The sequence below is a fragment of the Vanellus vanellus genome (assembly GCF_965231255.1).
Source record: "Vanellus vanellus genome assembly, chromosome: 7".
Lineage (NCBI taxonomy): Eukaryota > Metazoa > Chordata > Aves > Charadriiformes > Charadriidae > Vanellus > Vanellus vanellus.
The window spans coordinates 21,634,361-21,766,621 of NC_138912.1; the positions used below are offsets into that span (position 1 = coordinate 21,634,361).

Genomic DNA, 132,261 nt, shown 5'->3' on the forward strand with positions numbered 1-132,261 from the left:
CAGAATGTCTACCTCTCTCTGAAGCATAATTGATATTTTAACCATTTTCAGCCTTCTCCAATTTGTTCATACCCCTCCTTCCATGGGGGCGGGGGGCAGCTAGTAAAACCTATATATTTTCTTGGGGATTTTTCTGAATTGCTTAAATGTTGTTCAAGCCTTCAGGAATGCCTTGTTCCTCCTGGCCCCCTAGGCAGGCCCTTATAAATGCAGCTAGCATACAGAAAGCTGATAGCATGGTCCTTCCTATCTCTATCTCTATCATCTCTATCTCTATCTCTATCTCTATCTCTATCTCTATCTCTATCTCTATCTCTATCTCTATCTCTATCTCTATCTCTGTCTCTATGGGTGAAATCCTCTTACCCACCCTCAGCAAGTAGAAAAGCGAGGGGCCCTCCAGTGTCTGCTACTGGCAGGCTGGAAGGGTCATAGCCAGCCCCAGTGATGTCCAGTCCGTTACTCCCATGAAGGCACACGGGGATATTGTCAAAGGGAGCTGCTACTGAGATGTTCTAACTAATCCTGAGGGCCAAAGATTTAAGAAGCTATGAGTGTATTTCTCATTTTACCTGCTTCCTGGAATCACCTTAATGACTTTCTGGTAGTACCTGGAGCTATGGATGGGTTTTCTCCTATTGGTAAGCTGCCTTCCTTAGTATGTGCAGGTTTGCAACTTGTATACTCTCAGCAGCGCAATTGAAAATAGATCGTGTGACTGTGGTTTTTCACAACAGATATTAAAAAGAAGTTGATGTTTCCATCAGCTGAAATATTTCATTGTCATATACTTCAGCAAGGTAGAGGAAAGGCAGACGAAGAAAACACCTATGATGTCAGTGTTAAATAAACTGAGCACACTCAAATGATTTATCTGGGCCTTTTAAGCTGTACAGCGCTCTTGTTATAATTGCTCTTAATATTGTATAAATATGTTTTATAGGATATTAGTCATATAAACCACTTTCATGAACTTCGCACCAGGCACCATGTAGTGCCTGAAGTCTACTGGCTAAACATGTTTTATTGTCTAGGTTTACTGTACAAACAGCTTTCATGGGGTTGTTTGTCAGTGGACTTTGATCCAGATAAGATTATTGCAGGAAATTCTACCCTGGTATGGAAGGCTACAGAGCTATTTATATGGCATTTCTTTGCAGTAGGTTGGACTCTCAGGAACGGGCTTGCCTTTTTTGTAATATTCCAGTCATCTCTTGGAGAATATGTTCCCTTGTGCATCTGCACTAATGGATTGACCTACACAAGGCACCAGGGTGGGGGGAGGCTTTCAAAGGGTTGTTCTCTGCTTTGTTTCATCCCATTCTTCTAGTACACATATCCTTGGGGGAATGTCGATGAGCGTAATAGCATAATGAATCCGTTTGTCTGGCAACAATTTATATAATACCTGTTACTCTAAAAGCTAGATGATTTCCAAATCAATAATTAGATTTACAAACATTTACAGACACCATGAATTATTCTGTTTTCAACAAGACCAATCAGTGACTACTTAGAAGAAAACGCAGTGATTTGATGTATGTGAAAATTTATTTAACTCTGGATCCCAAAAGGTAAAAAGTCACAGTTACCTGTGGTAAAGCTTAGTTACAGATGTGCATGTTATAAGGTAAACCACTTAGTGTCAGAAATGAGATAGATGGGGCACAATTAGAGCTGTGAAAGGCATGAGGCGAACCCATTCCTCCTGAAACCATGCTGTTTTGCTGCTTTCCTCTGTAGGAGAGATCCAGAGCACGTTCAACTTCTGGGGTAGGTGTGGAAGAGGAGAAATACATCACGTGGTCTTAACCAACTCCATTGTAGACTTTGCAGCTTATGTCAGGATTAGTCTTCTTCACCACTCGGATGGAACAACTTTTCTTGTGGAATAGGCCAACACAGTTCACCCTGTCATAGTTCTTGGGGACTAAAACCCTGTTATTGAGAAAGGCAAAGAGAAAATCAGCAGCCAAGACCTGGAGTGAGAAGGAGTGAGAACCACAGCCATCTGGAGCAAGCTACATGATGGATCGATTTGGTTCATGGATTCCATTAATACAAGTGCTATGGATTATCACAGGAGGAATACAGAGCCTTGATCATGGCTGTAACAGATGAAGTGATTTCCCAATGTTTGTCTGGTCCAAATGCAGTTCTCCCTCGTCATTCTCTTAGGGATTGGTATAAATTCCCACACAGACGAAATAGAGATTAATTCTGTCTTCCCCATTCAGACTAGGACTTTCTTGATAATAACAAACCATTTCAAGAGTTCTGAATCACCCCAGCATGAATACCTCCCAGTAGAACCTCTTTTCAGCACAGGCTGACTCCCTCCCTCCTATGGCTGAGGACAGCCAGGAATATTTCCCACCAAGGATTCCTCGGGTTGTATCCTTCCTCACAGACCCTTTATGGGACTCTCTTCTCCCTCACCTCAGGAAGAATTTTTCCAGCCTTCTGGGGAGATAATCTGTTCACACCACTATATTCAGGAAGACACAGCTCTCCTTGATGTGTCACCTGCCATTCATGAGGCAGGAACACACAAGAAGATTTAGAAAGCAAATTATCAGAGCATGACACGTGTGTCCTGTTTTGATAAGCTCTTGGCTGCACGGGAAGGTTATGGAGCAGCTCTGGTCTGATTAGATACTTGCAAGCAGGCCACTGGTCTGGTGCAGAGCTGCAGAAGCCCACACGAATGTGTGTTGTGGGGTGTTTAGGTATCTGGAGACAAGCTGCTGAATAGAAGGAGGAAGAAAACAGAGGCTAAAAGAAACCATACACCCAGTTAGTGTCAGAATCAAAAGAAGGACGGGGTGGTGATGAGGAAGAGATGTGTGCTGGGAAGACCGTAACTGTGTTTCATTTTGTTTCTTCCCAAAGAAGTCAATGTGATTGCCAGATTATTCTACTTGGTCCTAATTAGAACTAACTGGCAGAGGAATTTTGCTCATGCGAGTATGAAATTCCAACACACACGTTCAATGAGGTTCTTTAAGTCCGGCCATTTCAACCAGTACTTGAATAAACGAACAATAATTTGGGTGAACTTACAAGCTGCAGCAAATCATTGCGTTCATCTTACACCTGCATTGGTAACAATCTTCAGTCTTCCACACCGCACCAAAAACATAGAGGTTTCTGTTTGAAAGGCACCCTGCAGGCACACAACAGAAAATCAGTAGATCAATATGAGCACGTGTCAATACACAAAGGCTACAGCCTTATGTCTGTGGACCGGCAAACAAAGCGCTGATTTCCCTAGAGTCACGCCAGGGAAGACTCTAACCCGGTGCTCAGCAGAAAGGATACCGTGTCTTTGCTCCTGATGTGTGCGCGAGTGAATGACACGGCATGATAACGTGGTGGCAACCACATACCAGAGAAGCACTATTCTGCTACTGCAATGGATCTGGGAAATGCCTTAGCTTACGGCTACGGTAGGATCTTTCTGCCCTTTCTCATATTCAACATACAGGTCTAGACTTTAATTTCTCCCTCTTCCCCGATTCATATTAGACTTCAGCTTGCACTGCTAAACTGAATTTAAACACCATCTGTGTTGTCTTTGCTTTGATTTTAGTGTCAGGTACCCCCCTCAGGTTAGTCAACACTGCTTAAAAATACATGGTTTTTGCTACCTGGCAAGGACTTCAGTTATACGTCAGCCCATAGGGTAACTATTGAACAAGGCAGAGTCTCTCTCTGTGTCCAGAGGTGCCTCCAGATGGGTTGATTCCTGAATATGCATCTGTTTGGATCATTCCTCAGCAAAGAACATATTCTACTATTTCAACATTTCTAAGAAAAAAAGGCTTTGAATCTCAGAATTAATGCTTCAGAGATGTCTAATATATTTGCCATTCTTACCGTATTTGCTGGCTGGTCTAAAGTAACAGCGAGCATCACACAGAGTCCTTGAGAAGAGAAGGATCGAGAAAAGGAGCAGCAAGAATTTCTAGAAAAGAAACAAGAATCTTTCTTTAAAATTAGGTGGTTTTTTTTCAAAGGGCTAGGAGATTAGCTCGCACAAAATTAAGGATGAGTCCTACTATTCCTAATAAACTCAGATTTAAAAAATGCTTCCAGTGGACATGCACCCACGCACACACACACACATTATAAGCTGCTAACTTACCATACTTGCATGGGCTGCTCACATTTCGTAACGAGGAGTAGCGTGTATCTATATACAGTGAGGAAACAATGGCCAGTGGAAAGGGAGGTGATGTAAACGTGAGCACCCCAGGTGCCAATGGGCACTCTAACCTGTTCCGATCATCGATCAGAAGGTGGCACCTCAAAAAGTCTTGCGAAGCCTTGTTTTGTGCACTGACGTACATTGGCACCTTGATCTCCATTGTGCTGGTGTAAATCTGAAGAAACTCCAGTAGATACTCCTAGCTACTCCACATCAGCATTGGTGGCAGCGGAAGGGTCTGACCCCCCGAAAGCTACGCCTCCAGAACTGGCAGGCCACCAGGGAACAGTGGGGAAAGGGCACACGCCACGCAAGGCAGCGGCGCACTATTGTTCGGCTGACCTGCCGCAGGGAGACCGCCCCCAGGTGTGGGACAGGCCATTCATACAGTGCAGTGGTGTGGAGAGTCCACTGTTCTCAGCCTGATTTATTACCATTTCAATTATTTCATGAGAGACACATCATTTTGTCCATATGTAGGGACCTGCAGGGACTAGGTGTAGTTTTGTATCTCTCAGTTGCCAAAGCCAAGCCAGGCCTAGGGGATGGAGGCAGATCACCGTGACCGGATAGCACCTTTTTGGCAGCAAAAGTGCGATGAACTGTGCATTGTCTCAGTCCAGAGGTGAAAGTGACAGTGAGGATGATTGTCACTCGTGGCTCTTTTCCTGACAGCAACAACAGCGATGCTAAGGATTGGGGGAGGCAAAGAAAGCAAAAGTTCCGGTTTTCTTTCACCATCTGCACACCTGCCTCAGACACAGCTGGAATCGGACACAAACAGCAGTGTTGTTTCTGCAACACTAAAACGAGGACGTTTCTTTCAATACCCATCTTGCCATAAGTGCCCAGGGCTTTGTGCAATTAGACCACTGCAACACGCAGCATGTGCGGCTGCATCTCGAAACCAGCCGGGAAAACTAGCACAGATCCCTGCGGCTGCATCGGGGGCTGGAGAGATCCAACAACGCTTTACTGAATTGGAGCATAGACATAACAAGTTTTAAAAGTTACCAGAGGCTTCCCAGCATAATGAGTTGCTTTAATTCCATTAGCTTGGCTCTTTCAGCACACCTAGGTTTAATTAGGCACCTTGATTGGTATGGCTGAACTCATTAGCTTCCACTGATTGACAAATAGCTAGAGGAAGCAAAGCTGCACTCAAAGTGGTTTCTGCTTAAAAGGGGCAGTGGCAGAATGAGTGTGGTCTCTTGAGGGGTCAGGAGTAAAGGGGCAGTTGTGGAGGTGGTGGCTGCTGCTTGTTGCAACCGAAGATTTGATTTATGTAAGTTCCTTTTGTTCATTTGTTTGTGTGTACTCAGTGAGAAGCTTTAAACCTTCTATTGTAGTTTGCTTTTGACTTTGCACTGTGGCCATCAAGTTTTGTGTTAACTTTGTGATTTTGGGCAGCTTATGTTCTCTGCGTGTGGTTCTGCTGCAGGAAACAGTTGTGGTATCTAATGAAGTGCCTCGAGAAAACTCCTCTGGTAATCCTTAAATGAATGAGCTTCTATCTGAAGGGAATAACTTGCTCAAAATGACTTTGCTAGCTATGAGAAGCAGTAAGATGAAAATGTAATGTATCTCTTACACTACTAAGCCTTTAAGTATGTGATATGAATTTGCTTCTGTTTTAATTGAAACCATTTGATTATGGTCTAGTGTAATTAGAGGCCAGACCTACTTCTGGCCTGTCCCTGCTGTAATTCTTGACAAATCTTGTGCTGTTTGAGGAGGGATAAGTGTTATGTTTGCAAGGAAATATACTGAGCGAGTTCTGACTTGAAGGTCACGGTGGATTCTAAATTATTTTCTTACTTAAGATGATTAATTTACTTAATTAGTTAATTATCCTTTCTTCCTTGGAGAGAAATAACTATATTAATAACTTTCTTACTATTCTTGCTGTTTCTCAAGTAGACAAATATATAAAATAGGAAGCTGAAGTGCAGTGTGCTCAAGGCTATTGCTGCCAGAAAGGCCTGGTAGCTCTACCACTTTAACCTGAGATGTGTATTAAAGTATGCTGTGTGCATTTTTTCCTTTAAAATAAAAGAAAAAAAGGAGTTTAAAGCATCTTGGACAGCAGATTCAAGACTGAAGAAACCAGATACTTATGAAAGCCTGTAATATTGAGTGAATTGTCGAAGAGATCTGTAGCAGCACAGAGGCTGAACCTGTCTCCTGCTGACCTGCTTGGACCTCTCCTCTTGAGACAAACAAGGTTTTCCAGGTCAAATGGGTAACAAAGGAGTAGAGAGGATTCTCTGTGCAGGTGTAAATGAAGTTGCCTTCTGGGGCTGCGGTATTAAGCAAGTGTCCTCTGGGGTTTTCTCTGTTAAGGGCAGGTTAAGCTGTTGTAGCCTAGCTTGCCTAGCTGATGGCTGTGACAAATAAGAAGGTTACCTCTAAGACTTGGAGACCACGGCAGCTTGCTGCTTTCCCTCTACACCTTCTCCCTTGGGGTCTGTTGCACTGGAAGGGCTTGCAGCCCAGCTCTAGACATACTGACTGAAGAAGTAAAACAACTTCCTTCACTGGCCGTAGGGGTACAGCAGCAGTTAATGTATGGGTCTCCTCAGCTTGAGGTCCGTGAAGCAATGAGAGGAACATCCAGCACTGCCTTGCCCTGTTTATCTAGCTCCTCTGTCTGTCAGGGAAGGTGCCAAACTAAACTGGTCAAATAATGTAGCGGCTTGACTAAAATAGTGGCTCTGTGCCACGTCAAAGAGGCAATTCTGCCCTGGGAAGCTTTTGCCAGTTAGAAGGATTTTGAGTTTTCTGAGGAGATGCCTGGAGTTGGAGGGTCTGGGCTGTGGCCCTCCCTCAAACCAGAGGGGTGCCTGGGTGGTGGCTCCAGGTCACCAAAGCTCTGACTAGGGTATTGATTCCATAATTTGACTAAAACTGTCTCACATTGAAAAACCTCTCTTCAGTAGATTTTAGTGGCTTTGGCCATGGCCTGCTAGTTGTCTGTTGCTTCACCTTGTGTTTCCAGATTCAGAACTAATATACTGCTTAACAACTAAATGATCCAGTGGGCTTCAAAATTGGATTAAAGCACACAAATAAATCTGACCTAACTTCAAAATGGTTCACATCAATCTGTTTTAAAGAGAAGCTAGGAAGGGAAACTAATGTTTCTCCTGGCTGTGACAACTGATTGCTTCCCTTTTTAGCAGAACTCATGGGACGGAGCCTTTAGGTCAGACCCTTAGTTGCATTCATGTGTGTGCAACTCCTGGGGAATCAAATGGACTTCATGAAGTCCAGGTATTTTCCCCAAAAGCACCACCTGTGTGACCTGGCCCTTGCCAATAAGAATATGGTTTGTCACTTATCAGAGGTTCAGCAGCATCTGTGTGGTCACCACTTGTGGTGGGTCCTAGTCTTCCCTCTGCAGGATGGATTCAAAATTGACTTCCTCATGCTTTTAGGTTATGCAAATGCACCCTGCCCAAATCCTCTCCCTAATGTAAATTTTCAAAAGACATTTCTCTATTGAATCTCCCTTTCTTTCCCCACTGGTCTGGGGCAGATGGCCATTGGGTCATTCATATGTGTGGGGTTTTGTTTATTTTAAACTTGAAGTAGTTCAAGTTGTTTAGCCTATATGCGTGCTCCCCTTTGTCCAGCTTGGCTGTGTCTCTGAGTGTATTCCCTTTAAAGCAAAAATTGAGTTCCCTAGCTGTTCCTTGTGCAGAAAGCCTGGCTTTTAAGTCATTTTGCTGAACAGTTTAAGAAACACAAATGCGGTGTTAACCCCTCCACTACCTTGAATAGAGGTAAATGTTGCTTTTTCCTTCCTTCAGCGCTAAGATTGCAGAAGGAGTAGTTTTGGTCTCAATCCACAAGCTTATTTAGATCCCAGGATCCCACTTGCCTTCAGCAGGATTTAGCCCTTGCATAAAGCCTGAGTCTGAGTCCAGAGCGGCTCCCCCTGGTTTTGTTGGCTATGCTGCACTTGTGACACCTCTCTGCTCTTTTCTTCCCCTCTCCTGGAGAACACGCAGTACAGCACAGGGTACTCCAGCTGGAACATGTACATGTGCATGTCTGAGCTGAGATGACACAAAGACCCAGTTTATGGCCACACTTGGATGACAGAGCACCTGGGTCGCTGCTCAGGGGTGGATGAACTGGGTTCTGCCAGGCTGGAATAGCAGTGTCTGTCGTCCTGTTAGACAGGAAAAAAATACAGGAAGAACAGAATTATTGCATCTGTTACTATCTTTGGTGTGATCTAGCTTGAATGACCATACAAGGGATTAACTCTAGGTTTGTCATGGAAAGCTTGCATGTGCCAGTGATATCAAAGTGCAGATGGCAGAGACAAACAAGGTTAAATGTTTTTGGTTGGGTTTTTTTTTCCCTCCCTCTGACCTAGTGAGTGAGAGCTCTGACTTCTTTCAGCAGTGCAGGGCTGCAGGTAGCTGGCCACTGCCACTGCCTGCCTTCATCCAGAGGAGTGTCTTGCTCCATTCCAACTGGGAGGTGGGGGGAGCAGTAGCTGCTCATGAGCCTCTGGACCTTACTCCTCTCAACCCAAAGACAAGAGCAGCCCAAATCCCTGAAGTGCTGCTATTCTTCCAGAGCTGGGAGTAGGGTTTGGTGTCTGTGGGTGCAGATGGAGCCAGCTCCATGGTGGCCCTGAACTCCTCTGTGGGGACCAGTAATGTCAGTTCTGGGAAGATGTCCTTGATTCTTGAGGACTTCAGAGCTGAAGTGAGCCTTTAGTTTCTTGGGTGTTGACTTGCTCTGCATGTGACAAGCAACTACACTGGCACTATCATAAAGTGTTCCTAAAAAGACTGGGCTTTGAAGAGCTCCCTTTAAGCTAATGCTGCCAGCCCTAGCCAAACTCGGTGGGAGAAGTGTTACTCCTAAGCTGAGTCTCCACTATCAGCATTGGTGCTGGGCAATGAGCTATTTTGACAGCTAATTTCTTGGAACTCCAGTAGGAGGCTAAAATATTTTAACAGGACCTATTAGTCTGACAACTCTCAACACTTTCATATTTATCAACTTTGCTGCCTTCCCTGGCTTGGTCACATGTTCAGTAAAGTTCTTGTCTCTTGCCTGACTAGAAACCGACAAAGCCCAATCATTTTGTGCGCTGCATTCTCCTGTGCTGAGTGCAGTCACAGCTGCGTGCTCCTGGGATCTCAGGTAGATGCACATGGCCCAAAGCAAACTGAGAATTAAACCCTTTTAGGCAAGAAGCTAAAGTAATACAAAAGCTTATTAACACTGATAAAATCTCTCTGCTAGTTGATAGCTAGCTAGGAACACAAAAGTCATTAAGTACTTAATAGCTCTGCTTGTGTAGAGCATGAGGATCTTGGTCTGTCTAGCAGAGCAGCTCCCTGTATGCGGGGTTTGTTGTTTTTTTTTCCCCTTCCTTGTCCCCACTGGATCCATTCATCTAATGATAGTTCTGTCTTGACTTCAGCTATTCCTGAAAATACAGGTTTCTCACTAAGAGGACTGAAATCTGTTTCTTGGTGACAGTGGACTGCAGGAAGCCCTACTGTAGTGATTAGTGATAGATGTCTACTTGATGATTCACAGTCACAAGACAACAATCTCCACTGAGGCCAAAGAGACAACAACTGTGTATGAGTTGAAAAAGGTGGTGGAGGAAGAGGCCACTGGAGAAGCAGCAGCTCTACAAAGATGACCGGCTGCTGGATGATGATGATAGGCCTTTGCTAAACTGTGGCTTAAGCAGCCAAAGCTGCTGTCCTCATGTTCCTGCCACAGTGGGCTTGGCTTTATTTAGACCTGGCGATGGCACCTTTGAACCATTGTGTTTTGACCCCTTCTCAAGCACCCCGGAGCTACCTGATGTTATGAAATCACAGGAGTCTGGTAGCAGCTCAAGTGAGCAAGCCTTGCATTAAAACCAGCGTCTTCTGGTTTGCCTCTTGCAGACAGGGTGCTGGTCTTGTCTATGTATCCTGCATCCATCCACACCCTTCCGAATGTGTCTATCTGCCCAATAAAGCATTGCAATTCAATTACATGACGTCAGTGTGCTGGAGTGTGCAGGCAGCCAGCACAACTGTTTCCTGGGATCCTTCTTCCAAATTAGTGCTGGAGGAGAAGGGTGGCAGCAGCTGGTTACATGTGCACCTCCTGAATTGTAAGTGGCATGTTCTGCCGTTTGTGTTTCTTCTAGCCAGTGCCTGTGGCCTTATCAGCTCTGAACTGCTGGGGTTTTCGGGGGGGGGGGGGGAAGAAGTATTGCATGGACTATCTTGGTACACAAGCATTTGTTTCTGTGTCTTCATCTTGATTACTGACAGTAGTACCTCTGAGGAGTTTGGCTAGAATTCCTGGGGGCAGGCATGCAGAAGGAACTTCTAGTCCTGCCTGTAGCAAAATTTTTAGGAAGACTATAATCTTAAGACCTAGGCAGAGAGAAATTTAGCAAATGGAGTTTATCGCCTTCAAAGTTAAGGGATGCTGCACTAATAGAATGCACAGTTCTAAAACTGACAGTAAGTACAGTTACTGGCATGGAACTGGCATGTTGAAAACCTATATCAACTGGGCAAAGATTTTTCTTCAAAGGATTAGGAATTTACTTTTTGGCATCTGCCTTCTCCGTTCTTGAAAGGCAAGAAAAATACAGTGGAAGTGGGCAGTATCGCCAGAAACGGGTATAATAAAACTGCAGTTTGAGGTGTCTGTAAGAAAGAAGTTGGTTACCACAAGCTTTAAAGCAGGAAATTGGTCCTATCAATGCTTCTACTGTTAAGAAAGATTATAAAGTTGTTTCTCTTCTTAAACAGAATTGACTGCAGCAGGTTTTTGTTTTTCTATGAATCAGCCTATTGCAGAATTAATATTATGCTTTCCCGTTTATTCCTAGTGATGGCTTCAAGCCATCATGTCTGACTTAACTCACTGCTGTCCTGCAAGGGGAAAATCCTGGTTTTTCTCTGCTAACAATATCAGAGGTGCTAATGCATCTGTTCCCTGACTGAAACTCTGAAGTGCTGTTATTGCTAAGTTTTCCTTCTCCTGTACCAGGGGTAATTCAGGCAGGCCAGCATATGTCCAAGTTCAAAAAACAATCTTAAAACTACTTAGTCCCATCTATGATACTTCCTTGGATATAGACTAAATATATAGACTAAAGACACTTCTAAAGTGTTATTTACATTCTTAAACCTCACTAATATGAACAGAAATTGAGGTCAAGTCTGCTGGCTGAATCAGGATCTAGGTTTCTTCGTTCTCTGTAGCTCTGACACGTCCATCTACTCCTTCCAGCACAGGAGCACTGTGGCAGAACTAGGATGCCATCTACTGACTGTAGTGAACTTATACGAGAGAAAAAAGAGCAAACCAAACAAAAACCTCGGCAACAGAAAAAGAACATTCCAGAGCTGTCATATCTGTAGAGAAATAAACTGTACTAATGTAGCTGGGCTGTAGTTATAGCAATCTGCTCAATCAAGCTCCTGATACTTCCCACTAGGCTTGCTGGAAAAACTTAGGTCCTCTCTGAAAGAGGCTGGCAGTGAGCACCAAGCCAAGAATTCCGGCATGCCGCTCTCCATTCCTGGTGCAAGTTACAGGACAAGACATTAACAACAACAAGGCTGGCATTTCAGCCCAGTCCAGCTACCCTGTCTTTCATACCGTGGACTGGAGTGACTTCTGCGTTATATAGCTTAGGGAAGGGAGTCTCTCACGGTCTCCGAGCCATTATAGTTAACTGTTAAATAAAACTGCCTGTTTCTGTCTCTGTAGATTTGCCCCGTCTTTGGTAGGCCAGGGCAGCAATAGGAGAAGCCTCTGGAATTACATTGGAGAAAATACTGGAATCTTTTGAAGGAGGTTATCTCGTGGTGGCGAAGGACTGCAGTTTATCAGTGCTCCGTACTTGAAGTGTTGACTCTGCAAAAGCACTGAAGCCCTGGAGAAGTGTAAAAAGCATGGGTCAGTGGCTGAGACTTATGCAATGAAAGAAATGAAATGTGAAAACAGAATTTTAAGGGGTGGGGGGGAGCGTTAAAGTAACCTGGTCCTGCTGAGTGTTTTGGATTGGCCATATGACTTGCTTGTTCTGGAGTTACATGTAAATATCTGTTATAAAGCCAATCGGTTTGCCCTAAAATAAATCACAACTGGGCCCAGGGAAACATGCACATGGCAATAGATTGGAAGAGAAACTTTCAGGCTTTCAAAAGGTGCCAATGCAAATTTGCCTGCATACCAACACAAGAGTTAACTAAGAGCAAAGTCAACAAGCAAAATTGTCATGAAAGGAACTTATCTAAGTGTCAAAAATTGGCACAAAGCAGAATGAGAACTGCAAATCTCTAGCTTCTTTGGTATGCGTAATGTAAATGAGATACACGCTTCCCTTGTTTATGATTGTTTGAGTTGGATTTTATTTTTAAGATTGGGCCAAAAAATCTTAATGGAAACAAAACACAACTAGGTACAAAACCATTAAGTTTTAGGTAATAAGCACTGATGGAAAACTTCCATCGGATTTATATGTGAGTTTGTGTTTGGGTTAAAAGACTTGGTAGGCTAAGCACTAGATTTCATTTTTAGGGCAAGAACATCTTTCCAGTACTCAAAAGACTTGCCTTGAAAACAATTACTGGGAGTAGAGGGCCAGCTATCCGAAAATGCCTTGCTTTCTAGCAGGGCTACCAGGAGAGCTGTGCACTACCAGGTGGAGACCGGGAAACTGGGGACACCACCTCTTCTGCTCTGCCTGGGCCGTGTTGCCTTCCAAGGCAGAGTCTCTTAAACCTTTGATGTGTCATGGTAAACCTTCTGCAGAGTCTCTTAAACCTTTGATGTGTCAGGGTAATTGAGGAAACTCCGATGTGAAGGTTTCCTTTCCACTGTGTGGAGCTAGTGGTGGTGTGATCTAGGGTTTTGAGGGTGGGGGATGTGTTCTTTGTACAGGGCTGTAGCTGTGTGTGTTGAAGCAGTGAAATGCCAAGACAAACCATCACTTGGCAAAAGTGGGAAGAGCAAAGCAGAGCTTTGTATGCTCTGTCTCTGCTTTCTTGATTTTTTTTGAAGGTTTTGTCATCCTCCCACTGCCAGACTACTTGCTACAGAGGGAGCCAAGTTCCTGCTGTGCTCCTGGTGTTCCAAAACTAGATGCGATAGGTAACATCATCTGTTTCCATGTTACAACTTGGAGCAGACAAGAGAAAAGCAGACTGCTCCCTGGAGGACTTTTGGACTAGACATGAAATGAATCTTTCCTGCTTCTGCATAGCAGACAGAGTAGATCCGCATATCATAACAAAACTTTGCAAATCGTGGAGGAAGATGCTTGGTTAGATTTCAAATGTAGTTAAATAGGTCTGGATCATGTAGGAGTGCCAGTAAGCCTGGCTCTTCTGGAATTTGGGTGCATAGGTCTACTCAGCCTTAAAAAGGACAGTAAATCTTTAGTCATAGCTTACTTAAGACTTGTTGTTCTCTATAGACATGCCTTACAACTGAACCTGGAAGTCTTTTGCAGTCAGAAAGACATCCATAGAATGGTTTGAGTTGGAAGGGATCTTTAAAGATCATCTAGTTCTGCTTCCCCTGCCATGGAGGAGGATCCACATCTGCCACTAGACCAGGTTGCTCAAAGCCCTGTCCAACCTGACCTTGAACACTTCCAGGGATGAGGCATCCACAATGTCTCTGGGCAACCTGTTCCAGTGACTCACCACCCACACAGTAAAGAATTTCTTCCTAGTATCCCATCTAAATCTACCCTCTCTCAGTTTAGAACTGTTACCCCTCATCTTACCACTACAGGCCCTGGTAAAAAGTCCATTCATGCTGCTACTCTTCCTGTGTCACCTCTGGTGGTGGAAAGTAGAAATAGCAACCCTACAATTCCTATGCACCATGGTGCAGTAGTTTCTTGGAAAGTATTTCCAAGTCCTTTAGCCTCTAACCTAAAGTGTTGGAGCCTGTGCTAGGCATGCTGTCAGTAGAAGACACCTTCAAATACACTGTGTCTTAGCCTAGGCATGCAAAGGGAGGTAAACAGGCTCATGACCCAGCTGCTAACGGGGACGGTGTCTCCCAAGCAATGTCACCGAATGTGGATAGATTGTTTTGTGAATGGAAAGTCTTGAGCTTTCCAAGCAGATGAGAGTGGAAAGCAGAAAAAGAAGAGGCAAGGTAGTATTTCTGCTTGCAGTCACGCTGTCAACCAAAACTTTCCCAAGAAACACGTGTTCTTTGTGGCAGGTGAATTGTGACTGTGGGTGAAGTCCCAAAATGTTTCTAACCCAACTTCAGCATCCTTGGCAGGTGCTGAAGGGGTTGGGGCTGGTCATCCAGAACAGTGAGTTGGACCAGAATATCGGAAAACAAAACTTTGGTGCTAGAACAAGGAAGGCAGTAGCTAGAGGCAAGTAGAAAACTAACAACCTGTACATGCACTGGATTAAACCAATTAGGGAGCTGGATTCTGAGGTAAAGGCAGCTTATTACTGCAAGAACAAACCTATTAAGAAGGCGGGCTCCTCTTTGAGCAGGGTTCAAATGGCATCTGCTGCTGGGATGGCAATAACACAGAGAAAAATCTCTCCTTTATGCTGTATAAAAAATGTTGAAGACTTACACAAGCTCAAAAACTGATCTCTCTGCACTCCATTCTCCTATAGCAAATCAGGATGGCCTCACAAATGCCATCTCCTCTTGGCAGGCAAACTTTTTTGCTCCTCTATGTTGGATATTGGGACAGGCTGTGAATCTGAATGCACTACCTGCTGAAAACAGCAAGATTCACGTCTGAGAACATGAATCCTGTCTGTAGGCTGATGGTGCCTGTGCAATACCAGATAGAATAATGGCTTACTTCTTAAACTTCCTCTCATGGCCTTGATGCTTGGGTAGAGTCCATCCGAAATGACTCGGGAGCTGTACTGGTCTCGGCCTTTGGACAATTTTCAGACATTACATAAGGGGCTGCCTCATCTGCTTCTACTCTGTCTGAGAGTACTCAAACTGGCAAACTTAAGCGCACTGCGAGAAGCTCAGGGGTGAATGGATTTAATTGGATTTCAGTCTGTTTCAGAGATTAGATCATGACCTGCAGCGGAATAGAAAAGACCAGTGCCCTCAAAACCACTGGAGAAAAAGAAATTGGCAGACTTTAGTGACGCAGAAATTAACTGAGGAGGGGAGGAAGATGGGCTCCTCTTTTGGGAGATTGCACAGAACTTGACCTCTTGTGTACAGACACTACAAACACAACGCTCAGCATTGGTCAAATGCAGGTCACAATTCCAGAGTCGTGAACATTTTCAGTTTAGGCTATGGTACTGCCGAAAAGGAATAATTTGGGTGTTCAGAAGCAGGTGTCTCTGTACTGAACTCAGAATATGTCTGCAAATACTGAGAAAGTTTATACCACTGCCTCCAGAAATGTGATCAGAGCATCTTACTTCTTGGTTACTGTTATACTCTTAGTCTTTGTATTCTCTAGTTTGTAGTCTTCCTGAGTAGCGTTATGATCTTATTTTTGACTGGGCCTATGAAACAGTTCCTTATCACTAAAAGATACCTGATCAAGACAGAAACTAATCACGTGCCGAAATAGTTGGTTACAAAGCTTGTTCCACAATGCACTATAATTGACTGTCTGTGTAAATCCACCACAAACAGGTCCCAGTAGCTTCCAGATAAGGGTAGATGTTAGAAAAAAACTATTTTAGCTGTCACTTTCAGGTGAGTTTGGAGGTAAACTACAAAATAAAGTGGTGTTGTAACAGACAAATTGTCAAGCTAGCTCTGGTAAGCACTTGATCAAAATCTCACTGTCTAAAGGTAATGAGGGAAGAGGTATCCCTTCTTCTCAGACTAAGGTATTTTGGGTGTTAAGCTCTGAACTTCTACATACAGCATCTTCCTGGGCTTCACAAGAACATTGATTCAGTTACAACCCAATCTCGTGCATACTCCTGGGCAGCCAGTTGAAATCTGTGTCTTATCTGATGTGGAGCCCAAGACCTCAACTGGTGTTGCATGTTTTTTGGTAGCCTAGAAAGGAGAAAGTGGGACAGATGCAGGCCAAATCATGCAGAACCCTGTAGATGTAATTTCCCAGTAGATGTAACTGTTACTGCTGTTGATGGAAGTGCCTTATGGGCTTAGTGACACCTTTAGTCTATTTGCACAGTGACATTAGCAGCTTTGGCTTGTGAACAGTTGTATAAAGTACATTACTCTGAGCCCTCTTCCAAGAGAGCATGTGGCAGGCAATTTAAAAAAAAAAAAAAAAAAAAAAAAAGCATAACCAACAGGGCGGCCTTCCTGGGGAAGGAGAAAGGGAAGCAGATGTGGAATGAAACACTGGGGTGTAATTCCTAGGGTCCTGTGTTGTTTACCGGAGCACATGTGGTCAACGCTGATAGAAGCTGAGGTTCGTCTTGCCCCTGGAGACAGCAAGGCCAGGCCGTGCTGATAAGTTATGTGCTCATTCCATAATTTGAAAGGAGGAACTATGGAAGCTCTAGCACGCTCTTTCCATTACGGGGAAATAGAGCAAGAGGACAGAGGAAGCTCATAGTCATTTGTGGAAAGAGGCTACTGAACCAATGTACCCATAAACACTATGAAGCAGTACCCCGAGGGAGAGCTTATACCATCACATATATCCCTCTCAGTTATTGTTTCTGGATTTGCTGAGCTTCTTCCCTGTTTGAGCCCAGTCCAGGTCAGTCTCTCCATCCACCCTCAGTCCTGCCCATTGGCCGGTATAATAACTTGAATTTCTTAACTGTTATTCTGAAGAAAAGACCCTTTCTTTTACCCAAGCCCCAAGCTGAGGACTGGGTCTGCTGTGCTGTGGGTGCAATGGAAGTATAGTGCTGGGTCACACTGGGTAGCTGTTGGCTCTTGCAGTTCATAGGTAGAATCCAGGGAACCATATAGGATAAAAGAACATCATATTAGACATTGTCCTAGAAAAGAGAGTGTTCAGAAAGATTTTTAAGTTGCTTTTCACTTCTTTCCCATGTTTTGTGGGTTTTTTTATGTTAATTCTTTAGGTTTCCATCCTCAAAGAAGAAAATGTCACATTAATTTCTGATGCTTCATCTAATTTTATTTTAGCTTTAAGATACAGCTGTGAACAGATAACAGAATATACTCCGTGGCACTGAAGTGTGACTGGAGAAGAACTAAGATTAGCAGCTACTGAGGATGCTTTAAAATGTTGGCTTTAATTTCTGCTCTCAAGGAAGGAACAAGTCAGCTCTTTCTTGATGGAGAAGCAGAAGGCAGAGAAACCAAGGGAGTCTTTTGTGAGCATATATTCAGTGTTGTTATGTGTTATGCTTTACGTGTAGACTTCGCTCAACAGCTGCATTTTTCAGTGTTTTTGAATTTGTGAGAGAACCCTTAAAAAAAAGAAAAAAGGAAATATCTCCCAAATCCACAATCCTCTGTTAGCCCACCCACCCATTGACTGGGCATTCTTTTGAGTGATTCTCTTTCTCCACTACTTTATAAGTGCAGGTCTCCTTGTTGAAAATGCTTACACACTTCTTTTCATCGTAGCCAACTGGTTTTGCATAGCTGTCATAGGAAAAAGAAAGACAAAGAGGTGATGAGACCAAGAGGTAAACAGCTTCCATTTGAGATGGTATCTACGCTTTTAATAAGAAGAGGCTATACTGAAGAGGTGTTCAGGAGCAGAAAAGGGAGCTCAGACAATGCTCCCAGCTCAAAAGTTACTTTGCCTGCTGTTTAAGCAGGATTAGGGAAGAGTTGTTCACTGATCTGATTTATACCCAAGGGATGTTTGTTGTATTTATTTGCTACTCAAATATCATTGGTTCTCCTTTTCAGCCATAACATGTATCAAGAATTGCAGGAGTAGTTGGGTGTCACTATAGTAAAAATTACAGACAGGCCGGTGTATCTTGAGCTGCTGCTCAGAGTAAAGAGGGGCTATGTGTGGCTTTGGGAAGACATGCATTACCAGCAGTAGAAAATTCTTAAGTAACTACGTATTCTGTCTTGAATCAGTATCTTGCCTGAAATCATAGCCCCAAGAAGAATTAAGTCCTTTTTTAAAATCAAGAATATTTGTCAGAGGAACTTCTTGCATGCTCAGTGATGATGGTGTTGGGTTAATGTGTAACTTTGTGATATGGAGTGAGAGAAGGGTCACGGTCGTTTCTCAGGCATCCCTGTGTGAAGGGAAGTGTTTTGTGCTGTATCGTGGCAGCAGAGGAAAGCCCCCACTGCCGCTCTGAACTCACGCGGTGCAGCATCTGATTCCATCCCTGGAACAGGAACAGTCGTTGCAGTCTGCGGTCCTCCAGCTGGAACCAAATTCGTGCCCCTCTCCACTTAAGTCACGGCAGCCTGAGAACATAGTGCACAACGTTATTGCATGTACAAAACACTTGGGATCTTTGTTGGCTTTTTACTTTAGCATCCTTATCTGGCAAACATGAAGGGACGCCAAAACAGCTGGACTGCTACTAATCTAATGCATGGAGAAGGGTACTCTGCGTCCCCCTGTTTCCTGTGGTTCTCGGCAGCGTTGGCTTTCCTGGAGTAGCTCATCTTTAAGTACAGGAATCGGAGCACCCAGCAGAAAGGAAACTAGGCACAGACCTGGTCAGAATTAAGAAAAAGCTTTGACTTCCTCCCTCATTAACATCAACTATTGTTGACTGTCATTTAGAGCGAGACTAAATCTGCCCGGGAAACATTTCCCAAGCCCGAATTGCAGGAAGAAAGCACATATTGGATATGAAGTTCCTGTCCAACAGTCACAGAATAGGCTTCCTAAATGAGTGATCGGGAGAGCAGGATTTTATGAAGACGGGATGAGACAGAGTGGAGGATTTGGGTGTTCTAGGTTGTGTCTTTGCCCATAAATATGTTCTTTTTTGGGGCAATGCTAACTCATTTTTGTAGTAGTAGCACTAGCTTTCCCACAAAAAGCTCTGTTTGGGGGCACTTGGTTTATTTTGTGTATTGGTACAAATCAGCTCTTCTTGGGTCAAATAATTGTGTGTTTCTTTCAAGTGCCTATTTTCCTTCAGTTCCACCCATCTGGAGACTGGTAACCTAGCTGTGCTCAGGAAGAGCAGCCCTAGACTCGAGGGGAGCAGCTATTTTGTCCTTACGAACTGTCCTTGGATAGGGAAACAACTAATGAGTAAATTGGCAAGTGTTCAGCACACTGATCAATCAGTTTCCTGCTTTATACTGACCACACGCAAATAGTGAAAGGCCCTTTACCTCCCTTATATATTTCTAAATACGTTGTCATAGTGAAAATATGAATTGTTACTTCGTGCAGATAGATAAACTAAGCCTATGGACAAAATTCATTTGTAATTTGGCCTGTGTCATGCTCCTCAGATAAACTCTTCTTTTTTATAACATACTATAAAATCTCTGCTCTCCACACCCAATTTCCCCCCTGTTTCCTAGTGGTTTCTCTCCAACATTTCCACTTATTTCTAAATTGTGATAAATTGCACCGAATGCACAAACCAAATCAGGCAGTGCTTGTGCTGATATCTGTCAAGTTGAGGACAGTTGACTTCTTACCTATGGTCTCACCACCAGACATCCATGGCTTCAATGGCTGAAGGAAGCAGGAAGCATTGGACAGTGTCACACTAACAGCAAGAACAAGAAGGCAGGCCAAGATGGTTTTCTGAACAAGAAAGCAGAGTTAATACTTCAGTAGCTATTTAAGATATCTTGATGATAAATGCTCCCATTAGAAATAGGAAAATACACTGTGGTTTCAAAGCAAAATCCAATTGTCTTTTGCAACTTAGACACTTTAACACACAGTCAGGAATACTGAGATATTTAGAAGAAGCAAAGGCAGAACGTCATTTGGGATGGGGGAAACAAAGCGTGCCTTTCCAAGCTGTTAAAATCAAGCATTGCCTACTATGAGATTGATAGACTCGGATACTGTTTGTGAGTGTGTTCTATTTCTTGCCCCTCCCCATTCATTTTTCTTGTCATTATTTTCTCCATAGGATCGGTCACTGTCTCTGCCACTAAGCTCGCTCAGTAAAAACTTCTTCAGTGGAGTCTGAAGCACCCACTGGATGTTTCACCCTAATATTGAAGTTAGGAACAAGATGAAGAACTTTTTAGCTGGAGTTGAACTCTCAAGATTTGGCCCTGCTTTGAGCAGGAGGTGGGACCGAATGACCTGCACGTGTCCCTTCCAACCTAGATAATTCTATATTTTATGACTGTTGTCAACAGCTGTGTCTGGAAAGTCAGCTTAAATTCTTCCACCTGTCCCTTATCCTTCAATATTCTTTTGAAATGTGTGAAGGGCTTTCACTAGGAATATGAAGGGAATAAGTGCAAGAACTCTAGGATGGAATTAGCTGTGATGACTTTAACATCTTGGTAAGAGAGGAAAGGTAGACCAGGAATAAACAATGACACATACACACACGTGTATCATATATCTATATGTGGGGGGTTTGTACAGGGTAGAAGTGGTGACTTATAAAAAGAAGTCATATCTGAGAGATGAGAGGAGGAAAAACTAGCATTTAGTTTTGCAGATGAGAGGTTAAAACCCACAGAACTGCAAATGAGCTGCAAACGAGTAAAAACAAAGATAATGGGTTTGAGTTTAACTAAATGTTCAGACATTATCCAGACTGTTCACAAAAATGAAGGCCAGTTCCAGGCTGAGACACAACAGAGCTGCTTTCTGACAGAAAAGAGATTACCTTCAAACATTACATGTAAGTGAAAACAGGTTATAATAAAAAGCTTTAGCTGGAGTCCTATCGACATCTCCCGCCATACACATGCTGATATCTTTTACCCGAGGTTCTTACCTGCCTGGGCCTATCTGTCTGACTTTTGCTTTCAAAATGCAGAATTTCTACTTTCTCCAAGTTTCTTAGATTTCTGAGTGCTGAGATAAATCCAACAGAACCTCCTTTAAAATCTTTAGCGCAGTGCCATGGTCTTTTAGAGTATAAGATGTAAGGACTCACCATTTTTGCAGAATTATGAGGCTTCCAGTAAGGAGACAATCTGTAAGAAGCTCATCTTCTCAGAGAACTTATATAGAGAGGGAATTTATGATAACAGTCCTTGAGCAAACTGAACATGCCTGAATAACTCCAATGAGGTTTCTGCAAAATGACCTCATTGGGTGGATGTTACTAAAATAAGCCAATTATATTCAGGGAGGTTTGGTTCTGAAAGGCACCGAAGAAACAGGTGTGGCTTTTGTGCCACACCAGATCTGGAAGGCACTTGTGGGAGGTACTTTAAAAAGAATTTCAAGCCTGGAAGGAATATTTAGCACTCGCCCTGAGAAACCTCTTAGAGACTGGGTGTTTGTGGTTATCACTCACAATAACGTTTGCACTCTCCGTTTGAACCATTTAGGTTTTAAAAGAGATAAACTTTGAACAATCATTCAGCTTTCCTGTTCATCAGCTTAAGATGAAAGAAGGCTCTTGTGGAAAAGGAGCGGTGGTTGCAAGGGTTATAACCCTATATATATATAGTGGGGTCTTTGTGGAGAGAGGCTGGCACCTGTAGACCCTGAGAAAAGGGTCCTAATTTTCTTCCTTGTTTAGTTTTTCCTTATGTGGAAGACCCAGATGCTCAGGTCCTCTGTGAGTGGGGAAAAAATTGGTATCGTATATTTTCTTCCTTAATCCTTGTAGCCGGGCAGAAATTCTCCCTTTTCTGTAGAGGCTGTACATGTCAGGGACAGACACACTTTCCAAATGCTTAGGACAGAACTTGAGAACAGAGGAGTCAAGTAGTCTCCTTTTGCTTAGTTTTGATCTAGTTGGTTCAAATATTGCAAACTGTAGCCCTGGTGGGGAAAGAAGCCTTCCCCTTATTACCAGGGCTACACAGTTTGCAATACTCGAACTACTCTGGCTGCTTTACTGTGTGGGTTTGAGAGTTGAGGTTGAACTCCAAGCTGGGGTGGCTACTCTGTATCTTCTACCCAGACTCCAGAGTTGAGAGCTAGCTCAGAAAGTCCACGTGAGAAAGCCAGCAATATCACAATGCAGGTCACCATGAGACCACCACTCACGGGGACTGCCTTAGCTGGCTTTCAACTCAGTAGGTTGGGTAAATGGATTTTTTTTTTTCTTCAGTCACCAGATATCTCTTCAGGATGGCAGTGAAGAGCTGAAGTGCTTGCTGGTAATGATAAGTTGGATAAAGCTGCCCACAGTCAGCCTATCATTAATAAGTTAGATTTGGCAGCGCTGAATGCCGCGAAACAGGAGGTGACTGACACCACAGCCACATGGCTCATGCCCTTGACTGGTAAATCACCAGAACGTGTCAGCCCATGAGCACAGGCACAGGGAACTTCTTTACTGACATCAACAGACTTCAACTGTTCCCTTTGGATCTCGCACAAATGTGTGTGAAGCCAATTTAACAGCTTGTGGTTTGGGATACAGTCAGCGTTTCAGAACATATGCGTTTTTCTATTAAGGGGGGGTGGGGGTGGGGAAGGCTCAGTAGGATAACGAAGTAACGCACCCTGACCCTAGGCCAACGCTGCCCTTTGTGTTGGTTGCAGTAAAGATGGAGAGAGTTCACACTCCCTTCCGATGCCCTCTTCCTATGCTGCCTGACCTAAATGATTTACACCTGCGGGTGGGCTGAGGACGGTCCCTAGCCTCGCCTGCCTGCCCTGTGTAACCTTTCAGGGCTGAGAAGCGACTACTTCATCTTGGGTGAAAATACGGTGGGAAATACCACAGAGTCCCGGTCAAGATATTGGCTCCTCTGTGTCATCAAAGGTAATCTGGAGCAAGTATTCCATGAAAGAAAAAAGGACCATCAGACAACATTCCCTTAATTCTGTTAGTATTACTTAGCCATTTCAGTTTTTTCTTCTTGCGTGTTGTGAAGTTTGCATGCGATGTTTCGCTTGACAGGCACCCTGCTGCAGTTCTTGCATGTGAACAAAAGTCACCAGAGACATAGCAATTTGTGATGCTGGTGTGCTGGAGCGAAATCTGTGGAATTTGTTACAGCCAAAACCTAGCCAACTTGCTGGTTTTGGTGCTGAGAGACAGAGAACGTGTTGGTTGCTCAACTTCATAAAATAAAAATCCAACCAACGCATATGTGCGTGCTCTTTCTCAACTTTTCAAACAAGTAGTGACCACTCAGCTGTTCCCATTGCAGAGCCCTCCCTAATTTCTAGGGGCAAGCTATGCCAGGTATGGAGAGAAGTTCTTGCAAGCAGCTTGCTTTGGAACACAGCAGGGAGCCACCTGTCTAAGCCTGGGGGGTGTCGAGGGACAGCGGAGAAGCTTTTCACATGATCTGTGAACTCGGGGGACCCTAACAACATGCCATGGTGCCGAAACCACTCGGAACAGCAAACTGTGTAGATAGCCCATTCATATACTGATTACCGAGGCCATTTGTGGCCCATATTATGTTGCGTTTTTTCTTTGTGTTGTTCGTGTACAGGATGATAGGTGCCTTGGTTGTGTGGGGAACAGGTATCTCCAACAGACATTACTCTATTGAAATCTCCTGTTGTCTTCCCAACCTGTTTGTTTCTTACTAGAAAAACATCCTAAGAATATCAGTGCTGTGCCCAGTTCTGTGCCCTCTTTCCACTTATGCTGCTGAACAGAGTATCTTCTTCTTTCCTCAGGTGGGGAAAACCTTGGGGACTCTCTTGAAGTTTTACCTCACTATTTTACTTAGCCGTTCTTCACCTGGGCTTTCTGGTTACATCTCACTGATGACCACAGAGATAATGAGAGTAATGCAAGATTTTCAGCCTTGTTTTGTCTGTACCTTTCAGCGCTAGGCAATCAACAGAGAGAAATACGGCGTGATTTCAGAGCAGTAATGTTGTTAAAAACAAACAAACAAACAAACAAACTAGCTCATGTCTGTGAAAAGCATTACACTATGAACAACTTAAAGCTAGAAGAGAGACACTAGAATGAAAGTAGTCCAGGAACCTTGTTTCTTTAGCCAGCATTCTCTCATTCTTGAGAGGGATCAGCTTTCTGCAGGAGGGAGCAAGTGCAGGACCTCTTATGGAAGGTTCACGTATCCAGTCGTTAAAACCCGTAGGCTGACTACCGCTGCCATTGGGAGGGGGAAAGCAAGAGGAAGCATGAGGCATATCAGCTCACAGATCACAAGTAAACATAATTTTACAAATAAATTTGTCTTGTTCTTAAACTGACAATGTTATCTATAACGTACATTGCGTTTACAATTGTTAAACAAAGTCTGCCACGCTTGCACGTGAGAAAGGACAACTGTTTTAAGAAAAATCAAAAGCAAACAGCACTGGAATATACAGTGCACTGTTGACACAGAAACACATTGTAAATGTGGTAGAAGGAAGTTTTATCTGGTGGGAACATTTTTGTTAACTCTGAGTTTCATACACCCACAAACCTCAAAGCTGATGCCCTCAGATTTCTCCTGGTATTGGGATTAGCAAAGAATTGTACTAATTTTACAGATAAGGGGCACAGATGGTGTGAGTGACTTGTCCCAGGTAACACGTGGCATAGCAGAAATTTGAATTGAGGTCTCAATTCAAGCTGGGGGGGCCAAGCTGGAGGCAACAATGTCATTTCTCCCCTGATCTGAACATCCCTGTCTCCTTCCATATGTAGCTGAGTCCCCATCCCTGGGCCAAACTTCAGTTTTAATTTAAGGCAATTTCAGTGGGATAAGATAACACTTCATTTTTTTCCCTGTTTAGTTCTGTGGGTAAGCAAAGATCCCTCTTGCTAAGGTGCAAATGCATTTTTTTTTTTTTTTTTTTTTTTTTTTTTCAAAACACGTGGTAATTCCTCAGCTAGTCTGGAAAATCCTGTCAGGTCGTGATTCCCAGATGAAGAATCAGTGCTAAGCAAGGAAAATAGAGACAGACAAGAAGATCTAAAGAACCAACTGCAAATGCCAGGCTGTGTTGGCAAGGAGGAGACCTCCATCTCTGCAGTGCGGGTAGCGCTGAGGAAGATAGCCACAGATACTGTCGCCTCAAGGACAAAAGTCCTGAAGCAGTAAAACAGAATGGGTGGGAGTGACAGAGCTAGCCAAAAAGACATCTCCAGTTCATGGGAAATGCGGTATTTCCTACGCTTCCAACTTTCACCTCAAGCCATGTGGTAACCAAATCTTTAGTGAACCAGAAAATGACAGAAAGCTTTATTCCAGAAATTAAAAAACACGGCGATTCCAAATACGGCTTGTTATCCTAACCCTGCAACTGGTTAAGCAAATGAAGATCATAAATCTATGACAAAGCAAAGACTATGATGGAGGTGTGACATAAGGAGTTAGCTATAGGCAGGGTGGTGGGCAGGAGTGTTGCTGTAGTTCTTGCCACCAGCGCCTCTGGCTTCGTGGACCTTACATGGTGCAACAGTGGACTCCACTCTAACCACACTGGCATTGGAAGCCCACCTTTGGTCCTCCAGGTGGTGCAGTCTTCAACCTTTAACACAACCTGCACGTGCATGCACAAAATGAAAGAAGGCTTAACCTCAGTTTTATACTCTCAGTTACTTAGTTCAGTGACCTCTGGGCTTTTTGGGGGAAAGCTCAGCTAGTTTTGTGTATATCCCACCCACACTATATTGCAGCTCTATTTAGAGAGCGTGAGCTTGTTTCCATTTCCTAAACTTGTTAGTCACTGACTCCGTGAAGACAAAACCCGGGGGTTGGATATTATTGCTGCATGGACTCAGAGCAGACTGGGGAGGGGCGGGCAGCCGCAGAATGCTTCAGCCAAATCCACAGGATATCTTGGCTGTTGGGATCTTTTCTTTTTTCCTTTTTCCATCTTTTTTTTTTTTTTTTTTTAACTTTCTCTGCTGTCTTCCACTGTAATGGTCAAAGTCCTGCTTCCACCCATTTCTTATCCTACACGCTTTCTGTCTGTTCCTGAGAGGCAGCAACTAGAACAGAGCCACATAGAGAGGGTTGTTGTGGCTGTTATCTCGGGCAGGTTCCACCAGAACTGCACCCAGGCTGTTTAGTTCATAATAACAGCGGGCATTGCACAGCTGTGTCGAGAAGGAAGCCCAGGAAACGCTGCTGTAAAAACACTGCTATAAAAACCCCACAATGTCTGTGACTACTTCTTGAAAGTATTTTAACAGCGTGTTTGTGCTAGAAGAATTGCTTTCCCCCTCTTTGAGAAAGCAAACAGGAATCCCAGCACCTGAAAGGGCAGAACATTTAACAGACTTTATGTAACCTTTTTTTTTTTTTTCCCAAAATAACAGCTAACATTTTAGCATTTTGTTTTTGTTTTTCCTTCATATGTGAAACAGGCTGCAGCTCAAATGCATGTATGGTACTGCCATGGCTGTCTGATCACATACGTGTCAACAGATTGACTCCAAATGCTATGAAATCTTAAGAACCCAAAATTTGGACTTATGATAACAATGTGTTGTTTCTGAGGAGCTCTTGCATGGCCTGTCTGGTGTTTCCTGCAAGGGTGAATATAAAAATGGCAAAAACTTATTCTTCAGTGTCTTACCGAGCACACCAAACACAAAAATATTTCAGGTTTGAAGAGGTTCTGTTGGGATATCTGAGGAAGTTATTGAAATTTGATTAGTAATCAAGCAGTCTCATTGCTGTGAAGGATGGAAAACTGAACTGGTACCTCTCCATGTTTCTGTCCTACACATATAACACTCGTCTTTGCGGTACACAAATAAGTATTCAAACCAGAGAGTGAGTGATATATCATACTATATTCCTGCAGCTGGATCATCTCACAAATGCAAAAAAACCCCAAACCCCAAAAAATTACCTGTGGCGATGCTGTTAAGCATTTCCCCTCTCAGTAGAGGGGCTTTCTGCTTTATAGCAAAAGACAGTTGAGATTCCTGAGCTTTGTTGCTAAAATCGTTTCATTTAGTGGGGAAAAAAAAATAGTTTTAGTAGCGCCAGCAACTCTGGCAATAGAAAACCCAGTGCAATTGCACGTTGAAGCTAAAAGATCGCTTTGCCTTTTTTTTTTTTTTTTTTTTTTCTTTTCCTTTAAACATTTGGAGGGAATTTCTGGATCTCGGTGAAGCCTGACTATTCTCTGGAGCCTCTAGGTCAGTTCTTTCTACGTTTCCCTGGCCCGGTAAACTCCCCAGAATCCATTTTCTGGCTTCTCCGGTGTCAGCTCTTGTTTGTGCTGGGATGTTCAGATTCTGCTTCCAGTACACGTGGTGGAGGAGGTGCCTTTGCAGTGGAAGATGGGGTTCCCCACCCACGGATCACTTCTGGAAGGATGTGTTAATCACATTGACCAAATGTGCTGTTTCTTCCCAGTCTCATAACCTTAATGAATATATTAAGCATGAGATCCAAAGCCTGTGCTAGATTTCTCGTTTCAGTCACTTATGCTTTTACTGGTGCTGCCAGCAAAAGAGAAATCTTCTTGCACTAAAAAAGTCATCTTCATCTGTAAGAAAATTGGCACCTACAGAACACTTGGGACTCTAGGAAGTACTAAGGCTCCTAATTATAGATAAATAAATAAAGATAAAAATAAGGTATTAAGTAGAATTAAATTCTATTTTAATGTGAAAGTGAGCTAGGTATCTGTAAATGACTTAAAATATGAAGCCTTCCTGAGGAACTACCAGTATTAAGATCATGAATGTGACCATATGATATAATAAATGAACTTTCAGAAGAAAAATGTAGCCTTAATTTGTATGACTATGGTAGGGCAGAACTTGGAATACTGAAGCAATCCCAGCATCACCTGGCATAGTTCCAGACTACAACAAACTGTATGTTAATCCTGATCTGTGCAGTTCTCTGTAGTTTTAATTAAAAAATAATCCACGAGGAGCCTCCAAGTCACTGTTGTTAGTGATAAAAATGTTTATTTTTAAAACTGAGATTTTAAAAACAAATGTGAAAACTTATTTTTCTTAAGAAACAGTTCTGTGAACTATTTAGGTAGGACTTTGGATCTCCATGCTTAAAATATTAGTTCCCCTAAGAAGCTGCAGCTCTTTGTTCTGTAAGTGAGAACATTCCTTCAAGTACCAGTTGAGGCTGTGTTCTGTGTAATTTTCACACGAGCTGGCCGAAAAGGGGAACAGTCATTCAGGACAAATTTCAAAAGTGTTCCTCTCCTGCAGGGTATGAAAACTCTTTGGAGAAAACTTACCTTAAGACCTTAAGCAACGTGAGAACTTTCATTTCCACATGCTGCTGCTTAGGGGAATTTTGAGGAATGATATGATTAAATCAGTGAATGAAAGTCAGATTTTAAAAAGGCACATGCAAGTGTTTGTACTGGAAAAAAGCTGAACTGACTCTAATTCTGGCCCCTCACATTTTTTCAGCCTTGCAGGAAGCGATTGTACAGAAACACGGAGTTATTGCCTGATATCCAGCCTGTGGTGCAGAGAACTTTAAAAGGCTAAGAATGTAATACCAGTGCTTGCAAAACACTTGGATTTTTTTCCCAAAAGGAGATATCTTAAGTGAAGCCATAAGGAAGTTTAAAGCAATGTTCATAGGCAAATTACCAAAAACAAAGCCAGAGAAAACATACCACGTTAAATCCTTCTGATTTTACTGATGGCTTGCAGAGCTTGAGACAGGTCATCTTGAGAAACAAGTACCCCCACTGAATAAATATAGGCTGACAATTGATTTGGGGCCAAGTGAGGATCCCTGCCCTGAGGATGCTCAGCTGTGTGTAACCTCATACTTTTACAAGACAACAGGCTTGTCGTGATTACGGAGCATCATTAAACAGGCCACTTGTCCTGGAAGGTGCGTTTCATTTCAAACCACACAACAGTTAACTGCAGGCCGTTGTGGGGTTTTGATACTCAATTCTGGAGCAAGGAGGCTGTGTAGAAGCAGCATTTTACAGGGCGTTGTTGCCTGGTCTCCTATATGCGGGCAGATTTAGAGTATTACCAGTTGCCAAGTGGGATATTTGGTTTTGAACCTCATCGCTGGCGGGACTTCTCTCCCCCGGGACTGTGGGGAACTTTTATACTGAAGAGACAGAAAGCATCTGCCTCTTATTAGTACCTCAAGCTCTGCTGCCATGAAGAAGCGTGTCTCCAGGGGCTTATCTGGATCTCTCTTTCAGTGTGGGCAAGAACCACTAAAGCAGTGCAGTGTGCGCAGACTTTCCGGTGCAGGGCTTGGGGGAGCACACCTGGCAGCAGGTCAGAGAGGGCAATGGAGAGGAACAGTCACTGCTATTGGGGGATGACATTGCTGAAAAGAAGGGGGAAAAAATGGAGAAAAAGGACGGTGATCTTCCACCCTCACTGTTTTTTCAGAGGTCACAAGTGTTAGCAGCATGGGTCTTGCCAAAACTCCTGCAGCAGTTCAGGTGTGCCCTGAGTAGGAGCTATTCTACAGCATGTCTCAGTGCATCCCTTCCAAATGATAGTGGATTTTGACACCTGGTGAGCTAAAATTACTCTTGGTCAGAACAGAACCTGCAAAGCATGAGAGTGGGTTGTGCCAGGGTACTGGTGCATGGCATGTTGGAGCAGTGAGGCGAATGCATTCCTTTCTCAAAGAAGGCGACATTGCCCCACATTATTACATAAAGTGAACCATCATTATGAAGCATTTCTGGATATTTCATCTGGATTTATTTTATGCAAATAAGCTCAGTGATACCAATGCAAGTAATGACAGAAATGAGACATTGTATCTGATTATGCAGCTTGTATACTGAGCTGCTGAAGTACTCTCTCTTACAAGATCTCCCTCGTCTTTGAGCTCCTCTGTGACGGCAAAGCATCTGTAGGAAGGAGAGGAATTCAACAGTGCAGAGAGGTTCGGAGCAGGTGGGTTGTTAGCCCACACGAGAGTAGACAAAACACTCCTTAGAGGGGTCACTCTTCTGCACCACATCATAGTCACAGCTTTTCTTGTTGAAAACAACTTTGCAGTTTTCTTTGTCATAACCAGTAGGAGTATGAAAGCTGTCATTGGCAAAGAGAAAGCAAATGTTAGTTTGAGAGCAATAAAAGATTCAATACTCCAGTGGTGCGGTGATTATAGCTTGAACTAATGCTGAGATAGTTCTGAACCTATGGCTTAGGCCAGCCTAGCTAGCTTGAGTGCCACACAGCTACAGCTTCCAGCGCCTCAAATGATGCACTGCGCTGGGTAGGTGTACCAGTATGCTCAGCACTAGCATAGGGATTTCTAGCACAGCACTTTACGGGGTCACATAAACATGGCCTTGGCATGTTTCATCTCTTTGCCATTAATTTTTCGTTATTGCCAGTTTGCTTAGGATGCGGTAGCTGTTTCCTGACAGAGTGTCACCTGAGCAAAGGCAATGATCGTAATCAAGCTATTTTGGCCCTTTGAGAAGGTAGGATAAGGGGAAAGGAGGATGTTGGAGATAGATACTTCAGAGCAGAGCCTTGTCACTCTAGGGTCAGCATATTTACTGGAGAAAAGCACCTCTGGAAAGGGATTCAGGTAATCAAAGGCCCTTTAGAGGAGCTTCGCTTAAGTCCCTTGTGGAACGAATTCCTTCCTACCCCCACTTTTCCTGCTGAGGAAAGACTTAGCTGCAGTGTAAGAGGGGTTCACAAGTTCCCCAAAATTAAAAGCAAGCACCAACTGGATGTGTCTGGAAGGGCCTGTGTCGACTCCCATTCAGCAGAAAGTGGACTAAGGTAAAGACAGCCAAGGATCCAAATGATCAAGAGCTATACGTGGCTTGGCCTAGCACTGCGATATGGGTGAGGAAAGGCTGTTTTGTGCCCTTAGAAACTCATTTATCCGCAGCAAACGGAAAGCTATAGTCTTCCTATGGGCAATGATGCTAGCAAGAAGCTCAAACTTACAGGGAGCAGCAACGCATTGCATCTTTGCTGCAGCTGCATCTGAAGCAATTTTCTGTCCTCGCAATCTCTCCAAAGGGATATAGTTTTCCATCCAGGATACAGCCTGCATAAGACAGCAGCAAATCAAAACATGATCTTTAAGCCTCCACGTAAAGGCTGAAAAGTTTAAAAATTATTTCAAGTTTTCTGAAAATGCTTTTCTTGGCAATAGTAAAGTAGAATTCATTTTGTTCTCCAGGTTATTACCCAGGCAATTTGGAGAGCCTGAGCTTGTTTCTTTACTTGTTAGAGACAGTTTCAGTGTGACAGATCTGGGATGAAAGTGAGCAACCAAACAGCCAGGTCTGCCACCTGGCACCTGACTTTATTCAGAACTACTCTCAACTCCTACATCAGCTCCATGTGCTGGAATAGCAATAGCAGCCTACCACCAATGGCAATAATATAGCTGCAACCATACCAGGTCCAGGGGAAGACTTTGTTTTTCCCTACTTTTGGCAACTTTGGTGCTGGAACCTCCTATTCATGTCTTTCTGACATCTCCCCCTCCCATGTATTTTGAGCCCTTCCTGGCAGCTCCACACAGAGCTGAGCTGCCACAGAACACTCAGGTGAGAACAACTTCCCTCTTCTTACCTTTGTTGGCCTCCCCTGGCTTGTTCAGTTTAGAAAAGCAGTATGCATCACCCAGTGTCACTATGACGCCCATTGCAACAAGGAAAGCCAGAAAGCTCTTCTGTAAAAGAGACACAGAGCCCATGGCATGAATTTAATTCCACTTTGATTATCTTTATTTTCAAACATGAAGTCATTGAACCTGAAGCAAAAATTAGAAATAACCTCATGTGTACATGAAAATGTTGGAAAAGGGCACTCCAGATATTCCACTGCATTGATGACTTTTTCCTTTACATGGGAAAAGACAAAATGATACAACATAAATGTGTCAGCAGCCTCACTCTCTGCCATGGTCCAATCAAAATCACAGAAAGCTTCAATAGTATTAAACACTTGAAAGCCTTGTCAGACACTTACTAGTGCTTTATTTGTTGCCTTTGAGTCAGATTTAGCTATTTCTCCACCACATCACTGTCTGAATAGCATCCCATTGCTTCACTTTTGGGTATAGCAATTTCTCCAAATTTGGCAGTGGAGTGGAGATCTCTCTTAAACTGTGCTATTCTGTGGTGCCTGGCTGTCCTGGTTTCAGCTGGGATAAAGTTAATTTTCTTTCTAATAGCTGCTGTGTTTTGGATTTAGTATGAGAATAATGCTGAAAATGCATATTGTTTTAGCTGTTGCTAAGTGATGTTTATATTAGCCTAGGACTTTTTCATCTTCCCATAGAAGCTGAGAGGGAGCATAGACAGGAAAAACTGGCCAAAGGACTATTCCATATCATAGATGTCATGCTCAGCACATAAATGAGGGCTGGCAAGGGGGCAGGAATCTGTGCTCACCGCTCAGGACAGGCTGGACAACGGATGATTGGGTGCTGAGAGCAACTTGTGTTGTATCACTTACTTTTGTACATTCTTCTACTTTTATTATTTTTATCAATATTTTTTTCCTCTTCCATTACTGTTCTATTACTTAGTCTTTATCTCAGTCCATGAGGGGGTTTTGTTTGTTTCTCCCCCCCGCCCTCCTTTTCTCTCTCTTCTCCATACCTTATGAGGGGAGGAGATAGGGGAGTGAGCAAGCAGCTGTGTGGTCCTAGTTGCTGGCAGGGGTTAAACCATGACACGGGCCAAAGGAAAATTGTCTAAGCAACTCCTCTTCCATTAAGTTGTAGGATGATGTTGTGTTGTTCTGTGAGCAAGGCACTGCAAGGAATAATTGTTTTTCCCTGTTTGCTCTCTTAAAAAGGGGATGCCACCAGCCATCTTGCTGAACAGAATCTTTCGAACCGGATTTAATGGCCTTTGAAAGTGGGTGGAATGAGATACCACATCCTTTTTCTCAACTAAATCTTGTCTGAGTATAGACAAGCCCTCAGGAAAGCTTAGGGACAGAAAGAAGTAGATGATGATTTCTCCCTTTATTTATGAATCTACATATATTACAGAAACTACTGCCTCTTATGTAAAACTCATGCCATTCCTGTTATTCTCATCAAAGGTAATAGTTGATGTCTGTACCTTTGGGAATTATGTGAGCATAAATTAAAGGAAAGTTGGGCCACAGGGCTTTGTGTGTCTATTTAGCATTACCTAACTGTTGATTCAGATTCTGCAAAAACATTTGGAGGCTTGCAGAGCTGAAACAGGACACAACTTGATAGATCAAAAGAGAAATGCAGACAAAAACACTGTTCATTACACTTTTCAATATAAAGGGACTATATTTTAAACTATATTTCACATCTATAGGTTTTAAAAGTATGGTCCTTAATGTTTACAAAATTCTGCATATTTACACAAACATTTCTGAGAAAAGAATAACAGCAATCAAAAGACCAAGAGATATATGTGTACAGTTTCTTGCAAAGAATTACAAAACAAAGAACAAAATTCACAGCAATTTTCACAAAGGTGTCTTACTTTCTTTGCCTCTTACAGTTTTTTTATAGACTATATCCATGTTTAAAAATGTGTAACTACGTGATTCTCTTAAATACCCTTCTTTCACAGTTTTAAAGCAAACAGCTATATCTGTAGCCTCAGTAAAAAACTTCTAAACCTTTCACTTACCATTGTGGAATGTTTGGCTTCCAAAGAGCTCCAAACCTCCAGAAGAACTCTGCAAGTGCTTTATCTGGAATCTGAGAGCAAATATTTTATGGTGCATTTATGTTGAGCAATTCAAGTCTAGGGGGAAAAAAAAACGCTTACTCAACTCAAATGCAGTTATGTTGAAATTTCTGAAGAAATCACTGAAATTTCGCCAGCTGGCAATGAGAAAATGTTTGATTCTGTAGAGCACTGACCTGAGTAAAAGGTTGAACCTGGAACTTTGTATTCCTTGGAAGCATTATGATTAGAAGAAGTGCCTTTCTGATGAAATGCAAGTATTGATAGCTAAGCTGTAGGCAGTACTGTACGGTTAGTGATTTTTAGCTGTGGGAGGAATGCGTGCTGACCATTTCTGCTATCGGTGGGCTGGAATATGCTTAGAGTAGGAAACTAAGTATTAATAGCTTAGGGAGCTTTTGCTAGATCTTTGCATATTCATGTTTAATGCTGTGGTGTGCACTGTAAGATAACTGAAGGTACTTGGTCATTACCAGTATTGAAACCTCTTAACATTCAGATCTTAGTCAAAGCTGGATCACATTACAACATTTCTCTTTCTCCTCAACTAAAATAAGGATTTCCTCTCAAATCAAAAGCCTGCTCTTGCTCCTGTGGGACTGTTCAGGCTTTCACCCAAATAACTGTGATAGAGTATATGATCATTTTTATATGTGCAAAATACTTTCACAAGCAGTGATAAATTTCAGCGTGCTAACCAAATACTCTAGCTCCTGCAACCTCCTTTTAGAACGAAATAACAGATTGTGGCCCTACCTATGTTTTAAAAAGAAATACTTTGTTACAGACGATGGCAAGCAATTTGAAACTCGTTCCTGTGGGAGATTTATCACCAGCTACAGGAAATTTGGCATATGATTTTAAGATTACATTTAGAAACTTTGGACAAATAAATCAAATAAAATTTGGCTGTGCTACAAGCTAAATAATTTTGGGCTTTTTTTTTTTTTTAAAGTAAATTAAGCACAGAATCGTAAATACTTTGGAATGGTGGCAAGAAAAGTTGTCACTCTGTCATAGGAACGCTATGTATTTCTATGTCAAAAGTTGTCATAGAAACACCATGTATTTTTGAGTACTAATAATAAGTACTTCAGGTTTTCAGTGTATTCATAGAATCATAGGATGGTTTAGGTTGGAAAGGACCTTGAAGATCATCGAGTTCCAACCCCCCCGCCATAGGCAGGGACACCTCCCACTAGACCAGGTTGCCCAAGGCAATGTCCAGCCTGGCCTTGAACACCCTCAGGGATGGGGCCTCAACGACCGCTCTGGGCAACCTGTTCCAGTGCCTCACCACCCTCAAAGTGAAAAACTTCTTCCTAATGTTCAATCTGAACCTGCCCTCTTCCAGTTTAAAGCCATTCCCCCTCGTCCTATCGCTACATGCCCTAGGAAAAAGTCCTTCCCCGGCTCTCCTGTAGGCCCCCTTTAGGTACTGGAAGGCCGCAATAAGATCTCCCCGGAGCCTTCTCTTCTCCAGGCTGAACAGCCCCAACTCTTTCAGCCTCTCCTCATAGGAGAGGTGCTCCAGCCCTCAGATCATCCTCGTGGCTCTCCTCTGGACACGCTCCAGCAGGTCCATGTCCTTCTTATGTTGGGGGCTCCAGAGCTGGATGCAGTGCTCCAGGTGGGGTCTCACGAGAGAGGAGTAGAGGGGCAGAATCACCTCCTTTGACCTGCTGGCCACATTCAATCCAAAAAATTCAGCAGGAGAAAAAAAAAAGAATTTGAGTACATCACATGACATAATTCATGATCTTCTTGGAGGAAATGATGCAGCTGAAGTCCTTTAGTAAGAAATACATAATTCATGGAAAGTTACTAAGCATTCAGTTTTACAGACTATACACCTGACTTTTTGTTGTTGTTCTGATATAACCACTACAGTTTTAAAAATCTCTTTTCATGAAAGTCATGTTTATGTCACTGAGAAAATTCAATAAATTTCCTTTTTTAGCCTTTGCTTCCAGTATACCAGATAATAGTAATTTATTATCAAAATCTTCCTCTTGTCTGTACTTCCACAGCGTCATGTGAGCTTATAAATTCTCTCATGAGTACAGTGGTTTTGGTCTTCAGTTGCGTAGCACAGATTTCCTTTCATTTTTATAACGCATTTCTGAACAGTCTCCAATCTGATGGTATCCTGTTTCAAATCTGAGTGTAGAATGAAAGCTTGTAAGTGTTGTGGAAATGACCCCAGATACTATGAAGAACATAAGGCCTTTCCTGTATACACATCCAGGAATCACATCTGCTGTCTTAAGTACCGTATTGTTCTAGGTACAAAACATTTGCTTTCCATCCCTAAATTCTTATCAGGGGCACTGTTGTTAATACAGATTTTATATTTTACAGAGTTTAAAAAGATTCCCATTCCTACAAAATTAAAAAAAAATCCCTAAAGCATGGATTGAGTAAGCACCAGATAACCAGATTTAGTCATCATTTGTCACATTAAGCATTGTTTACAAACTCTATCAGCAACAATTTTATGTTTTCTCCCAGATCACTTGATGTAAGGGTTTCATACAAGTGTAGAGAAACTATAGAGGATGCGCACCAACCTGCTTGCACCAGTTTTACAGCATTCCCTTTCCTTCACCTACCATGTCCAGGCTTTGCTATCCTCAGGTCACCCTGGGCTTGACAAGAAATTTTATGCCAGTCCTTTTGTGGTTTTCCACAGAGAGCTCAAAGCAAGACTGGTTTTGCTTTCAAAGCACTTGCTAGGTGGAACACCTTATTCTTCTGCCAGTGAGTGCTTGATCAAGACGCCGGAGCCCTGCCAGCTGTGCTGCTGGTTGTCTGCTGGTAGGCTGACTCTCCTCTGAGCACCTTTGAACCCCCTGCCTCCGGATATGCAGATCTTGCTTTAAAATAACTTAGTGTCTTCCTAAAGCCTTAGCTCTGGCTACATCTCCAGTGAGTTGCTTTTTTAATACACTTTTTTTCAGGAACGATTGTTTCCATAGCACTGCACTAATTAATGTTTCACCAGCTGTCATATAGCACAGAGACAGACAAAACCGCCTGACAACCTCTCCCATGAAAAGTCTATCATCCTTGTGATCAGCTCAACCATTCCTGATCATTTTCAATATTCCTATGAAGTTGATAGCTGGGTTATAAAAACACACAGCGTTGTCAGTCTGTCTTTCCTGAATGCAAGATTAATACAAAACTGGAAACATTTTTAAGGCTTTGTTGGTAGGACAGTTGCTAAGAATTTCATACTTAGACCTTTCCCAGTTTCCCAGTCAAATGCTGCTGAACATGTCTGGTCTCTTTCAGCTACTCAGGAAGAGTTTTCTCTGAACTGTTGACATATGGAGAAATCTCGGAGAAGGTTATCCTGTTCAGCCATTATGGTATTATTTTTGTAGTGTTTAGAAGTACTTTTCTAGGACTTTCTAAAAGGCAGGTTGATTTGGGGTGATGGAAAGGAAGGTGATGCCATTTACCCTTGTCCTGTCCCCACAATCCTGCTTCATGACCCACTGGCGATTTGCAGCTCAGGGTAATCTATTGTTACCAGGATGTTTGTTGGGTGTGATTTTAGAGCTGGAGAGAGAAAGAAAAGACTCATTCCTCTGGTTTCACTTCCAGGCTATTTAAAAATCATCTAGCTAAATTGACGTAAAATCTAGCAGATGCTCTTCCATTATTTTAAGCATAGTAAACTTTATTTTGATTTACACCTAGCAATAATTTTAAGTAGGAGTTTGGTAATAATTTAAATTTCAGCTTAATAAATTAAATAATTTAAATCTCAGCTAAAGATAAACTGTTAGAGAAATTCATTTTATATGCAACAAAAAGTTTTTGTACTGGCTTAAATAAACTAATTTAAATTCATTACTGTTAAGGAACTCTGGAGTATAAGAAATATACTGTTCTTGGAGAGAAACACCATATTATAATCTGCTAAACTAGATTTGCCACTGTGGTCAGGAGAGGCCACTTCTGTGTATCAGGATTGATGTATACTCTGCAGCAGTAGTCCATCAGCAGCAATTAAAGTCATGATCTTTTAATAGCTTTAGAGGCAATGTTGCTCTTATGGGAATGAATTCTCTGAGCAGGAATAAGTATACACAGAACCTAGCAAGAATTCTTTGGTAGGCTGCTAGAACTGCCCTGCAGCTTTATTCCCTTTGTACCTGCCTTCAGCTATTCATCTAAGTATGTATAATCCTGATGCCTTCAGTTTCACATAAAAAGGAATATACTTTTCCTTCCTTTTTAAATGTAAGGTTCATGTTCAACCACACCAAGGCTCAACAACACCAAGCTGAGTGGTGTCATTGATACACTAGATGGAAGGGGTGCCATCCAGAGGGATCTTCACAGGCTAGAGAGGTGAGACCATGTGAACCTCATGAAGTTCAACAAGGCCAAGTGTAAGGTCCTGCACCATCTCAAACATGGATGCAGGCTGGATGATGAGCAGATTGAGAGCAGCCCTGTGGAGAAGGACTTGGTGGTATTTGTGGATGAAAAACTGAGTATGAGCCAGCAATGTGCACTAGCAGCCCAGAAAGCCAACTGCATCCTGGACTGCATGAAAAAAAGCATGGCCAGCAGGTCAAGGGAGGTGATTCTCCTTCTCTACTCTGCTCTTGTAGGACCCCACCTGGAGTACTGTGTTCAGCTCTGGGGCTCCCAGCATAAGAAAGACATGGACCTGCTTGAGCAGGTCCAAGGGAGGGCCGGAACACCTCCCCTGTGAAGACAGGCTGAGAGAGTTGGGGTTGTTCAGCCTGGAGAAGAGAAGGCCTTATAGCAGACCTTACAGAAGCCTTTTAGTACTTAAAGGGGACCTACAGGAAAGATGGGGAGGGACTCTTTATCAGGGCGAGTAGTGATAGGATGAGGGGTAACAGTTTTAAGCTGAAAGCGGTTAGATTTAGATTAAATATTAGCAAGAAATTCTTTACTGTCATGGTGGTGAGACACTGGAACAGGTTGTTCAGAGAAGTTGTGGATCCCTGGAGGGGTTCAAGGCCAGGCTGGACAAGAATTTGAACAACCTGGTCAAGCGGAAGATATCCCTGCACATAGCAGGGATCAGATTAGATCTTAGGGCTTGAATCAAGTAAAACACTTAAACACATCCTTAGCTTTAGCCATGTGGGTGGGTCCATTGTTTCCAGTGGAGCCACTCCTTGTTCTCAAGCACACCCTTGGTGAAAAGCTTTGCTGGATCTAACCTGGAACATAAGTTCACAGTCATCCTGGCTCTGTGTTGCTTTATCAATTATGATATATCAATTGATATAAGAAGTTTGATTTCTTTACCTGTTTACAAAAGTGGGAGTGTAGCACTACTTTACTAGTCCCGCGAGTTTCATATTTCAAAGTTTTGCTAAAGGCTGAAGTAGAAAACCATGAGACTGTGATTCAAGAGTTTTTTTATTTCTTCATTCTGACACTGACTTGATGCATGACTTTGGGTGGCTCCCTCAAGTGTGTCAGAGATTTCAAGTTTCAGACCCTATTACCTGACTGTAGAGGACCGCAGAACCCAGAGATAGTACCCAAAAGTCACCTTCCCCCACTCCTCACGCACTAAGCATTCCTACCCCACACCAAGGGAACTCCAGGGTAACGGCTGTCCTCCAAGATCATGATTTTACCGTAAGAGATGAACTTTTGGGATCAAAGAAGGATCAAACCCATGTGGGGGAAACCATGAGCTAACAGAGTAATGTGTGTCCAAGTCCAGGTTCCTTTAGAGGATTAGCAGTTCTACTCTGGATTTTTTTTTTTCCTCCTTTAGGATTTCTAGTTACCCAAACTAAGTTTATCAGCTTGGCTATTTTTGTACTGCTTGCACAACAACTTCTTGCAGTAAGTAATTTGATTCAGTACATGGCAGCAAGGTGTTTCAGGTGATATGGGTACTCATAGTCTGCTTATTTCTGACACGTAGGTTATAATTAATTATTTCAAAGGAAAGCTGATTTTTAATTCACTCAATCGAATAAATACACTGGTAGGCAAGTGGTGTGTCCTGTCATTGCATTAACCAGCAATGAATCCCAAGCAGGAGGGTAAGTACATCTGGGGGCTTCAGGCTCCTGTGCTGGTCCAGTGACCGCCCACGTGTACTTATTTCTAGCTACAGACACTCCTTTCTACACTGCGCCAGACACCGAGGCATCTTCAAGCCCCAACTTCACTGGTCACCCTCAAGTCCTTTTGCAGTCTGCAAATAACGCAGGTGCTGGGACTGTCTCTTGGAGGCTGGGAAGTTCTGGTAATTGCAGGGCTTGGATGACCACGTGTCTCTGTATCTGTATCAAGCCATACAACATAACCTGTGCATGAGAATGAGGAGTGGCAGGAAAAATGAAGAACAATGCACAAACTCTGTTTGGGTTCTTTCTTGTGTGATACTGAAGCTTATCTTTTAATTGTAACTTGACTTTTCCTTTTGTTTGCATCCTGTTCTAGTTATAAAAACGTATTTACTTTCTGTTAGCTATTGGGAAAGCTGGCTGTGGTACTCTCTTTCATTTTTTACCTTGTAAATATTTGTGAGTTTAACCATGTGCCGTGTCTGCTTAAGCTTTTGTTAGCACTTCCAGGGTAAGGCAACAGAAAGCAGTACTTCTGCCAAAGGTTTTTTTCACAGGAAAAAAACCAAACCAAACAAACAAAAAAAACCACCAAAACCCAAAATACCCCGGCTAGCTATATAGCATACCATTACCCAGATTACCAAGAAGAGAGAATTATATTTAAATTTATATTGAATGTCATGTGAAGACACTAAGTCTTTGCCCACTGTAAACTGTAATTTCTTCACAGACAAACGCTAATGGCAATTTAGTGGCCACTTCTCACAAAGGGTTTTAAAAAATAAGTAAAAGAGAAACAATCAGATCCCCCTAATAATCCTGTATGAATAAAGTCTTGTTATTAAAGTCTGTTCTTGTTATTTCATAATCTGTGTATATGTGTTAGAAATCATTCTGTCTTTAACAGAGTTGCATATGGCCTGGCAGTGAATGGGTACAACATACATGATACCTCCTTAAAGCTGACCATGCTGTTTACAGGGGTATTTTCTGGACAAAACAATCTACTGCTTGGTTTGAGAATAGTCAGGATCCACTCCAAATGAAAATGTGTGTTGTCAGCTCTGCAGAAGTTGTGAAGAGACAGTAAGCGCTGATCACATATCACAAGTGCACAATACTGGCCTCCAAATTACTTTCAAGGTTGTATCAACTTGCCTTTAGTCTTCTACAGCTGTTCTGCGGCTGCTAAAAGTTCTGTGCAGTCCTATGGGCCTGTGGAAATTATTGTGGGTTCCACGGGAAGTAATAGGTGTCAGCTTGTGTGGGAGTGTAAATACTGGACTTCCTCCTTTGCTTTGCTTCTTTTGCTGATGTTCACAAATGTTTCTTTGTGGACATAACAAACAAGCTTTGAGGCTAACACAACCTATGCTTAAACATGTGGATTAAGGAGTCCTAGTGTGCTTCTTGTTCTGCATAAGTCCAACTGTTTCTAGTACCCTTCCCACCACTTTTTCTCCCCATTCCATGCCTTGGTTTCACAGAGAGGAGGTTTAGGGATCTAAGCCAGGAAAAAGCCAACCAGATTGCTATAGCACAGAATCCCTAAGTGTGCCAGGATCAGCCCCCACTGCTGAGTCCAAACTCTGCTAATTTCATTACTACATTGAAGAGGCAAACTACAGACACGTACTTATGACTGTATCCCGAACTCATTTGGGAAATCCCAGAGTCAGCTGTAATTTCAGGCACATCCCCCAATGCTAAGTCGGTCTGTAGGCATTTTCTCACTAGAGCAACAAACTTCCATCATTATTGCCTCCAGTTTTAAGTGTTGGCTTATCAGAACTAACCAGGGGATTTATAGCCTGGCAGCAGGCTGGGGTAGTAAATTTTTAGACTAGGGCTAACAAGCAATTTCAGGATGGGCAGTGGCTTTTTCCACCATGGAGCAACACTGCAGAAAATGGACTGAAGTAGGACCATGAAGAGATCCACAAAGATTTGTTTCCTTTTGCTCCATGTCTGCATAACTGTAAGCATCCCATTATGCTGTGCTAGTTCTTCTCCAGAAACTGGAGGGCAGAAGAGAGCAGCAACTGCAGTATGCGCTATGTTTTTCAAGTCTATCTTGAATCATAGAATAGAATCATAGAATAGTCTGGGTTGGAAGAGACCTTTAATGGTCATCTAGTCCCAACCCCCCCTGCCATGAGCAGGGACATATAATCATAGAATAGAATCATAGAATCATAGAATTAGTGAGGTTGGAAGGGACCTTTAAGATCATCAAGTCCAACCGTTAACCTACCCTGATAAAAACACCACCACTTCTAAACATGACATCTTCAACCAGATCAGGTTGCTCAGAGCCCCATTCAACCTGACCTTGAATGTTTCCAGGGATGGGGCATCTACCACCTCTCTGGGCAACCTGTGCCAGTGTTTCACCACCCTCATTGTCTTGTGTACGTTTTCTTCAAACCCTTTGTGTCCTGTACGATGGCCCCCCTCTGCAATACATAGGGGTCTTCCAGTAACCTGACTGCCTGACCCCACCATAAACACTTTCACTGCAGCCTTTAAGAACCCCACCAAAAGACCTCTGGCTCATTTCATGCTACTGCAAATGCACAAGGCTGAGAAGTTGCATGGGACTGGCAGAATTGCAAGGAACACCAGTCTGCTGTAACTTCTGTCCTGTGGCCATGAGGGAAAGAACTTGTCCTCCAAAATGATTCCAGAAGTACTCTGGCCTGCTCTGGAAGGTCCTAGGGAATCTGAGCTGCACAGACACAGATCTCATGGCCACATACAAGTGGGAAGCGATGGCACAGAGCTAAGGCACGCCTGTGAGCATGGATATCAGAGCTCAGTTGTATGCAGTCCTACATGTTGTGTTCCTTAATATGCAAATCAGTCCCTGATGACATATGTGATTTTTGATACCTTTATAACACATTTTCATTTGGAAAGTTCTGAGGGGAATAGCAAGTGATTTTTGATTGTTGCCATATTCTCTCTAACCTTTAAAAGGAACCTGTCTAAATTCCTCTCTAAAAGGAATTTTAGGACTGAAATGCTTTTTGGGACTGTGACCATAATGTTTAGGTTGGCACTTCTAGAAAGCAGATTTTTTTTGTGCCATTCATAACCCCCTCTGCTCAGCCACTGACAAAAATTTCCCCTAGGGGAACATCCAGGTTCCATGTTGCTGTCTTTTTTTTTTTCTTTCTTTCTTTTTTAATGAAAACCAATCTGCAAGACTCCCCAACCTGAAGCTGCCTGATGGTAAGACCCAACATTTTTTCAGCATCAGTGCACATAGAGCATACAGACCTCACGTTTTGTAACGCACGAAGTCCTGTGCCAGCAGAACTTTGTATTATGAACAAAGGACTTGTTGGATTTTATTCCACATTTTGGTGAATATGGAAAGTAACTAAAGGCAATTTTTTTCTGGCTTTTGGAGTGTTGCGGAGGAAGGAACTATGGTAAAAGACTGAAAGCCTTGGAGAATAATTTTAGATTAATCCCATCTGTGTGTTTTTTAACAATCTTGCTCAAGACTTTGTTGTGAAACTAGCCTAGGCTAATATTTTTCTATTCGTACCTTGTTAGTTTCTGCTTTATTATCAGTATATTAAAACACTTTACATTCTACTAGGGTTGAAGGTATGAGCCGGTTCAGTAATAGTATCTTGTTATTGAATCACAGACAAATAGAATTGAAAGGAATACAATGATACTTTGCCTTTAGAAGTTCATATGGCCCTAATCTAGCAATATCCTTCAAGTAGTTGGATGTAGCCGTTAAAATAAATACATGAGAATTTGGATACCTTGGGTGTTTTTTCTAATTTATAGAGAACCCAAGTAAGAAGTAAATCGCCCAGTGCCCTGGTTCCTCACGAGGTTTTCTGTGTTATCAGTGTAGTGAAGTGCAATAAATAAACAAACTCCATGTGCAAATATCAAGGGCTGATCTAAATTGACCGTTTTCAATTAGTTATTTTGTTACCAGCTGGAAGAACAGATGATTTTATTATTGTTTCCTTTCTGGTTAATTCACTTGTAATGAAGAAAATATGAAATAGAGCGGTATGACAAGGTTTTTTAATCCATTGGAAAAAATGACTTAGTGAGAAAGTGGGAAGTTAAGAGTGGGTGTTTGACCTGTAAAGGCCCAGGGATAGTTGGCTGTGAATCCCAGTTGGGCAATTTGCACAGTATATTTATTTATGTTAATGTATATAGTGTTTTCTTCTAGCAAGTCTGGAATTCTGGTGTGGGTTTATTAAGACTAATCCAGTTTAAAATCAAAGGACATTTTACCTGACCTATAAGGTAAGTCTGGCCTTTACTTTTGTAAGAAAAATAGGAGGAAGGGGCCCCTCTCTCCTTGTATAACAGGGCACTGGCATACCCCATCTCAGCGCTCCAGCAGGGAATGCTGCTGTGATGCAGGCGTGTTGCCGTGACCCACAACCCCCACCACCCTCACCCTTGCTCCCGGCGCAGAGCACGGCCCTTCTGCGCCCATCTCCATTACAAGTCACCAACGCTCTCTCGGCCAAGGGTGCCAGGCCCTTGAGGCCGCTGCGGCAGTTGAAGCCATCTCGCACCTGCTTCTTCATTCCCCTCGCCTGGGAGACACGTTCCTCGCAACCCGCAGGAAGGATGGTGTGAGCATCCCCCTCACCCAGCTGGGAGCGGGCCCAGCCTTCTTAGCCCAACCACCCTGTCGGGGCTACCATGGCTGATTTACGACCGAGTAAGTGCCTGGGCGAGTCACGGAATCATGGAGTTTCAGAGTTGGAAGGGACCTCTAGAGATAATCTAGTCCAACTCCCCTGCTAAAGCAGGATTGCCTGGAGCACATTGCTCAGGACTGCATCCAAGCGGGGCTTGAAAATCTCCAGAGAAGGGGACTCCACAACCTCCCTGGGCAGCCTGTGCCAGTGCTCTGGCACCCTCACCGTAAAGAAGTTTTTCCGTGTATTTGAACGGAACTTCCTGTGTACTAACTTGTGCCCATTACCCCTCATCCTGTCACTGGGAACCATTGAAAAGAGCCTGGCTCCATCCTCCTTCAACCCACCCTTTAGATACTTGTACGCCATAATAAGGTCTCCCCTCAACCTTCTCTTCTCCAGGCTAAAGAGTCCCAGCTCTCTCAGCCTTTCCTCATAAGGGAGATGCTCCAAGCCCTTAATCATCTTAGTTGCCCTTCGCTGGACTCACTCCAGCAGTTCCCTGTCCCTCTTGAACTGGGGAGCCCAAAACTGGACAGTTGTGGCCTCACCAGTGCAGAGTAGAGGGGGAGAATGACCTCCCTCGACCTACTGGCCACACTCTTCCCTATGCAGCCCAGGATTCCATTGGCCTTTTTGGCGACAAGGGCACATTGTTGGGCCATGGATAATTTACTATCTACCAGGACCCCCGGATCCTTCTCCTCAGAACTACTTCCCAGCAGGTCCGCCCCTAACCTATACTGGTGCCTAGCATTCTTCCTCCCCAGGTGCAGGACCTTGCACTTGCTTTTGTTGAACCTCATTAGGTTCTTCTCTGCCCAGCTCTCCAGCCTGTCCAGGTCACGCTGGATGGCAGCACGGCCCTCTGGGGTGTCAGCCACCCCACCCAGTTTGGTATCATCAGCGAACGTGCTGAGGATACACTCTGTCCCCTCATCCAGGTCATTAATGAATATATTAAACAAGATGGGACCAAGTATTGACCCCTGGGGGACACCACTGGTTACAGGCCTCCAACTAGACTCTGTGCCGCTGATCACAACCCTCTGAGTTCTGTCACACAGCCTCCGCTCATCTCGCTCTGCCGGGATGGGCTGTCCCCAGCAGGGGGTTGGCCCTCGGCTGCCGCAACCCCGTGCAGGAGACGTCGTGCTCCCTCTCCCTTCACCCGGGGCGGCGGCGGCGGACGGGGGCTGCGCTCCGCCTCAGGCAGAGGTGGGGGCAACAGCTCAGCCGCGCGCCATAGCACCGCCGCGCCCCCTGCCGCCCTGCCCGTGCGTGCGCCGCGCGGCGCGGGTCACGTGACGACGCTCAGCTGACTGCCGGGCGGGCGGCGCGGCGGATGGCGCCGGCGGGCGCGGGGGGAGCAGCGCGGCCTGCGGTTACGGTGAGCGGCGGGGCGGGAGGGCCCGGGCCCGGTACGGTCTGCGATTACCGGCTTCTCGGCTGACTGACCTTCATTCCGCAGATGAACGGGGCCCCGCGGGACGCGGCGGAGCCGGCACCGGTGTGGGAGCGGCCCTGGTCGCTGGAGGAGATCCGTAAGGGCAGCCAGAGCTGGTCCTTGGCCTCGGACGCCGGGGTGAGCGGTGCGGCCGGCGCCGGGCCTGAGCCTGGGACCGGCGGGGTCGGGGGGGGCTCCCCTGGGGCGGGGGGCTGTGTGCGGGGCGGTGCTGCCGCCCGCTGGCCAGAGCAGCGGCTGCCGCCTCGGGAACAGCGCTGTGGTAGCGGCCCTCGGGGCCCCGCCGGGCGGAACGCGGGGAGGGCAGCTCCGGTCAGGGCCCGGCGGTCGGCAGAGTCCCCGGTTGGTTTAACCCTCCGAGAAAACTAAAATAAGACGAGGAGTTGGCACCAAAGAAAATGCAAAATGAAAAGGAAACGGAGTAGGATGAGGGTTGGTCCTGTGTGTACGTGGGGGTGCTTTAGGCTACATTGTGTTTATTTTGATGCTCGGTTGAAGTGTATGGTCAGATCTGCCTGTGTCGTGAATGGTGCCGAAAGAAAAAGCAGTTGGATGCTCACCATTGCTTCCCTCTGTTGTAAACAGCTTCTGCATTTTCTGCAAGAGTTCTCACAGCAAACCATTTCCAGGACTCATGAAATCAAAAAGCAAGTAGATGGATTGATTAGTGAAACAAAAGCCACGGACTGTCGCCTTCATAATGTCTTCAATGACTTTCTTATGTTGTCCAACACACAGTTCATAGAGAACGTGAGTATGTTCTTGTGCGCCATCAAGCTTGTACTTTAAACATTGGTGTTGCCCTTTACTGTGAGTGATCACTAGAGAAGTGATTTGACTTTTTGGCAAGTCTGATGTTAATTTAGGAATGAAGTGGCTTTTAATCATTTTGTGTTAAAGAATCTCCTAATTCCTTCAAGAATCTCCTCATTCCTTCACTGTCCAATAATGGCAGATTCCCTTTTGCCTCTTCTGAGTTACCTTCCTTCCTTGTTCCATGTGACATGGAGATCAGAGTTTCATTTTTAGGACTGTGAATGAGTTGGGATCTCTGAGATGTCTTGGTATATCTTTACAGGTAGCATGGATGTAGCATTTCGCAGCACTTGGCTGTCTAAATATGAAGAATGTTATATGATGCTGTAAATTTGCCCAGTGGTGTTATTTTACACTAAAAGCAGTTGGTATTAAAGGTGTTGGACTGCAGGCAGTTGTCTGTTACGTTTGGTCATAATGAGCATATTTGTAGGTTAATGTTCCCACTTTATGAATATTGCTATTTTAGAAAGGTAAAAGCTAGACTTGAAAGCCTCTTACAACATTGTATCACTAGGAGTACGTGTATAATTAAGATGTAGAGCTTTAATAGTCTTTCAGATTTGTGTAGGGTTTTTTAGCACTGTGAGTTTTATTGAGTGTTTTGTTTATATCAGCATTGCTCTCAGGCCACGCATCTCATCTGACTGAAGCCATGATGCTGTTATTGGAAAGATGCTGACAGAGGATGAGACAATGGAAATCTTGATTTCTGATGTGGGTTTTTGTGGTGGTGGTGGTTTGTTGTTTTGTTTTGTTTTTTTTTTTCGGAGCTGCAGTGTCTTTTCTGGCCTACCTTTGCTGTTCAGCATAATGATTCTGCTGAGAATAGTTTGTACCAAACGTCTTAAATCTTGGGTGCTTGAAGCTGTTTGTTTCCAAATTTAAGTGCACAGAAATAGGTCCTCATTTGTAGTTCTCAATTTAGTTAGCGTGAGAGATCTGTCTCTTCCCAGGGGATAACTGCACCTGTGTTTGAGAGATTCGGATTTAGGTTTGCAGGTTCAAGGGAGACTTTTTATACCCCTGTCTCCTTGTAGCTGATCCTACAAAAAATGCTAAAAGAGCTGGATGGGAGGGGTCATCAGAACAAACTGAAGGCTGAGGGAGGATGCGAACCTTCTCTGTAAGTACAGGAGAAGGGTAAAATCTAAAGAAGAAAAGCTACTAAATAACAGAAAGCAAAAGGAAAATAACCCATAAGTAAACCTAAGTTCAACTTCAAGGGTTTCTAGAATAGCTTTTTTTTAACATATTCAGGTCAATCTGTGAACAGTGTTAAATGGTCAACTTGTCTTCTTCTAGAGCAGTGACATTTGCAGTCTTGAATTACCTCAGTTGGGCTGAGAGGCTGCCTGATGCTAACTTCAGGATGATGACTTCAGTGCATGAAGGAGGCTATGAAGATGCTTGATATCCTCCATGACTTCTTTTTTTAAATGTGTAATAAATTAATGTGTAATTAATTACACATTAACAGTGTATTTTATTTTGTTGGTGGTATGCAGCAGTATGTTGTTCTTACTTGAATTAATTTGCTTGACTTTTTAGAGAGTATATGATGAAGAAGTGGAAGAACCTATTCCTAAAGCTGATGTTGGAGACAAAACAGAGCAGGTAGTTAATTTAAGCTGCCTTGAGTGCTGGCAGTATGTTTGCAGCTGTTGTCTACCTTCTTGTTTTCAAATTTATTTTGTGGATATTTACAGCTTACAAAACAAACTGTTTCACTTCTCCTTGAAGTCTCTCTGTTGTATAGTGTACATCAGTCAGACATAAAGTTGACAGTAACATTTGAGGCTACTACAGTGTATGATAATCTCCCCAAAATCAATATTGTGTCCATTAGACAAGACTTATGCATCAATTTTCAAATGGCTGTGCATGTTTTTTTCAACAGAAGAACTGGAGCCTTTGACCTTCTTACTGGATTCAGAGGTAGTGAATTGGGGAAGCAGAATCTGACTGCAATTCCCAAGCATAAAAATTCAGAGAGCTTTTTATATGTGTTACAGCCTGGGTGTATTGTACTGTAAATGTTCCCGTGATGGGCTGGGAGCACAAATAAGATATAAACATCTACATCTACATCTACCAGCATGGTACTAATATCTCTGTTTCTGGGAGTGATAAAGATGAATTAAGTCAAGCAAAAAAAAGGTTCTGAAAGTCTTTCTCTTACATATGTTGAAAAAGATTTCATTGTACTAATTTGAAGTTAAAATTTTGCACGTGTATTGCAGTGAGATTGAGTCTTGAGTAAAATGCAATGAGAATGTGTTTTTCCTGTCACTAAAGGAAAAGACACGGGAACAGAAAGAAGCTGATCTGATCCCCAAAATCCAAGAAGCAGTGAATTATGGGTTGCAAGTTCTGGACAGCGCATTTGAACAGCTAGACATCAAAGCAGGCAACTCTGATTCAGAAGAGGAAGAAAGTAATGAAAGGGTGGAACTGATACTTGAGCCAAAGGTACAGACACCTGTTCTGGCTGGGAGCGTGGGGTTGTATTTGGATTTGTTGGACTTACTCTTTGCTTCTGTCATCAGTATCCCTGCGTTGGTATAAAATTGGTATTTGTTACCTAAAAAGAGGATTTGATTACTACATCTGAAGAAGTTCTCCTTGCTGAGCTATTCCTTGTGTAGCCTGCTTGTCTTGCAGTTGGGTTAGCTTTAAGGTATGGCACCCTAAAGGGAGTTAGTTGTGTGTTAGGCAATGAACTAGGAAAGGGAAGCCTCAATTCTGGGTGGAGTGGGACCTTTGAATTTCATGCTTTTTAGGTACAAACCATATCTTCATAGGTGGGGTTTACTCTCCCAGTAATTAAGAACTTTAGATGCAGGATTTGTGATAAGTCTTTGCAAGGATATTCTTCTGTTAGATGACACCTAGAAAACAAGTTGGGACCACACAAATAGAAGTAGCCCCCTTCTTTGACAGTGTTACAAAGGAATAAACCTCAGCTGGTCCACCCAGTTGCATGCTGACTTGAAGCATGTGTCTGGTGGGACTCTTGAAGCAAGCTTCTATCTTCCTTGAGTTAAAACAAGGGGCGTAAGACTTACGTCTTCATCAGCAGTGTAGAACTGTTCAAAGATGTAAGAAAGACCTGATGTTGTCTCTTTCCAGGATCTCTATATTGACAGGCCTTTACCTTACTTGATTGGCTCTCAGCAGTTTATGGAACAAGATGATGTTGGCCTTGGAGATCTCTCTAGTGAAGGTACGTGGTGGCGTGACCTTTCATTCCTATGCAAGTAACCAGTTCCTAATCTGAGACTTTGGTCTGTTTTAACTCACAGCCTGGGTTATACTGCATAGTGTTCTTCTGTGTTTAGATGCACACTGTAATTAGCTGGGGGGAAAAAACATATACTGTGCTGTAACGACCACTTTTCTGGTATGCAAAACTTCTCAGTAACTTGTGCTCTGTGTATTATAAACACAAAGTGCTAACATTTCAGCAGCTTTCAAAGCTCTTCCAAACCACTCTTTTCCACATGATTTTTAGTTCTCTTCACAAAGCCTTTGAAGTTGCTATTAATATGTCTGGTGACCACATTGCTCTGTGTACAGATGTCATGTCTGATCTTAACTTTTCTGTTTTCATTGAAAATAGAGGGATCAGTAGATAGCGATCGTGGAAGTGTAATTGACAGTGAAGAGAAGGATGAAGAGGTAAGTGACAAATGACAGTACCAGCTACTTTGCCCAAGCATTTGTGAGTCCTGTCTTGCTTTAGCTACCTTGCTTTTTCGTGTGGGGTCTAAAGATAATATCGCACAATGTCTATTCCCTATGTTGTCTGTGGTAAATGTACTTTTTATCATTATCCTTATGCAGTAGTTTCCTCTGTAGCTTTTCAAAGTAGCAATAAAGTGGTATTGGCTCTGACTGCTGTTATAGTAGAATACTTCAAACTGAACTGTTTTATTGCAGTCTAATTTCACTTTGTGAAGCAAATTAGATTCTTACAAAGAATTCCATCTGTGGAGAAAATCTGTTGTAAATTACAGTTATAGAGAATGGGATGGAGACTAACAGGAGCAAGTTTAAAGGTTGAGTAGGTGTCAGTAGTGAACCTCCAGGCTTTGCCTCGTGAATCTGCTGCATTGAACTATTAATTTCTGATGTGTTTTGTCTGCCTTGGCTGGGATGTCTGTGCTTTGTAACTGCAAAGAAATTACTCCCTTTATCCTGAGGAGTTTGCTTTTGCTATCTTTGCTCAATTAAAATTAAGTCCCTTTTGAGCTACTCAAATGCACTGTCAAATGGAGCTTGCTGTCGTTGCTAAACTAATGACTTTCTAACAAACTCTGTTCACAAAGATGGTCAATGGTGGGGTAAGAATTCCTTGGTCAGGTCACAGTGACCCTGCTACACAGGTGACCAGAGGTTAAGACAGGGCTCGGAAGCTCTGGACTTGCTTAAGTTTGGGCATTCAAATCTGAGCCCTGTCTTGACCACTGGACAAAAATAATGTGTGATAATTGTCTTTGGGTCTCTTGTGTTCCAGGAATCAGATGATGAATTTGGAAACCCTAGTGAAGATGACCAAAAGACGGTATGGTTATACACCCTGGTACAACCTGAAAGTCTTTCCACTTGTGACACAGTGAGGATGCAAGAAAGAGGAGATAAGAGCTCTAGACAATTAACTGTTAAAAACTTTGGTTAAGCCTGATTTGTATAACTTTGTCTGGAAAGGTTGTCCTGGCCAGATGGCACTGTGTTGTGAAATTGAACCTGGGTTGGGCTTAAAGACATGCTTGCAAGCCATCATTAGATGCAAAGCATATGTGGGATGGCATTGCTTGATGAGTGTTTTCCTCAGGAATAACTTTGGAGTCATGAGAGTTCAAAGAATCTACCCCAGGAAAACAAGGGTCCTGCAGGATTATTTGGTCTATAATTAAAACTCTAAACTTGCTATGCAGGAAGTAAGGAACAGTGCAGTTTGAGTATGACATGAAATCAAAGATGTGAACAGTATTAAATATTTGAAAAGTATGTCCATTTGGATAATGAATGGAAAAGGAAAAGAAATGTTTAAACTGAAAAATTGAAGCCTGACTTCAGTCGTTGGTGTAGGTGGTAATAGGAGAAGGAATCTTAACCATGTTTAGATGTGCCACTGCAAAAGACGTTTATGCTGGGGATCCTCAATCTGAAATGATTTAGTGCCAAAAGAACAGTGTTTCAAAAAACAACCTTTTTTAAAATCTATGTATTAATAAAACGATGTTACAAAAGCACTCAGATGTTACATTAAGCTGTATTGACTTCCATAGGGTAACTTTGTATGCCTGACGTGTTTTAAGATAAGCAAATATCTTTGAGTAGTTTGTGATTTAGTTCACTGCTGAGCCCTTGTCTGTACCAGTCCCCAGCTCACAATTCAGTTCATCTTTTTCTTATTATGTGACTGAAGCCAAGATGCAGGCATGTATTTTCTGTCATTCTGCTATCCACCTTAGGAATAGCTCAAAATGATATAATATTTTGCTAACTGATCACAGTGTTCCTGAGTTAAGGCTAAGTACTAGGTCTTTAGTGAAGAGAAGTTTTAAACTAAGGGAAGCAGCACAGCCAAAGCAGTTCAGACTCATATACAGAAACGGTACACTCCTTGTCAGGAGAGCCTTAGTGTCCTCAGTTGCATCTCTTGTCCAGAAGTGTTTGGTGACGCAGCACAGGGGTGTACTAAAGAATGCAGCAACTTGCTTGGAGCTAGAGGTACTCCTTTCTTACCTCTCAAAAGTTGTGAGGTACCCCAAACTGGCTGAAAGTTTGACTCCTTTCAGTAAGTTTGCTCTGATTCTTTTGTCTAAGCAGATGTAGTTTTGTGCTTGTTTTGTATGCCAACTTCAGGAGAACACAACAGGATATTATTGTTTTTTAGAGGACAGCACAGATAAGCGATGAAGATGATTACGATGGCTGTGATCTCTTTGACTCTGAAAAAGAGGAAGATGAGGATGGAGACTTAGATGAAAACACAAGGCCTGTGAGTAATTGTTGCCTCCCTGGAGGGAGATCTCACTTCCCTCGTGAAAAATCTGTTTACAGGGTTTATAATGGTAGCTGTCAGTTACCTGGTATCCTGGTTTGAGGTAAAACAGGACCAATTTTGTTCAGTAACTTTACTTTTTAGCTGGGCCTTTTCTAACTGCTGAAATTAACAGCGTATTGTGCAGATACTGTTCACTCTCAGAGTGATAAGACCTACGTTTATAGTTGATGCCAGGGAATGGTATGTGGAGAGGCTCTTGCTTATACTTATTGCTATAACAACTAAGGGCAGATAACTTTGTTATTTGCCCTATTAGAGGGTCGGAAGTGGAAAAGTGTGGAGGGGTCCCACCTGCAGGGAGGAGCAGACAGGACAGTTGACCCAAAACTGACATGATTGTTCAAGTTCACCCCTTTAAACTAGGGGACTCCTGAACCCTAAGATGGCATCAAAGCTGTCTTTGAAGGTCATTAAGAAATTACTTGTTGCATTTGCATGTGGTAAATGCTTCTTTCTTGTCCTGCTCCCAAAACGAGATGGCATTAAAAATTATGTGATCATAAGGGACTAGAAATGTGGGTTGCTTTCTTCTTGATGCATGCGTAATCTCTTAATTGCTTTCTTAATAGAAAGCTGCATTGCTTCTTCTGAGGGCTTCAGTCAAAGTCTAGACAGGACATTGTACAAGTGAGGCTATAGAATACAGTATTTATAATTTCAATTCCTTCAAGTTGGTAACTGGATTGTATACAAGGAATATACTGTTCTTTGTCTCTGCTCCTCAGAAGAAGAAGAGGCCAACATCATTTGCAGATGAGCTGGCAGCCCGAATCAAAGGAGAAGTACCAATCAAACAGGAGGAAGAACATTCTTGTAAGTTAACTCTTTAGCTTTGATAAGCACTTGCGAGTTAGTGGGGGACTTGTGAGAGACAGGAGATTCTGTGTAACAGAAGTTTCATAGATCTGTTATTTGAATATGTATTAGGGGAAAGCCCAATGAGAACAATTAAAGACTATATTTTGTTCTGAGAAACTTTTTGGCCATAACTTATAGGAACGAATTGGAATCCACTGACTGTTATAGGGGAAAACACATTGCTTTCAGGTGAGATAGGTCACTCCCCAAGCACACATATTATCGGAAAGGCTTTCTCTCCAATCTGATTCTCCCTCGGCTTGTAAAACTGCATGTTTGACCACGTGTTCTTCCCCCTGTTTCAGGTAAGTACATGGAAGCCACTGGTCACTGTAGTCTTTCTGTGAGCTCTACATTGGAAATCCCCTCAAGCAGCAGATTTATATTTTCATGGGGTGTGGGTTATTTGTTTTTTCCTCTTTGTGGCTTAAATATGCTGCATTTTGAGGAACTTTTCCTTTCTACTGTTTTCAGTGATAGTTTAGACTAAATACTGCATTTACTTTTGCATTGCTGTCAAACGGAGAACGCTCTCTCACATAATTATTCTTGCAGCAGAGCAGCAGTTGAAAATATCTGGCTGAAATTGAGGTGGCAAGTGCTTGTGAGCCTGGTTTTGACCTGTAATTCTGAGAGCATGAGCAGACAAGAACAGCGTGTGTGTGTTCTTCTGTGGTTCAAACAATCCAGCTAAGTCTGTGGATATCAGAGTAAAAAACCTAACAGCTTACCTTCGTCAGTTACAGGGAAATCTTCTGTTCATTGAAATAACCTTGAGATTATAAGGCCAGAGGGAATAAAACTCTGGCTTTGCCTTATGTATCTGAATCAAGGATGCTATGTCTAGAGCCATTTCAGATGCTCGAAGTTTCTGCCCGCTGTGTGTGGGATCTGCACCACCTGGAATGCTGTGTTGCTTTCTGACATCTCTGGTGACACTAGACTGTGTGTGGGCAAGTGTGTTCAACCCTCAGTGTCTGACATAATGATGCTATTACAATTTTAAGTGCCAATTTTAGAAGCTGTACTTCACAGAATTGCTGCATTGGGCTGATTCATATGAAAATGTATAGGTCAGCTTGGTTAGGTTCTCTTTATCATAGATTGATCACAGGCTACACATGAAGGTGGACTATCTTATTTATGTTTTGAAATTTTCATCTTAAAGCCCTGTCAACAGCAACCAAAACAAGGAAAACCCTGAAAGAGAAGAAAGAAGTGAGAGTTCCATCGGATGGTAGGATTTATTCTTCTCTTGTTTTTGAATTGTGGGCTGGAATGTAAGACACTGCTTGGGAAATTGTGGCATCTACTCTAGAAATAGGGTGGGAGTGTGTACGCAAACCTAGGTTGTGACGTGCGTGTAAAACAAGGCTAGGAAAAGGCCTAGAGAGAGTTTCTCCTTATATGTGGTGTTGTGGAGCAATTGTATACAACCCAGTCTGACTACAGCAGCTTCTCTGTGTGTCACGTTCTTCTTGGCTCTTGTGCTTTTTAGATGAAGATGATGACATCTTCAAGCCTCCTAAGTTGACTAATGAAGACTTCACACCGTTTGGGTCTAGGGGTGGCCTCTTCAGTGGTGGAACAGGTCTTTTTGATGATGAAGAGGTGAGAATCCTGAAAAGGATAGAAATGGAGTGTGTGTGTTCCTCTCTTAAAAACAAAGAAGTTCCCCTGGGCACAAAGGCCTTTCTTTGGTAGTAGTGCTGCTAGAGGTGCAAGTGTGGTCCTGTTGTTACATTAGACAGGTTCTAATTCCAGCGGAGCTTACTCAGCACCTATCTCACTCTTATCTGTGGAGATAAACCAAATGCCATACTGTTTGTTTATTTTAAAGTAGAAGTTTTCTATTGAAATGTCTGTGAGAATACTCAATTTTGTCATTCTCTCTTTCTCCCTGTGTGTGGGAGATGTTTGAGAGGAAAGAGAATATGATGTCTTTTCCATTTTATCTTTCACAAACCCTATCCAGACAATGATGCTGTTGGCTTTCTCTGTGCCTGTGCTATTAAAAGTTCCCTATTGCAATTATGTTATATTCTTTCATCCAGCTATTGTACCATTCGTGGGTTACCTGCACTGGCAAGAAAAGTTCACCTTAAGCCTACTCTTGTGCTATGTATCTGTAGCTGACTTGACAAAGGAATAGCACAAAGTACATTTCTGACCATATTTTAGCATCATTTGTGCATGCGAAGAGAGAGAGAAACCCAATGTCAGGGATAATGAAGATTTAAGGATCTGACAGTGCAGCTGTGTAAAACAAATGATTGCCTCTGATTTTGCCATCAGCTGATATTGGTAACAGCCAAGCATAGTCCAGAATAGTAGCCAAACTGTTGCCTTTGTGGGATGTAGTGTTCCTTCTTCCAACTAGAACAAAAGTCAGGTGTTCCTTGGAGCTGAGGAGGCTATTAGACTGAAATTTGGAAGACCTTGTGTACAGCTGACTTCAAGCTTACCACGCCAATCTGCTAGAATACAGCCAAGAAGCACCAGACAGAGTAATTGTGTGAAGGGAAGAGGATAGTGCTATGCAGTGCTTGCCACTCAAATGCAGCCTTTATTGAAAAAATATTGAATGTGCTTTCTTTTTAAGTGGCAGCCAACAGCTTTAAAAACATAATCCAGTAATGCTAGCCAGCTTTGTGTTGGTGCAAATTCAGATGCAGCTATCATCAGACCATCTTGGTTACTTACTGCCAAGACTACTTTCCTCATCCTGTAGACACAGGACAGCCAAGTAGATTTATCTGTGACTGTTGCCTGTCTGCATACGCTTGCTCTTGGTTTTGCATTACCTGAAAGTTAATCATCTAGGAAGGGTAACTTATCTTCACTTACCTTGGGCAATGGAGAAGGCCTTATTGTACCAGAAGGCAGCAACAGTAGGTCAACAGGCAAACAGTAACTGACCCATGTGCAGTAAGTCACTGACATTCCTGCTGCAGCCCTGCACTCTCCTACTCTTTCCTGAGTATTGCTGCCTTCTTTCCACAAAGCTTTATGCAAAGACCACACCTTTTGAGTCTCCAGGGAGGCAACCTTTAATACCCAACTTCCTGTAAGAGGGAGGTTTTCAAGAAACCAAGTGGTCGGTACTCACAAGACCTGGAGGTTTCCTGGAAATCTAGGCTGTGATTCTGCAGGAGGATCAGCACAGGACACCTGCAACCTGGACACAAAGACTTTTGTGAGAGTGTCCTGCAATGCTTTTGAGCTATAATATATCTCTGCACCATACTGGTGTCTTAGAATCTCCTTAGCAACAATATAAAACATTCATCTTAACAATGTGAAGTTCAGGAGTATTTTTATGCTTGCTCTGACCTGAATTCTTCCTTCATACCTTACTGTATACATTTCAATAAGAAATCTTAGAAGCATGTAATGAGGACCTAAACAGTTGTAGATTAATTAGTGTAAGCCCTTGAAGATGTGCAAATAAAAGGTCATTCCTTCTCTGCAGTAAACAGGCTGATAATCAGTGTAAATTAAATTTTAGAAGACAGAAAGCTACTCTTCTCAATGTATGCTCTCAAGTTAATGCTTGAGTACCTACGTTTCAGTCTATATGTGCAGACATCCTTTTGAGCGGGAAGCAGTGGTTACCTCCTCTGTCTTGGCTTAAAGTGGATATTCTACATGGAAAAATCAGCATCTGTCTTTTGCTACAAAAAACAAATTCATCACTTTTCCCCCCAACCTCCCTTTTGCATTTTCCAGAGTGATCTTTTTGCTGAAGCACCAAAAGGAGAAGAATCAGAAGAGAGAGAGGAGCGAGTCCCAATAAGTGAAGGTAAGAACCAGTTGTTGCCTCCTGTTGTCCTGTCTATGCTGTGATTTATCACCGCTGGTGGTTAGACTGTTTCCAAACTAGAAAGTCTGGAGTAGCAATTGCTGGCAAGTCTCTTCTCCTCCCCGGTCTTAATAGAGAACAGCTGTGTTTTCCTTGAATTTGAGATGTGTTTGTTCACTATGATCTCTTACACACACCTACTCTTCTGGAGCTGAAAGGATGACCTTACTGATATTGGCAGAGCTTTCTGCATGCACTGGGTTCCTGCTGCTGAAGAGTACTTTGCAGGATCCAGTTGTGGGTTTGAGTGGAGTAAAGATTTCTTCTTATTCCAGATTAATGCACGTCTAAATTTCCTGTTAGCTGCATGTCTAGACCACATTCTGTACTGCAGCAGCTTGTACTGAAGCACTGTATTTAATGAATTTTCAGATGTGGGTTGGGAGACAAAGACATTTTGTTTTGAGTGTATTGTATTGAAGTGGTTTTGGGTGTGTAAATGTGAACTGTTGTAAATCATGCTATGTGTATTTCATGTCTATAAGCTTCAGTAGAGCTGTTTTGTGGAGTTCTAATGAATCAAAAATAGCTAGATTGTTCTTAGATACATCTGCAAAAAAGAAGTTCAAGGAGAATGTCTAAAGAGTTCTGAGCTGTTGAGGAAAAAAAATGGAGCTCAAAGACTTCTCAGATTCCTATTCCTATGGTAGAGTTCTGAAGGATTTGACAGCATAAAACAAGTGCATCCATGTGTATTGTACTTCCTATGATTTCAGCGTCCTCTACAAAGTCCTTAAAGAAAGTTCCTGCAGGTGCAGTATCTCTGTTCCCAGGTATGATTCATTCAATAGCAAATTGCTTCATGCACAAAATGCTCTTTTCTTTAAAACCTGCTAGAGAGGTTTTAAAGAAGAAATCTATCCAAATACAGCAGCACTGCATTGCGTGATCACGTGCTTAATGACAAATACAGGTGCTTCTACCATGCTAAGCCTAAACTGCAACATGCTTTGTGAATAATCAGGATTCTGTAGGAACTGTGAAGGTAGATATTGATGGCAGATATTAGCAGCTGTCAGCTTCCACTGTTGTGCTACGTACCTTTAAAGATGTGTGCTACTTTAACAGGTATTGTACAGTTTAAGTCTGCGGTGCATGCAGTCACACCTTCCCTCTGTACTCTGAGGAGGAAATGCATTTTTCAAATTTAATCGTATTCCCTTAGGTTAGGGGAAGAACAGTTGAAACATCAAGTTCCTATATTTTTGTGGCACAGGTAAATAAGACCAATCTTGTTTCCCCAGTTTTGATTAGGGGGATTCCCCAGTTTTGAATTAGGGGGATCTGCATACATGGGGAAGGACCACATCTGTAACTTGGAGTTAAAAAAAAAATTAAAAAAAAAATTATACTAAGATCTCTGTTCTATATCAGACTTCAAGCTGAGCAATGAAAAGAAACATATGTCACCAGTCTCTTTGAATCAACTGACTTTGACTTATGTCTCTGTGTAGGGTCTTCACCTGATTGAGTTACTTTAATTTTAAGTTCTGTCCTTCATTAAGAAAGGCATATTTTAAGACTATGCCTTCAGTTAACCGAGCCCTCAGTCAGCATGATTTTTAGAGTAGGATGTATACAAATACAGGCTTGTTACCCTGGGGTGAAAGATATACATCAGCAATGCTCATTCTACATAATTCTGAGATTTGGTAGCAAAGTTTAAAACAGCAGATTGGGGTTTTCTTTATCCTTTGCTCTTTCTCGGAGGTACTGTTGCATAAACAGTGATTTTCCCATCATTCTAACAGTGTCCTGTTCTAGTTCATCAGGAATTAAGTTATATGTAGCTTTTATTCAAAGATTTCAGTTGCTCCCTTTCAGTAACTTGTAGACAGGCTAACGTCACCTGAGGAAAAAACAAGATTGAGGCTCCTCTACTATTCAAAATCACTTAATGAGCTCATTCCCAGTGAACAGTTTGTTTAGGAACTTGAGAACGTTTCATAATGAATCAAACTTTGTGGCTGTTTTCCTGTCAATCCTGTGGCACTTTCTAATTGCATGATACACTTTTTTATAATAAACTGCTGCTATGCTGGTCAAAATTCATACAGTCCGCTGACTTTTAACCAAATAGCAGTTGTTCTGCTTTCTGCCAAACTTTTCAATTACAGCTTTTTTTTTTTAATCATTTCTAAGCATCTATACATAAGGAACAAAAAGGCAGGCTTAGAACCAGGTTGCTGTTTTTTGCCAAAAACACTAAAAGTGTTTGCAGGCAATCTCTTGACATGCACATATCACTGAAACAGGACATTTCCACACCAGATGTACAAGAAACAGTTATTACCGGGTTACTGTAGTTGATCGCTGCCATATCTGAAGCACACAGGAATCTCGGCACCAAACTCAGCCTCATACTGCAGTACTGCTAGTGGTCTTGCATGAGAAGTGCAGATCCTTGGGAGAACACAGTCACCTGTCCTCCCTTCTCCTCAAGCACTTTACTACTGTTACTGGTCCACAGTAGTGTGGCTTATTAGTCAGTAAAGCAGGACTCTGGTTTGGGAAGTCCATAGGGGTGACAATGTGGGACTGCTGGGGCTTCTAGCTTTAACACAGAACCTGGCTGCTGTTCCTAGGGAAGACGAGCAGGTTTAAGGAATAAGTGATTGCAGTGAGAGTGATACATCTGTGACTTGGTTTTATCAGGAAGTTTCTAGCTAATGCTTTTGATGCAGCATTGTTGCAGGAGCAGATTAAAAGTTGCTGTGATGGAAACTCTGCCTGGCTCCACTTACTATGGCAGAAGTTCAGCATTTTGGTGACTCTGGCAATGATCTCTGTGTGGTGTTTTTTTTCCCCATTTGACCTGCAGGAGGAAGCGATGTGTTTAGTTCCACTGTAATTGTGGAAAAAGACAAGAAACCTGCAGCACAGAGCACAGAGAAAACTCCTAGACAGCCTGGGAAAGTTGTTCTTTTTGATGATGATGATGACTTCTTTGTGGGAGCAACTAAAAAGCCTCCAGATCCAGGTACGTCTATACATGCACAGTGGCAGATTAAACATTAAAGGTCATAAAAATTAAAACTGATAGGAACCAATGAGTTATGAAATTCAAATCTACATCTCTGCTGCTTCTGCTTGGGGTTTGGGGGTTGGGTTGGTTGGGTTTTTTTTCCTTTTTGGTTATTGGCACTTATTTTCCTCAGAGTGGTGTGGGACTAGTTTATTTGTACATGCTGTCCACTGACTTTTCTCTCTTAGGATGTTCTTTCTACTGCTAGGGCAGTATCGAGGCTTGAATCAGGGAAACAGTACAGACTTTGTTCACACAGCCTCGAGTCCTTGTGCCCAGCACTTCCTATTGGCAGGCTCCAGGTCTTTAGAGGTGCCAAGCCAATAAGAAACACTGTGTTCAGGGATTTAGAGGTACCAGCTGGCTCTAGCCCAATGCTTGTTGAGCACATTGTCTGTTACCAGTGCTCTCAGGTAAGTGATGTTTTTACTTTGAGAGCTTGTCTGGCTTTTTCTCTTGTAGACTTCTGGTGTTGGTCAGCTTTAAAAAGGGAGCGTTTTATCTTTTGTGACCCTGGTATCTTTTCAATAGCAGCTGTTCTGTTCTAATCATTCCCTGTTTGCTTTGTCTCTTAATGCAGTCAAGTCCACAGCTGACTTATTTGATGATGATGAAGAAGGTGACTTATTCAAGGAAAAACCTGCCATTCCTCCTGTGGTTTCTGGCACGACTAAAGAAACAGAAAGCCATAGAGAGACAGTCATGGAAAAAAAGGTAATGGCATGTAATTGAATCGTATGGCTAAGGTTTTAGGAAAAAGTTACTACCGCAGCTGAAATAGTCTTTCCACAAACAACACTACGGAAGTGCCATATTTGTGAGGCAGAACTAGGTTCATAGAGTCCTCCATGACCAGACTGCTTTAGGGATCATTAAATGTCTTTTGCCTCTCAAACTTTGGGTTTATTCAAGTTTTTTTTTTGTGTGGGCAGTGATTGGAGGAATGTTATTAAGGCGTGATTTAAATAAGAGCAAAATGAAAAGTCTCTGATTATGAAAAATGTTTGAGATCCATGGCTGAAATGAAGCCAGCCTGACTTAAGAACCTTTGGTGTCACAGTTCTGTGCTGCGGAGACTGCATTTGCACTTATACCAACCACTGATAGCAAGTTAACTGGTAACGCACGAGTGTCTGTTTCTGGTGCAGTGCGAGAGTATCTGTGGTCAATGGAGCGGGACTGGTGGTGGGAGGTCATCCAATGCCATTGTTCTGATCTCATGGCACTTGGCTTTCCTGGAGGAGAGGATGAGAACTGATTCAGCAGCACCACTCCTGCTCTGTCAGGAATTGAGGGCTGTTTCATACTCCACGCTTACTGACAGTAGTGCTTGGGTCTGGAATCATTCTGATCTGAATGGCAATATAGCTGGTGGCAGGCTGGGGCTGTGCTGTGCTAATGCAGGAAGTGATGGCTGGCACAAAGTGCCCTCTTCCTTTATGAAATACAGCTTGTGAGAATAATCATTTTCCTTTCACTCAGGAGGCAGCCTGGTATAAGTCTCTGCACGTGTTTTCTGCTGAGAAGGATGGTGGTGGGAGGGGACACCTATGGCAGGACCTGCTAGTCACGGCTGCATAGCTCTGGCTGTGTGAGAAGAGCTCACTCAGCACATGGGTTTTGGACTTCAGCCCATGGGTGACAAGCTTGTGTTCTGTCCCTTCAACCGCTGTGATGCTGCCAGCAGCACACCTCTTAGAAAGGGTCATATGATGTCCCTGCCTTTACTGGATCTAAATGGGTGCTGATGCAGTGTCTTTATTTGTCCTAAAGAGTCAGCCATCTTCAGGTGACGACTTCAAGCCTTTATCTGAAACACCTCCAGTAAAACAGAGGGGCCTCTTCTCTGATGAGGAGGATTCTGAAGTGAGTATCTCTTTAATAAATCTGTACAGAAATTCTTGGGATTTAAGTCACCCTGACTTCAGTCCACTTGTATCTGGGGAGTCCTTATTTATCTCTAGAATCAGGAATTCTGACACCGATGCATCTGCTCCCAGCCATCCTGAAAGTTCCTTCTTGCTCCAAGAGTGAAATCTCTTGGAATGTTTTCCCTATCTTTGAAAAGATAAACTTGTATGGAATACACAGGCATAAATTGAAAGACTGAAGAGAGGAGAGATCAGCAAATCAACAATAAGAATCATGAAAGACTACATATATTTAATATTGTGTCCTTGGCTTCCAGCTAGCAATTAATCTGCAAAGCTGAGGGGAAATCCCTGTGGAGTTGGTACATCTAAGTAAGACAATCTTTCCCTGCTTCACAAACACACTAAACACTTTTAAAAAGGAAAAACTTGAATGTCCCATTTACAGTTCATAAACATACAGCATTGCTTTGAAAAGTGACATTTCTTTGTTTTGCACAGGACTTGTTTTCATCAAGTAAAACTGTGAAGTCCAAAGCTACATCTCTCCCCGCCAGCAAGTCCATGACAAAAGCTCCGCTCTCCTTGTTTGATGATGATGGAGAGGTAAGTACCACTTCCTGATACTGCCTGTGTGCAGGAACCCTCCTGCACAGCCTGTCGCAAATGCAGCAGGAAATATTTGGAAGTTTACAAGACTAAGCTTGTAAATGGAGCACTAAATTAGAGCATGAAATTGATCTTCCATTGTGTAGCAGTTCTGAGCATGTGGACATTATGGAGGGGAACGGTAGCAGGGACTCTTGTGGGTTCTTGGTGTCTTTTTAGTATTTTGCAGTCAGTGCATATAATTTCTGGGCCTAAACGTGAAGAATCTTATCCCTCTGATAGGACTAGAGAACACTGAGCGATAGAACTGATATGAGCTTCAAGAAGCTGTTTTATCCTGGCCTGTGGTACCTACCCACATGGATGACTTCTTGTTTCCCTTGTGCCATGGCTGGTGAATTCCTTTTTCTCTTGCTTTTCAGCGTGTAAGAATTGTGGCTGCTCATGTAGAAACTGAGATCAGAGTACAGTTTGTGCGAGAAACTTAACACCTTTGAATTAGTTTGTGCTTTTCTTATCTTTCTTACCCTGTTCTCCTTCCCACACTCTCCAGAGAGCTTTCAACTCTAGGCCTGCAGCCTTCATGGTGAGTTAATTTAACCCATAGTCTTAATTTGAGATAAATGGGAGGCCTGCTCAGAGCCATAAGATAGGGGACTTCTGTAAACTCAAGGTAAAGGTTTCCTGTTCAAGAGGGGGCTGCTTCCAGCTCACCTTTCTGAACAGGGGCTGTTCAGAAACAAGTGTCAGGATAGTGAAACACTTGATAATGTGGTAATGTCTCTGGTATCTGCCATGAAGGTTGTATTACAGAACTGAAGTTCAAGTTGAGTGGAGAAAAGCATAAATAAGTGTTAGGTGGTGAAGTCAACATATGCTTTTGTGTATTCTGATGCCTATATAATAATCTGCATGAGTGTCTTCAGGTGAAAAGTCTTGGTTCTTGCTCAGTGGTAGTGGTTCAGCTTGTCTGTTGCTGGTCCTCTTGCAATAGGATTCATTCTCTATTTCATTCTGTAGATGTAGAAACAGTGCCCCATTGTGTTAGCTGCTGTGCAACAGAATTGCTGTGTGGTGGTTTTTGGCTGCTGGTCAAGCTTTATGGTGGAGAATCTGTGGGCCAAAACCAGGTTGTGTCCCTACAAGCTTCTGGTCTATCAAATGCCATGTGCGTAGAATTCCCTGTACCAGAATACTGTGCCACACTTGAAATTGTCTTCAAAAGGTTTCACAAAACACCATTTCTCTATCCTACTCATCTGAGAAGTAGGTGGCAACAGTGTCTTGCATGCTGATGACTTCTCAGTGAGCTTTCATTGTGCCTTTGGCTTCTGATATTTTATTTTTTTAATTTATTTTAAGGATCTCTTTGGTGTGCTACCTGCCAAGAAGCAACAGGAAAAGACCCCAGAAGAGAAAGCAAAGCAGTCGGAGACATTCAAGAAAGCCTCCAGCTTATTATTCAGCAGTGATGAGGAGGTACTGAGGAGTAAGATTTGGTTGAAAGGGGTTGCTGGGCTTTATGCTGGGCAAAGCATAAAACTGTGGAGACAGGAACCACAGTCAAACTCTGCTGTGTACACATGCCTTGCGTACCCCGATCCTGTGACTTGGTTGCAGCTGAGGAAGCTGTTTGATTCTTGGCTCAGATTATCTCAGGATCTAGGTAACAGAAGTCATGTGGAAGATAAAATTAGTATTTTCAATGTAAGTTATAGAAAAATTGATAGCAAGTGGAGGCTGCTGCCAGCAAATCTCATTTAAAAAAGCTAAAAGAGAAAACCAAGTTTGCTCTTACCGCTTTTATTTCTGTAAGGAAAGTTTAGCAATTCTAGGTAGCTATGTGGTGAGTTTTTCTTTGGTTTGGGTTTTTGGGGTGGGATGTTTTTATGTGTGGTGGGGTTTGGTGGGGTTTTTTGTTTGCTTGGATTTTGGGGTTGTTTTCTATTTTTTAAATCTAAGGATTGGAAAAAATGAAACATAAATGACTAGGCTTCCAGAGAGCAGCCCTCTTCTAGGGCTGGATTAGGTGTTGTCTTGCACCTTACACCTTAAATAAAAGCCAGAGACATTAAATAAATGAAAAACTTCTCTGGAAAGTCTCTGAATTAGCTTACATGAATAGGATCCAGACTCTTTTTAGCCTCCCACCCACCAAAATGACTCTTTTGTGTAAACTTGATTTTTATTACCTGTCCTGTAATTACTTGTTTAGTGGATACTAGTAATATTTTTAGATGTATTTTTATCTTAATGTAGAATAAACCAAGTTCATACTTCAACGTGCCTGTAGTCCCTTTTAGTCCCTTTTTTTAGTCCCTTTTCCCTGGGAGGAACAGGGGCGGGGAATGGGACAAACCACTTGAAATGCTGGGGATAATAAAACATATAAGCCAGGAAACTCTCCCAACCCTGGAAATGTTTCCTTCTAATGTAGATTTTTTTTACTTGTTCAGTGGGTAGACTTGATTAAATGCTAGCTCTGGGGCTGGGTGGGGGAAGGACTGTGGTTGAAAGTTGAGGCCATAAGAAATGCAGCATCAGGCACTCTAGTAATGAAGGTCTTGGGTGTGGGTGTTGTGTTTTTTCTTGTAGTTTGGTGGTGTGGTGTTCCCCCCCCCTTCATCAAACTTGCTAATTATTTAAGTGGCACAAATCATGTTCTACTGGGTGACCTTACTCCTGTGACTGCAGTTGACACTGACCTCAGTTGTCAAGAGCAACTATAATAGTAAAGTGTGTGTACTCTGTTTTGCTGGGCAGAAACTGTGTGCCAAAAGGTGGCCTGGCCCTGTGCAAAGCCTGAGCAATATCAGATTACAGTGGCTAACACAAAGGCAGGAAAATAAACTAGCAGAGAAATGTAAGAACTGCCAAGATGCAGAAGCGTTTCTGCTTACAGAGAAGATGGGAAAGTGGCTTTAACCAAGACAAAAGAAAACTTAAGGGTTCGTTATTTTTAAGGAACACTGGAATGTCTCCAAGCCAGCTAAACTTCCTTCTGAAGATGACCGGAAGGAGGACCCTGCAAAACCAGCTAGCACTGTCAGTCAGGCTAAAGCTGTGAAGAAGACGAGCCTCTTTGAGGAAGAGGATGAGGAGGATTTATTTGCAATCACTAAAGAGAGGTGACAGTCCTGGGAGGGGAGGGGCATTTTTTTTTCAGAACAGCTCAGCAGTGCCCTCAAAACTGAATAGACCCGGGCACATTGAACGTGTTGTTCCTTGCTACTGCTGCTAAGGAGGAAGCAGAGGTGTGTGAGTGGGAATGGGCAGGTGGGCTTTTTTACCTCTTTTGTATCTGTGGTGGATCATTCTCCTTGCCACCACTGAACTGGCCTCCATTTCCCTGCCTGTGAGAGAAAATCCTCTTGACCTCTTTTTATCTTCACTTCTGCAGAAAGCTGTGCAGACAAGAAGGGAGGGTGCTAGATTTGTTGAGACAGTAAGAAAGCTCAATCCTGTATCACTTGCGGCAAATGATGGGCCTAAGTTATACTTTTAAACAGATGCAGTGCACAGCCTCTGAAACTTTTGCACTGAATCTTCCACTCTCCTCTCTCATTGCAGCCAAAGAAAGCCACAGAAGGTATCATTGTTGTTTGAAGATGATGCTGTTAATGGAGAATCACTCTTCAGCTCCCAGTCAACGCTACTTCCTTCAGCTGCGAAGGCTGCAGTGGTACCTCCCTTTCTTTTAAAACTATCGTGGAACACTTAGTCTTTTTATAGTCGGTCTTCCTTGTTAGGTGCTGAATGTAAGTCTCACTTGCTTTAAACAATGGTAGTTCTGGCAAATTGGGAACAGAATCAGGGCAGACTGAACTCTTACATGTAAAACTTCTTACTAGCATCAATCTAATAGAGATTTCAAAATTTTCTTGACTATTAACCCTAAATTTGCTTGGTTTATGCTGTAAGCCCTTCCTGAGGATGTTTTGAGAGCTTTCAACCATAAACTACTGTTAAAAGGAACAGATTAGAGCTTTACCCTGTGTGTCACCTCAGCCCAAGCTGATTCAGATGTGTCTACAGGCTTCTTACTGATCTTCTGTTGAGGGTGCTTATGCTATCCTCTCTCTTACAAGCTTAGCCCATAGGGTGCTGCCTGTCTGGTTGTGCTTTGGAATTGAGAGTAGGAGTTGCAAAAGCTGAACACACCTGTATCTGTAGTGGGAATTCCTGTGCATGTGTGTGTGCTGTCCCCCTCCCTTGCCCTTCTGCTTACAAGGAAAACAGTTGTCATGACCCGTAGAGATAACAGGCTTGGGAATAGAAGAAACAGGCAAGCTGCCAGCAGTCATGGGAAATGGTACACCAACCAGACAAGATTCCCAGGGCATCCGCTCTAAGCTTGGAGCTGCTTCCTGGCACTCTTCAATCGGACTCAAGAGCCTATAATGCTAAAAATCAAAAGTCAGAAATCAGAATGTCCCATGAGAGGAAAGCAGGAGAAATCAAGCATGTTGCTAGTGTCCTAGATCCCTGCAGAAGGCAAACTAAGACTCTGCGGTCCCACAGCAGTGTATGCTTCTTACATACCCACTAATTTTGTGTCAACAACATTATCTTAATTTTGCAGGAGAAAGTAAAACCACCACAAACGCCACCTTTCTTTAATGAAGGAGAAAAGGAGGAAAAGGAAGATCTGCCAGATACAGCAGCAAAGTCTAACCAGGTAGAAGATACGTTGTGGTGTTTAGAAGAACCTGAAGCAGTACCTGTGCCTGGAGGAACAGATGTTGCAGGGCAGCAAACAAAGGAAAAAGTAAGGGATTTTCTTACACTAGTCTGAAGTTTGTTGAAGGTTCAGTTTAAAAAACAAAATAATCTAACAGCGCTGCTCTGGGACAGAATTCTTTTTCTGGATTGCCTCTTCTATTGCCAAGGAGAGAAAAACTCTGTCTCCATTTAGAAAAATCACTTGTCAGTCAAACAGCAAATTGATTAAATGGCATTTAAAAGCTGTTTCCCAACTGACATTCATGAGAGACTTGTTTGGGGGTTTTTTGGGGTGCGAGGAGAAATCTGTTTCATTTTTCCTCCAGAGTGGGTTGGGTAATCTTTTTTCACACGAACAGAGCTTTCCTTTAAAAGATAGCCTAAACTGATGTGTAGGCTTTGCTTCAAGCTCAGTAACTTTGTTTCAACATAGTCTGATGAGTTATAAATGGTGTTGGTAGCTCTGGCTTTCAGGATTGTGAATTTCTCCTGGGCCGCACTGTTACAGGACAGTATTGATGTGTATTATTGAAAAATCTTCAGCAGAACTTACTCTGGGGCATGGTCTTACTGAGTGATTGTTGGGGAATCACCAGCTGATGAATTTCCAGAGTAATTATCATGCATTGCACTTTCCTGAGCGCATTCAAGGTTCAAGTAGTGCTGCCCACTCTAAAGAAACCCAGGTTGCATGAACGAGGTACCTCAGAGATAATAGCAAAGCTGCTTAATGCAGCCTTGTGCTGCACGTGCAACCTGACATAGGGGTGAGGAGGAAACCTTGTGCAGGAAGCTGCTTATCACCAGCACTACAGTGTAGGGTACAGGAGGAAACTTGTGTTCTCTTTGGAGACATAGTGTGTTCTCTTTTTTTTTTAAATCTTTATCTACTGTCTCCTGCTGATGTCCATGTCACTATTCTGTCTGCCTAGGAAAAAGGAGTTGAATATAATTGTCTGCGTGGTAATGGATTGCAGATCTCTGACCACTGCTGGCATTTAACCAGGAAAGCTTAGTGGGTTTTTTGAGCAAATCTGAACTAAATAACAGGCTGAAGTGTTAATTTTTAATATTTATTTTTTTTTGTGGAGCCTTTTGCAGCGACATCCTCAGAGGCAGGTAGCAGTTCAGATCTGTTTGCAACATCACCACCAGCTCTGGAGAAAGACGTCAAAACCCAAGCTAAGAAAGTGTTAAGCTTGTTTGAGGAGGAGGAAGAGGAGAGACTGGAAGATGATGACAGTGGCATGAAAAATGCACAGAAAGAAATTGGTGTGGTAAGTCTAGGGAAGTTCTTGAACACTAGGAAATAATATTTCTACCTCTACTATTTTAGGCAAGATTTTGTTCTTACCCTTCCCTCTCTTTGTGTCACGGAGGCTAATCTTTCTCTATTTCTAAACTTCTAGATTCTTGGGTGCGAAATTATTCCTGCTATTCCCCATGATCCTGAATCTGTTTGTAATTTTTTCCACCACACTAACTCCAAAGTATTTTGCTGCATGCTAGTATCAAAAGAAATTCTGTACAGATGTTTTGGTGCAGCTACTTGATGTCTGCTGTACAGAACTGATACCCCAGTTATCCCTCAAGGTCAGAAGTACTAGGAAGTAGAAGTAAGTAGAATTTGAAGCCTTGTGGTTTATCCTTTTATTTTCTTTATATTGTTGCAGTTTTCTTGGTGGATATATGCCTGCAGGCTTAGCTTCAAAAAATCATCTTAATTCTGTGTTTACTTCTGTTTTTCAAGTATGTGTGTTCATTTTTTAAAAAAGCCTCCAGTTGCCATATTCTTGCTGTCTGGCTTTCCTGATACAGCATATACTATCAGAAGGTAGACTTTGAATCTTCAGTAGTGATATCCATGAATCCATGGCGATGTTCTTGTTTCTGCTTGATGCAGATGTACCAACTTTTTTTCTGTAATCTTGAAGTCATGTCAAAAAGTATGTACTGTATACCACAAGGTTTTGTCATCTTAGTGTGACCATATAAAGTAAGTTGACAAATCTAAATGCTGTACACGCTTCATTCAGAAGTCCCTGAAGCTGAATGAAATAGATGTCTCCTGGAGAAAACCCCTTGTTTATGGCTGCTTCTGAGTTAAAATGGATTGTTAGCTTGAGCGCCTGTTTACCTGTTGTGACTATATCTTGTGTTTGTTTTTTTTTGGGGGGGAGGTGGCATATTGTGAGATGGTTGCAGGAAGCCACATCTGTCCTAGGAATTTGGGAAGATAAAAATTCTTTCAAATCTTTCCTTCAAAGCACTCAGCTGTCAGCATATAACAGTCACAAAGTGATTAAGGTGCTGAAATGCATATTCATGCAAAAATCAGAATTTAGGAACTTAATCTTTTTGACAGGCAAATCTGAAAGGTGCTACTATTTTCCTTGCGTTTCTGAGCTTAATATGCATTTCATGTTTGGATACTGCTAGATGTGCATTATTAGGTTTTCATGTGTCTGAGCGTAAACAGCAATTATTTTGATACAAAATTTAAAGCTGGTGCAGCACTCTCAGAGAGACTGAGAATGGAGCAGTAATAAAAATCACAGGACAGGTTGTATGGACCAAAAATAGTGTACTGGAAACTAGCTTTAGTAGGCAGCCCTTTAGTGGTCCTGGAGACTTGGACTGGGAAGGGGAGAATCGGGCTTTATTCTTATGACTGCTGTTCCTGCTGCTTGGATTTTGAGGCTGATGTTATGCTACTGGACGTTGTCATGTTCTTAAGAGGCATCCTTTCATTTGCATGGGTCCTGAAAAGGCAGCTTGGTGGTGAAACATAGGTACTGGCCTTTACCTAGACATTCAGTGGGGTCTTTGCCTTTCAAAAGTCAGACCTGAGTGCATACAGTGACCATGTTTGTAGAAAGGCTGCTGATATTGGTTGGCTTTCCAGAGAGTGGAGGGTTGATAAGGTGATATGTTTGACTGTCAGCCTTCCCCTCCCGCCCCCCAGCAAATTTGAAAGTACGAGTTCTTGCCCAAGGCAGACAGTATGTTCTGTTCTTCATTGTGGGGGTGTGTTTGCTTTAATGGGAGGAGAACAGGGAATCTAGCAGCAATAATAGCTTTACAGGCCTTCAACTTGGTGGGGGGAAGGGATTTTATTTTATTCTTCTTTAAAAAGGTGGCTTAGGAAAATAATTAATCAGATCCCCTTCCTCTCAGTTGTGTCCTGTGCCCTCAGCTGAATAATTCGAGGCATAAAAGTCTTACTAAAATACAAACTTTGCTGTACTCTCATGACATACTTAAAACCTTTTTTTTTTCTTTTTTTTTTCCCCCTCTTTCTAAGGAAGCTTTACAGGTAAATAGTAACAGCTGGATCTCAGGTCAGCAGACACAGATACATTTTGGTTAATGTCGTCTTATCAAATTGGCATGTGAATACAAATATTTACATTATAAGTTTTCCAAATTTGGTCAAAGTAAAATATATAACTGGCAGTTAAAGTTGTATTTTTGTTACCAGGGTTATAGTGTAGCCTCAGGTGAATTGTAACCTGCCTTATTGCTAGGCAAATAACTTCCTTAAGGAGGGAGTTTCTCACTGTGTGGAACTTTCCTCTCCTTCCAGGCTTCCAAGAAAACTACTCGGCCCAAAAGCACTGGAGTCTTTCAAGATGAAGAGCTGCTTTTCAGTCACAAGCTTCAGAAGGACAATGATCCAGATGTCGACCTCTTTGCCAGCCCCAAAAAGTCAATGGTGAGTTTAAAGTCCTCCTCTGAACCTGCTATTTAAAAACAGTCTTTGAAGTGTGCAGCCTACCGGCATTCCTTGTTTGAACATAGTTAAAGTCCCTGATTTCCAAGTGCTAATATCAGTTCAGGCATCATGGGCCAAAGGAGATCTGGTTTTGATCTGTGACACATCTTTTCTTTATCCTTTGTCTCGTTAGTCTGCAAACCGTATCCTGAAGCCATCACCTGGAGGAGGTCTTTTTGGGGATGACGATGAGGATGATCTCTTCAGTACTGCTAAAACAAACCTTCCGGTATCTGTTCCTCTACTGTAAATGGCTTATATAAAAGATGTTGGAAAGAAGTGTATGGAAGGGATTTTTTCCATGTGTATGCCAACAAGAAATGAAGTGACTTCTCAAATCTTTTTGAGAGAATAGAAGTGGCCCTTGTGACCCTGAAGACATAGGGAACAAACAGGCGCATTAGGTCTCCTAAAGCTGAGATGAGACAATTGGATTCTTTTTCTTTTTGTGTACCACTGGACTGGCTTAGGTGTAAAAGAACACACCTGAGCAGAAATTAGAGTAGCAGTGTTTGTATTGTTTAATTGATTTATTAACTTGCTAATAGTACTTCTCTGTAGTTCGTGCATTACTGATGAGCCTTGCTCTATGACTTATGTCATTAAGTCTCTGCAGGTTGGTTTGATTTAAGGTAATGAATGTGGTATTAAAACCCTTGTGATCACTGGACTGCTTTTAGAGGGCAAGCTGTGGCAGCAATGAACTAGAGTGCATTACAGGTGGTCTGAGCTCAAAGTCCTAACGTGCATTCTAAACTGCTACTCTAAATGTATTTAGCTTAATTAAATTGAAGCCAACTTTCATCTATTTTCATGTCTATAGCTGGAAGTTTGGATAGAAAACTGGCAATAGTTCCTGGAAACAATTTCTTTGAGGACTGTGGAAGGGGTGGTCTTAAGTAATTAGCACTTGGCAGCTATATATGGAGGCTGTTTGCTTGAAAACATAAAAATAGCAGTGTTCCTTAGCTAGCTTTGTGCTTTTATTTTCCCTGCTGTCCTGTGTATGTTGAAATATGTATGCATTTGGAAGTTTATTGAAACTCTCATTATCTATCATTAGCATAGACAGCAAAGGCTGAGGCAGGCTAAAGGAATGGAGGAGTGGAAGGCCCTTGTCATTGCAGAGCCAAAAGGCAATGCCTACTATGTGTTGCAGAGTCGAAAGATGTGGCTAGTTTTCTTTTCAAATAGAAGCAAGATTTTAAAAAGCTTTGCTTGCTTTTTTTTTTTTTTTTTTGATCTGCAGACCATGGTTTTTACCCAATTCATGTTGACTTGTGTTCTTAATGCTTTCAGAAAATAGCCGAGAAGAAAACACTTAAGGCCAGTACTGGCCCTGCCTTGGAGAGTGGTAACCTTCTAGAAAATGCTTTAAGTGCCAAACAAGATGAAGCTGTGAAGGCAGTAACTACAGATGTAAGTACCTCAATCTTGTGCCTTGAACAGCATGCAAAGAAAAAGGAGATGTATCATTTTGTTTCAAATAAGTGTCTTGAAAAGATCAAAACTAATGCCTGGATTCACTGGCTGTATAGCAGCAAGGCATGACCAAACTTGTCTCTGCTTATCGGCAGTTGCACTGTTACTAGCAAGACATTTAAACTCTATTGACACAGTGTTTTATTCATTGCCCACACACTTATAAGGGCAAAGTACAAGGCAGCGAAGAACTACACCTCTGGTCCAGTTGGACTGAAAATGAGTTATTCACTCTTCTTTGAAGTGCCAGTGTCTGTTGGAGTGAATGTGATCTTTAAAGTATAGGTAGGCTTTCTCAGAAGGGAGATCAGGGCGTGCAGCACAAATCTGTGGCTGCTGAGAATCTCATCTTGGAGACTATGACGAGCAAGCAAGACTCCTACTCCTGTCCTTAATCTTGCAGAACCAGGGGTCTCTGGGAGAGGCAGTCTGGGTCTGAATTCTGGCTTGTGCCTCACCAGAGCTGCGTGTTGGATTTCCATCTGTAGGAGATTAGCTTTTCATTGCGGGGGGCGAGTGGTGTTTTTTTCTTCCCCTGAGCTGAGGAACACAGAGTAAGTCTGTAGGGCTAGTAATTAGCCTGTCTTCCCTTATGGTGAAATATTCCTTGAAGTGTAGAACCACACTCATCTTGCCTTTTTTGTAGCTGCTGACAGCTTGCTATAGGAATGATCTCAGCCTGTCTGAGGGTCAGCTGAACACCACATGCATTTAAGTGCAGAATGTTCTCCTCAGACACTGGTATTCCTCTGTCATGCTATCAAGACTCCCCAAACCAGTGTCCTAACCCTTGCAAACCCTCAGTTACTTCAACCCGGCTGAAGGAGCTCTGACTGCCCAGTCACACCAACAGCAGTACAGCCTAGCTCACAGAAACACGGTAGACTACAAACTTGTGGAGAGCAAGACCTGGGAAGAGCACCTTAGCTGATTTGGTTCATCCCCGGGTCCTAGAATTGACCCAAGTCTTCAGACCAAACAGCTGCTCTTGCTTTTTTAATCTAATCTTATTTCTGGCACTGGTGGCCTGCTTTCTATAGAGGAGCACTCGTTTCTCTGAAGCTGTTTTCCTTGCAGGCTGAGAGGTACAATTTTGTGGCCCTCTTGGCTTCCATGTGTGCTTCATTGAAGTCTGTGGCCCTATTATAGCCAGTCACAAAAAGAAAAGTTAATTATATCATGATCTGTCAACATGGCTTCAGAGGATCTTAGGGGAGGAAATAAGCAAGGAGGGAGGGTAGCTGTCACAGTTTGATTTGACTAGTGTTGCGTGTGACCTGGAGAAGATGGAAGTTGCTGGGTTACTATGACAAAGTATAATATTGGGTGGAATGAAATGTGATAATGAAGATGGGGCTATGGCATGTGGGGAACTGAAGTTGAAGATTGAGTGACTGTAGCTCTGGTGGTAGAATGTGTTGATAAGGTATCTTCAGAAGAAATTAGTAAGCAGTGAGCTACTTTCTATACACATATTAAAATGCAAACTATGGTCTGGTTGAAAACAACTTGTCCACTTGTTTAATCCAGTGTAATTTTGTGCAGAAATCTACAGATCCTGTTCCCACTAAAACCAAAGAGCCCTCATCTCGGATTGGAAAGCTACAAGTAATTAACTTTACTGGCATTTTGACTTTCAAAAAAAAAAAAAATCTTCCTTGCCACACTGATGGTTCTCCCTGAAACAAAATCTTTTTACTTCCTTACCTTACTCTTGCGTTTTTTTTTTTTTTCAGATGGCATATTTTCTATTACTTTTTCTGCATTGCATGTTTAATACTATTTCTCTGTCCCATTTCAAACCTGACTCTCAGCAGCACTATTTACTTCATTTGGGGGCAGAGGGTGGGCTCCTCTTTAACCTGCTATTCTTCTCAGCACTATTTTAAGTATGTTCAGAGACTCTTAGGGGTTTGAGGTTTTGATTATGTCCCTCTTCTGACATATAACAACTAAGAACTGTCTATATCACAGTACCACTCTTAACTTCAGAACCGTTGTTGTTCTCAGACAGGATACTGAGCTACATAGGTGTTTGGTCTGGCATAATGTGGCCATGATGTTCCTGAAGCTCTTATACAGAGTAATAGTGTTGAGCACTCCACAGACTTAGTGAGACAGAAGATGTGGGAGGCACAGAAGCGCGTAGGTGTGAGAAAGGCCGGAAACTTGTAGGAGTAGACCTTGAATGCCTACATACGCTAGTTCTTGCTGCTTCTCTGGAGCCGTGCTTGCTCTTGAGCAGTATTAACATGATTTCTTTTTGTGTGTATGTTTTTGTTTGCTCTGTTTTGTAGGCTAACTTAGCTATTAACCCTGCAGCCTTACTACCTGGTGCAGTGCCTAAGGTCTCCAATGTAAAGTCCCCCTTACCAGTTCTGGACACTCCATTGCATGAGCCAAAGGATATACAGAACAGCGAAGTCTTCTCTGCTGCAGGAAACAATGAAGAACTAGGTGTAAGCTTTGATCAGCCTATGCAAGCGGATACCTTGCACAGCGCCAATAAGGTAACCTTGGTGTTTAGGAGGATAGAAATGGGGTTTAAAAACACAGTCTGTCCTTGTGCAGGAATTTGTGTTTTAGTATTCAAGTTCTGCTAACAGTGTGGTCTATCTGAATCTAAATGGAGATGTGGAAATCTAATCTCCTGTCATCTCTGTGGACCACTGAAGAGAAAGTGAAGCTCACTACATTCTTAGCTCTGTAAGGGGCTTATGCATAGGCCTAATTCTGTGCCTTTTTAAGGTATATGTGTACATCCCCAAAGTGGTTTTCCCTGTAGATTAAAGGTATTTTAGCATAACATCTTGTTCCATCCTGGGAGACACCAACCTGAAAACCATAAAAAAGGCATTTCTCTAGGCCAGCTATGAAATACTTTATGGACAGCTGCTGTGGCAAGATATCAAGAACACATCACTGCTGTAGGTTGACCTTTACTTTCTCTGTGGATAAAAATGTCATGTTGTCCTGAACTGTTGCTCCCAATTCTTTTTCAAAAAAGCCCAAACCTTTGTTTTTAAAGAAAGAACCCACACAAAACCAAACCAAAAGTGTTACAGCTTTTGACGTGGCAGATCTCTGCCTCCTGATTCACTTTTTCTATTCATACCTTTTACTTTATGAAAAGGGCATATTCTAATTAAAGATTTAGTGGTTCTTTCAAGAAAATGCTTTAAAAAAGAAAATATTTGATCTGGGTCTTATGATTTTATAAATCTCTTGGTTTCTCTGAGAGCAGAAATTTGAATAAGATAACTTAGGATCTTTATTTTTTTTTTCTTAATGCTGATGAGGCTGTTCATTACTAGATGAGCAGCAGAGGCAACTTGGGAAGATGCAGCAGCTATCGCCACAATGACTCCTGACAATGACACCACAATGACTCCACAATGACAATAACTTGACTCCTTAGTGTCAAATGGTCCTGAAGCTTGTATATTAGCATGTAGGCACAGTTGTTTCCAATAGCAGCCTGTCCTGCGCAACAGACAAAACCCTCTATTATGATGCTCTTAAATAGATAGGCTTGCAAAAGAATAGAGCTTCTGTAGCTGTTTATGGCCAACCTTGAATGTTCATTTTAGCACAGTGGTGATGCATGTTTGTTTACAGAAGTAATCCCAGAAGCATCTGGGTAACTATACAGTTCATGTTTTTGTGGCTTAGGTTACGTGTTTTAATTTTGGCCTTTTATTGCTGCTTGAACCTTTCAAGTTTGAGTTTAAGCTGTAGATATATGCAGCCAAATGAACTTTTTTCCAAAGGCTGGAGCAAAGCAACCTACCTTCCAGCTGTCTTTTCAAAGAGCAGAGTGTGTGGAGCAGGAATCAGTTTAAGTGTGTCTCCCTTCCATCATAATTTTCCTGTTTTTAGAAGGAGAAGGACATTGTCGTCCTACTCCAAAACAGCAATTAAAAAAAAAAAAAAAAAGGCAAACAAACAAGGGTAAAGGCGGTTGTACTGATCTGTTTCCTACCTCTGTGAATACACCTGTCCATGTGGAATATGGTAGAGGCTATAATGGAAACTTGCAGGGGGTCTTCTTTAAAAGTAGCTGAGGAATGAACTGCAGCAGGCTATGCATAAAATGAAATTAAATGGAAAACATAATTAGTCATGACTCGGGCAGACTAACTGCACTGTAGAAGCCCCTGGACTAGCAAGCTGTCAGACTGACTAAGGTATTACCTAAAGCCGAGGGGCTAGAGTGGCTTGCTCACCTGTGTTGTGACTCTACTTGTAAGTGCTCTTGCTTTTGTGCCCCAGTTCCACCTGCTGTGGAATGACCAGAGAGCAGCAAATCCTGGGTTATTTTTCTGAACCTTGCTGCAAACTACTCCAAGCCTGAATGTCCCACTTGTCCATCTCTTCTCCCTATAACCCAAATCAGTGTCTGTTCAGCGTTCCTTGTTCAAGATTGCCAACGAAGCATTTGTTTAAATGTGCATGTAGCTGTTTAAGTTACTTAGATCAGAGCTGTGAGCAGAACTTGTAGTTAATTCGGTTTCAGTGTGCTGGTATGGAATGGGCAATGCACGTTAATTGCAGTGTTGTGAAGGTGGACAAAGTGCTACAAGAAAACATAACTGGAATCCTAACCTGTTTTCTGTGGAGTGTGAGGGCTTTTTCCTTCTGTATAACCCTGCTCTGCTTTTACTCGTTTCTTGCAGACCAGGATCAAGGTTACAGGAAAACGAAGACCTCCTAGCAGAATGGCCCGCCGTCTAGCTGCCCAAGAGTCTGAAGAGAGTGAGGAGGTGGACAGTGCTAAAGAATCACAATTATCTCTACCAAAACAGATGCCAGCAATAGTGAACATAAAGGAGCCCCTTGCTACTGAAGCAGAGTCCAAGGAAAACGGCTTTCTCTCTGGCTTGTCGCTACCAGCTCGTGGCAGTGTTTTGTCTGCTGGGACAAACAAACTTCCTCCAGAATCCACAGACCAAGGGGATGATCTGTTTGAATCAGAAGACCTTTTTGCCAGTAGCTCAACATCCAGACCAGCTGCACAATCAAAGTTAAAGGAGGGAATGCCAGACAGCGTGGCTAACAAACCCATCAAGGGCAGGGAGAAAAAGCCTGATCTGTCCGTTCTGAGTGATCAGGACAGCAATGATCTCTTCCAGCCTGCACAGCAAAAATCTTCAACGAAAAGCAGCCCTACACCTTTTCTGGAAGAAGAGGAAGACTCTCTCTTCAGCTGTCAGAAAACTGGAAAAAAAGAGTTGAAGTCTGCTGTCTGGCAAGCTGTTGACCCTACTGCCCAAGATATCTTTGAGGTAATGGTCAAGCCTGCCACCTTGGCCTTTTTGATCCCCAGGGCCTTATGCAGATCCCTCTACTTAGACACAGGCTTAATGGAGGCTGCTGAGTAGGATGGGGTGTGCAGGACAGGTAGTGAAGTAAACTGTCAATCATGCTCTGCTGCTGGGCAATAGAAACACTTTCTTTGGATGTTCATCCCCTTATTAGCAAGAGTGGATTGAAAGGCAGAGCCTTAACACAGAGCAGGCATGTCCCTGAATGGGCTGTGACAACATACCTATGATTATGACCTCTTTGAGAGTAATAAAGTATTTGGGTCTTACCTGTTAGCTTTCTGTTCAATGCAGAGCAGCTCAAATATCTCTTTTAAAAAAGAAGTAAAGTTGGCAGGCTGGGCAGCTGATACAAGCCCCTGTGTGCTGTACTTGACCTGTGCACAATCCCACACAAAGGCACTCCTGCCAAGTCCTCCATGGGGAGAAGGGACTTAAACCTCTTGGGTTTGAGAAGCCCAAGGCTGTCAGTCTTCTAAACATCTCAGGTACTGTGTATGGGTAATTTGACTATTCTCTTGAAGTGTATTACGTATTGATGATCTCTCTATGCTTTGCTCCAAGGATGATATATTTGCTACTGAGGCAATTAAACCAATGCACAAAGCAAAAGAGAAAATGCCAGAGACTAATCTGTTTGACGATAACATTGATATTTTTGCGGATCTCACTGTAAAACCAAAAGAAAAGAAGACCAAGAAGAAGGTGGAACAAAAATCCATATTTGATGATGATATGGGTAAGTGTCTAATGTCTTGCTGCTAATCTCATAATATTGTCCCAAGTTGCATTCATCAGAGATGTTTTAGAACTCTTTGCTTGCTTTTAAATTTTCAACTGCTCTGAAATATCTGGTCATCTTTGAATTTTCATGTTGGATGAGAACTTCCTAGATTTGTAGAGCTAGCACGGCATTTAAATGGTTTAGAAGAGTGTACAAAATTCTTCTGAGAGAAGGAATAGTTTAATTCCTGTAGGTATTTTCTCACCTGTGGGAACTAGAAAATTTCTTGTCTGGAGTAAGAGACTAATCTCATGTTGTTACAGCTCTAAAAGATAAATTCTCTGTTTCAATTTGCACAGTTTTATATCGTACTTTCAGATGAATCACTGATGTGAAGAAATTAACATCTCTTCCCACCCAACCTTCACTATTATGTTGACTACCTTGGAGCACATAAGGTTTTGTTTACATCCATGTATACCCAGAACAGTTAGAAATACTACATCTGAGAGCAAAAGTTTGCCCTGTATAATTTGTTAAAATAGCACCATATAGTAATGTGAAATGATGCAAAACATGTTCCTTTTTTGTTCTCAACCAGTGGAGATATCAAAAGTCATTTTATCCCTGCCTGTGTGTGTCTGTTCTCAGGCTCTTCATGTTTATAGTTCTTTGGGTTTGCATGTATTTCTTTTCCTCTAAGACAAAAAAATCCCTTTTCTAGCTTTGATTCTTGTCAGTCTTCGTTCTTTCTAACCTATTCAAAATGAATCTGACTTATCACTGTTTTGCTTGGAGTGCTGTTAAGCATTCCAGCCTGATGGAATGACCTGGCTGAAGTCTGTAAATGTGTTAGAAAACTTGCCAGAGAATGAACATCTTAAGAAGGTTTTGAAATCTTAATTGCTATAAAAAAAAAGACTTAAATGTTTGTGGGCAAGGTATTTGAAATATGTATTGGATGATTATAATTTCTTATTTTAATCATTTACGTTTTTTCAGGTAGCCTATAGCAAATGAAAGAATTTCCCAAGTACTTCAGCACAAAAATCCAGACCTCGTGTTGAAAAAAAAAAAAAAAACCAGAGTACCACTTGAAAGTATCTTGAAAAATTGGCCAAAACAGAACCTGTTGTTTGCACTTCCACTTTTGACATCTACTCTGGTCCTACATCATCTTGTTTGAAGTCAGATCAGATCTTGATACCTATAGCATTTACAGCACCCTGTATCTGATAGACTTCATCTTCCTCTAGACTCTTGACTGTTTTATGGTGCAGCCATAGGTATGCAGCTACTTTGTGCCCAAAGCTGTGGAGCTACAGAACGCCAACAGGAGCGTAGGGAAGATGCCTGAGGGTGAGGATGCCCTGTTGGCTGCAGAGTGGTAGAACTAGCACTTGCCTATGCTTCAGGTTAAGAGTTGGCTTAAGTGACCATGGCTGTGTATTGTTGTCTTAGGGACATCCTTTTTGCTACAAATAAAACAGCAAGTGGGTGCAGTTTGTGGGGGGTGGAGACTGCAAGCTGCTTTCCTTCTTTGTTCTACCGCAGCTTCTAGTCGTTATTTTACTACATTTATGTTGGGCTTGTGGTGGCAGTATTAGAAAAACTTTCTTGGGTGTTTATCCTCCTAGCCTCCTCAGTGACCTTATGGCTGATGACACAAACATCTTGATGTCACCTCTGCCCGCCTGGGAGAGTCTGCAAAATGGTGACTGAGCTTTATTGTGCATTGACAAATACTGCTTTCCACGGCCAAAAACTTCCTATTCCTTAAGCCTTGTCATAAAGTGGGAGTGAAATCTCTACTGCTGATGACACTCACTGTACTTCCCCTCTGCTTTGAAGCTAATCCATGTGATAGCTCCTGGCTTTGGAGTGATGCCAGCAGGGAATTACTCTGTTTTACTGCCTTTCTAGACTGCTCGTGTGCTGAAATGCTGTCCTGGATTATTCCTGTGTAATCCCTATAGTCAGCACAGTAGCAGACACATGTAGCAAGAAGAGAAAGGCAAGCACATTGTGATAGGCTACTCCGTGCCTGGCCTTTGCCTAAGCTTAGGGTACATCCTGAAGGCTGAAGTTTTTGTACTTTGGACCAGTAAATGGCTATTAACCTCTGTTTAAGACCTGTGTTTTCTTTGTAGGGATTCAAGACCAGTTAGGTGCTACTTAAACTGGCCTTGTGAATCACTAGTGATCTGCATATCTCAGTCTTGTAAATTTTTTCTATCACCTCGTAGTCCAACTGCATAATCTGAGTATCCTAAATTTAAAACCTTGGTGTGTAAGAAGAGATCGCTGTTGTATGTGCCAGCAACATTTCAGCGTGTGAATGGTAGCAGGTCCATCTCTTTCCATGAGCATAGTCCTAAACACAAGTTGTATCAGGCACAGCAGGAACTGCAGGTCTGTGAGCCCTGCTTCTGGCACAGGTTATCCAGTTTTGTTTCTGCCTGTTGTTATGCTTCAGGAGCATAATAGCAACATGATATTTTTCTACTTTGTGATCCTAGTTATTTGTAACAGAAAGGCTTGTATTGAGGATGGTGGTGGGAGATCTTGATTCAGGACTGTAAATGGACTTTTTGAATATTCAGCAGGATGGCAGTTGTAGCTGTCTGCCTCTTTGCATCTTAGCTGTGCTCTGTTCTTAAGTGATTTATGCTGAGTTATTGTGCTGTAGATTAAAGACTCTCGTATAGCTAGTGGATGTCCCAACAGTAGTCGCTAGCAAGTACCATCTTTTCCTCTTCTGATTTTCTTTGGCAACAATCTCACAGCTGTGAGATCTCTGAGGTTCCTCAGATGCTAATGTTCTAGATAAGATGGATGTTATCTGGCACTTGCACGATGGAATTTATTGTGGAGGCTTAATTTATTAGTACTTCTCAAATGCTTATGAGATCTTGAACATGTTATAAAATACAAGTATTATTCTGCTCTACTGAGAAGAAAAAATACTCTTAATTTGACTTGGAGCGAACAGCTCCCACGTATGTCCTTACAAATGCATCTAGAATCACAAGCAGCAGGAAAGCATTTGTTTATCACAGAATGTCCTTGGCAGTCACTGCTGTGTGCTGGAGACTCTTCTGTACAATGTTACTTCTGTTTGGCAGTCACTTCACATTAAAATCTTTTTTTTTTTTTTTTTTTCTTCTCCTTTAGATGATATCTTCTCTAGCAGCCAAGTCAAGATACCCGTTCCCAAAAGCAGATCTTCCCAAGCAGCCTCAGAAGCAAAATCTGAAAGCAAGACACTGAGCACATTTGATGACCCGCTGAATGCCTTTGGAGGCCAGTAGCCAAGGGGAGTATGTTGCAGAGATGCCTTCCTTACACCCTATCCAGTACTAATACTCTGGATTCTGGAATCCAGTATAGCTGAAATGAGATGGCTGTGGACATTTAAATGAGATGGCTGTGGATATTAAATGAGATAACCCATTTTAAATGGTTAGTATTCTCTTGTGCTTGGTCTCATTGTGCTAAATGATATATTTTTACAAAAACCAATAACCTCCTGCTATATTGTTTCCATGTGGTGCCCAGATGACTATAGCCTGTGCAATACCTGCAATGAAGTAATCTATTATACAAAGTATAGTTTGTTTTATTGAACAAATCTATAGAGAAAATAATTGATAACTAGTAAATGGAATCTGTTAAACTACATCTGTCTGTATGTCTTACTTCCCTCTTTATCGCTTGCTAAGGATGTCTGCATCATGACTTGAAAACAACCAAAACCGCTACCATGCCTTGTCTGGGTCAGCTGCCACTCTACTGAGCTTATGTTAGGGTAAGGCTGGGTTCTGTTATCTCCTCTTACATGTAATCAAGCAGTTAACAAGTCTTAGTGCAGGACTTGACACCAGATAGAGATAAGGTATTTCATATTGGCAGCTAATGTGGTCTATAAAAATAATGGTTAAAACTTCTCTGCCAGAAAGAGTGTGTTATAGACGAGCACCTAGTGCTCCATGAAAACAACAGAAACCTAACGTCTTCTGTTCAAGTTGTAAGCTACTAAATGAGATTTTTCACTTGGCTGGATTTGTCGAAGTTTTGCAAATTACACTTTCCAAGTCCATCAGTACTGAGCATGCCTGGTCACTTCCAGGTTAACAAGCCAACGTGCCCACCTTAGTGCAGAGACTCCCTTGTGCCCAAAGGGTTACTGTCTATTTTCCTTTTGCATCTGTAACACATTGTAGGCTGTTTATAGGAGGTCACTATCTTGTGGAATCCCTTTAACTGTCCAATGCATTTGGCTTAACCTTCTTGCTTCCTGTATTTTCTAGATTGCCCTTCTGGAACTGATGCCATTAACCATACTTGATGCCCAGTGGTAGACATTTGCTCTCCTGCATGCATACAAGCACAGCAAATGCATAAATGCAGATGGATCAAATGTTTCTCTTATTTTACCGGTGACTGGCTGCAATTCTGACTTTAAAACTAGATGCACTGTTTTTATGATAGTGATGTACTTTATCTTCAGCTCTTAAGACTGTTGTGCTGTGAATTTAAAGCATGTGCTTAGAGGACTTCTTTGAGAGCAATTCCCACTTTGACTGAAGCCCTTGTCCTGAGACATTTGCTTCAGGCTCTTGTTTCTCAAGTTGGATTTACTTTATCAGGCACAGTAAATACTATAGCCAAAGCATCTAGCGCTAATGAGTATAAAGCAGAAGGGAAGGTTGGAAGGGATAAAGGAGAAACATCGTGTATTGATTTGCACCATAGGTGGGCCTGGCAATGATTCATTGTAAGTGGGGGGTAAGTTGGGAGTAGCAGCTTGGAAAAGAATGTGGGAGCTATTTGCAAATGGGTGTCTACAGTGAGAGCACTTGCACTTTATTTATAGGCATTACATCTGCTGCATATGCCTCGTACATGATTTGGACTGCTTCTTTACTCCTTTCTTCTGTGCTTAGAAGGGCTTCAAAGAGAGGGGAGAGAGGAAAAAGATGGTGAATTCTTCTGTTTCTTTTCTCCGTCTTCCTTTCTTCTTTGCCCTTTGCATTAATAACTTCTGTTAGCATTGCAAAGAGTGCTGTTCACAAGCCATGAACCTTGGGGGCCAAAAGCTGTTGAGTGTGCGTGGGGGAAGCTCCTGCCTTAAAAGTGTTTTTTAAACTTTACTGAGCTTACACATTAAAGAAAAGCTCTTGATAGAAACTTGCACTATGATATAGATCAAAACCTTTCCTCCCCCCTAGTCTTTCTAAACTGGAACAGGGAGAGCCTCTTCCCCCTATTGAAATGTGTGGTCCTCAAATTAACTTCCCAGAACAGACGGCAAATCCTGGTCTAGGCACTTCACTTTTGGGAGGCCTTAGTCTTTTTTTTAATGGAGTTTAACTGAGTTTCAACTTGGGGTGTTTTTTTTGGGTTGTTTGGTTGGGTTTTTTTTGGTGTTTGGTTTGTTAGGGTTTTTTTGCATATTTGATAAACAGTGGCTGCCTTTTGTGGGAAGGACATGGCCGGAGGCTGGGTGTTCGCACACCCAGGGCTCACTTGAGTGTTTTAACTGGGAGTGAAACCTAACAGCTAACGGAGTCGGGGTCGGTCTTGCATAATTTAAAACCCAAATGGAAAGTTAAAGCGGTTAATGTAATTAGCACCTCCTTAATAAGCTAAGCTTGTTTTCTCTAGTTATTCCGCCGGCGGACTGGGGCGGTCTGAGGAAAGCGCTGCTCCTGCAGACAGGCCCCGCTGCCTCCCCTTGAAGCGGGAGGAGAGTCGAGCACTGACCCGGAGCAGAAGCGCTGAGCGCAGCTCTCCTCTCCCCGCCGCCGCCGGGCCGCCCCAGGCCCGCGTCCCGCTTGAGGCCGGGGCAGGCAGGACTCGTCCCCGTCCTGCTCCCGCTGGGCCCAGCGCCGCGCTAGTCCGCGTTAGCAATCCCTGAGCGGCTCTCGGGCCGGTTTTGAGCTACAAACGATGTTTTTGCACGGTTTCCTTGAGGAAAGGCCAACGCCGGTGGAGGGAGGCCACTGCGCCGCCATCGGCCCCGCCCCCATTGGCCTACACATCCCAGGAGAGACAGCGGCCTGCGGGGCGTCTGTCACGTGACCGCCACTGTGAGCGGGTGGGAGCGCGCTGCATCCGGGTCCTTCCCCGCACACGCTCCGCCGCCCCGCCTCTTAACGACCACAACAAGCCGGGGCAGCGCGCGGCGGCCCCGGCGGACACGCGCCCCTGACGGCGCCGGGAGCACCGCCCCTCGAGGGAGCTGATTGGACGAGCTGCATGAGCACGGGCGTCGCATTGGCCCGTAGGAGGATGCCCGGCGGGGATGTCATAAAGGCTAGGTAGGCGCGGAGGCTGCCGGGGAGCGAGCGGCGGCGCGGGCGTCTCCCGGGTCCTACCCCTTTCCAGTGGCGGCGGCTCCCGGCCCGTGAGGCCCGCTGGGGCTGGCGAGCTCCTGTGAGGCGCGGCGGGCGGGGCTGCACGGGGGGAGAGGAGCCTCGTCTCCCCCCGAGTGGGCCCAGCGGCGGCGGCGGGTGAGGTGAGACCCCGCCCTCCCTCCCTTCTCCCGTCGCCGACCGGCCCGGAGGTCTCCGGGCCCTCGGGGGTGCTGCTCCCCTCCGGCGGGAGCGCCGACCGGGCGCGAGGAGAGAGGGGCAGTGCTGTAACCCCTTCCCTCACCGGGCCCCGCCGGCGTGAGGTACGTCCCCGGAGGCGGGGGAGGTGCCCCCGCGAGGTTGGGCTGGGGGGCGGTGGGGCCCCGCGTCCCAGCCGGGGTGTGAGGCCGTCCCGGGGCGCGGCGGCGGCGGTCGGGGGTGGTTGGGGAGGTGGGTGGGCAGCTGTTCCCGCTCCTTTGTTTGCGGGCGCTCCGCTCCGCTGGCCTGGGTCCGGCCTGCAGCCCCGGCGCGGGGGGCCGCGCCGAGGCGGGGACTGGAGCGGGCCGGGAGGGGAGGGGAGGGGGACAGAGCTGCCGTCTCCTCCACCGCCTTCCCCACCGCCTTCCCTGAGCCCGGACGAGCCCCCGTTTTGAAAACGGTCTTCCTGGAGTTTTTCTCCAGCTTGGACCCTGCTGAGGGCTCAGCCCTTGTCGGGAGGCTTTGGGCGTTAATGTCGCAGGTCGGGTTGTCGTGCAAACAAAATGGAAATAAAAAGGTGGTAGGTAGGACCTGGCATGCTGACTGAAACTAGAGTCCTAAAACTGCTGATGTTAGTAACTGATGTTACTAATATCGTTTGTGGTTATCTGTTGCGCGACCTAGATACTATTTTACTGCTTCTTAATTTATTGTTCGTCAAAAATAAATTGAAACTGTCTTTAACAGCTACGTTCAGACGTTGTTAGAACTATGCTTGTTTGCTTTATAGGTGAAAAATCCCAAACATGAACAGCAATGCGCCACACCTGTCCTCAAAGCTGACTTGGCTAGAAGAGGAACGTAGTTTCCTGACAGATCTTACAAAGAAGTCGTAAATCCTTTGTAATGGCAAACAAGAAAGAGCCTCCTTTTTTCAATGAAGATAATATGGGACCGTTTCACTACAAGCTTCCTTTTTATGAAACTATGGAGCTCTTCATTGAAACGCTCACAGGAACATGCTTTGAACTGCGAGTTTCCCCCTTTGAAACAGTTATTTCTGTGAAAGCTAAAATTCAAAGACTGGAAGGTACTATTCTCTCTTATTTCGGCATAAACTTTATTGCTCTAGGAAGTCTTGTTTTACAAATTATAATTGCTAAAATCAAACCAGATAATTTAAGTGACTTGTTCAGTAATGTGTATAAGCTAGGCACTCGGTTTATGGCTTAGGTTTGATTGGAACTGAGTTGTTTTTCTGTTCTTTCCTTTTCCTTATGGTTCGTGGCTTAGGCTTCACTGGAATGTGTATTTTTTGCTCTTCTTGTTGTTGTGGGTTTTTTTGTATATCACTATTAAGATAAAACTTAAAAAGCCCATGGTAAATCATTAATTGTTTTTATATTATACAGGGTACAGTATTTTTGGTGTTGAAAGGATCCTCTGACACAAGCTGTTAACTAGCAAGGTTATAAACTTGAGTCTTACAATAAGTCTACATTGCAACTGTCTGAGCATACTTTAAACTATGGCTCTTGCTTCTTAGGTTAGTCAGTTTATGGTTTGTTTATGATACTGCAGTCACAAGAGCAACTGCAGTGCAGGCAAACCCCAAAGGCAGCTTGAAGTTACTGATTTGAATTTTGTTTAGGTGAGTGGTCTTTTGCTGGTAAAGGTCTGGCTATGCAATGCTTTGTCTTAAAGTGATGAACTTGGCACATCTTGCAAAGTGAAAGCCTCCTTTAAGTTATAAGACCCATCCTGGTGCTAATGCATGGAGGAAAGATGTAGGTTAGTCCTCTGTCACCCCTTTTCCTCTATGATGGGAATGATCCTGCGTGAAAGAATGTGATTTGAAATATGTACGTACACATTAGCTACTTTGCAGCGTTGCATCCTCTTTCTCATTTTGGAGGTGTTAAAGACCTGTGTAGCTGCACAAGCTGAGAGTACTGGAGTAGCTTATTTTAAGAAAAGGGACCCTCTCTTTCCCCAGTATACCTGTACACGTTTTTCATGCTTCTTTCTGTGTGGAACCCACTCTCTGGGACATGTAATATGATGCTTTAGACTTGAATCTAAGATATTCTCCTCCTCTTATTGGAAGTCTGCACTAATGGATGGGAAAAAAAAAAAAAAAAGCTGGCACAAGTCTTAAAACACAGAAGCATTGTAACAATAGGGATTGACTCTTTGCTGGTAAGGTCACATAGTAGAAGCTCCACCATGCAGATAACTAGAGTTTACATCAGTGCGGCTACATTAGTGCAGCTATGGGGATATGCTTTTGTTTCCTGTGGACAGGGCCATAATTTATCACAAGTCAGAGAACATGTTGAGGTGCTCCTGGAGGCTAGAGGTGAAACAAGGAAAGGAAAGGGTATTTTTTCTTCATGACTGAATATAGGTGTAGGAGAGATGCAAGCAGATACATGACAGAATGTTAACCAAGAGTGAATTAAAAGGGAGCATAGGCAATAGAGTCCAGGAGAAGGCAGGTTATCTGGACAGTATAGATGAAGGAGTAAACTTTAAAGGATGCATGAAGAGACCAGCAGGAGATGCAGGAAAGAGGAATTTGAATTTCTTGTGGTCCAAAATGGGAGATTGCGAAAAGACATACTGAATTATACCTACAGCTTATTATTGTTGGCAGGGTGTGCCTAGCTCCTAAAAGTATCATAATTACTTATTAGAAGAACAGCTCAGTAATAAAATTATAATATTGCTCATTCAGAATTTTGTTCATATGTTGTAGTTCATAGGATAATAAGGTTATTAAGAAGTAAATTTCATTAAAACATGAAATATAAGAGTTCACTGGTGTTATCATTGATTTTTTTTTAGAAGTCAGTTGAAATACCTTGATACTCCAGAATGAAGTTAAAAGATCTGTAATGTCTGATGAATATGATTTATGGGGAGCAGAATGAAAACATATTGATCGTCTGTGTGTGAAGGAGACAGACACACAATGACAAACTAATCTTATGTTGCATTTAGGGTTGCTATTGCATGTAAAAAAAAAAAACTTTTCAGGACAAAGTTCCTATTATAGTGCACAAGTTCAAGCAATGAATCACCCAGGTGGAGCAAAAATCCTAAAGTAATTTTGTAGTTGTGATTTAGCAAGGGAACTAGAAAGCTTATGTCTGTTTTGCTTTCTGCTGTTGTTTTTCACTTTTTGTCATTGTATTGTGTCAACTTTCATGGGGTGTGAACCTCTGTCATTTAAGCTGCACTTGCAGCTGGAGAATGCCTCTTACATTGCTGGGTGACTATGTAGGGTCCCTAGTATGCGTATTGTCTCCATGGTCTCATCTGGCTGTTGAGGATGACGGTATGTAAGCATACAAAAAGACAAGTTTGGGGAAAATTATCTGAGACCTGACATCTCTAAGAACAAAACCTAGAATTGTATCAGAAGTTAACAAATTTCTTCGAATGTCACCAATGCTTCTAATTGTAAGAGGCTAATAATAAAGCTAAATCAAGACAAACTCATCTTTGTCAACAATTGGAGTATCAATAGCTGTAGACTGTCTGCACTGTAATAAGAAAGGATAATGTGGATGGCATGTTAGGAATTTTGTGTGCTTCTGATACTGTTTGTCGTTCTTGGTGTCTGTTTAATGATCTGATGTTGAAAGGGTTTGTTTAGACAGCTGTAGTAGACATTGGTACCTCACTAAGAAAGAGCCCCAGATCTCCAGCTTTCTCTTTCCAGTTGGTTTTAGTCAGTAAAAATATGGGTAAAAATTTATTAATGGGTTGTAATGCACCTGAAATTTCAGTGTTAGTCTGCTGATAAATTGAAGTTAAAGCAGATCTGATGTGTGTTTGGATCAGATCCAGGCATTTGTCCTCAAATACGTTCCATTCAAAGTAAGCACATGGTATTGAAAAATTTAGGTTTGTTATAATGTTGAATTTGGAGCCACCTAGGGTAAATCATGCCTAGTCTCAAAATTCACTGAATAATCCTTTTAAAATGGTACACTGGAGAAGAAATAGCTCCCTTTGTACTGGTGGCATAAAAGCTAGCATACGCACAGCCAGCAGCTTAGCATAGTGTTGCCAGCAGTGCTACCTACTCCTTTGGTTTTACTTGTTGTTGATTATTTTTATTTGAGAGCAGGATCATGTGTTGATGGGCATGGATAGGGTGGTACCTGAGTTTCAAGGTGACATGAAAGACTGAGCTTTAACACATGAATGGTACTTAAAAATAGCAGGATTTAATTGAAAAAGGAAATAACGTTTGGTTTTGTTTGTTTTGTTGTTTTTTGTTTTTTGTTTTTTTTAATTGAGAGGATCTCTTGTTTCCTTTATGGCTCAAGTCTTTGTAGCAGCTGGGCAAAGTTGTGTTCTTAATTTGGAAAGACCAATTATTATATTGTATTTTATAGCAAGAACATTCAGATAGATATTCCGAATAGTGGTTAATTCTTTCATTTGTTAAACAACCATAGATAATACTTGTAAACGTGTGTTTGGTAAGATAGGATTGAGTCTCAAGGGAGGAGGGTTTGGGATTTGGTGTTGGTATTATTATTACCATTCTTATTAATGTGCAGGAATTAATTTGCATTCCGCAGTATGGAGTGTCAGGCCTTTATTTATGTAGTTAGCTTTAAAATAAGAAAAACTCATGGTTTGTTCAATGACTGCTTGCAGCTGAATTTTATCATCTGTATGTGGAAACGGATACCTTTAGATGAAAATTCAGAAGTGTTCTCTTGTTCTTACATTATTGTAAAGGGGCAAAACAGAACTAGCTTTCAGAGTACATCTTAATTTGGAATGCTTGCGTTCAGCAGGGAATGACAGATGCAACAATAATTTTGTTGTTGTACGTGTGTGTACTCTGAATTCATCATGAGAGTTGTTATTTTTCTTTGGTCTTTTTGCTGTCATTATTTTGCTGCCTATGTACAGCAGCTTCACCTAAAGTGAAAGGAACTGGCTGAATACCAAGCAGATTTCTTCTGGATGTTGTATTTCTTTCGCTATTCTGTGAATTCAGAGTATGTCATAATGGTATTTATTACTACTTGTGCTACTTGCGTTAGAAAAAATAGCTATGCTTCTGTCAGGACTGGAGTGAGTGGATTGCACAAGTGAAAGAGTTTTTAACAGAACCAATCTTGCTTCTGTCTACTATTTTTCCGCTGTGTCTCCTGTTTGCTTTGTCGTTTGCCTCTTTACTGTGTTGATAGAGACTAGAAGTTCATGAGGCTTTTTTTAAGCTTATGCTTTGTCTGAGCTGGGAAAACGTTCCTGCAAATGCAAGCTTGTGCCCAGATCAGGAGGTTGGAGCAGCATCTGGAAGGTGTGAATAAGGTCACCTTTGTCAGGAAATTTTGTGGGCCTGTATTCAGTTACTGGTGACTCACTGCTGTTGGTCTCTTTGTCAGTCCCTAGGATAAAGAGTAGGTCAGTACTGACCACCACTTACACTAACGTAGCTTTACTGTCATGCAAATGAAAGCTGGGGGGTTTGACAGTTCTGAGAACGGTCCTGCTGCTGTAAGTTTTGCACCTCTTCCCTAGTGTAGCTAGTTTGTGGGGGCAAAAATAAGCCTGTCGGCCCAGCCTCCCTGTAAGCAGGAACAAAAAGTCAATGTTCAAGAAACTCTGCAGCAGTTTCAACCTTGGCTGTGTGAGAAACGCGCTCACTGTATTGAATTTTAGTCTGGGGCAAATTCGGTGGAGCAAAGAATATTTATTACAGCGCTGGGAGTTACACAGGGGGTTTCTCCTCCTGTGCCTCATTTTTCCCTTTACAACCGCTTGTTTTTATTTCGTATTCCTTATAATTATTCATGTTTCTTCTTGGAACATGGTTTGCATAATCAATGAGTTTTTGGAACGCGACCCACCCCCAAATACATAAACAATGAGTTCTGGGAATGCAACCCACCCCCAAATACATAGTCAATGAGTTCTGGGAATGCAACATGCCCCCCTCCCAGGCGGCATGCTTCCTCCGGGGTCTTCCTGATAGTCCATGGAGGGAGGGCCAAAGTCTTTATCACCATGTCCTTCTTGTGGCTTCTTCACTCCTTACACCTCTTTGGTTATCTTAGCTAACTACACCACCCTTTGTTCTGCAAATTTTCGGTAGTTCTAACTGTTGCTTTCGTCTGATATCCTATTTAAAACTATCCCTTTTCCAAACGCATAGCAAGCACACACCCATCTTAGCTGAAGCCATAGCGAGCACACATTCATTTTTAGCTGAAGCAAAATTTTTGCCAAATTACTTATTACAATTCCACCCTTTTTCTTTTTATCATCTAATTTTGCTGAAGCGTTTTACATTTATCTCGCAGGATTCTTCTATTTTAGCAAGAATTTGAGTGGCTTCTTCGAGGTTTTCTTCTTTCTTGGTTTTTCTCAAGATCATGATTTTCTGAGGAGTGGTTGCCACTTGCAGTCTTTGGACTACACTGTGAATTAATCTTATGAAACAGGATAGTTAAACAAGGCAGAAATAATAAACTTTCAAAAGGCACACAGCAGAATCAGTCTTAATTTCTTCCACCAAGCTATTTTCAGTAATTCATTTCACCAACTGGCATTTACCATTGAATTTAGAATGCCCAGTTTTTACACATCCAGAACAACTCATCCGGTGCCTGCTAAAACTCTTTCATTGTATCTTCTACATTCTCTTAATATTGTGAGCTGTTTTTCATTCCTGAGAATGGATTCATACCCTCCTTCTTACCTTTAAAGAGACTACTTTTTGGTACCCGGGTGTCGTGGTTTAGGCCAAAATCCGCTACTGGGACCTGGCGGACCCCAGATGGGACCGACAGAATGTTTTCATTAAGAAACGAAGTTACTGAACAAAATTGGTTCTGTTTTACCTCAAACTAGGACACCGGGTACAATTTTTGGCTTCGTTTTGAAACGTTAGGTATGACTTTGGTTTTTAAGGAAACCAAGTTCGGGTGAAATTTGAATCTATTTTTAAGACTTTATTTTTTACATGGGGTCTCCCCCATTCGATCTGAAAAGTTCCCCCCTTCCCAAGTCAAACAAGTGAGGGTATAATTCCATTCCAGGATTTCAATCGGACTCAAACTTGCACATCTCCACAGCCACTCTTCAGTCATTAAAGGTCCCCCCACAGACTCAGCAGTCAGTCACATTTCATTCTTTAGCTATGTCTGTTGCTAGATTGAAAAACAAGTTTTGTCCAAGAGTGGGGAATCCTAACTCTTTTTGTAACTGTTTTTGCAGCTTCTTGGTATATGCTCTTGTTTTGTACTTTTAATTTTTTTTCTTCTCTGTTTTGTGACCTTTGTCACGCCCTTCACTAGTTCTTCTTTTACCATATCTTGTCTGGAATATCCTAGTGACCTGCCTTAGTGAAGCAGAGCCTCTTTTTTTTTTTCCTTTTAGGACACCTTACTTTAATCTTGTTCCACCTATTCCTAAATTCTGTCCAACTCAATATTCTTGTTCGCCGTATTTGCACACTTTTAAACTCTCACCGGTATAACATTGGTGATTGATATGCATGTGCACAGTCATAGTATAAAAGGACTATCTACCCCAGGAGACCGTCTGAGAGCACTTCTGGCATTCGTCACCAGATACTAGAGATACCACTAGTGATAATACCACTAGAAGTGGAGGTCCAGCATGGCTTATATTCCTACCTCTCGTGCCTATTGGGGTGCTTCCAACAGCCGAGAAATAGTTCTTCTTGGCAGCGAGTACAGAGGCCAACCTGGTCTTGCCCTCCATCCTCTTTAGTTCGGTATCTCTGATTCTTGTGGCACAGTAGGGTTTTTTTTCTTCGTTCCTGGAACTTGTATTGGAGTTGATAGTTTAAGGATCTATAAACATTCTGGTTGGGTTGGTCCACATTACGTAATTTTCTGTGGATTCTGCAACAATAATATCTAATCTACTTACACTTATCTATTGGGGTATACTCACATCAGATCCACTAAAGATCGAAGACTTGGGAGAGGTACTGCTCCTGTCTGCCACGGGGACCTAAAATGACCTTATTACAATTATTACACTTAAACCGTATATACACGCAACAATTACAATCGCAGTAAAGTAGGGTCGAAGGGGTTGGATGCCACTCTAGTCCGAAGGCACTTTCAAGGCTTTTGCTGTCTCTTGCTCTCATGCAGCAGTACTGACTCTTATGCATCTTCTGAAAGCTCTCCAGGGCTTTTTCCTGTCAAAGCAAAAACACCAGACTTCCTTCTCATGGTTAATTTCCATATGCATACTTTGAATCTGTATAGATAATGCCTTCTTTTCTCTGGAGATAATCTAAAGCTCTCTTCAGAGTGTATAGTTCACAACTCTGGGTTGACTAATTCGCTGTTAATCCTTCTTCAATTATTGCTTTTTTTTCCCCTATTGATGACGACATAACTACTTGCTCTCTTTCCATCTATACATCAGGAGGAATCGTCTATAAAAATTTTTGGATATTTTTGTTGTTGTTGTTGTTTTTGTTTTATATATATATATAGGGCATCAGTGTGTTTATTAGGTCTCCTCTTATCCTGGTTTGGTAATTTATAAAGTCTAAACAATCATGTTCCATCTCCCCACTTGTCTGTCTATACAAGAATTGTGAAGGATTCGTGTTTCCATCTACTACGAGGGTAAAATCATTCCTTTCTATTAAAATGGTTTCGTACTTCACAATTCTGGAATCTGTTAACCACCGGCCAGGCTTTTGAGATAAGATAGTTCTCACAGTGTGGGGGGTATGTACAATTAAAGTTCCCCCAAAGGTTAATTTTCAGCTTTCTTCTACTAATATCGCTGTGGCCGCCACTGCCTGTATGCATGTGGGCCACCCCCGACATACTGGGTCTATTAATTTTGAATAGATATGTCACCGGTTTTCTTTCTCCGACGCATTCCTGCATTATGACTCCATGTGCTATCCATTCTTCTGCGTTTACAAAAAGGTGAAATGTTTTTTCTAGGGAGGGGAGGGCTAAACCCGGGGCTTTTATTAGCTTCTGCTTTAATTCTTTAAATTGCTCTTGTTCTTCTCCTGTCCACTTTATTGGACCTTCTTTTACTAGTTTGTCATACAAAAATTTTACTGATTGAGTGTATCCTTTAACCCATAATTTACAGTACTCTAGTAACCTTAAAATCTTTATTTTTCATTTCATTCTTGGGACACAATGCTGTAATTCGTTCTGGATTGATTTTTCTTTTTCTTTCACTAATTAGATGCTCTTACTTTCTTTTGTATAAACTGCACTTTTGTTGTTGAGACTCTTAATTCTTGTTCTTCAAAAAAAAATTTCAGCAAACATATCGATGTCTCCTTCTGACTTTTTGCTCTCTCTCTCTTGATACCAACAGGTCATTTACATATTGCAAGAATCTTACTGCGGGTTTTGCCTGGAACTCCTCTAAAATTTTCTCTAGTGTCTGTTCAAATAGATTTGGGAATTTTGTGAATCCTTGAGGCAGGGAGGTCCAGCGGAGTTGCTGCTTCTTTCCGGTGTCTGGATCTTCTCATTCAAAGGCAATTTCATAATCCAAGACTTCTCAGCTCCTGAGTCTACTAAAAAGGTGTAAATTTCCTCCTGGGGGCCTAATTTTAAATTTATCAAGGGCTCACTAATTCTTTCTTCCCCCAGGAGGTAGAGCCTTTGACACCCTTAATTGGTAGTGTATTCTTCCTGTTGACGTAACTCGATCTCTCTTTCGCCTGGGACACTCTTTCTTAAAATGTTCTTCTTGCCCACAATAGTAACACTTTCCACCGTCTGGGGCTCCTGATTTCATTCATATGGGCTTTTTTAAGCGGTGGCATATGGGCTCCTTGTATCTTGTATGGTCTCATCCCTGGCCTTGGATTCTGGAGCGCTGTAGTTTTTGTTATTTCTTTTACAGTCGCTACCATTAGTTTTGCTTTTTCCCTCTGCTTCTCTTCATCGCGCCTCACATATATACTTTTTGTGCTTCTCGTAACAACTCATTGATTCTTCTCTTATGCCAGTTTTCCATCTTTTTCATTTTTTTTTTTTTTTCTTAATATCTGGCCAGGCATGGGTGACAAAATTTACTTTTTAATAATTCCTGGCCAGCCACAGTCTCTGGGTCATTCTTAGAAAACTGCTAAATATTCCTTCAGAGCCTCTCCAAACACTCCGTCGGAGATTCCTCTTTCCCTTATTTACTTATTAAAAGTTTTGCTCGCATTTGACCCCCTCAGGGCTGCTTCTTTAATTCCCCTTATAATTAACGTCCGATAATCAGACACGTTTCTCCTTCTTGCGGGGTCATTTTGATTCCAATCAGGTCTTTGTAGGGATAACTTTTGGTCCCCCGCCACTCTATGAATGTTTTTCCTTTCTTATATTCTCATCCCTGCTAAACAAATCATTTATCTGTCTTCCGGGGAGAACAAAGTTCCCATGATGGATTGCATTTTTTCCCAAGTGTATACATTTGGACTTAAAAATTGGTCTAATTGTTCTGACAAACTTAGGAGATCTTCCAACAATTTCTTCATTTCTTTTTTAAAGTTCTTGACTTCTGTACTGGTTAGGGGCACATTCACAAATCCTCCCCCATTTTGAACTCCTGGCATCGGGACTTCCCATAAAGGATGCAGCCCGATTGGTTCCGTCATCTTCTCATTTTCTTCCACTATGGACGTCCTCACTTCCCGCCTCCATTTCCTCTGGCTTTCCCTTCTAACGGGGACCTGAGGCTCTTTTGCGCTTTCCGGAGGGTCCGGGTTATATGGGGAGGTAAATATTCAAGAGGATCCCAGACTGGTCTCTGGTCTTCCTCCTTCTCCTTTTGTATTTCCCATTTAAAAATCCCTGCAGCTCCTTTCCAACATGCTGCATACTTGCTTTCTTCTTCATCAAATGATTCTTTAGAGTTAACGTATACATTTAGTGCTTGACACAGCCACCCCTCTATAGAATCATACTTTGGCCAATACTACTCTGGCCTTATGGGCTCTTTGGTCCATTTAAACATACAATATATAATCTTCTTTCTTTTATCTTTATCCCGGGTGCAGGACTCTCCTTCCTGCCCCATTGTAACAACATCCTCCCTAATGGACTGTCTGGAGGTATTCCTGGAATTTCCCTTAAATTCCTTTTTACTTTTCCCTTGTCCCAATTTTTTCCCCGGGGGATCTCTCAACTCCAGCCTTTCGCTTCGTCTCTTCACCGGCCGGTCTCCTCGCGGAGATACGGAACCGCGGTTAGAAAGACTCCGCACTCGCTTCGCAGATCTAGTCCGCGTCTCATTCACACCACTCTCAATCCCCCGTCACCCAGCCGCCCGAGTAGTACTTAACAGTCAATTTTCTTACCCGGGTCTCGTGCACGAGTGTTATCGGCTGCCGCGGTTATCCCTGGGACCCCTCTTTGGTCCACGAGCCCCTTCGCCGGACTGTTGCCGCTGGTCCGTCACCGAGGGCGGGGAGAATCCGAGGATTGCTGAAATCAGCAGTGGCGCGCCGTCCCGGTCTACTCACCCGTCCAAGGCTCCGAACGTGGGCTTCAGGTCTCCCGGACGAGCCCCCAAATTGTGAGAAACGCGCTCACTGTATTGAATTTTAGTCTGGGGCAAATTCGGTGGAGCAAAGAATATTTATTACAGCGCTGGGAGTTACACAGGGGGTTTCTCCTCCTGTGCCTCATTTTTCCCTTTACAACCGCTTGTTTTTATTTCGTATTCCTTATAATTATTCATGTTTCTTCTTGGAACATGGTTTGCATAATCAATGAGTTTTTGGAACGCGACCCACCCCCAAATACATAAACAATGAGTTCTGGGAATGCAACCCACCCCCAAATACATAGTCAATGAGTTCTGGGAATGCAACATGCCCCCCTCCCAGGCGGCATGCTTCCTCCGGGGTCTTCCTGATAGTCCATGGAGGGAGGGCCAAAGTCTTTATCACCATGTCCTTCTTGTGGCTTCTTCACTCCTTACACCTCTTTGGTTATCTTAGCTAACTACACCACCCTTTGTTCTGCAAATTTTCGGTAGTTCTAACTGTTGCTTTCGTCTGATATCCTATTTAAAACTATCCCTTTTCCAAACGCATAGCAAGCACACACCCATCTTAGCTGAAGCCATAGCGAGCACACATTCATTTTTAGCTGAAGCAAAATTTTTGCCAAATTACTTATTACAGCTGAAAGGTAAGTCCACTGTTTGAACTTTGACTCTGAACTGTTTGTGGTGTTTTTAAACATAGTAACCTTCTACCTACACCATAAAATGAAGTTTGTTCTGAAATCTACGGGTTTTTTTTTCTGGGTCAGATTTGACCACAATAATTTCTCTGATGAGCCTACTTAGTGTGCCGAAAAGAGGAGTAAAGGAGTGAAGCCTAAGGAAGTATCCAATACGCTGATTCAGAGACAGGGTAGGGTACCTACTTCTCTCCCTGCCCCATTTAGTAGGTCAGATTGTCAGCACATCTGCAGCCATTTCAATAGACAGTCTGAAGACTCTTCTGTCCTCCTGTAGCATTACCTGGCTAGCCCACTTCCATCTGAGCACTGAGATGTAGCTTATTGCCCTACTTTCCTCTCTTCTCTGCCAATTTAGAGCAGGTTAGTGATATAGTCTCATGCTGCTTAGGGAGAGGGGATAGTGGATGGTTATCTCGCAGTTCTCATTATTGTGGCCAGTTTTACATGCTGGTCCCATGTGCAAATGTCTACTCAAGAAAGCTTTACTATAATCCAGAAAAGGGACAGCTGATGCATGTTTTCTTGCACCTGAACCTATAAAACGCATACCGTTTGCTCCATGTATAAATACAGAATTCTTAGAAAGCAACATAAGAGGGAATTAGTAATAAAGACTTGTCTGTTTCCCATTACAGCAGAGTATAGTCTTTTCATCTGTTCATTTCATCAAAAATACATTGTCATTGTTAGAGGAACAAAAACATGTTTCACTGCAGCACTGCCAGTTGCAAGCCAGCCTTTTTAACAAATACTCTCTCAGTTTATCAAAGTAATTGGAAATTGCTCCTTGGAGGCTGCTGAAACCATAACAAATACAGACAGTAATGACTGTTTGTAATCAGAAGACTGCAAAACAACACAGAAAAGAACTTCACTGTAGACTCACTGGCTCTTGCCAGCTTGTTCTTGTTTTGCTTACGCTGCAGACTTGAAACATAACCAATAACCAGTTATAAAATAGCTGGCAGCGTAGCAGCAATTATGTTAGTCAACTGTATGAACGTATTCTTGTCATAAATGTCTTGTGGACTTCAGAGGATACAAGATTCACATTAAATACCATCCAAGTGAAGTTGTGTTAGATGTTCATAAAAGAGAAGCTTTAGATGTAAGCTGTGGTAACAAAAGGAAAACGTTATCTTCTCTAAAACTTAAATAATGACAGTTCCTCCAAAGTACACTCCCTCTTCTGCACAGGGATGTCCACTTAGCAGATAGCCTGTTTGCTTGTTGAATCTGCTTGAGCTTTCATCAGAATCGGGTCCTCTTTTTCCTTGCTGGTGATGGGTGTTGGTAGCTTAGTGCCCTTCCTCCAGCTAGGAAGGGGCTACTTAACTGACCTTTTGCCACAGCTTGCTAAGCATTCTTGCAAGCCTTGGGAAGCTGAGATGTTTTTGGAAGCTGCATGGAAGAGTCTGATCTTTGTGTTACCCTCTCCCTTGCCAGATGTATTTTGGGAAGTCTTACTGTATAGCATTGCTACTTTGCATCTCCTTTTAAGTAGCTGAACATGCAATGAATAAAAGCATAAGATAAGGTTACTTAACCTTTTGGAAAATATATTTATAGATTTTGCTTCTTGGTAGTAGTGTTTAGACCTTTTTGAAAAAGTAGTTATTGGCCTCTATAGATTTTAATTTTAAATACATTTTGCCAGGAATGCACAGCGAGGTCTTAATTAGTACTGATGTTCAGTTTGTTTAGTGAAATTGTAGGTCTTTTTGACGCTGAAGGGAAGATATTTTTTTTCCAAAGGAGAAAAATACATCTATTCATCTTCCTATTATTTTGTTTGTTTGTTTGTTTTTGTGATCCAGGTTGTCTCATCCTTTCATAACTGTCCTGGTTTGTAAATTTTATTTGTTTTTTCCAAAATTTGGAAAGTGGCAGCATTCTACTAAAAATGCGTGAAGACCTCAGGTTGTACCAGCTTATGCTTATTATCTTTAACGTGTATTACATCTGTATCTAAGTGAGTTGACTAGGCAGGCAAAAAGAAACAAAGTTAGTCATTGTGTAAAATACGGATTTTTAATAAGGAACAAATAGCCAGCATGCTTACTTCCTTTTAACAAAAAATAGCCAAATCTGTCCCAGAACTTGAATTGAAAATGAGTATTACTGGATATAAGTAATAAAATGTTCTGATGGCCTAAAAGAACACCCACAAAATAAAAGTGTTTGTGGTACGAAGTTTGTCTGCTATGGTACTATGTTGTACATGTGAACTTTCAGGTTTCAAACCAAGCAGTGATAAAAACACATACATGGGTGTCACCACTGTAATAGAGCTGCCACCAGTTACCTTAATGCGTCCTTGTCTTTACTGTGAGTAATACAGAATATCAGTCTGTGATTAAATTATTCAGCAGTTCTGTAGTTAGAGGTTTTATCCTGCTTTTCCTTCTAGTAGACATAAAGCTATGAGGTACAGATAACAGGAAAAAACCTCTCTCATGACTGGAAAAGAGCAAGTATTCAACAAGCCTGAAGCAGTTGAATACTTCTGCAGACCCCTTGTTGACCCAAAAGATTGAGTATGACCACAAACTTGCTGAAAGCCTTAACTTTGTTCTTAATAACTATTTGGGAGGTTGGATATCATGACTGAAGGCTGCTCAAGTGCCTGTCCTTGTCCTGCTTCCTTTCTTCTTTCTCCTGTAATCCTCTTTCTCGCCTCTCTTCCGTTGCCCCCACATTCTTCAAAAAGCAAAACTCCTCCAAAGCCCTCCCACCATGCTCAAATTTTAATATTCTTTTTTTGTTTGTTTTGTTTAGGTATTCCGGTCTCTCAGCAGCACTTAATTTGGAATAATATGGAGCTGAAGGATGACTATTGTTTAAATGATTATAAGTAAGTATAGAATAAAATTGTAATGAATGTTTCTAAATTATTGTTAGTGTAAGAAATAATGCTACAAAAACTTATTTATTTTTATTTACAGCATTTCAGAAGGCTGCACTCTGAAGTTAGTTCTGGCTATGCGAGGTGGACCTATTAACACTAGAAGAGGTAAGTGTTAGCTAAAAACTAATGGGTTTTGTGCAACATCTTATAACTGCAAACAGCTTCTCTTAGCTAAGCATTTCAGACGAGCAGACTTCAGTTCCAAATTAATTGAAAAAATACTTAAAAAAAAAAACGGAGGGGTGTTTTTCCATCTTTTCTTCCTTAGCATATCAAGTGCACCATCCTTTTAGTTTTGTTTACCCTTAGTTTACCAAGTATCTTTGTATGTGTACAAACATCAAGTGTTAAAATGAGAAAATCTTTACCTGCAAAAAAAATGATATTGTAATGTCATTATACAAATAGTTTTTAAAATCTGGTTAGTAAGAATCAAGTATTGGTTCGGTCTGATGATAGATTTGGTTATGTGGACCACATATAGAGGAATGAAAATGGAGAAATCCCTTTGATAATTTTAACTTAGAAAACACTCAGCATATCTTCTAGGTTGGGAATTCTCATTGTAAACTAAGCTGAGCTCTCAAAGGTGATCAAAACAATTGTAATAATAATTTGGTTTTATTCTGTTTTTTTTCTCTCTTTAGTTCCTGTGGAAGACCCTATCAGGGAAATGGCTGACTACATGGATCCCAGTAGAGATGAGATCTGGGAGAAAGGGACATCCAACAAACAAGTTACCTTCTTAGTGTATCGAGAAGGAGATCAGTTGAATTTCTTCCGTGTGGTAGATCGGGGAGATGGCACTTTAACACCATTATCTGAATCTTTGAGGTAAAGTTGGTTTTAATCTTTATATTATTCTTCAAAAGGGGGGGTGCTGTATAATTTTGAGCTTTATTTGTTGACTTTGTCAAAAGAATGTCTGGAATATTTCTGTAATATTGCAAGAATTGTGCCCTAAACGCTACTAAAAAGCTGTAACTGGGTGGCCTAACAATACAGTGTTACTTTGTGGTCAGTGCTCATACTGACAGTTGTCTGTCACTGTATGTCAATAGAGAAAGATAAAGCTGATCTCATGCTTGAGGCAGTTCTCAACATTCCAGCCCTTTCTAAAAGGGAACATTTCACAGAAGAGTCAATTTGGCAATAAAGATGTGAAAAACTTTTGTAAAGTACTTTCTCTTCCATCTTAAGGCGTTTGTTTAGTTTTATAAACATTTCTCTGTTCACCGCATAAACTTTCTTTCTCGTATGGCTATGATTTGACTAAATGATTTGTCAGAAGATAGTAGATTGGCAGTGCAAAATCCTGAGAGGGTTTGTCTGAATATTCAGTGAAACTGTGGGGTTTTGGGTTTTGTTTTTCTTCTTTGTTCTGGTGTTTTGTTTTGTTTTGTTTTGGGATGTGTTTTTTTTTTGTCTGTTATTCTTGTTTTTTGTTTTTTTAATACATTGAAATAATTACCAATAGAGCTAGCCTTTGGAGGTAATTAGGCCTCAGATTAGCTACTCTAGAGGTACTGAACTCGTCTCAATCACTGTCACAGAATCGAAGTACTGCTGTCATCAGAAAAGCAAGTATGTCACTTAAGCTACTGCATTGTAGTAAACAGATTACTAGTCTTTTTCCTAAAGCTATCAAAATTGATAATATCTATTAAAAATTATTCAATTCTGTCTCTATACTGCAGCTTTTGGGTAAGTGTTTTTATCCCCTGAAGAACTTAATATTTGTGCAACTGTTCTGGCAACTAGCTGCATTTTCTCTGAGGCTAAGGCTTGCACTGTTTTAAGTAACTATCCTTGTTCCTGTTTGCAAAGTGAAAGCAAGAGCTTTGTACTGGGTTTATATTCAGTGTGATTCAGTAGGTTCAGAGTGATATTATTCTTACAAACTTTTATAAGAGATCTGTACTTAAAAACTACAGGCCGAATGAAATATCAAAGTTGAATTCCCACATAGTTATACAGAGTAGAAAGAGCTAGTGTTTCATATACAATTACTGGACAGAAAGAAGAGGAAAGATACAAATATTTTAAATTTGTGATCTTATCCTTCAGCCCCAGCACTCTTTTTCAGTAAATGACCACATACGGTATTGTGGGTAGAAACCACCATCATCAGTACGAACTGAGAACCTTGCTGCTGCATTGGCCTAGGTACACTTCTGGATGATGAGCAGACAGATGTAATTCCTGTTCTCACTGATGCCCTGCCTGTTACCACTTTGTTCCCTTTTACCTTTTAAATCCGAAAAACACCCAAACCTATCCAAAGACTTAGGACTGTCGATGCTGTACTGTGAGTTGGTGCAAGAAGTTGTCAGAAGGCGCTCAAACTTCATTTTTTCAGTATAATGGGATCCTTTGGTAATCTGCCTGTGTTCAGATTCTTGTGTGTGTGTCAGTTATTTTTGTTTCCTATTTAAAACTAATGTGGATAATTGTCTGGGAATCTGAGTACTTTTCAATTAGGTAGTTCTAGTGTATAGATTAAAGAGTAATTTACTTGAAATTGGCTAAATGTAGCAAACTGGAGGAATAAACCACACGCTTTTGGCTCTTGCAAGGCATTTGGTAAGCCTTTCAAAGCATAACGGCATGTATAAAAGTCAAATACATTATGCTTAAGAAAGGTGCTGTCACTGGTCAAATGATCCAGTTAGGTTGGAAGGCACCTGTGTTGAAAATACTCAGCTCGAGATGTTTCTCTTCCTCTGTGCTTTCTCTGGGAGTTCATTAATTAGCTTTTCTACTAAGGCAGACAGCAATTTGGCAGGTGGGGAAGAAATCTTCCTTTTTGAATTTGTTATTATGGCCAGGTCAGACTTTGTTTCCATTCTCTCTTCCCTTTGCTACTTTTTCCATTTTCCACAAAGTGGACTGTTTCATTTGATCTTTATAGAGGAAGGCTATGAATCACTCTGAATACTAGTGTTTTCCACTCTGACAGTTAAATGTGTTTGCATGTGTGGGTATAGTGGTGACTGGGCATTTTGAGGCACTTGTTTATCAGCTTTTCTCACATTGCTTGTGTGCGGAGCAGAATTTAGTGACTGCCATTTAGAAATGAGACATTTGGTTAGGTTTTGTTGTATAGTTCTCCAGATCATTTTATTTTATCTGTAGTTAAGTTAATGGTTAAAATGTGAGAAGATGTAAATACTTAATGATTATTGTCTCTGAGTTTAAAGAAAGTTGTTGAAGTTGTGGTAGAGAACTGGCAAGCACTGGTGTCAAAAGTGTTTCAGCAAGCTCCTGATCACTTTTGAGGCCCACATTTTGCAATAAAGATCTTGTGGATAGTGACACCTGTGGACAAAGTAAACTTGAAACTTACCCATTGGAAAATGGGCTGAAAGTATTGTCATGAACAAAGCTTCCTTCTGTAATTTTACTATCGCATTAAAGCAAAAAATCTTTTGTTACTCCTTTTTTTAGTAATTTTTGGTTCCTATTTAGCCAGAAAATGCAAGAAAAAGGATAACAATGGTTTTTGCATTACCCCCCAAAAAACAAACAAAAAAAAAAAAAACAAAACAAAGAAAAAAAAAAAACCCAAGCAAACATGAGGCATATCAGTTTTCCTTCCATCTTTACCTTGAAGGAAGGGAAGTTCAAAGAATTTGTTTGAGTTGGTGACTTAAATCTTTGCAGAGTTAATTCTTAAATGATTCTTTAGTGTTGAATCTTTACCTGGAGAGGTGTGTAATATACTTGCTGATTGTCCCCACATGAAGCTGTTCAGTTTTTGGTAAGAAATCACTGACTCTTGCTTTGAATTTGCTGCCATCTTACTCTTAAAGATCTGTCTCCCAGCCTTTGGAATTTTGCTACATTTTAGGAAATGGATTTGGAGAGTCAGTGCAAAAAAACTGGCTCTTGACTAAGGGCAGCAGAATATTTCCAAGAATCAGGTAAGATGCCAGCTCTAAGTTAGTGACAATTTTGGGGGGTTGTTTTCATACTTTCTTATGACCTTCAGTTCTTCCTTGATCTGTTTTGGAGAGTAGAAACTTTAGTTACATCTACTAGGATGTTTGTGTGAACGCAGGGGAATTGCCCGATTGCCATGATTTCTAGATGCTGACAGCCTGATGGAAGAACTAAAACACTTTAAAATGTACTATATACAACATTGAAAATGCATCAATTTGTAATGAATTGGATACTCTTAATGGTTCTTTCAGTTCACTGTCAAATGTTGGATGTGTGCTAGTGATTAATGCTTCATAGGAAAAACAAGTCAAATACTGACTTTAAAACATTGAGGTTTTGAGTTCTGTTAGAATACAGAATAGAAAAAGGCAGTGTGATGCTATACATTTCCAGCAACTTCCAAGTTAAAATATTTTCTCTTGGGTCTAGCAATTCTAATCTGTTTATTTTTTTCCAAATGTGAGACTCTTTGGATACCTAAACTGACCCTTTTTTATTTTTTTTTTTTTTATTTTGAAAAGGAGAAATAGAATATCACATCCACATGGGTGACCCCTCCATTTCCATTTATGGTGAGAACACCCCTCAGGATGGATAGAAATTTGGACTTTCCTTCCATGCCAGTGTCTGGTTAATTGGAAAACTGATCAGCTTGTTGTCTGAGTCACACAGTTAACAGCTTTGGCCATACCTTCAGGAGACATTTGTGGAACTGGATATCCCCTCTGTGGGGAAAATATATAGTGAGTGTGAACCAACTGTATATAGTATAACAACTGCCCAGAAGCGTGGCTATGTTATGATTTCAGCATCATTGCTTTGCGTGAGCATCTAATAAAGAATGCTTATATGCTAAAATAAATGGATTTGAAATGTCTTTGTGTACAGTTTTACATAATGCTTTGTCAACAGATCAACTACGGATATGACTTTCTAGTTGTGAGAATACTCTACATTGAAAACGTAATTAATTTACTGATTAGACGGTGAACAGAAACTTTCTTTTATTTTCAGCGGTGGTTCAGTTTATAACTTATATGCTGATGATGAAGATGAGACAGAGGCATCACCTTCTGGACAACAGATAATTGAGAATTCAATTACTATGAATAAAATGAAACTACTCAAGGCAAAGATGGAGAACATGAATCTGAGCAAAAAGGTGAAGTTGTAATTTCAATTCTTCTATTGTAAAATGGCTTGCGCTTTCCTAGTGCTGACTTTTCTAAAAAGCAGGTCATGTATTTTGCTGTCTTGGGAAGTGGTCATGGTAGATGATTTCTTATCTGTTGTTTAAGTAAATGCTAAAAGTTCTGCTGTGGGGCATTTGCTTTACTTGGATCTGGCTGTCTGCATTCAAAGAATTCACTACTGGTTCTGGATTTATTTACATGTGTGTGGGGTTGTTTTGTTGGGTTTTTTTGTTTGTTTTTTGTTCTGATACTTTAAGTAGTGTTGGTTTGCAGTACTGCTCTGGTAAAAATCAGTGTTTGTCTTACAGCATTTCTAATGAAGTTTCATTTAACTGAAAAGCCTATACAAATTAAAAAGTTAAATACAAGAATGAGATTACCTGTAAGATAAAATGTTACGTTGGTGTTCGGGTCTGTGTAGGTTACCTAGATGTAAAATGAAGATGATATACTTTCATTGTTTGTCATCTTTGAGATCCTAAGCTATTCTGGATAACTTTGATGGCATTCTGGCTTCCCTTTTCTATTCCTCTGACATGCGGCCTGTTTACTAAAAAGCCTTTTCTGATTATAATCTTTGATTTTATTATTCAGATGTTTGGGTGAAGTCTTGATGGCTAGTAACAGATGAGGGAGTAGAAAAAAATTATTTGGTCCTTTCTGGCCTTACACTGTCTGAATTCCTGGGAATATGATCTCTGTCAGGTCTTTGAATGCAACCATAATTCAAATACTAATTGTTGTTCTATGTGGGTTTTGGTTTTTTGAATAGCCTAAGAAAACTGTCAAGGTGAAACCTCGTCCTCCAATGGCTCCTCGACCATCTAGTGGCTCAGTGGCTGCTGCTCGTCACCGCTTTTTAAGAGTGCTCCCCCATATCGGACAGTCCTGCCTACCTCCTCCTGGGAATTCATATCCCTCAGAGTCTTCCCAAAACGCACTTTCAGCATTGGCTACTTTGGCCACTGCTGGTAGAACAATGCCATCCACAACTAATGACTTTCTTAAGGAAGATGATACTTGGCAGAGCAACTCTTGGTCTCAGTCAGTTAGTAGCATCAGATTACCACCAAAAATATCTCGTGTCGAACTAGAAAATGCAAAACTACCTACAAATAGTATTTTGACTCCTGTTTCATCTCTTCCTGCAAATTCAGAAAAAGCATCTGAAAACGTGACCTCAGCAAGTGAGGAGGATACTGTTTTGTTTCCGAATCTAACAAATGTAGAACTGTACGGAACAGAAGAAAAACTTTTACCTGAAACAGATGCGTTTGCTTTGTTAACAGAAGCAAGCGCCACTGAACAGTGTAGTGAGATATATGACATAGGAAAGGTGAGCCCAGAACTTGAACCGTCTGATGGAGGTGAGGAATCTAAGGTTGTAGAGCAGCATAGAAAACCTATTAGCAAAGTGCTGAGCACTGCAGCAATGGGGGCTGGTCTTCTCAGTACTCGTGAATTAAGTCCACAGAAAAATCTGCTTTTGTCACCTCTTCGGTATTCAGCGCAAGTGGCACGTCACAGTTCTCTGAAACCACAAACACAACCCAAATGCTTTGAGGCTGGTAACTTGAGATCTACAGCTGCCCCAAATGTGCTTCGATCCTTGGAAGTCCGTAGTATAGCAGACTCCTCTTTTTCTAGGACTACTAGATTTCGTAGCGTGAAAGTAGAGTCGCTTGGCAGAAGACCTGACGTAATTTCTAAAGCAGAGGCTAGGGACATCACAGATGTGGCTAACAAGGCATCCAAAGAACCCGTGAGTTCTGCAAGTAACTTAGGATTTCTGGCTTCGCTGGCCCGAAGCACAAACAGGGAAAGTTTACAGAGTTCCTGTGGGACAGGCAGGTTTCGGACTTCTGGTATTGCACTACCTACAAACCTTCAGCATTTTCAGGAAGAAAGCGTTAGGAAAACTGCTCCTCCAAATGAAGCTGCTGAATATATTCTAGTGAGTACTAATGCTTCCAACAAAATTGAAGTTTTCCTGTCTTTTCTGGTACTGGTGTTATGAAAACTGTACTTTCGTGTCTGTCTATGTGTCTTTTCAGGAAAGGTGGAGGGGGAGGTGTACTTAAATCCTTGATAGTCGTAAACTGTTTTCTAAATTCCTGTTGGTATCTTAATGGCTTGTTTATCTAAACAGGTCCTAGAAGTAATTTTTCTGAAAAATTAGAGTGGTTGTTCAGTTCACAACTAAAATTATTCATTATTGTAATGATAGAATTACAAGTGTCTGTGTTTGAAGTGCCATCTGACTTCTGCAGCTCACTAATCGTAATTTATTAGAAAGCTTGCCCTGTGACTGGCACCATACATGCCTAGCTTCGGATCTTTAATGTACTTTGTTTTGGTGTGTTGTGAAGTGCGGGGAGACTATTCCATAGTCATTTTGAGTATTTGAATGTTGCAGAATTTTAATTTTTTGTATAGAAGTCTTCTTGGATGTTGATTGATACAACATTGATTTCAGATAAGCTGATACCAGACTGCCTGACTTTTCACTTAATTTCCATCTACTAGTAATTTCCTTGTGGAAATTTTTTTTTTTTTTTTAGTCTGCGCATGGGCTTGGAATGAATGGAAGTATTGCAGCTGTAGGGAAAAGAGTAGGTAAGTAATGTGATTTAAACAATAATTGAAGATGACTCTTTAATCTTTCCTGATATATCACATATATAGAGGACAAGAATCGTATATCTTTGTAAGGCATGTGTCTTTCAGAGTCCTTGCTGTATTACACTTCTATAGCATAGTATAACTTTTAATATTTTAAGCAATTCTTTAACGTACAGATGTTATCCAGATCTTAGGTAGACAAAACTGACTCTTTCATAGCTTTTTTTAATACTTAATGAATCCTGCATGTCTTCTGTAGACATAAACATGACTTTCTGCTCTGAAGTTTCCAAATGGTCAGTTCTGTGAATACTTCTGACTGTACTAAAATCAGAGCAAAATTTATCAGTAGCATTATCTTTAGGACTACAGCCTGAGCCAGAAGGATTTGGCAAAAGAAAAGCGTGGAGGAAGCAAATGCTGAAGGTTACTGATATTGTGCAGATTTTTTGTGATAGGCATCATTCTTTCTGCCCTAGTCTTGGTAACTGTGGAGTGCTTAATGCTTGACAGCTACTGAAAATGGATGCCTTGTGCCTAAATATTAATCTTATGTGATTATTTCTCTTGGGAGGAATGGAATTGTCTAGATTAATACTTTTAAAACTCTTAAGATAGTGAGCTAAAGATTCTCAACACAATCAACTTTTCATCTTTGCAGCTTGACTTGCAGTTTGCAGGTTTTCTTTCTATATGACCTCAGGAAAGGAAAGCAGGAAAAATGGTGTAATTGTAATGATGTAGGAGCAAAAGCTGCTAAAATACTGGATTGTGCCTTCGTTTCACAATTCAGGGTGCAGCTTTGAATTGACAGTCAATTCATAAATAGGTCTGTCCTTACCTACTCCATGATAAAAGAGGTGATACCCTGATGGCCTGGTCTGCATGATAGGGAAGCCTATTATCATCTGCATCATTTTGGCTAGAACTATGAAGAAGACACTCCTCAGGTGTATCTTATGTCAGACAAAAATGTATTTTCCAAAAGGTTCCAGATATGAGAAGGACAAAGTTGGTGTTGTCATATCAAGCATGGCCTTGAGAGAGAGGTGACTGGTAGTGATCTGTTGTACAGTTGGCCAAAGGACAGGTGCCATTTGTTATCCAAATGACAGGTTCAGTTTGTTACCCAACGCCTTCACTTGCATGTAATTGCTGTAGGGACCATAAACGTGAGGACAGGTGTATTGTATTTTCTGTTTAAGTATGGCCCACAGTGGGGGCTGTCTTCAAGCTCTGTCTTTTTCACAAACTGGGCTAACTGATGCTCCTGAAATAGTATGCTTTTAGGTGATGAAACTGATAGCATGGGCAAACAGTGTCTGGAAGTTTCCATGCTAGATAGCAATGGGATAGCACTGCTTGGTAGCGATGACTGCAATGTGTAGGGACTGCCTGGTGTTACTATTGAATGTAGGCTGCTGTACCTCAGCTGAGAAATGACTGTTGGGATTAAAGGTGCGCTGGACAAAAAATACTTCTGAACTGATGAGGTCACTTTTTGGGAGCATCCTGATAATATAGCGGTAGAAGCACTGAAAGACCGTTTAAGAGGATGCATTGATCACTTTCACTGTCATAGCATGTGGTAAATATGCATAAGCAAGTTGTGGACAAGGAGCTTATTTCTACAGAAGAAAGGACGATGCATTTTCTTTACATGTTTTCCAGTTATAAAGCAACAGCCAAGAATTACAGTCTTTAAAAAGTAAATTTTTAAGTACAGAAATTTTACAAACATCTGCAAAGTGCCTTGTGAAACCATATAGCTAAATAGAGGCCTGTAGTCTAATGATGTACTCTTCTTGCAATTATGGAGTACCAGCAAGATTTTAAAATGTTGCGGTATTTATTTGGCAAACTTGAGTTATTAGCTGCTGAATATACTAGATGCAAGGTACTTGAATGCCCAGTTGATTTTTTTGGAAAGCCATTGTGTGCAGTGCTTTCCCAGTTTCATTTTGCATTTGGGAAGACCATTAGGACATGTGTTTCTTGATTTCTTCTGTAACTTCTTGCTTATGTGAACTTTTAACAGGTGTTAAAAGTATTTGGTCTAAGTCCCACATTGTGCTGCCTCTTTCAAAGGTGTTTGTAGGCTTGATGTGTCTTTTGTGTTTTGGCTTTTGGGTTTTTGTTCCTCTCTGTTCACGTTTTGGGGTTTTCACCTGAAGTGTCCTAAGAAATGCAAAATGAGTCTGGGTTTCACAAGATAACAGTTAACTAGTTTGTGATCAGGAATAAGTAAAAATAAAATGTCTTTGCTGTCTTTCTACCTCTGAAATCAGGTGAAGCAACCCATCTTCCACCTGTGAATGGCTCAATTCAAGCAAAAAAGAAAATTACAAAGCATTGCTTTCTTTGCGGCAAGAAAACTGGATTGGCAACCAGCTATGAGTGCAGGTAGGCTGAGTGTATAACCAGCTGGTGTTGAAAATTGATAGCTGGATTAACCAAAAGGTTTTCTATGCTGCATGGCATTCTTCAAGCATAGCAAATCAAAAGACAACCTTCAAAAAAGTTGCAATTCTCAGTTCAGCAAAACTACAGGAATTAAAATTCAGGAATGTTGTACCTGTTCTGCTGTTGAGGTGTATGTTCTTCCAGGAAAATCAAGAAATGCAAAGTATCAAAAGGCAAGATATCGGGAAATAAAGAACATGAGTACAAAACAAGAATGATGACATTTTATATTGGTGTGAGGTGAATTTGCTACAGATTTATGTTCTGCCAAGTTTCTTAACAATAATTATATTGTTAACAATGTGAGGAAAAACTGGTTTTGTTAAAATTTTTCAGAAAATCTCCCTCAGATTTGGGCCTATTACAACACATGTGCCTGGTTTGTGAATTTATATGAATCTATATTTGACAACTTTTTGATTTTACACATTCTGTTTCTTGTGAGACTTCAGCCACCTTTTAGCATCTAGAGCATGTCGAAAGCAGAATGCCAAAGTGCTGGTCCCCCAAATCATGACTTGCAGAGAGCACAGTGAAACCTGGTGCTTGGTGGTGATCACTGCAAACTTTAAAAAGATGACCACACACACCCCCTTCCTCTGTTGATCTTAGTTCTCAAAGTATAGTTTCCCACAAGGGATTCTTTTCTCAGTATTGTTTCCCATGAGCTAGTTGAGGTTGGGAACTGCTGCACTGTGAAGGCTATATTTGAAGCTGATCTTGGTTCATGCCAATCAACAGCAAAATGAACAAGACTACTGCCATTGGGGAATTGTGTTGGAGAGTTTCAGGGTTACTCCTTACTGACTCTTCAGTCTTTGATTTTGAAACAGTTTTGGACACAGCACGCTTCCTGCTGAGCAAATAGCTGCGAGCTCTTCTAGAAGTAACTAAGCAGCTTGCTTAAGGTTAAAATGAAGCACAGAAAAAGGGGGGGAAAATCACACATCTCCAAGAATAGCATTCGTTCTAGTTTCAAAAGGAGCAACCATGTGACCTTCTACTAGAATGGAACATGAACCAAATAGAGAATACAGTCGTATGAGAGAACTGGTGATTAGGGGACCAAGAACCAAAGAAAAGCGTATTTATTACCAGGCACGCACAGCCTCAGGAACAGCTGCAGAGTTTATTATGAACCCAGATAGAGATAAATAGAGGATTATAGTATAATAGTGAGACAGTAAGTTGGATGAGTAATGTCTAATCCACTTCAAGAGAATTCTGAATTTGAATGATGTCAGTTTTTACTGCCAAGAAGTAACTTTATCAAATAATCAGGCAATGGGACACTAATATCAGTCTCCACTTAAAGCATTTGTTCAGCTCAGGTACAACAGCCAGCGTATGCTTTTCTCCTGTTTAGGAGTCTTAGCTGCCGAGCTGTCAAGTTTGAAGGCAAAAATCATAATCTTAACTCATTGAAATTGCAACTGATATTGGAAAGATATCCAGTCCTATAGGAAGTCATGTTCCTTATAGTTAGTTTGCCTCATGTCTTTACAGCTGACTAAATCTGTATTTATTAATCTCAAATAACTAATTTGAGTTTATGCCAGTCAGAAGTTGTGCTGAACTTAACATCTGTTTCGGTGGGCTGAGTGGTGTAGTGTTTTTGAACTGAAATGCGTTATGTGCATTTCACCTGATGCCATTATTTTAGTTCTGTGGTTTTGTCCCCTGAATTCTGCCGACTGATGTTGTGTGAGGTCTTTAAAAAAGAAATAAAATAAATCAAAGCCCATCATTCTTAATTTATAAGTGTGTTTGATCAGTGCTAGTTGGTTCCAGGACTACTGATCTTGCTTAACTTCCCAGCTGAAGAGACCATTGGGTCAAAACTGCAGCATTCAGTTACAAAAATGTCATTTTGATAATCCCACCAGTTAATGTTATCAGTCATGGATGATTAGAATCCAAACAGTTATGTTAAATAAACAAGACATGATTAAGCCAAAGGGCTCCCAGCATGTCAGAGAGTTAAAAGCTTTTGAAAGCTTGTAACTTCTAATATTCTTGATTCTTCAGATGTGGAAACAACTTCTGTGCAACGCACCGCTATGCAGAGACTCACACCTGCTCCTACGACTATAAGAGTGCAGGGCGAAGGTATTTGCAGGAGACCAATCCCGTCGTTAGTGCACCAAAGCTTCCCAAAATCTAACATGGTTGTGCTGCATGTGGCCGTTATGCCATTGAAGAGTTGTATTACATTGAGAGAAGCACTTGCTTAAACTGCATAATTTTGCCATGCTCCATATTTAAAGATTTGCCAAGTAATAAAAGCACATGAGGATGCATCCTGCCGAAGAATAATGTGAACACTACTGCAGTTAAAACTTTTCTTCTTTAGTGAATGAAAAGTTAAAGATTAGTTTTTAAAAACTTACACCATGATTTAACTGTTACTGCACGTCTTGTGTTGTGTTTTATATTTGGGAAAGCTATTTCACTAGACAAGTCTTCAAAAGATGCACTTTACTAACTTTATTTACTGTATAACCAGACTTGAGGGGGTGTTGTAATGAGGGTGTCATGTATTGTCTTCTGTACTCTTGCGTTTTTTGTCCATTGCGTGGTATCTTCTAAGTTATTTCACTAGAAAGATCCTCCTCCCTCCCCTTTCTTCAAGCGGCCTATTTTGAGATTTTTAAGGGGGTAGTGTGTTCTCCCCTCCCCATTCTTTTCAGATTGGTATTCATACACTGTGTATCCATTCTGGAAATTATATATCATATTAATCACATTTTCTTAAAAATAATACTGTTTATATGACAAGTTTGTTTTTAAATAGAAAATTCCCCCTTTATTGCCATTAAATATAAGGAACAACTTATTTTAACTTCTTTTGTAAGCCTAGGGTTTTTTTTAAGACTTCACAACTTGGTTTGTTAAGATGTTGAATGCTGTTACTGGAAGAAATTCTAATAAATATTAAATTTTATTGTGGTTTATGCTCTTATAAATGCACAAAATAACTTTTCCTATCTTACAGCATGCTCCTAAATTAAAAGTTGGGCTTTGTTTTGGGGGAGAAGGGATTTTTTTGTTTGGTTTCTTTTTTTTCCAGAAGCATTGGCTCACATCTGTTCCTACTGAAGTCAGTGGGAAAATTCCCACCAACTTTATTAGGAATAGTGTGACTGACACGATGTGCTTTAAATAAACCTCCTGAAGTCTTACAGATATACTAGCAAAGGCAAAATGGGTGTTCAACAAATGGCATATGTTAACCTGCAGCCTTTCTCCCCTCCAGCTGATACTGTACAAAGGCAGTTCAGTAATTGCATGAGACACCTCTGATAAGCATGCGGCTACTGCAGACAGTGATGTTGGAGGAACATACCTGCTGAAAGCCTTTCCTCTTTCATTCCCTTAATGTGCCTGAAATCTTTTTATAAGCTTATGTTGCTTGAGGTGTTCCGGTATAAACAGATTAATAAAAAACCTACAACAAATCACCAAAACAGAAGAAACCCCTCCACATAGCATCTAGACATTTGAATGTCATGGGCCCTTTCTTGCCAGAGTCCTCAGCTACTTACTTGGGTTGTTGGTATTAAAATGATCTATGCTGCATTCTAGTCAAACAGTAGCAGCTGATGAGCATGGCAATCAGAAGTTGGGCCAAAAAAATAAAGAGGATCGCTGAAAGGGAGAGAAGTAACTTCAAGAATTCTCATCCTTGGAGGAAATCCATTTTGTGTACTCCACCTGCAACTTCTTAAACCTTCCGGAGTTTTCAGAGAGCAATGACCTCAGAAAAAAAATTTCAAACTCGTTCTTCTGAGCAGTGATAAGGTAACAAGGTAGTTCCATGTGTGTGACCTCTAGGCTTATTCTTACTGGAGAAAGTTGCATCTAGTATGAAGAACACATCGTTACTGAGCAGTGCTAGCCACCATGAACACGCCTGTAGTTTTTATTTCATCTCACAGGGGACAATATCTGATGCCGAAGAAAAGAATAAGGAACAGGGCAAACGTAGTAGTGTTTTCCCAGTCATTACTTATTTGTGGCTCAGCAGCTTTCTTAAGACAGAAGCATTGGTCTTTTTGTAGGTACAGAAGAGAGAAGTGGAATTAAAATAATCTGATTTTGTGTAAGTATAATTGTCAGGAAGTTATTTTGCAGTGTGGCCCTACTCAAATTTTAGTAAGACTGCATAACTGAGACGTGCGGCAGGAAGTCTCCGAGTCCAATCTTGTTTGTGACTCTCCCTTTCTGCATGTGCATAACGAAGCGCGCAACAGTACTTTTCTGAAAAATGTCATGGAGTAATAACCTAATTTCCATGTGTGTAGCTTCTCATAACTTTTATTATACCTCATTTTGATTATACCTAATACATTTCTTGTGCAGAACTCTTCTGGTTTTGTTCTCGTCTCCAATACTGTGTTACAGGCACTCTTATTTTCAACCAGTAGTACAGCCCTAAGAGCACTTAAATTTGTGATTAACTGTTTTAGTTGCTAATTTATATGCTATTGGGTTTTACCAAATCCTGTGTTAGACTGTGCTATGGATTAATTATTGTTTACTGTGTAAACTTACCTAAATGGTTTGGTTTTCTGAGTATTAGTCTGTGGTGCTACACATCTGCTGTAGACAAATGTTTAGCTTTTGTGTATTTGTTCATGTAATTAGATTGTATCATAAATCATTTACATAATGGAAGTTTAACAATGACTTTGGTGTGTGCTTCTCTACCTTTCTGTCTTTTGCGTGTTGCTTTTATGCTTGAGGACCTGTGAGGCATAACCAGGCTGGTGTCTTGTCGAAAGACCTCCAGGATTCTTGTGTCAAATTGATAAGCAATACAGAGGTGTCAGAAATGTTTCTGGATCTTGAACGAAATATTTCCTTTCCCTGAAATCTCTAGAAGGTCACGGTGATAAAAATCTGTCTGCTTGCAATTCCCATCTCTATTCAGTTTGCAGTCCCCTGGCACGTAGTTGCACTCCTATCTTCTGCTGAAAAGCTTCAGTTGTAGACAAGACTTGAATTGTTAATGCATTATATTACAAAAAAAATAAGTCTTTCTAGCTTTTTTTCATATCTTGAATTAGATGCTTTGGTTTCTTTTCAAGTACTTCCAGCTGTCAGAATGGGGCACCATCTCCTGGGTGTAAAGTGTGGGTTTGGATTTCCTTGTGCCTGCAAGGAGTTGCTTCCACCTGCGGCTTTTGTGTCGGGTCATGTTTTTCCAATTTTTCTGTAAATCAGGTTCATCCTGAAATGCATTTGGCGCTTTATCTGGTATCTGTGTTAGCACTGAGCCACAGTTGCTCACGTGAGGACATTCATGTAACTAAGAGGGCCACGTGAAGCTATGGGACAGTTGTGTGAGACTGTGCTGCTTGATTACTGTAGTTTTTACCCTGATTTTAGTTTGGGGTGGTTTTGCAATGTTTAAAATGGTTGGGGTGTTGGGTGGAAAAAAATGACAAAAGGCAATTTCCTTCCTGTAGTTACTGTCCTGCTTAAAGATTATTGTCTAAAATCAGAAGATGTACTTAATAGAAAGATGAACTTCTGATGTTTCTTGTGAAGCAGGTGTGTTTAGAGCCATTGGAATATTGTGGGCAGTAACACTTGGTTTTTAATATTTAGAGCTGTAATTATTCACTTCCTCAGTAGAGGTTTGCCAAAACAGTCTCCTGTCCTCTTTAGCTGGTTTCAATTCCTAGTTTATATTTGATGTTTCTAAGGTTACTTATGCATACCATTGAATGTTACATGCATGTTTGTGCACAGGTGAAGGGACATTCCTTTTCACGATATTAGATTTTATACTCTCTTTCCCTACATACACCATCCAAATATACGAATCGGAGGTTTTGCAAGCAAAACATTTTAACTAATCAGAAATGCTTTTCTATCGCTTTTGCCAGAAAAGAGCAGTTGCTTGAAAAGATGAGGAGGGTTGCATTTCAACATTTGGCATGTTACACAAAGGCCACGAGGTATCCATGAAGACCCCAGTCTGAGAGCAGATTTGGGATAAACCAGTCAAATGTAGAAAAAGAGAATAGAACTATGTATTTCTAATGACACTTAGGCTATTGCTGGTTTTGACCTATTTTGTATTCCCAGCCTGTCTTTATTTCGTAATCAGTGAAACATGGACTTCTTTATCAGCAAGCTGGGCTTTGTCCTCCCCCATTGCTTTTTTTACAGTAGGGTGGATGCTTGTCTTATTTTTCCTCTTGAAGGGAAATCCACCACTCCCTTTTTATTAGAATTTACAGCCATAGCTTAAAGAAAGGGGTATTCTACTTTAGCTCTTCAGACCTCCTGAGATCTTATGGGATTTTTCCTGATGAATCCTTCCATCTGATAAAGACTTTCACTAAGACGGTTGTGCAGTTAAAGAACAAGTTGTACTTCAAAGCCTTTCCAGTCTTTCAAGAGTGATGTGCCAGATTTTCTGTATATTTCTCTCTCCAAAGATGTAACCACGTCATCCAACCACATGTGAATTGATTCTGTGAGCCAAGTTCTTTCCTGCAGCTTAACTATTCCATGAATAAAAACCCCAATTGTAACCAGTTTCTCTTGGGATCACTAGCTACATCTTATTAGAAAGACTCAAAGGCAGTTGTTTCAAAGCCACCAAATATGTCAAAAGGAATGCACTATTTAAGAAAACTGCAGAATCTAATGTGCTTATTGCCTTACCAATATGTGAATCTCTGTCTATAGCTTGAGTTCTGCTTATTGCAGCCATTCCTTCTCCCTACCATGGATACATGCGTTGAGCAGCTGGGAGACTTCGCATTTTCAGCTCTTTTCTGTATCAGTCTTGGTCTTCGTCATGGTCTTTATCAGTGAGTCCATGAATAAGCTACTATGTTTGGGTTTCTTGTTAATGCAACTGTGTAATTTTTTGATCTATGTTCTTTTATGGCCACTGTGTGCATGTTTCTTGGAAAGTATTTTAGCTCAGGTCATTGTTTTGCCTTTCTTATTAACAGTTCTTTAGAAAAACAAACAAAAAAACAACCAAAAAAAAAAATCCTTGCATAAGCAGCACTTTAATAGCATATCTACAGAAGTTTGCCTAGAAGAGGAAGCCAGCGATTTCCCAGCTTACTGTAAGTCTTCAGAGCAGTTTGTTGATACTCTGGCTAATTTGAAGCAATTTCTGCTGGTGATGTGCAGTGTAAGAGGTAGGCTTCGTTTGTTCTGCAGTTACTGGAATAAGTAAGTAGTAATTACTAGTAATTAGAACTTTTTCATAAATTTTTATAAGCATCACGCTGCAAAAGAACTACATCTAGAAGCAGGATCCACTAGTTTGTGCGTAACTTTTCTCTTAGACGGAGAGTTTGTGGGAGAGAACTTGCCGAGCTGTTGGCTTTCTGGGTGAAGCTGCAGGGAGGAGACACCAGGGGGCAGCGGAGGCATTTAGGAATGGCAAAAGTTTGTTTGGTCCAATTACGAAATTTACAAAGAAAACCATAGATAAGGAAAACTGTGATTAGTTTTTATGACCCTTATTCAGCCCACTCTGAACAGATCTGAGGAGGTCAGCAATAGGGTACGTTCCTTCCCTTTTCCTAATTCTAAAGTTTTTCAAAAAACTTTGAAAAGAATGGAAGAGTGCCTCAAAAACATGGTGGTATGCTGGTTTTTATGATGTAAACTATTAGGTAATCTTAATGTTATGCAGAATAGAGAGTCCTCCTCTATTTCTCCCCACTAACCCTGCAAGTATCCATTTCAGAGGTGTCTGCTAGCTATACTTGGATGCTATATATACAGTAAAAATAGTACCTATCCCCATAATTTCATACCGTAGAATGACAAATATTGCTTCTTATGGGTACAGGGTGACGATATGAAGGAATATATTTAACAGTACATGAGAAGTGTACGCCAGTAACTGCTCAACCAAACTCACTGCTCCTTACTCCTTGTCTTTTCTGGCCTTGCAATTTGAGAGGCTTTACAGGTCTTCAGCAACAGAAATTTATTCCTAAACCACACTTTAAGGCTATTTTCAATCCTTTTTAATCCAATATTCAATAGAGCTGATTACTATATATCATATATGTAGAGTGCGTATTATAGCTACAAAAGGATTATGCATTCTGATCACATCTGGATGGTGACTTATTGCTGAAATTAGGTGTTCTGCCCAGCACCAGAAATTCAAAACAATACCCAATCAGGAAAATAGTATGATTTACACGGTATGCAATTAAGAGGGTTAACAAGTTGGAAATAAAAGCAGTAAAGTTTTCTAAAATGAAAAATCAGGCGTTTTGAAACACCCTCTCTTCTTTCTCTGTGCGGTTTTTTTTTTTTGTAACAAATTAATATGATTTAAAAAAAAGTACAGTTATGTTTTGCCTCTCCTCCTATCGGTAAACTTAATGTGCAGACAGTCTCTTTATTTGACTTGAACTGATGTTGTTTGAACAGTAGACTTGGATTTATTTTGCATGAATCTAATTTGTACTTAATGTCAAGTGCTGGAACTGTTGCCTGTAATGGGCCATATTTGGGATACGGTAGTGGTTTGCTAAAAACCTGCACTGGCTGGTGTAAAGTTACAAAACAGAGATGTATAACGAAATGCCCTTGGTTTTAAACATGGTCTTGACACCGAGAGTTGAGTGACAGGATTTCTTAGCATTGTCTGTCTTGCCAGTGATCATAGGTAGTTTGCTTTAGGGGAAACATGGGACTCGTCAAAATAGATGGATTAGCTTGAGATCCATCCAGTCCAGCATCTGTCTCTCAGAATAGGAGGTAACAGACACTTCAGAAGAAGGTGCAAGGATTCTGTAACTAAGTGTGGAGGAACCTGTTTTCAATGCTGGATCTTACCTCCTATGCTAATGACTGGTCTGAATTGTGAAGAACTTGATGTCTTGGTGTACAGTACAATATTAATTTGGAGGCCTATAAGGGTCTAAAACTATTTTTGAATCTTGATAGATTCACAGTCTCACTTATTTCTATTTATGTGTAATGCGGAAAGTAAAAAGCATTTTCTTTCACTGTAGTTTTGAATTCCCTACCCTTTTTAATTTAAATTAATTTGGTCTAGTGTTATAAGAAAGGGAGAACTGTGTCTCCTGAATATTCAGTATATTCTGTGTTTGTATCACATCTCCTCTTACTCGTCTTTTTTATCGTAGTGATTCACTGTCTTTGCTATTCCAGAGCCTTAATTATGTTTGCTGTCCTCTGAATCTCCTCTAATTTTGCGGTATACTTTCAGAGAACCTTCTGTCTTCTTCAGTTCCCCGGTTCCCATTTTCCTGTCTTGTATATTTAGCTTTAAGCTGCTCAAGGTACTGTTACAATGGAAGCTTCTAAAAGTGTGATTAATACCTGGTAAAATATGCCCAGGTTTCTTCTGAGGGAGGTCATACAGAAATTCTCAGTATATTAAACTGTCTGTACTCTGGACAGGATATAAATAGCATTAGTTAAAGTATGAGGAGAAAAATGTAGGAAAGCTCTGTAAGGGGAACATCTCGCTGAGTTCAGCACAAAAGCTGTGCTTATGAGGAAGATGATGTCTGGGTTTTGTTACACAGAAACCGGCTGCCTATTTTTACACCTTCACCGCAGCTGCACGTTGGATGCACGCAATCTGTTCATTCCAGTGGGGAGAGCCAAAGCTGAAATACCCACTGCTAGGAGGTAGGCTCAGAAAATCTCTTTCCTCCCCCACATATTTGGGTTTGGGGGCAGTAAGTTAATATAACTTTCTCTACACTCCTCAGTGGTCTGAGTAACAAATCTGGAAGTGCAGCACAACAGTCAGGTGCTTTTTTCCGAGTTCTGGTCAGTAGAGGAGGAAACTTTTGGCTGGTTGTTTTGTTTTTTTGCTTTTTGCAAAGTAGAGGAAGAAAACAGTAAGCCGTAGCCCCAGCTGACCTCAGGAGATGCATCGCTTGTCACTGAGCTTCACTTTTTTCTAGCGGTACACATCCTGCCTTAAATAAGCATTACATTTCCTGGGATACAAAGAAGGGACTAAGGTACAGACTTCTTCCTTTTATCTGGATCCTAAATTACTTGCAGCGCTGTAAGCCTTAATCACGTGTGACATCTTAACGCTGCTGATTGGATTTCCCTAGAGCCAGTTCACCTGTGCCTAGACAACTAGTTTTATCTAGGTAAATGGCCTTAAAAGGTCAGTTTGTTGCATTTTCCAAACTTTTCCTTAGTTTTGAGGTGCAGTAATGAGAAAATCCCTATTAACTCTTCTACAGAGGATAGCATTTATGAGGCCCGGGTTAGGCTTTATGAGTGCAAAAGCTTTTTGGCTCTGAGACAGATTCAAAGCTGTATCCAATCTTGTCAGTCTCCAAAAGCACCCTCACGTGGCTGTGAGGAGTTGCTGGAGTCTGCTGGGGTGTGCAGCCCTGTGCCTGTTTGTCACGCCCCGGGCCAGATTAAACCTGCTGCATACAGGGCCGGCTGCTGCCATCCTCTGCGGAGCCCACCGCGTACGGGGGTCTTACATCACTGCGCTGGGAGAAAGGTTACAATTTAGTTTGCAGGCAGGATCGCTTTTTTCTTCTCTTGCTTTCCACATGAGACTTTCATGGCTGATGCCACTCTGTTTCAGGGATGAGTTTCAAATAATCTCATCCTAGTGATTTTCCAAGGCCGGGTTTTAGTAAAATGTATTAACGCAATGCTAATTTATGTCCTGTGTCTGAAACTGAAGAAAATTTGATAAATTTCAAGCGCACTTGGAAATACACTTCTGAAGGTGTCTGCAAATCACCTACTTGGAGCTCTGGCGGTGTTTTTATTAAAGGTTTTATTAAAGCTTTGAAATGTGGTGCCTTCCTGGCTAAAGCTGCGCAGCAGTCTTCCTTAAACAGACTTTGAACAGTGCGTTCTGCTGGGTCACAGCTTGCAAGTCCCCAAAAATGGAGCTCACAAAGACAAATAATCTGAGAAAGAAAAATGGTTTCTTTCACTGCCTGGATACGTCGCCTGTATATATTCAATGAGTAATCTCACTTCTGGACTTCTTTCTCTCCTATCTCACAAACGGGGTACGTGCTTTAACACTGTACGGTGATTGCTCAGTGTGTAACATCCTTCAGGTGCCTGCCGTGCAATTCTCGGACATCATCTAATTTCGTCTTTCATTCACTTCCAGGCTGTTGACATTTACTGGAGCAGAATGCAGTTTTCATACTGGGAGCATCTTTCAGTCATCCCATGTCTGAACGTTCCTGGTTATAACATTGAGGTTGAAAACGCTTAACTTTCTGTATTCCTGAAACAATCTCAGCAAATAATTTTCCTCTTAAACTTGGCAAGAAAGATGCATCTAGTTTTCTTCATGTTCTAGGGGAGAGAATGGCAAAAAGTGCTCCCACCTATCCTATAGAGCAGACTTTTAAAACAAAGCTGTGTGAAGCACATTAATAACAGGTTTTAAGGAATTCCAGATCTTACAGAGGTAAGTAAGGGGGGTGGGTGGTGGTGGTGTGTGTTTTGTTTTTCCTTTTCCTTTTGGAACCTGAAATCATCTTTGTATGAATGAAAAACAGTCAGGAAGGACATAAGCTTTATTTGTATTTCCTTCCATCATTCTACTTGGATCCACGTCAGTTCCTTCCACCTTCCCCTAAGGCTCCTCTTTTTCCTTCTCTTACCAGAATCTGTTTTATTCACCTAACACAGGCAGAAAACAGCAGAGCAGGAAGGAGTGAACCCTGGGCTCACCTTCAGTAAGACTGGGGAACATGAGAGAGCTTCTGGAGAAAATCCCCTCATCTCTGCCAGTAATATGTATAGGAGAGGGCGAACAGATGGGGGAACACAGCTCTGGATATGCAGGTGGAAGGAAGTAAAGAAACTGAGCTGACTTGGAGAAAAACTAGCAAAGAAAAAGCCTTAAGAGCACATCCTGCCCTGTCTGTATGCATCGTGTCGTGTCTGCATGTGCGAGCGCATACGCAGGGGAAGGCTTGTGTGTTGCCAGCAGCCTGATAGGGTATTGCCTGGATTTAAAGCTTCCTAGTCGTCGGGATCACGTTCTTTTCTTTCGGTTGTTATCCAGTCTTACAGGTCTGCTTCTCTACATTTTTAAATTAATAGCCACAGATTCACATACATACCTGTGAAATGAATGAGCATATATGTACTTGAGTGCATGAAGGCGCTTACGCCTGCCTGTTCTCTGCAAGGCGTCCTTTGGGGATGTGGATTTTGGGGATTTACAGTCTCTCATCGGCCCTCGCATTAGTGCCATCCCCTGCAAGATGTTTGGGGCTGCTCCCAGCCCTGAGCCTGTAATGGCTCTTCTAATTACAGAGATACAATATTGCATAGTTTTGTACAAAATGCTGCAAGAAAGTGGTGCAGTTTCTTAAGATGGTAACATAGGAGACTGTATAGCTCATTAAATATGTAGTAGCAATAATTTTAATTTATATTTGGAAATAGATTTTCCCAGAAAATCTAAAGAACGTTGGAGACCCAAACCACAGTGGAATTCTAAAGTAATCCCCTGAAGTATTGTGGAGTCACTATAGAAACATGCAGGTGCTGAGAATGATATTATAGGATAAAAAGAACATTTATAATTGTCCGGGGAAAATGAATTATCCTTTTCCACATAGGAACTACTGTATGTATTGTCATAGCTAAAGACAAAAAAGAGGGCACGGTTGTACAATGCATATTTTTTATCATTTGGGATTTCTGCCCCTCAACACTTTCCAGATCTTCCTGCTAAAAGGAGTGAAAGTATTTCTGAAAAGCATAGTCTTAATAACCATATGCTAGATCTGTGCTGCTTCTAGAGAGAATTGGAGTCTCCTGGGCGCAGAGGAACTTCTCTTATTGTGACTTTAAACAAATTGAATTTAATGTTGATGGCAAGTATTTACAAAGACCACACGTGTATGCTCACAGTCCGGATCCTGTGCGCAGAGCATCGGGGCTGCTCTTTCTGCAGACCCATCAGTATCTTCAGCTAAGCGTGATGTGCGTTTTTAGGTACATATTCCCCATCTATGGTTTTCCCTTAACTTTGAGCCAGAGGTATCCAATTAGCAAAGTGGAGATGTTCTGTTCCCATGATTTTTTTTAAAACTTGTATCCCCTGCTGGGATTGTGAACAGCAATGCTAGCTAGAATAATTTAAGATTTCCATTTGACTAATGGCCTTTATCTTACATCTATTCCTTCTTCCCTCTTTTTTAAATTGGTGGCAAATTTGGGGGAGGGGGGAACACTTGCAAAGGCTTAGGTTTGCATTCTTTATTGAGGGCTGTGAGGCACGCAGGGAGGATGTTCCACAGAAGTGCTTTTCAGCACTGAGGGTTTAGTCCTAGCTCTGCCGTCCTGTGTTCAGGAGGTTGCTGCTGAGACTTTTAACTCCAGAGCAGCAACACATGTTAAAATACTAGACAGGCTTTCTGGGAAAATGTAAAGACCGTGGAGTAATAATTGCAAAACACGGGGAAGGCAGCTATGCGAAGGAATTTAGGCAGGAATTTAAGAATTAAGGATGTTGTACGGGTGGTTTATTGCGACTTCTTTCATTTCAGGCCTAATCATTAGTTACTCTTTTCCTGGAAAATCTGCCCTCTGTGCGACTGCATTTCTGCGTAACTCCTTCTATTCCAGCTGTGTCTAGTCTGGCACGTGGTGCTGGGTGGTGAGCTATGCTCTACCCACTGTGGGATGCAAGCCGAGCCTGAAAAATAATTTAAAAAACCCACAACAAAATGGACTGAGAGTACGGAGGAGGAAACCAGCCTGCTCTGAGATATCCCCCTGGCCCCAAGGTAAGCCAGCAGTACAGCTTGGCATGGAAACTGATGCTCTTTACAAGCCAGCGTTACAATACACTGCCTATAAAGAGGACGTGATTATTATCAAATACGCACATTACTGTACCCTCCCTTATAACAGGATACAATCCAAGTACCTGGTTTTTTAACTTCAGTCTATGTAGGAGTAAATAGGAGTTGTAGGCACGCTCTCCTCTTCCCAGGAAGACACACTGTGTAGTCTCTGGGTGCTGCTTCCCCCACCTGCACTACATGGGTGTGCTGTGTCCTAACGTGAAGTAACAGAATTTCAGCGCGGCTTCTCGGTGCTCTGCAAACCTATTGTAATGTCATTTTTCTGTGAGGGGGTGGTTGTACTCTGCATCAAAAGGGGTTACCTTACTCATTTTATGCTTTTCTCACTGTTCTCTAAAGGTAAATGTAGTCTCCCTGGGGTCCTGTAAATTATTGATGTAAAAAGGTGCAGACTCATGAGATTAAAAAACTTTGACTAGATGTAGTGAATGAACTTGCATGTCAAGTCAGGATCTTTCCTTCTTTTCTGGCTGGTTTCTGTCTTAATAGTATCTGCTTTCTTGTCTGTGCTGCGCTGACAGAAGCAGTGGAGTGAGGCTGCCCGTCTTCCCGATCTATTTCACTTATTCCCAAGTGGGATAGACACCGTGTCTGGACAGAGGAAATCTCTCCCTTGGCATTTTCTCATAAAACTCTCAGTCTGTTTTTTTTCCTGGTATAATTCACCTCGATGGTATAGCTCACCTATTCCAGCATATCTCAGGAGATCTCTTTTATTACCAATTTTCCTCTTTGGGAAGAAATGACAAAAATACGCTACTTGCAACACGGCAGTGTCAAATAGCAACAGAGAGTTTGGCACCCAGATATAGCTGTGGGGCAAACCGACCAGCATCCTTTGAGTACTGAACCTTTGCGTTTATGTAATCTTCTGCTGATTAATCAATACCTGCAGGAGAATAACTACTAGACAACACCTTAAAAAGGTGGCTATAAGCCATCTTCGGATGCACTCAGGAGCGATGCAGCCCTACAAAGAGGAAGGCAGGCAGCAAAGCCAGGAGGCCTGCATGGATGAACAAGGAGCTCCTGGACATGACCAAAAGGAAAAAGGAGGCCTATAGGGAGTGGAAACAGGGGCGGGTAGCCTGGGAGGTATACTGAGGAATAGTTTGAGCAGCCAGGGATTGGGTTAGAGAAGCTAAAGCCCAGATAGAACTGAATCTGGCCAGGGACATCAAGACAAACAAAAAATCCTTCTTTAAGTATGTCAGCGAGAAAAGAAAGACTAGGGAAAATGTGGGCCCTCTCCGGAAGGAAATGCAAGAACTGGTTACCCAGGACAGAGACTGAGCTGAGGTACTCAACGACTTTTTTGCCTCAGTCTTCACTGGCAAGGACTGCAGCCGCACTGCCCATGACACAGGATCCAAAGACGAGGATTGGGAAAATGGAGAACCTCCCACTGTAGCTGAAGATCAAGTGCAAGACCACCTGAGGAATCTGAAGGTGCACAAGTCCATGGGACCTGATGAGATACATCTGCGGGTCCTGAGGGAACTGGCAGATCAAGTCGCTAAGCCACTAGTCATCATATTTGAGAAGTCGTGGCAGTCTGGTGAGGTTCCTGCCGACTGGAAAAGGGAAACATAACCCCTATTTTCAAAAAGGGAAACAAGGAAGACCCAGGGAACTACAGGCCAGTCAGTGTCACCTTGGTGCCTGGCAAGATCATGGAGCAGATCCTCCTGGAAACTGCTGAGGCACATAGAAAACAAGGAGGTGATTGGTGACAGCCAACAAATTTGGTGGCCTTCTACAAAGGGGTTACAGTGGCAGTGGACGAGGGAAGAACAACTGATGTCATCTACTTGGATTTGTGCAAAGCATTTGACACTGTCCCACACGATATCCTGGTCTCTAAACTGAAGAGACATGTATTCGACAAATGGACCACTCAGTGGATAAAGAACTGGCTGGACGGTCGCACTCAAAGAGTTGCGGTCAACAGCTCAATGTCCAAGTGGAGAGCAGTGACAAGTGGCTTTCCTCAGGGGCCGGTACTGGGGCCTGTACTGTTCAACATCTTTGTCGGTGACATGGACAGTGGGGTCGAGTGCACCCTCAGCAAGTTTGCCGATGATACCAAGCTCTTTGGCGAGTTAGACACGCTGGAGGGGAGGGATGCCATCCAGAGGGACCCGGACAGGCTGGAGAGGTGGGCCCAAGTCAACCTCATGCAGTTCAACAAGGCCAAGTGCAAGGTCCTACATCTGGGTTGGGGCAATCCGAAGCACAATATTTGTGCTGGGCGGGGAATGGCTGGAGAGCAGCCCTGAGAAGAAGGACCTGGGTGTGCTGATTGACAAAAGCTCAATATGAGCCAGCAGTGTGCGATCGCAGCCGTATCCTGGGCTGCATCAGAAGTGTGGCCAGCAGGTCAAAGGAGGTGATTCTGCCCCTCTACTCCACTCTCGTGAGACCCCACCTGGAGTACTGCATCCAGCTCTGGAGCCCCCAACATAAGAAGGACATGGACCTGCTGGACCGCGTCCAGAGGAGAGCCACGAGGACGATCCGAGGGCTGGAGCACGTCTCCTACGAGGAGAGGCTGAAAGAGTTGGGACTGTTCAGCCTGGAGAAGAGAAGGCTCCGGGGAGATCTTATTGTGGCCATCCAGTACCTAAAGGGGGCCTACAGGAGAGCCGGGGAAGGACTTTTTCCTAGGGCATGTAGCGATAGGACGAGGGGGAATGGCTTTAAACTGGAAGAGGGCAGGTTCGGATTAAAGATTAGGAAGAAGTTTTTCACTTTGAGGGTGGTAAGGCACTGGAACAGGTTGCCCAGAGCGGTCGTTGAGGCCCCATCCCTGGAGGTGTTCAAGGCCAGGCTGGATGTGGCCTTGGGCAACCTGGTCTGGTGGGAGGTGTCCCTGCCTATGGCAGGGGGGGGGGTTGGAACTAGGTGATCTTCAAGGTCCTTTCCAACCTAAACCATTCTATGATTCTATACATAAATTAAAAAAAAAAAAGTTAAATGGCAGCTCGTGAAGTTAGTTGCACCTTATGAAGTTAGTTTAGTTACTTTCTTCTAATTGTGCTGAAGAGCAAGCCCTTTTCCCCTCAGACACGATGTGAGCATCGCTGTTGGTGGCACGAGGAGGTGAGGGTGAGAGCGAAGCCCGGCACAGCCACTCGCTCGGCGGCCGATCTGCACCTTTACGGTTCCCGGTAAGTCACTGCCGCCGCCCGGTGCCCGGAGCCGGCCCCGCTGCGGACACGCGTGGCGCGTTTCTGGTGGGAGGACCGGGGGATGGGGGTGCGGTGGCGGCGTGGCCTCACCTCCTCGCCCGCCTGAGAGCGGCAAACCTGCCCGTGGGGGAAAGCTTACCCGGGAGGCGATGGGGCCGGGCCCTGCCCCGCCGGGGGGAGCCGCGTCCCCGGCGCGGTGCGGCCGCCTCTCTTCCCCGTCCTGCTCCGGGCCATGGCGGCGGGGGCGGGCCGGGGCGGGGCGGCGCGCTGACAGGCAGCCGGGCCGGCCGGGGAGCCGCGGTAAACAGGAGCCGGGCGAGAGAGCCGGGGGTGCCCCGGCCCCGCAGGAGTCCCCCAGCGCCACGGCCCGCCGCCTCCCGACCCCGGGCATGGGCAGCAGCAGCCGCCGCAGCCGGAGGAGGAGCCGCCGGCCCGGGGCCTGTGCGGGGCACGAAGGTAGGCTCGGCCGCCGCCCTGGCCGTGAGGAGCCGCCGCCGCTTCCTCCGCTGGAGGCCGAGCCGGGTCCGCAGCCCCTCCGCCGCGGGGAGGCCGGGTCCGGTGAGGCCGGGCGGCGGGGCGGGGGTGGCCCAGGGCCCGCCTGCCCCGGGGAGCGCTGCCCTGCGGGCGCCCGCTCCTCCCGCCCCCGCGGGCACCACCTCGCCCCTCCGGCTCCGGCAGGTGAGGAGGCGCCTGCTGGAAGCCGGGGGGTGCCGGCGGCGAGCAACAGGCAGCTGTGCGGGGGCGGCGTGGCCCGGCCCGCCGCTGCCCCGCGGTATCCACACCGCCCCCCGTGGGACCGACCGCCGCGGCGTGGAGAGCCGGGGAGGGTGGGGGGCAGGAGGAGCGCGGCCGCTGGGCGGGGGGCGGGGGGTCGTCTCCGGCGGCCGGTGGGCTGCGGCGGAGCTTCCCGTCGTTGGCCGGTGCGGAGGGTCCGCTGGGGAGAGTTCAGGGCTGGTCCTCTGCGGGAGCTGGGGAAGCGGCACCGAATTCACCGGTAAGAGGCTTTCCCACCTCCGCCGCCTTTGTGTGCTCGGCCCCGGCGGGATGGGCCCCTCTCCCGGCGGAACCCCGCGCGGATCGGGTGGGTGGGAAAGGCGCTGGGCTGGCCCTGGGGCTCTTATCTGGGGGAAGAGGCGAGGAGGACCCGAATTTGCCTTCGGTTAGCGACGTGGAACGGAGATACATCGGAGGCGAAACCGTGCGGGAGATGTGCTGGTCACAACGTGTTGGTAGCGAATGGTGAAGTTTCACGGCAGACTGAGAAATAGTCAGAATTCCTTCGTGTTTCCTGGAGCTAGCTGGCGGGGAGTCGTGCTCAAGTTGCTCTGAAGCGTAACACTTTTAACTTCTCCTCTTTTTAGTCCGCTGGAAGCGCCAGCAAAGAGAATTGTAACGTGCCAATGCAAACTGGGGTGTGAGAGGGCACACGGCTCGGGCTCTGCGGCGGGCAGAGGACTGGGGTGCTCCGGCCACGGCGAGTTTGTGACATAACCCGGCAGCGTCAGCACGGAAGGGACAACACGGGCAGAGCTCAAGGGGAGGTGGAAGGAGATCTAGGAAGGAAGGTCGGGGAGGAAGAGGAGAGCTGGTCTGACAGTAACACTTCGGCTGAAGCAGCGGCGCTCTCTATGAACTTTTGCTGCTGAAATTAGTTCTGGAGTAGTGTCATCTGGAGTAGATGAGGCTGAGGTTCATCCAGTAATAGCCCTAGTCAAACATTTTCAGAGGAGTTTTCTTTGACAAACACTTGTTTCTCAAAGCTAAGGTGTTTTCTTTGAAACTTACCAACGCTGGTGAATTTCCACTGATGCAGAGTTCTGCTAGGTCTGCCTCTGGACCAGGATTGATGGAAACACCAAGGTCCTGGCTCAAGGTTCTGGCCCCAGCACGCAGGATAATACCCGCTGAGCGGTGTCGGAAGCTGCTCCGCCGTGGCGCAAACTGCTCGGTGCCAGACTGCCCCAAGCAGCCCCGGAGCTGCTCAGTGAAAGAGATGTTCCTGAGGATTTGATTCTGCTGTAGTTGCTGAAACTGATAGGCTTACCAAAGACTGTTGAACAACTGCTCCTCTGCTGGGGGGGACTTCATGTGACTTTGGTTACAGTCTGATGTGAACTTAAAATTCACAATTTACTGAATATTTGTTATTATGGTGTTGAGTTTTTTGTTGCTTTTTTTTTTGTTGCTGTTGTTTTGGTTTGGTTTTTTTAACTTGGCTTTCAGCTAGCTCTAGGCAGTAGTCTTGCTTACAGAGGTAAACTATAAGTGTGAAGTGATTTTCTGTTTTGGAGTGTTGTACCACAACCTTTTCATTGCCTCAGTGTATGGATATGTGGCCAGAACTGGTGGAGGTGTCCAAACAAGGTAGTCACGATTCCAGTGCTAGAAAATGCACCTGTTCCCTGGCTGCTTTTGCCCAGTCTTAAGTTTTATGAGGATAGATTAATTCAGCAGGTTGGTTGAACTTTCTGTATTTCAGGATGAGATTTTTTTAATTAACTTTTAAAAAACCTTTCTGTTAACTTAGGTCTAATCTTTTGGACAAGCAACTCTCCCATGTTCAAAGGTGAAAGGACTCAATCTTCCCAGCTGCTGAGGCTGTCACACGTACTTCGGGCAATGTACCGAAGTCTCTTCTCTGCCAGCCTAATTTCCTTATTGCTCTTCCAAAAACCAGTATTAGTGGGGGAGGCAGATCACTGCCAGAGTGCGGCAGCTCCCAGTAGCAACGCCGCTCAAGGAAGGAGCGGTAGGTTCTTCTTGCAAATCCTGAATTGTTCTGCTATCTAAGAAAAAGGAGTCACCTGCTCTGAGTCTTCCCTGCCGTCCACCTCAGCAGCAGTCAGCCCTAATGTGACTGACTGGTAGCCAGCTTCACAAACGGGGAAGGAGAGAATAGTGTGGCCATTTGCCAGGAAAAATGAAAGCAGGAATGAAGTGTCCTCTCCTTTTTTTTTTTTTTTTTTTTTTTTTATTATTTTGTCTTATTTTTTGTTTTGTTTTGCTCTGGTTCTGCCTTGATCTAGACACTTGTAGAAGTGTCTAACTAGTATTCTGGGCTACTTTAAAAAATAAACAGGCTTTGAAGGAAGGAGCTTGCAGGAACGCTGGACGTCATTGCGCTGAGACCTTGTCTGCATGTGGCAGACAGATAGTGAACAGCAAAGCTGTAGAAGGCTATAAAGAATGGAAAACTTCAAGTCTGGGAAAAACTTCGCTTCTAAGACAAAACGTATTAGATGAGAAATCTTCCTGGGGAACAAGCTGTCCTGTTATTGCCTGCTCCAGTTCTTTCTCTGGAGCATCTGCTGCTAACTGCTGCAGAAACTGAGGGAACCACGTAAACCACACAGCTAACTCGCTGTGTTAATTCCCATAGCCAGAGAGAACTCGTGTAGGGTTTACAGTGACTTCTGTTTTGCTGACTTGTCCGTTGACGGTAAAGCCCTGGCGGCAGCTTGCTTTGGCATAGCAGAGCTGGCATTCAGCTTGCTGGGTGGGCTTTGTTAGTAGTGTCACAGCTCTGCGTCCTTGAAACCCTCTACTAACTTCAGGCTGCTTTTACTAGTTCTGTTGTCTGGCTTTTGCTGAAAACACCAGTCGTCCAAAGAACTCACTATTTCCAAAACAGCTTCTTTTTAACCACTTACAACAATATTTTGGTGGGTCTTTTATCAAGGAATTAAACCATGTTCATGTGAAGCATTAAAAAGCCAAATTAATAGATTACATTCCATTTATTGATTCTGTGGAAGGTAAATGGACAAGAGCCCTTGGAAGCACAGTCTTTTTGCATTTGAAGATGTGCGTTAAGAGCTGTGTTATTCTTAAATGTAACTAGTCACCAGACAGCCAGACAGTTCACAAACAGCAAGAGATAATCTCAACCATCAGCAGTTTTTAGTGCTCGCAGTTTGTTTCCCCAGGGACCAGGGGGAAGGCCGCCTTTATTATGTGCCCAGCTGGTTATCAGGTTTGGGCCATTTTAGATCAAAAATATATGTAAATTACTGTTCAACATTTCTATCTTTTAAAATAGGTGCCTCTCTGGAGTTC

General features: G+C 42.4%; 5 protein-coding genes across 6 annotated transcripts in view; 3 read left to right on the forward strand and 2 right to left on the reverse strand.

Moving 5' to 3' along the window:
* ELOB (elongin B) overlaps nucleotides 1-10,113 on the forward strand; it is a gene marked incomplete at both ends in the record, with an annotated part of 11,543 nt that extends 1,430 nt beyond the window's left edge. The window contains 2 exon segments of the mRNA XM_082486436.1: nucleotides 9,760-9,850; nucleotides 9,852-10,113. Coding sequence (XP_082342562.1) covers nucleotides 9,760-9,850; nucleotides 9,852-10,113 — 353 coding nt within the window.
* Nucleotides 10,114-17,655: 7,542 nt separating this feature from the next.
* Nucleotides 17,656-28,838, reverse strand: LOC309674412 (beta-microseminoprotein-like; the record flags this gene model as incomplete). The annotated part of the gene is given in 7 exon segments (XM_082486437.1): nucleotides 17,656-17,785; nucleotides 18,475-18,580; nucleotides 19,784-19,892; nucleotides 21,220-21,265; nucleotides 21,267-21,304; nucleotides 21,308-21,328; nucleotides 28,785-28,838. Coding segments are annotated over 7 exon segments (504 nt in total).
* Nucleotides 28,839-29,849: 1,011 nt separating this feature from the next.
* Nucleotides 29,850-33,816, reverse strand: LOC309674298 (beta-microseminoprotein; the record flags this gene model as incomplete). 2 transcript variants are annotated; one of them, XM_082486315.1, is made up of 4 exons in its annotated part: nucleotides 29,850-30,189; nucleotides 31,069-31,171; nucleotides 31,705-31,804; nucleotides 33,762-33,816. In XM_082486315.1, the coding sequence occupies 4 exons, from the start codon at nucleotides 33,762-33,764 to the stop codon at nucleotides 30,060-30,062; spliced, it is 336 nt and encodes a 111-aa protein (XP_082342441.1). In that variant the 3' UTR covers nucleotides 29,850-30,059. The 2 variants fall into 2 exon arrangements, with proteins under 2 accessions (XP_082342441.1, XP_082342440.1); XM_082486314.1 differs by lacking the exon at nucleotides 33,762-33,816 and having other exon boundaries at nucleotides 31,705-31,828.
* A 12,165-nt stretch (nucleotides 33,817-45,981) lies between these two features.
* LOC309674684 (WASH complex subunit 2-like) lies at nucleotides 45,982-82,895 on the forward strand. Its single transcript, XM_082486779.1, has 31 exons — nucleotides 45,982-45,997; nucleotides 46,079-46,192; nucleotides 46,658-46,822; nucleotides 48,440-48,505; nucleotides 49,187-49,360; nucleotides 50,021-50,114; nucleotides 50,511-50,569; nucleotides 51,408-51,455; nucleotides 52,794-52,898; nucleotides 53,690-53,777; nucleotides 54,991-55,059; nucleotides 55,321-55,433; nucleotides 57,552-57,624; nucleotides 58,401-58,457; nucleotides 60,506-60,664; nucleotides 61,290-61,423; nucleotides 62,483-62,575; nucleotides 63,082-63,186; nucleotides 64,552-64,668; nucleotides 66,154-66,317; nucleotides 66,760-66,871; nucleotides 67,772-67,957; nucleotides 69,003-69,188; nucleotides 71,498-71,626; nucleotides 71,820-71,915; nucleotides 72,986-73,105; nucleotides 74,714-74,776; nucleotides 75,466-75,678; nucleotides 77,845-78,453; nucleotides 79,057-79,231; nucleotides 82,391-82,895. The coding sequence occupies exons 2-31, from the start codon at nucleotides 46,079-46,081 to the stop codon at nucleotides 82,525-82,527; spliced, it is 4,023 nt and encodes a 1,340-aa protein (XP_082342905.1). The 5' UTR covers nucleotides 45,982-45,997; the 3' UTR covers nucleotides 82,528-82,895.
* Nucleotides 82,896-85,837: 2,942 nt separating this feature from the next.
* On the forward strand, nucleotides 85,838-114,049 carry ZFAND4 (zinc finger AN1-type containing 4). The gene is made up of 10 exons (XM_082486212.1): nucleotides 85,838-85,895; nucleotides 86,561-86,860; nucleotides 100,794-100,869; nucleotides 100,961-101,028; nucleotides 101,571-101,757; nucleotides 105,883-106,030; nucleotides 106,834-108,015; nucleotides 108,623-108,677; nucleotides 110,972-111,086; nucleotides 113,175-114,049. Exons 2-10 carry the CDS (start codon nucleotides 86,677-86,679, stop codon nucleotides 113,308-113,310), a joined length of 2,151 nt encoding a protein of 716 aa, XP_082342338.1. The 5' UTR covers nucleotides 85,838-85,895; nucleotides 86,561-86,676; the 3' UTR covers nucleotides 113,311-114,049.
* Nucleotides 114,050-132,261: the final 18,212 nt, after the last annotated feature.

Excerpts from the sequence above, each read along its gene's own strand:
- LOC309674684 (XM_082486779.1), top strand. The coding sequence starts at position 46,079 with ATGAACGGGGCCCCGCGGGACGCGGCGGAGCCGGCACCGGTGTGGGAG. Across the intron at positions 63,187-64,551 it reads TGTTTGATGATGATGGAGAG|GATCTCTTTGGTGTGCTACC; the intron begins GTAAGTACCACT and ends ATTTATTTTAAG. Across the intron at positions 78,454-79,056 it reads CTGCCCAAGATATCTTTGAG|GATGATATATTTGCTACTGA; the intron begins GTAATGGTCAAG and ends CTTTGCTCCAAG.
- ZFAND4 (XM_082486212.1), top strand. The coding sequence starts at position 86,677 with ATGGCAAACAAGAAAGAGCCTCCTTTTTTCAATGAAGATAATATGGGA. Across the intron at positions 86,861-100,793 it reads TAAAATTCAAAGACTGGAAG|GTATTCCGGTCTCTCAGCAG; the intron begins GTACTATTCTCT and ends TGTTTTGTTTAG. Across the intron at positions 111,087-113,174 it reads GCAACCAGCTATGAGTGCAG|ATGTGGAAACAACTTCTGTG; the intron begins GTAGGCTGAGTG and ends TTGATTCTTCAG.